At 27.3% G+C, this 137,929-nt stretch overlaps 13 protein-coding genes and 1 long non-coding RNA gene across 22 annotated transcripts in view; 6 read left to right on the forward strand and 8 right to left on the reverse strand.

Moving 5' to 3' along the window:
• The first annotated feature begins 5,809 nt into the window (after positions 1-5,809).
• LOC112687898 (ETS-related transcription factor Elf-3-like) lies at positions 5,810-17,113 on the forward strand. 2 transcript variants are annotated; one of them, XM_025560880.1, is made up of 4 exons: positions 5,810-5,882; positions 9,959-10,046; positions 11,243-11,528; positions 16,499-17,113. In XM_025560880.1, the coding sequence occupies exons 1-4, from the start codon at positions 5,854-5,856 to the stop codon at positions 16,903-16,905; spliced, it is 810 nt and encodes a 269-aa protein (XP_025416665.1). In that variant the 5' UTR covers positions 5,810-5,853; the 3' UTR covers positions 16,906-17,113. The 2 variants fall into 2 exon arrangements, with proteins under 2 accessions (XP_025416665.1, XP_025416666.1); XM_025560881.1 differs by lacking the exon at positions 5,810-5,882 and adding an exon at positions 6,179-6,220.
• Positions 17,114-20,065: 2,952 nt separating this feature from the next.
• LOC112688012 (zinc finger BED domain-containing protein 5-like) lies at positions 20,066-21,114 on the reverse strand. The gene is made up of 3 exons (XM_025561018.1): positions 20,974-21,114; positions 20,456-20,907; positions 20,066-20,390 (listed from the first exon to the last, which is right to left on the reverse strand). The coding sequence occupies exons 1-3, from the start codon at positions 21,112-21,114 to the stop codon at positions 20,066-20,068; spliced, it is 918 nt and encodes a 305-aa protein (XP_025416803.1).
• Positions 21,115-31,274: 10,160 nt separating this feature from the next.
• LOC112688013 lies at positions 31,275-32,037 on the forward strand (the record flags this gene model as incomplete). The annotated part of the gene is made up of 1 exon (XM_025561019.1): positions 31,275-32,037. A coding segment is annotated over one exon (555 nt), but the record flags the coding sequence as incomplete, so codon positions are not given.
• A 4,164-nt stretch (positions 32,038-36,201) lies between these two features.
• On the reverse strand, positions 36,202-40,261 carry LOC112688037 (charged multivesicular body protein 2a). The gene is made up of 5 exons (XM_025561052.1): positions 40,087-40,261; positions 38,040-38,215; positions 37,075-37,209; positions 36,610-36,830; positions 36,202-36,433 (listed from the first exon to the last, which is right to left on the reverse strand). Exons 1-4 carry the CDS (start codon positions 40,258-40,260, stop codon positions 36,617-36,619), a joined length of 699 nt encoding a protein of 232 aa, XP_025416837.1. The 5' UTR covers position 40,261; the 3' UTR covers positions 36,202-36,433; positions 36,610-36,616.
• Positions 38,222-39,277, reverse strand: LOC112688038 (parkin coregulated gene protein homolog). 2 transcript variants are annotated; one of them, XM_025561054.1, is made up of 2 exons: positions 38,717-39,277; positions 38,222-38,659 (listed from the first exon to the last, which is right to left on the reverse strand). In XM_025561054.1, the coding sequence occupies exons 1-2, from the start codon at positions 39,030-39,032 to the stop codon at positions 38,352-38,354; spliced, it is 624 nt and encodes a 207-aa protein (XP_025416839.1). In that variant the 5' UTR covers positions 39,033-39,277; the 3' UTR covers positions 38,222-38,351. The 2 variants fall into 2 exon arrangements, with proteins under 2 accessions (XP_025416839.1, XP_025416838.1); XM_025561053.1 differs by having other exon boundaries at positions 38,222-39,270.
• Positions 40,262-41,112: 851 nt separating the features above from the next.
• On the forward strand, positions 41,113-51,014 carry LOC112688039 (zinc finger MYM-type protein 6-like). 2 transcript variants are annotated; one of them, XM_025561056.1, is made up of 3 exons: positions 41,113-41,235; positions 49,767-50,635; positions 50,730-51,014. In XM_025561056.1, exons 1-2 carry the CDS (start codon positions 41,208-41,210, stop codon positions 50,261-50,263), a joined length of 525 nt encoding a protein of 174 aa, XP_025416841.1. In that variant the 5' UTR covers positions 41,113-41,207; the 3' UTR covers positions 50,264-50,635; positions 50,730-51,014. The 2 variants fall into 2 exon arrangements, with proteins under 2 accessions (XP_025416841.1, XP_025416840.1); XM_025561055.1 differs by lacking the exon at positions 41,113-41,235 and adding an exon at positions 45,229-49,674.
• Positions 51,015-53,595: 2,581 nt separating this feature from the next.
• LOC112688036 (anaphase-promoting complex subunit 2) lies at positions 53,596-57,957 on the reverse strand. The gene is made up of 13 exons (XM_025561051.1): positions 57,706-57,957; positions 57,107-57,560; positions 56,784-56,892; positions 56,388-56,526; positions 56,159-56,330; positions 55,844-56,069; positions 55,585-55,769; positions 55,343-55,517; positions 55,002-55,263; positions 54,755-54,884; positions 54,160-54,245; positions 53,898-54,089; positions 53,596-53,824 (listed from the first exon to the last, which is right to left on the reverse strand). Exons 1-13 carry the CDS (start codon positions 57,769-57,771, stop codon positions 53,624-53,626), a joined length of 2,397 nt encoding a protein of 798 aa, XP_025416836.1. The 5' UTR covers positions 57,772-57,957; the 3' UTR covers positions 53,596-53,623.
• A 2,539-nt stretch (positions 57,958-60,496) lies between these two features.
• On the forward strand, positions 60,497-62,091 carry LOC112687960. Its single transcript, XM_025560962.1, has 3 exons — positions 60,497-60,710; positions 60,799-61,056; positions 61,995-62,091. The coding sequence occupies exons 1-3, from the start codon at positions 60,644-60,646 to the stop codon at positions 62,048-62,050; spliced, it is 381 nt and encodes a 126-aa protein (XP_025416747.1). The 5' UTR covers positions 60,497-60,643; the 3' UTR covers positions 62,051-62,091.
• A 3,316-nt stretch (positions 62,092-65,407) lies between these two features.
• LOC112687954 (NADH dehydrogenase [ubiquinone] 1 alpha subcomplex subunit 2) lies at positions 65,408-66,232 on the reverse strand. The gene is made up of 3 exons (XM_025560954.1): positions 66,055-66,232; positions 65,884-65,990; positions 65,408-65,607 (listed from the first exon to the last, which is right to left on the reverse strand). Exons 1-3 carry the CDS (start codon positions 66,135-66,137, stop codon positions 65,519-65,521), a joined length of 279 nt encoding a protein of 92 aa, XP_025416739.1. The 5' UTR covers positions 66,138-66,232; the 3' UTR covers positions 65,408-65,518.
• Positions 66,233-74,207: 7,975 nt separating this feature from the next.
• Positions 74,208-109,374, reverse strand: LOC112688030 (rhotekin-like). Of its 3 annotated transcripts, XM_025561040.1 has the most exons (10): positions 94,470-94,619; positions 89,951-90,128; positions 76,603-76,784; positions 76,319-76,534; positions 76,066-76,245; positions 75,867-75,961; positions 75,544-75,761; positions 75,325-75,479; positions 75,151-75,263; positions 74,424-74,635 (listed from the first exon to the last, which is right to left on the reverse strand). In XM_025561040.1, the coding sequence occupies exons 2-10, from the start codon at positions 90,107-90,109 to the stop codon at positions 74,424-74,426; spliced, it is 1,530 nt and encodes a 509-aa protein (XP_025416825.1). In that variant the 5' UTR covers positions 90,110-90,128; positions 94,470-94,619. The 3 variants fall into 3 exon arrangements, with proteins under 3 accessions (XP_025416827.1, XP_025416826.1, XP_025416825.1); XM_025561042.1 differs by lacking the exons at positions 89,951-90,128; positions 94,470-94,619 and adding an exon at positions 109,071-109,374 and having other exon boundaries at positions 74,208-74,635; XM_025561041.1 differs by lacking the exon at positions 94,470-94,619 and having other exon boundaries at positions 74,208-74,635; positions 89,951-90,109.
• Positions 109,375-113,857: 4,483 nt separating this feature from the next.
• LOC112687910 (cuticle protein 76-like) lies at positions 113,858-120,392 on the forward strand. Its single transcript, XM_025560897.1, has 2 exons — positions 113,858-113,966; positions 119,649-120,392. Exons 1-2 carry the CDS (start codon positions 113,952-113,954, stop codon positions 120,291-120,293), a joined length of 660 nt encoding a protein of 219 aa, XP_025416682.1. The 5' UTR covers positions 113,858-113,951; the 3' UTR covers positions 120,294-120,392.
• A 6,065-nt stretch (positions 120,393-126,457) lies between these two features.
• On the forward strand, positions 126,458-127,905 carry LOC112687891 (galactosylceramide sulfotransferase-like). The gene is made up of 2 exons (XM_025560870.1): positions 126,458-126,620; positions 126,851-127,905. Exons 1-2 carry the CDS (start codon positions 126,517-126,519, stop codon positions 127,872-127,874), a joined length of 1,128 nt encoding a protein of 375 aa, XP_025416655.1. The 5' UTR covers positions 126,458-126,516; the 3' UTR covers positions 127,875-127,905.
• Positions 127,906-127,928: 23 nt separating this feature from the next.
• On the reverse strand, positions 127,929-133,735 carry LOC112687890 (U4/U6 small nuclear ribonucleoprotein Prp3). Of its 2 annotated transcripts, XM_025560868.1 has the most exons (12): positions 133,465-133,735; positions 132,782-133,010; positions 132,512-132,720; positions 132,281-132,439; positions 131,850-132,215; positions 131,515-131,675; positions 131,366-131,451; positions 129,242-129,384; positions 128,931-129,145; positions 128,715-128,861; positions 128,525-128,621; positions 127,999-128,136 (listed from the first exon to the last, which is right to left on the reverse strand). In XM_025560868.1, exons 2-12 carry the CDS (start codon positions 132,930-132,932, stop codon positions 127,999-128,001), a joined length of 1,872 nt encoding a protein of 623 aa, XP_025416653.1. In that variant the 5' UTR covers positions 132,933-133,010; positions 133,465-133,735. The 2 variants fall into 2 exon arrangements, with proteins under 2 accessions (XP_025416654.1, XP_025416653.1); XM_025560869.1 differs by lacking the exon at positions 133,465-133,735 and having other exon boundaries at positions 127,929-128,136; positions 132,782-132,932.
• Positions 133,736-135,892: 2,157 nt separating this feature from the next.
• LOC112687892 overlaps positions 135,893-137,929 on the reverse strand; it is a 3,171-nt gene continuing 1,134 nt past the window's right edge. The window contains exons 3-6 of one of the 3 annotated variants that reach the window (XR_003149024.1): positions 137,633-137,706; positions 137,117-137,237; positions 136,151-136,268; positions 135,893-136,057 (exon numbers count right to left, since the gene is read on the reverse strand). This is a non-coding gene — a long non-coding RNA (uncharacterized LOC112687892). Of the gene's footprint in view, positions 136,058-136,150; positions 136,269-136,863; positions 137,238-137,632; positions 137,707-137,929 lie in introns of those variants that run through there. The other 2 variants (XR_003149025.1, XR_003149023.1) reach the window with 2 other exon arrangements.

Consider the following 137,929-nt stretch of genomic DNA (forward strand, 5'->3'; position numbering starts at 1 on the left):
GAATCTGATAGGATTAACGCAACCGAAAACTAGACACATCGCACACGAGATAGATACTTCGCAAATAAAAAATTATGACATCACACGATATGCAAATTTAGATTGGAAAATACGTAAGTTAGGTTATATATACAGAATGACTCTCTTAATGTATACTATACATTTTTTATTCGATTTAGTGTTAAAGGATTTCAAACTGATTAGAATACATTAATTGTGTAAGAAAATCAAAATAGTTTTTTTATTTTATCTTTTTTTGCTATGTCTTAAATGTATGCTTCCATTTCCCATCTTAATTTTAAATCAGAAATATTATCAAAAATGCATTATTATTGCATAGGTAAAAATGTTATTATATTTAAAACAATAAAAATGGAGTAACTAGGAAAATTTCCAAATATTTTACTATATATAGCTAGACCTGCAAAATCCAACTCCGTTTTAAACTTATGCTTAAATCGTTAAAAATAATTACTAAAAAGTAAAAAGAATGATCAAATAAAACAGAACTAAATAGTAAATATTTTCACATATAATATTATATATGTATATATACATATATAATTTTATATGTCTGGGACAAAAACTAACCAATAATATTTATTACCTAATATTCATAGCTATATGTATCCGTGTGGTTTTAGTTGTATTTTATGTTATATACCTTTTATTTTTTTTGAAGAGAGTGAGTATATTATTTACTAGCTATAGTTACTGTAGTAGCTACAATTACTACGTACGTTCTCTAGGTAGTGTATTGTCTATAAGTCACTCTTTGTCTTCGTATCCTAAATAAAAATTTCAATGTTCCTAATGAAAAATGTTATTGGCCATACCTGCACGAAATTTTCAGACACGCCTATGATACATACAATATATAGTACATTTGTTCAATAAAATTGTGAATGTTTACAAATTGTTGAGTGATTATAATATATTTGAAGGTTTACATCATCTAAAAATCTTAAAGTAAGAGTTAAATTATTTAAAAAATTGAAAAACTTTAGAAAACCACAGATAAAATGGCTCCTAAATTTCTTCACATTACATGAGAAATCGAAATACTAACGTAAAAATACAATTATAAGGTTATAATTTATAGAAAAATTATTTTCGTAATTTTAAAAATTTAGTAAGATATCGGGTTTGAGTCCTTTGTAAGTAATGTTATTTGTATAATTTATATAAATTTAAAAATAATGAAAAATCATTTCTTTCAAGAAAAAATCTTTAGCTAAAGCACTCGATGTAATTAACTACCAAAAAAACTGAATTTAAAATTATTTATTTTATCAAAGTAAATATAAACCCTTGGTGTATGATATTTTAAACTATTCCAATTTATTTCTAAATAAAAATGTATTTATAAAAAAAATCATTAAATCAATAAATTCTTGATTATATTGAGAAACACGCATTCATTAATTATCACGTAGTCAATTAAAATATAAATTGTAAAATATTTAGTTTTTTGAAGTCAACAGGTTTTAAATGTTTTTTTGCAGTTTTTTCGTTAAACTTTTAAATGATTATTTTTTGTTAATTTAATTTAAAATATGGATGTATAAAATATACACAGTATTAATATATAATTGAAATCTAGAGTATTGGCTACCTGAAGAATTAAACATTTTCCACTTAGAGGTAAGATAGTTTCCACTTGTCTAAGATATTATTACAGAAATTATTACAGATATTATGGCGTTAGTATAATAATTATATAATTAATGTATGATGGAAAAGAAAATTAACAACTTATGTCATAGTATCCAATGTGGTTTCTACTGTTAATATTTCAAGTTTATTTAGACTGCATCTTAATTCTTAGTAATATGTAATTCGAAAATCCAATACACAATTAACTTCCTGAGTGAATTAAGTATCTCATTCACGATATAGCAGGTAGGTGATATAAATTATAATACATAATATTGGTTTATATTTATGGATTAAACGCTTCACCAGTAGTAATAATATAAAGTGACTCGTTATTTTTACTATCGGTGAATTGTTCATACCGGTGAAACTTAGCCGTTATCACTAAAAACAGGTGGGCGAATGGTCAAATAATTGTTTATCAATAAAATATTAACCAACATGATTATTTTAATATGTATCTATAGCTTGAGATAAAAATATAGGTATATTAAATTATATACATAATTATATAATAATATTATAATATACAAAAAAAAAATTATATTATTATTATTATTATTATTTATATTATTTTACAAAATAATTATTCTCATAGTTATATCATTGATTATAGAGCATTATCGTTTTTCCTCAATGGTAATATTGATAATATTTATTTATTGGTACAGTTCTCAAAAATTAATTTAATTTAAAAATTTATTTTGTCAACTAAGTAGGTACACAATTATCAAGCTATTTCAACATTAGTCGAGAATTCTTTGATTAACTCTGTAGGGTATATTGTATATTTAGAGCCAAATATAGGTGGTGGTAAGTGTATATAGTATTTGCTCGAAGCTCTGTTGTATAAGAGCGCTCTTAAGTTTGTGATGAATAAAAAAAAGTCACGAACATGCATGGTTACTTCCACCAACGTAAGATTGCTGCATTTTTATTAGCTTCGGTACTGTGTATAATGAATTTAGTGGACTTCAGCATATAATTACAAGTTCCAAATTATTATCAATAAAACATCTTCAAATATGCTTATAAATGATTATATATAACGTGCATATTTGTGAAAATTGAATGAATTATGTTTTTTTCTTCCTTGTAATCAACCATTGTGATTATACATTCAAAAAACTTTCATGTATATATAATGTAAATGTATGGAAATACAAGAACTTAATTAACAATTTAAAACCCATATCTCGTCTGTAAAATTGTTGAGCAAAGACTCAAGAATGGACATCTTCTCCCATCCACTTGCCCAATAATTTATAATATAATATATATGATATAATATATCAGTTACAGCAACAAATATATATTAAAAAAACCAATTAGTATATACTTTTATCAAATTTTGACTTTTGAAACATCTTTGAATTATTTGTATGTTTACATTTAAAATATAAGCTTTAATCTAATGTTATTATAGTAATATAAGTTTCGGTAAAAAAAAATCAATCATAAAATCTTATCACAATGTATTAAAAAATATAATATAACAATAAAAAAAACAGTTTATATACTGCTTATATATTCCAAAACAACCAACTATATTAGTGTTTCGTTAAAAAATAAGAAAGAAAGATATTACGTTTTTTAAAATATTGGTAGAAGTCCAGTCATTTTATAACACCACTGGTTATTCTCAATTCAATCACATACTACCAGCATGCCACTTTTGCAGGGTACTACTAATTAAACAAATTAATTTGTTCTTCTTTTTCATAATTTTACAATGAGCATATTTTATGTATAAATAAATAGTTTTTATATAGAAATAAATAAATACTTAGCCTAAAGTATTATTATATTTGTAATATACGACCTGTTTCAAATTAAAAATTCATCATTAGGTATATACTAAATTAATAAACTTTTTTCTTTCAATATTGTATGTACCTGATAATGAATTAATAATTCAAAACCGGTCGTACATTACAAGTACAAGAGTATAATACTAATACTAATAATAATACTCCAGACTCACCATTTATTTATATATTAATTTATGAGTATTAAATATTTACTTATTTTTATTTTATTTTTTATTATTTCATTTTATATTTTATGTATTGAAATTGTTTTGGAAAATATTTTGGTATTATATAATTCATATTTTATGAATAATTCAAAAGAGACAAATTGTGGAATAAATTTTACCTATTAATGGTAGGTACTCACAATCTTTATTTTTATCTTTTTACTGTTCACATAAAAAATATTTAAAACATTTTTTATAAAGAATATTTTGTCAAAGAAAAAGGTATACCTATATATAGGTATATCATAATAATATAAGATTAACATTTTGTTTATTGTTAAACTAGGTTACAATAAAAATTGTTATTTGCTACAAAATAATTGCATTCACTTTGTTTAAAACTAATCTACAATACATATTATACATCATAATTCATTGCTTCGTGCAATTAGTGCGGGATTAAATTCCTGGAGATGAAATAAGTAAATACGCAACCAAAAATTATAAATTATTTACATTTATTTAGTATAAGAATTATTACATTGGTGTAACTATAATTAATTTTAGATTTTTTCGACATTTATATTATGTTGACTTCGACGAATTAATTTTAAATTTATTGATTCCTAGATATAAGCCTAAAATTAATTTATCCAATAAATAATTAGTATAAATAATACAGTTAAGTCACGATAACTCGAATTTTTTTCCTGTTCTTAGGAAATTCCTATACACTCGATGCAATATTTGTCGCGATAGGTCAAAAGTAGAAATAGTTTAGCATAAATAAGACAAAATCAGTTATTACAAATATATCTTAAACTTTAAAATTAGAATAACCGTTTTACTAAGTTCAAATGAAACTATTACTATGTACATTTTGTAGTTATGTCTCTTAAACGTATAAATTTGTTACATTAACAATTGCTGAAAAAGTTTTAAAACATTTAGTCTAAGAAAAAATAAAACAAATATACTCTTGAAGAAGGCTATGATGGTGGCTCCGATTGGAAAATTATAGTTGATCACTATAAATTGGAATCAGAAATTACATGCCATACACTTACTAAAGTAGATACTAATGAACATACAACTGAAGTATTAAGTGATCAAGACTTTGTAGATGCAGTACAACCTATTCCTAAATTCTGACTCTGACGAAAATGAAGAAGAAGAAGATGAATGACCAGTAATTGCCTCACATATGGGAAATTGAAGACAATATTTTAAAACAACCCAAATGTTAAACTTTTAATTCAAATTATTTTTCTAAATTGTAAGCATTAAGCATTATACATATATTTTATTTTACAATGTAATCTTTTAATACGTTTGTAATTAACAAATACATAGGAAATGAGTTTTAAAACGTTATCTTCCAATTGTAATTGTAGTTAATAAATACACATATAATATCTAACTCGAATATGTTTGCATTTTTAAATAAATTCGAATCATATAACTCGCAAAAGTCGAATTAACTTTGACCTCCTTTGAAATTTAAGTTATCGAAACTCAATTGTAATTATAATTCTATTACAGTAGCATTTAATATATAAATATTTTACTTTATTTGTGTACATTTGAATCTCAGAAATTGAAAACGAAATTAACGAAATTAAAAAAAAAAATTACAGTTCATTCTAAATTTTTTTGACATACATATTATAACTATAATTTAATACATAAGTAGTACATTTAATCCTTTCATGAAATCGCGATATTATTGAATGCTTACCAAATAATTTATTATCTTTCTTTGAAATATTAAATACTGTGATTATAATAACTATATTATGTATATTATATATTAATATATATTAATATTAATTTTAATTTATTAATATTTATAAATATAATATTAATTTTCAAATTTTAATATAGTAGTATAAATATGAATATGAATCATTATTCTTCGTTAGACATAAAATGTTATTGCTATGCTTGCATTTCAATTTTAGTATACGAATAAAATTATAAATAAAGTTATTCGTTTTTTAATCTGATATTAAAACATAAACATAAATTCTGATTTAAATAATTTTAAAAAAGATGGTAAGGGTGGGGGAGTAGTTATATATTCAAAAAAATTTTATATTATTGTTGTTGTTATTGAAAATAATTTAGAATAAATTTAGCATTTGAAATTTTTCATGTTCATTAGGTCAGGTCACAAATTATATTTTTTCAAGGACGCAGAATAGTAGAGGGGCAACGCAATGGACGTCGTGATATGGACCAGGAACCGGTGAGCTTGATCAGTTAATCTTTTAGCTATAAAGTTAGCGATGATGAATAGTTACAGTGTGCTATAGCTAGGAAGAACTACATCAATTTTCTGGAATTAATACATGTGTGTTTATTTTTCTATAGGTGTTTAATTTAACAAAATACATTTTTAATTAATTTTGAATTGTTAATAATATATACAGTTTGAGTTGTAACATACATTTTCATTATTGTTTAAAAAAAAATATATTTTTAATACAACATTTTAACCAAAAACTGATTAATAACGGAATAATATTGATTTTAAATAACACTTATTTACACTACATATTTACAATATTATAAAAAATTATAAATGTAAGTACAATTTGATTTACAAATATATATAAATACGAGTATATATACGTTTTCAACATATAAGTTAAATATTACGCCAAAATAAAATTACATATTATTTATTTATGATTTATACTATAATATACACATATATCCTTGTATATAACGTGAACAAATTTCATTGACTTGCAAATTTAATTTTTCTATAATCAATTAATTTTAAAGTAAAACAAAAATTAATTATAGGTTTATATTGTATAATAGCTACTGAGTAAAAGTATCACATGTAATTATAGATATGATTACCAAATATATTATGTACTAGTATGTTATTTAAGCTTTTCTATCAGATTTTAAATATAATTAACCAATCTTTTCAGAATTTGAGTACTAATGTATTCGTACTCCAATATTTATTTTTATACTTAATAATATAAATGTTCTAAAACTATTGTTTAGGGTGTTAAATATATCCATCGAAATTACATATGTAGTCACAATTTCATAAGTCTGCTGAAAGACCCTGGATGACCCTGGTAATGAATGATCCTGGAATTTTGAAAAACTAGACTATATTAATCTGAGTCGTACAATCCTAGACTCTATAATTTTGAACCATAAATATCTGTTTTATAAGCATAGACAGACAACAAAATAAAATAAAAAAATACCAAGTTGCTTTTAACTAATCTCGCTATGTGAGGTTTCAAGTCTGTTTTTAAAGCGCTAACTTACCCTCAATAGTATCAAGCTTAGATCATCAGTTATTCAGGTATTAAGCTAATATTCTCCCCATGAAGAGTTCAAGAGTACCACACCTGAGGTGGTAAGTGAAGCGGCGGTTTTCTTCAATTTTTAAAATATTTATACAAACGTTGCAAACTATAAAAATATTAAAAATTGAAAAATAAAAAACGTTTTTAGAAAAATATATTATAAAGTTGTTTTATTGCCTACCCTTGTCACCTTAAAATGTGTCAGTACGGTTTAAATTTCTACATAGCAGGTTTAAAACGTAATTTCCGTCCAGAAATGTACCACTCAAATACGTAAATTTTAGATAATATCATGTATATATTATGTACATTTTAGGTAAATATGGTCCAGAATTATTTATTTAAGATTTATAGGAGTACGTAAGAAAAAAGCTACAACAATAATCAAACACAAGACAAATTTTAATTGATATCAAATGAAAAATGAAAAAATGAATGTATATTTCATAATTATATAAACTTTTTTTAGTTGTCTCAAGTTATAACGGTCTATTATTTATTGAGTTGTTGGCATATTATAATTTTTCACTCACATAAGAAACTAGTATTTTGTTGACAAGAATAAAAAACGATTTTAATTATGATTCCTACTTATTTAATTATATACTAAAATTACTAAGTACAAAATAAAAGATACCCGCACACGAATTGTTGTGAAACACACGAGCCGAATTGATTAATCTATGGGTTGTTGGTATTATTCAATTTGAATATTTTGACATTCATGATTATAACGGATTACCTAAAAATTGTTGAAAGTTTTCAAAATATTTTCATAAAAGGAGAATATGTGATTGATTTATATATTATAATTTTATGATGTGTAACATATTTAATGTAACATGTTGAATTTTATTTAAAATTAGGTAGTTGGTTAGAATATTATTTATAATTTTACAATCCTCATGTTTTCAAAATATTTACTCATAAACAAAGTAATACACTTTCATATACTCACATATTATATAACTATAATTAATAAATAAGTAACCTGAAAACCAGTTTATCCTTAAATTTGTACTGAACCTTAATTTAATCTTAATTTTAACTTTGATTTTTATACGCTTATCGGTAATAAGTAGCAGGACCTGATTGGCCCGGTGTGTTACCGAGTAAAGCAATTTTTGGCCGATCAAATCATGAGGGGCTGATAATCTAGCATAGGTTTAGACAACTATTTGAAAAATTTATATGTTCAATTATTTAATAACTAAATAAACTTATAACTCAAATAAAAATTAAATTTTCTATTAATTATTAACACATTCCATTCATTCCAATAGATCCAATAGATTTAATGTAGCTAAATAAATAACAAATTTATTTACGGTTTTTATACTAAAATTTATAATTCTGACACAGATTTAAATGAAAATTAACAATAGTTTAAATTATAACAACGTATAAATCTCACATTACTAAATAAGGGTAAAAATTTCAAGTCTGAATAACCCTAGAACAATCATTTTTAGAATTACAGTAAAAATACTGAAAATTCCTCACGTTTCACTATTGTTTTTTTAAAATATTGTAATTTGGTCAATTTTGGACTTAAGAAGGTGGTTAAGCTACCAAAATTCATTATAAAATTCCACGAAAAAAAAAATAAATTGTTAAAATACGTGGTTGCCTTTTAAGAAAAATAAATTTGAATGTACATGCGCCTGTCAAATTAAGTTAAACAAATTTGAAGATCATAAAAATGTGTATTTTATGTAATAAAAACCAACTAAGAAACAGAATTCAAATTGCAAGTCTCTACGCAAAGATATTAAGAGTTCTCAGTTAGCGTTTGCATACTATATATTATATAATATATTACCTATATAAGAATATGTAAATCTTTTAACATTCCAATTTAATTACTTCACTTTACAATAAACATATTATTATGAATTAATCATTGCCCATTGAATATTTATTCTGCTGTGTCGGATAATTTATGTACTTATATTTATGTATTCTATTCTGCAGGTTGATATTATAAGAATACCTTTGGTGAAATCAAACACATATGTATAGCAACATTATAAGTCTAAATTGGTTGAAATGATTACATTTTAATAACCTTTAAAAAATGAAGGGTTACTGGGAAAAACGATAAAAGTCAATATTCCTAAAATATTCAATATCGAAATTTTAAAGTTTCAGAACTCAAAAAAATCAAGAGATCAAGAACAAACTAATTTTTAAAAAATGCCATTCGCCATGATCTTTTTTCTATAACTCGATTCACATGTCGATTCGTTATGAAACTAACTAACAAGATAATATATTATCTGATTTTTTTTTTTTTACTATGATCGTTTTTTTCCGTAACCCTTAAAATGTTATTAACTTATATAATATAACATGGTGCTTTTCGAACTAAATATTAATTAGAAAATATTAATGCATCTATTGAAATATGTGATTAAAAAAAAAAAAAATTGAACCATCAATTTGTAAGTCGAAAAACTCGGTGGACTGAATTCGTTCAATCCGGCCCTGATAGATAGTATACGTAAAAATTACTTTCAAAGTATTAAAATAAAAATGTATTTTTGGAAATGTCTACAATAATTTATAAATATGTGGAAAATATAACAAGAAATCAAATTAAACTTGATGCATTATATTAGTAACGCAGATTTAATATTTAGTTTAGAAACTAATATCAGATAGTCACTTATTTCAAACAAAGAAAATAATCAAATGGAAACGTTTAAGAAGGTTAATGAGTGCCTACATGCATATATTATATTATTTTATAGTTAAATCTTATGAATTTTTTAAATTTGAATTTTAGAGAAGAAGAAGAATGTATTTATTTTTAAAAATAAATCTACAATAGACATTTTCAAATAGTGGACAATTTTTTCGTAAAAATATATAGTTGTACTAATTCAAAAACTCGTGTTTTGTATCTACCGAATCGCCTTTAATCTAATAAAAATAAATAAATATTTTCTAAAAATAATTATTTAATATGTATTTTTTTCAGGATGTGGGCGTTGAACGATGTTAATATTGTAAACTCGTACGAATCAAATGATTTTTGCGTGCCCGATGATTATACCCTATCGTCGCAGGTATAAAGTTTGAATTATTTGTAACGTTAACTCATTTTTATAATAAATAAGTTTAGATCGGGGGTCGACAACCTTTTTACTTCCGATGCTTATATTTTTTTTCCAGATTTTCATTGAGGGCCGCATTAAAAATATATGTAAACTAGATCAAAAATACAATATTGAATCTAATATTTTTATATATTTATTGGTGTAAAAAATCATATTATGAGTTCTATTGTTGGGTTTTCCTTATTAACTAATTTTGAAAAAATTTAAAAATAGTAAGTTGAGTGAGAGGGGTAAGCTTGTAGCTTATACTCATAAGAAAAAAATAACAGCTATGAATAGCAACGTTACCAAGTTTTTTTTAGGGGGGCCGATCATGTTTTAAACAGAGATAGTTGAATTAGATTCTTTTATAAGTTTTTCATACTGACACTGAGACTTTAAGTTTTGATTCCTGTACGGCTATAAAAATTTATATTTAGAAGGAACTTAATCATGCTAGTCTGTTGGTTATCTAATGACAATTCATTGCTTTAATAAGACACTTGTATACATTAAATATTTTTATACATATTATATTACAAAATATTAAAAAATCAATGTCTTTTGCTAATTTTAAAAAGTGGGTAAAAAGTAGTATTGTATTTTATGAATAATGAAATATAATACATCGACATTTTATAAAACTAAAAAAAAAAATTATTTAATAAATATAAATACATTATTAATCGAATAAAAATATTATTAATAATAATAATAGCAATACTCGTACATAATTTATATTAAATATTTAAAAAAAATTTTAAATAACTAAGAAAATTAACAACCAAAATACTAAAACATCAATTATAACCTTCGAGCCTTTCCGTTGTTAGCAAATATGTCCAATCGTCTAAAATGTCTATATCTCTATGAAAAATAATAATTAAATCTGGATCCTGATGTTCCATTCCTAGAGTAGGTTTTCGCAGCGACTTTCATAGTCCATAGAAATAATTTTTACATTACGGAGGGGGTCTGCGACACTTGATATTAATCAGGATTTGGAGTATGAAATTAGAATTTGAAATGTAATAAGAAATATTTGGATGACCGCAGGATGAAAGTAGCGAAGCCCACTGGCATCTGGTTTAGTAGATTATATGAATATGTGCATACATATTACGGGCACAGTAAAATATCGCATGGCCATCGCTATTGTTTTGCAGTGGGACTTCGATAACGGTTACACCAACTACAGCGAGAACGAAATAGACCTGGCTACCGTGTTGATGAACCTGAAAGAAGATTATCCGGCACACAGCAGCGACGAGGGGACGTATTATCCGACGACCAACGGTGGCGAGCAACAGCAGTGGCAGTTCGATCCGTCGGACCAACACCAGCACCATCACGGGCAGCAACGCGTCTTCACGATCTACGATTCACTGCAGGTCAACAGCAATCAGCACGTCCGTCCGACAGACGGAAACTATCTGCTGCCCGCCGTATTAGGTAGGTATGGTGCCGTATAGGAAATTGGTCATAGTCCAATAGGTATATTTAATACTCGTTATCGTGCTTTTAAATAATGAAAAACCTGCACGAATCACAAGTACGTAAATAAGTGATTTTTTTTATGGGGGGGAGGGTGCGACTAACCTCCTTCAAAATTATCGGAGTTTAAATAACGTGCATTAAAACGGTACATCATTGACTGAATGAGTAAATGTTAGTAAGACACTATTTCTCGGAACAAACATATCGTGACGGCCGACGAGACGTAATAGTATAGGCGTTAAGAAAAGAAAATTAAATGTTTATATCTTATATTATTTATACTTAGCTAAATTGTAATTCTAATGTGAGCGATTATTTTCACCAAATCAAGTGAGCTTTTCGGAGCTGTGTTATAGGTGACGTTTTATAAGCGCTGTGAGAGGTTAGAGAATTGATCCCCTCGCGTCCCCATCTACATCTTTAATCCCAGCAGTCGTTATTAGCTTCTACGAAAGTTAGGTCACCATAAGCGCAATTTCAGTTTTTGACTTGTAGGGGGGGGGAATTATCTATGTATAAATCAAAGTGACCTGTGGGGGGATCAATACTGTATAGGTAAATATTACCTGTATCATATATAACATAATATATTTAGAACTTTTATCTAAGCCCCTTTCTTACTTATTCATCTTTCCCACTACAATAATTTAACTGAAAAATACATATCCATAACACACATTTATAATTACTAGGTAATAAGTAAATTACAAATATTAAAAAAAAAATTATACATTATTTGATTATAGTTGTAATAATAATAATAAATTTCTAAAGAAAAAACAAATTTTGTATTTTAATCATTTAATTATTTTTTTAATAAGTTTTTTTGGAATAATTTTTTGGGAGACTAAGCCCCCCCCCTATTTAAGCATATGCGGCCCACAAAAATATTAGTAGTCATACTCCTTGCCAAAGAGATCATCCAACAAGTGTTGTCAAACATCTAGTAGAATTCCATAAGCAGATGAAACTATTTGTTTGTCAATAATAATTTACCCATTTCGCTGTACGACTGTACCAAAATATTGTCTATACTAAACGTAAGACCAGGGAAGGTGGCTCAAATCAACGATTTTATTAAAATAAATTCATACCGACCAATTTGACGACGACATCCACAACCACACACACACACACACACACACCACAAATTTTACATCCCTCTCGGACACTTTGTATTCAATACTCAGAAACAAATAGTACTATAATAACACACACCTTATGAACTGTGAAATGTCTTAAATATAATTTTGTGTTGGGTGGGTGTGGTAAAATTGTAGGTAGGTACCTATTATTGAACCACCAACTTGATAATTGTCACACGGTACAAATCATAGAATACCAGTTGTACGGACTAGTCATACGAACTTGCAATACCTGATATTCCACACACATTTATAGTATAGTGTATGGCGCGCTTAACCTTGCCTACCACTGAGAGAACTTACCTACTGTTAGTGCCAATATGGCCTTTTCAATTGTATGAGTGTGTATTTGTTTTCTTATCGATTCTTATCGCGCCTATTATCGTGCGGTCGACGATAGCAACAGCTTTCGTGGGGTGATCGCCCAGTACGCGCGTGAGATCGTTACTATCCGTGATTGTTGTAATGAATGTTACCATTTTCGCGCGATGCATAGCAGTGCGTTGTGTATCCGCAGCCATTGTCGGCGGCGGTGATAAGCCTCCATGTGCGACCGGCCGGGTACGTAATCGCATTGTTATCGTTGCGCGTAAATGTTCGTTATTCCAGGTTTTCAGAGTTTTTCAGTTATGTTTTAGTAAAGGTTAAAGTCATGTTCTCAGTGCCACAAAGTTCTCGTGTTTTTTGGTTTAGTGCGATGGCGCTAAGGCATTTTATTTTCATTGTGGTATTCGGCAGCCTTAGTCTTCGTGATGAATGTCGTCGATACCGTCTCTCTCTTTATTCATGTTCGTCGTGGTGTACACTTCAATTATATGCAAGTTTTATTTGTCTACAGCCATCTTGTGAAACCATGTTTTCTGTGTTTCTTGTTCTTTTTCGGCTGTATGGTAAGTGTCGTTCTGCGCAAATAGTATTGCCTTTCATATATAGTCACCGTGTTCCAGGGTGGTCACTTACCTACAGCCATTGTGATTAACGTGGTTTTCATTCGTATTGTCTTTGTCTGAGCTGTAGAACCTCCGTCTTCGTTGGTGACTGTGCTTGGGTGGTCGCACGTACCAAGCTCTGCGACTTATTTTCATTTATACACTGCGGGTGTGCCGTCATAGGCAATTGTCTAGTCACAGGGTTGGTGCGGTCGCGTGGATGCGATTGCATCCATGATGGATGCTGATTAGCCACTCAACATAGTCACATGTGAGTATTGGTTGACCATATTTGTTTTTCATTTCATTTGTGTAAGGGCCGACGGGCCTTGCCGTTTGTAGGCAAATTATATATATTTATTACCAGGGTTGGAATTTTATAGCACTTAAAATTGCATATATATTTGCTATAATATTATCTTAAAAATCGCTAAATAAGCTCTAAAAGTATGCATTAAAAACAATAAAAAAAAAAAGGAAATTTATAATTTAATAATTTTATACGAGCACACGAGACGAATGTGGACTGTATAAAGCGAATTTATACGCGTTCACTACTAGTACACTCGTTCGTTGATAATCAGCTATTAGTAGATTTAGTAGAAATTGACAAAAAAACCAACAAAATCAGTGTATAACAAAAATTAGAACCAAATAACTAAAACAAAATTATTGTATTATATTATATCTACCTATATATTATCGCTGTAATTGTACAGAGTTGCATCAGCGTAATCGGTCTATTTACTTAATCTATACATTTATAATTTAATTTAAAATTAAAATTAAAATTTTGAGTCTTGAAAATTCAATTAACAAAAATCAAAAAACATGTTTACCAAAATACAATTTCATAAAATATGCCCGATTTTGATTAAAACACAAGTAAAAGGCTAAAAAGTCTCAAAAATCCAAAAAAATCACTATACACTAAAAAACGCAAAATATGCAAAAAAAAAGCAAAATAAAATTTTTTTATTTGAGTTCTCTGTATCACGAAACACATTTTAGCTTACTCTACTATTTTTTAAGCATCTCATAAGAAATATGCAATAAAATCCCAACCCTGCTTTTTACTAGTTATATTATATTTTTCAATTTTTATTATTATATTCTAGTTATACCACTGTAGGGCCAAACTTATTGTTATTAAAATTATTGTATTATAGCCACCTTAAGGTACCCACACACTGCCGTGGTGGCGATATTAAAATTGCAGACCTGAACACATTGCGGAGATTTTTATCCAGTATAAACATAATATATTTATATATTACCATTGATTATAAATATTTATAATCAATGATATTACATACAATAATTGTTTAATTAATTAATTAATTCCTATGTCATTGATAAATTGACGATTTATCTATTTAATACGTTAGTAGGTACTATATTAAGTACTTATACTGTTGTACATATCATATTCATTATATATATATATATAATATTGTATTAATTATTTTTAATTAAGTTAAATAGTATATTAAACTATAACTTGAATAGTTTCAAGGAAATAATCGAAGTCTAGACTAATATACACCATATATATTAAATAGTATAGGTAATATTTAATAGTATAATAATATAGTCTAACAATTATAATAATTTATTGTCAAGACAAGAATCTAAAAATAATGCTGATAAGTATAGATTTAAAATATGTTCTATTGAATTTTGTGATACAAAAATATCGTAGAATAAAAAAAAAAATAAAAAAATTATAAATTAACAATAAAGAGAAAAACGGAATTAATACGGGACAAAATGCGTCCCGTATAACTTTTGTCGGGACAACGGGACACAAAGTGGAAAAACGGGACAATCCGTATAATACGGGACGTATGGTCACCCTATACTATTAGCAGTGGCGTAATTGTGGGGGGCAAGTGCCCCCTCTGACCATTTTTTGAGAAATAAAGGTATAATTTTGCCCCCCCCCACACCCCAGATAATCCAAGAGGATAAATAGCACCTTTTATTAATGAACTCTTATGGGTATTATTTAACAATATTGGTACCTAGTACATGCTACCTGCAATTTATGTTTATCTAATCCATAAAATGAGTTAAAAGACTTATGTAAAATCAAACAATTAGATTTAGTGGATAAAATACATACAATAAAAATATGTTTTAACTGGTGAGGGGGAAGGGTGTCAGGGTTTCTGTAATAATAAATATATTATATTGCCCCCCTAGGGTTTTTTCTCAGTTACGCCACTAACTATTAGCGTATATTTGATAAGTCAATTGAAAATGCCGCTGAGCGGCGGCGGTGAAATGGAACATGCTGTGGTTTTTATAAATATCGCAGCAGCGATATTTTACCACGGCCGAATTACCGCAGCAGTGTGCGGACTCCCATTACAATACGTGTGTACAAATTGAACGCCACCGCGGCAGTGTGTGGGGACCTTTAGACAAATTATTAAATAATAAATAAATAAAATAAAAAAAATAAATAAATTTTATCATTTACATTTAGTTACCATTTTTTATTTACACATTTTATATAGTTGTTTGCTTTGTGGCCACGTCCATATTATTTATTTTATTATTTATACATCATATTACATTGATTTATCTATCTATATTTGTTGTGCCAACCAGGCAACCTAAAACATTTTTTAATTATTATTACCTTTGTTTGTTATTATTATTATTACTAGGGACGGTAGCTTAATAATTGCCTATCCTCCCGACTGTTAAGGCTCATTAATTTATTATTTGTTAAAGCCTAACACGAGCCAAACATCTACACTAGTACAAATTATCATATTAAGTAATATTAAATATTCGATCTGTTTGGAACTACTTAAAGTAATGGAATCATTTTGGTTTACAGACGATAACGAGGAAAATTGTCATCTAAACGCATCGATCAAGAAAAAACGAGCTGGTCGACCGCGAGGAACGAAAGTCAAAAGGTCGAAAGCCGAACCCAAACTGAGTAGAATATGGGAATTCATCAGAGACTTGCTTTTAAATTCTCAATATTGCCCGACGTACATTTGCTGGGAAAACTATGAGGAAGGCCGTTTTAGATTCGTACAGAGCGACAAGGTTGCCAAATTGTGGGGTAAATTCAAACGCAACGAGAGAATGAACTACGAGAAGTTTAGTAGAGCTATGCGATACTATTACAAGACTGGTGTACTATTGCCCGTTCAGGGAAAAAGGCTTGTTTACAAATTTGGACCAAAAGCTACTGGCTGGCACACTAATAATCCAAATTTTAAATATACATTTTAAACAATGTCACATTTAATGTATATTAAACTACTAATAAGCTATATACATCTGTGTATAAGTGCATGATTATTAATTTTTCTTGGTAACACATACCTACTATGTAAGTTGTTACAGCTATTAATGAGAATTATTCTTCATAATTTGAATATTATGGAAAGAAAAAAAGTATACTTAAAATATTGAAAGTATAATTTGTAAAATGGGATTGTAGGCATTTACGAATTTAAAATATATTATACATTTTTTTTTTTATATTTCAAAACATTTAGTTATTGTTTTTATGTTATATATATATATTTTTTTATCTATAATTTACAAACCTACTTAGTATTAAATTTTTAAATATCTAATTTAAATAATTTTAAGGATAAAAAATACGAGTCATTTTTTTCAAACATTGTGTGATTATTAATTTTTTTATTGAACTCGTAGTTATAACTTTAATTATGTAAAAATGAATAAAGGCTGACAAAAATGTATTTTTAATAAATTATACATAGTCACAATTAATAAAATGTTAGTAAATTTTAGAGTGAAATATTATTTTCAATCGCTTAGTTTAAAATGCATGTAGTATTTGGATCTCATTTATATTATAGTTTAAAATAATTTAAAAATAGCAAAATATACATGTTTTATTGTTTTCTATAATATAAATGTTAAAAATATATATTATTATAATCATGCATTTAAAAAAATGTAATACTTAATAATTTATACAATAAAATAGGTTTATAAATATTTGTATTTTGTTTGGCTTACAAATTGTTCACTTGCGCATACATATTACGGTGAAAGATGAATATTGGTGAATGACGTCTTCTACCAAAATGATTCGATTATGTAGGTAAATGTAAAAAAACGGATTTTAAATTCATATTTACATATTTGATGTCATTTACCAATACTGGTGGTAAATTATGATAAATGTCAAATATTACACTGATTTTTTTAATATAGATACTACTTGTAATAATGATTTTTGTTGGTGGGTGATTAATTTTTTATTTTAGGTATTTATTTGAATTGGATAATAGGTTAATTAAAAATAATAAAATACGAGCATATTACAAATTTGATTTATTATCAGCCATCCAAGAAGGCAAAATTTTTTCAACATCCCTATTCGCGCGTTCAATTGACCCTTGGGTCTGGCTATGACGAGGCTTGCATGCACAATTTTTATGTCTCCCCTCATTTCATTTAAATTTGTTATAATATAATTTACCAACTCACGATCATTATCCAAGTGGAGTATAGCGGATGAACCAAATATTGTGTAAATATCTCATCAGATTTAAAGCAATTTCTTCGGTGCTTTTTGTCTTCAGAGATTTTATAATAATAAATTTTGTTAAATGATATTGATAATTCATTATATAGCGATAAATTTTATAATTTAGAGATTGCATGTCAATCAAATCAATTTACGTCCTTGAATTAAATGTGGAATGTAGAATTTGTTTTGTCATAAGCCCTCTTTTTGGATTTGATAGTTTTACTTGAAAATTACTGCATAAACCTAAATGTGCCATAACTTGCTCTGTTGTCACATTACAATATTTTGTTTTTAACACAGCCATCATCCAATTTCTACCACCTTGCCCTACTGCTAAATGTGCGATGTGAATTACTTCAAACAACTCGTCTACTGTGACGTAATATAAAACGTCAGATTCATTATCAACTATAGACAGGGCCAGATCTAGGGGGAGCGAACTGGGGCACTTGCCCCGGAAGTTTTGGTCGGGGGGCACCAAATTACAAAATAAGTTGTGTATATATATTAATAGTTTTTATTCATTTTATAATAAAAGTATTATATAAATTACAATTTCTATTTCCATTTGACTTTATGGTTATAACAACAATGGGAAAAACTCAAAAACCCAATGGATGTTATTTGTCTACTTAATATATTTTCTGCGACTCATTGTAGTATATTTTATTGCTAATAGGATATCTACAAACTATAAATTACGATAATCAGACAACACATGATGTTAAAACCCGTTTAACAATACTGATAAATTAATTTTTCTTCGACATGTAAAAACTATCAAATTATATTATTTTCATTTAATTTAAAATATTTTCAAATTAAATTCACACCCCAAAGAGCCTCTAAAAAAAATGTCTACAAAATTAAAATTAAATAAATTTGAATTTCTTTAAATTCATGATATCTATGAATTTTTATTACATTTTAATTAATAAATAGTACTCAGAACAAATGTAACTTAATTATTTCTATTGGTTAATCTATTTTTGATTTAGCAAAAAACAATTAGATTTTTACTTATGAAATAACGACAATGGACAAACTAAAATAAAAACTGCGTGAATAACAAGCGATTACTATATGATACGCTAAATTCAATAATCTTTCAGTACTTTACCTACTCCTATCAGTTCATTAATTAACAATTATTACATAATGTGATATATTTACCATCGTCATATCAGTGGCAACAAATATTCCTGGTTGTAATCGTTAATCACCATACCTGAATTTTCTATTTTTGGCCAGCTAGAAATGTAATTCCTCCCACTGTGTGCCGACGACATTTACCACGAAGGCTCTGGCCGCCGGACATCACAATTAAGATAAAAGACCTCAGTGCCACCACACAAAACTGAAAAAACACTCGAAATTAATGAACTTTGTGGAACTGAGAGCATGACTTTAACTTTTACTGGAGAACATAACCGACAATTTTTTCGAAAACGTGGAATAACAACCATTTTCGTGAGATGATAACAACGTGATACGTACTCGGCCAGTCACAACGGAGGCTTATCGCCGCTGACGGCAATGGCCCACAGACTTATATACTAACAGTAGTAGTATAGAACAGCGGTTCTTAAACTTTTTATTACGCGGACCCCCGATGAAGGACATTTTTAAATCTCGGACCACCTTATTAATTTTATTAGGAATTACCATTTTTTTATTAAAAAATATTTCATGTTACAATAACCAATATATTTAAAAGAAAGGTAAATAAAAATATAATATGTATAAAAATATTTTGTTTATTATTTTTGTTATATTTAATATTATTGCATTAACATTTTGTCTTACATAAAAAATTAATTATTGTTTTACTTTTATGATATTTGAAATTAATCTTATAATTTAAAATTATTATAGGTATACTTAATGTGAAGGATGATATTGCATTTCTGACATTAATTTTTCTATATTAGGCTCAATATTTGAAAGTTTTAATCGAAGTTCGGACTCTACGTTTTCCAAACGATTGCGAAACTTGTTTTTGACATATACAAGAGCGGAAAAGGCCTTTTCACATAAATAAGTTGTGGGGAACGGAATTAAAACTTTCAGAGCTTTACTTGATAATACTGGATAATCTTTTTGTACGTGCAACCAAAAATTTTCTAACGACTTTTGATTAAATTGTAATTTTAAACTACCATTTGTAGAAATTTCTATAAGATTATCTTCTTCCGGTGATGTCAGTCTATTAATTTGGGTTATATCATTTTCAAAAGGGTGTTTAATCCAGTTTCTATTTGTGTCTGAAACAGGAAATAATCGCGGAAGCTTCGTTGCAGATCTTCAATATGTTGTTTAATGTATTTGGAAACTTCTCCGGATAATTCTTCTTTGGTCAATTCAAGGAAATTATTGAAGTTTTGAAATGAATCGTAATTTTTCTTTGATAGACGAAGATTCCATAGTTCCAACTTTTTTATCATCGCTTCAATTTTATCTTCAACTTTAAAAATTGTAACATGGGACCCTTGAAGACTCAAGTTAAGTACATTTAAATGAGCAAATATATCTGAAAGGTACGCTAAACTAGCCAACCAAGAAAAATCATTTAAACGTTCACTTAACGTAATTGATGATTTATGTTCGATGAAAAATAATCTAACCTCATGTCTTAACTTAAACAAACGAGAGAGCACTTTACCCCGAGATAACCAACGAATTTCAGAATGTAATAGAAGTTGATAATGTTCACTATCCATGTCCTTTCAAAGTTGTTCAAAAAGTCTTGAATTTAATGATTTGGCTATTATAAAGTTCACAATTTTTACAGCTTCATCTAAAACTTCTTTTAATTGTGTTGGTATTTTCTTAGAGATAATAGCTTCACGATGAATACAGCAATGATGCCAAGTAACTGATGGTAAAATATTTCGAATACGTGCAATTAATCCAGAAATTTTTCCTGACATTGCTCGAGCACCATCTGTACTAACTCCTACACATTTTGTCCATTCAATTTCATTTAATATTATAAATTCATTTATTTTGGTAAATATTTCTTCTGTTGTTGTATGTATAACAGAGGTTACAAATAAAATGTCTTCGAAAAGCATGTATATTGTAATTTTATTGAATTTAGATTTTAACTTTTGATATTTGGTTAAAAATAAGACAGACAAAGATTTATTCTTCTTTTATTAAAATTAGTATCATATTTTCATGATATCATGATATAAAATTAAAAGCAGTCAGTGATTAATTGGAGCTTAAGTCATTTTTGACTGAAAATATTTATGTTGGTATTAAAAATAAATAAGTGTTTTAAACATTCGTAAAATATTGAAGAAATTTCGGGGGAGGGGGAGTCCAGACACCCTGGACCCTCCCCCAAATACGGTCTTGATTAATAGTATATTTCAATATAAAATGAATCGTTAAGTATGCTAAACCAGTTTCATACGCTCTGAACAATACATTCATTTTTAAAAAAAATTTATCTGCAATACTTAAAACATCTATTAAAATAGTTAGGTACTATAAATGATTTTTAATCATTTTATTATTAAATAATTATTTTTTTTGTTGTATTGAAAATTCCGAACAGGAATTGTACCTTTAAAATGTGTTAATTTAAAAAAAAAAAAAAAAAACAATTAACTGTCTATGCTAGTGGTTCTCGATATTTTTAGGACCATGACCCAATTTTCCTTCGAAAAATCTTTCGTGACTTGCATAGTTCCATTTTTAAAAATTAGTTAATAGTTAAGTAATTAAGTAAAATAAATATACTTAAGACTTATTACGACCTATTATGAATTATAATTTTATAACCCGTCGAAATTATTGGTACCATTATATTACTACAATAATATAATTATAATTTAACATACATTCCTTGGAATCTATATAATTCAAAAAGTTGTTCGTGACCCAACAAAAGTTGACTCATGACTTACAGTTTTAAAAATGCTGGTATAAGCTATTTATAAACCCAAAACTAACCAAAACTTATATGGATGTTAGGTAACTAATTTATAGTTTTTCAAGCTTTTATGAATAATAAAAATATAATATGTCATGTATTTATCTATAAATTTGTAATTATATTACAACATAACATCAATTGATGTAATCGTGAATCCATCATTGACAGTCGACACGTGCATCATAAATATTTTATTATAAAATAGAAATAAAAATATTTTTTTTACATCGGCAATAAGTTTTTCAATGTATAATCATTGATGACGACATGGTATAAGTATTTAAGTAGGTGTGTGTTTAAAACTATATAAATGCACTAATGGAAGTGCCTAACAATTTATTACTGAACAAAGAAAAGTTGTTGAATAGTTTTCTACAAATTTTGTAGGCACTTAAGTATTACATACGATTAATCTGTCCTATTATCGATCTCAACGTGAATTATCTCTATCTTTTCATAAGTTATTAACAAAATCTCAATTATTAAACGATTTTATGATTAGATATGTAAAATATTACAATTCAAAAAAGCTAAAAAATAATTGTCGTTTTAAAAATTAAAATATTGTAAAATAACCTAAGAGAAAACACAGATAATGTACTTTCGTACATTATCTGTATCATGTGGCGTCATTTTAATTAGAATTCATTTATCCAACTACATAATGATGAAGACATGAAATAGATACAAAATTTACTATACAGCAGAGTAAGTTCCTTGATTTTTTGAATACCTATGATTTTTAAAACTGATTTGATAATTAATTCTACCGTTCCGGTATACGATAAAAAACGTGCATGCAACGTTCTAAAAATACTGGTGCAGAAACCGTCCACCGATACATTTGAAACCGTATTATCATTATATCACAGTTGTGTGCAAGCCCCCATATAGATCTATGGACACGGCTATTAGTTGTACCGCACAAATAATAACGGAGGCGCACACTGGTCCGGTCCAGTTCGGTGTATGCAATGCCCACAAAAACCATTTGAACGATTTTACCGGCAACTTTACCGTATCGCGTACCGCAGCAGTGTGTTAGCACCTTAAGTCTATTATTCATTACCGTTTTTTTTTAGTGTTTCAATTTTTAATTATTTTTATTTTTTGAATCTTGTTGTTGTATTCTTCAAAACTAAAATATATTATCACCTCTCTTTATACTGCTGACAATTTTGTCAATTGCTGCTTTAAATTTGTTCTCAATACTTTAATATTAAAATTAAATAAAATTATAACACTATAATTTAATCTAACTTTTATTATATTTTGTTCACTGGTGACACAAATTCTTACAAATAATATAAAACACACACTCGTCGCATATACAACTCGCTATAATATGCCCGTCGATACTAACTAATAAACTAATAGATTATCTCATATTATTACTCGGGTTATCGACGTTATTGCTAGTTGGGGTTTTCGTTTATCTATCTACCGTCATGATATTTTTTACTAATGAAGCTTATTCCAGCGGTTCTTAACCATAGGGTCAAGACTCAATTTTGGGTCGCCAATAATTTTAAATGGGTCGGATAAAAATTTAAAACGTTAGTATAATATTTTTATTTATAAGTTTAATAAATAATAAATTAAACCTCGTGTACGTTGGTTATCAAGGAAAAAATTTTAACGAGATTTTGTGAATTAAGAACTGAAATAGAAGTATTTTTAAGAGAAAAAAATTCACTGTTATCCATCCATTTTCAAGATATAATTTGGTTGACAACAGTTGCGTATCTATCAGATATTTTTTCGTTATTAAATGAGTTAAATTTGAGTAGGCAAAGGCCATTAACTAATATTTTTACATGTTGTAATAAAGATATTAACTACAATCAAAACCAAATCAAGAAACAAGCTTGATGTTGAACCAATGATGCGTATTTCACTTACTAACTCCATAGAAGAACTCTAAATTGATTCATTGGTAAAGCAACATCAAGACCAAGGAAGTCATTAAATTGAAAATTATTTAAAAAACAATACAATATTATTAAAAGAAATATTTATTTTTAAATATAATGTAATTAATATTATGACTTATTATGAATACAAGTAATATGAGTAAAAAATGTTATTCGATTAAGAGTATCAAATAGTTATTTTTTATTCTGCCATTATTATTAAATATTTTTTTTTTTTTAGACACAATGGCAATAATAGACGGCCTATTTTCGTACACAATTATTATTATTATTAAATAAATTTCTTTATAAGATACAAATACATGATGTAAATATATACATTGATAAAGAATATATCTACTCCTGTAAGCCTAGGCTTGTGGTGGAGTAGAGCGTTAGCGAATAATCGTACATAAATTATAAGAAAAATAAATTTAAAATAATATTATACACAATTATAAAATAAAATAAAAATCTAAGAAAACATGATTAAGTACTTAAAAATAAAATATATTTTACATACTTAAATATAGACTAACAAACATCGTTATATGCGGATTTCTCTAAGAAATATTTAATTCTGAAAAAAGCGTATCAGTTATGATTTTTTTGTCATTTAATAAGCCATAATGAATGTTCTTTTTTGATAAAGTTGGCAACTGGTTAAAATATGTTGGACCTAAATAATTTACAAACGATTGCCCAAAGGATTTTTTTGTGTATTCCACAGGTAGGTTATATACTCTTTGTTCTCTGGACTTAAAAAAATCAAATGTATTGGTATTGTTCCTTATACATTTTTTAACCGTGAAAAGTAATGCAATTGATTTATACAATAGTTTGGCCGGAAGAATGCCTAAAATATTATAATTTAGTTTCGTTGAACCTTCTAAAGATTTTTTACCTAAAATTATTCTTACTACACTATTTTGATTTACTTGTAGTGGATTTAAATAATTATCCTTTATACCTCCCCATACTAAAAGCCCATACTGAAAAATGGATTGATAGAAGGCGAAATAAATCATACGCATCGTTTTCACCGGTAACAGATCTCTTAGTTATATGAAATGATGGATTGTGGAACGGAGCTTACCAACTAGATTGCAAATATGCAAATTCCATCTTAAATTTTCATCAAATATGATACCTAAATAACGGATCTTCGTTATTTCCTGTATTTGTTTACAGTTAATATTATTACACATTAAAAGATTATCACAGTTGTGAATAACCAAAGGAGGAACAGTATTAGTACATTTATTTATCGAGAAATTTATAAACATTAATTTCTCAAAATTCATGGATAAACCTCTATTTTTTATACATAAATAAGTTGAGTTAAGTCCTTTTGTGGCTTTATTGTGTACTCCATTACAAGATGAGTCTGCGAATAACAGACAAGTGTCATCAGCATAGGTCACTATGGTTCCATCTATCTTCAAATCACATACCTCATTTATATAGAGTATAAACAGAATAGGGCCTAGGACACTGCCCTGTGGAACACCATATTTAATAAATTTGCTATCACTTAGGACATTATTTAATTTCACATGCTGTTTTCTGTCCGAAAGGTAGCTTTGAAACCAAAGTAAAGTTCTATTATTTATACCAAAGCTGGGTAAGATCTGAAATATAATATTATGGTGTATAGTGTCAAAAGCCTTTGCAAGATCAAGGAATATAGCAATAGTTTTTAAACCACTATCCAATACGTGATATAAAAACTGTGTTACTTAATATAAAGCGTTTTCAGTGCTCAGCCCTGGTCTAAAACCATATTGATGCTTAGATAATAATTTATTTTTTTCCAAATAAGAAATTAATCTTGATTTAATAATTTTTTCGAATATTTTAGAAAAGTTCGTTAACATAGATATAGGTCTATAATGATACATAGACCTACAATCACCTCCTTTAAATAAAGGTTTAATAATTGCAGTTTTGAAGTTATCCGGGAAAAAGCTATTTTTAATACTCAGATTATAGATAAAAACCAATGGAATTATGATAAATTCAGATATATTTTTTAGTATTTTTACAGTAATCCTGTCGTATCCTGCAGCTGTATCGCCTTTAAAATTATTTATAATAAGGCGTACTTCTGGAGCATAAATTTCTTTATGAAAAATGTTATCAAATGAGTACAAACATGTTTTACGATTAGTTAAATCTAAATCTATTTTTGGAACATAATTAGAATTTTCGGCAAGTTTTTTACCAACATTTATAAAAAAATTATTAAACTGATTTGACGCCTCTTTGGTATTTTCTTCAATATTTAAAATATGGTTGTTTATATTTATAGAATCAATTGAATCTTTATTTTTAGAAGTTCTACCTGTTAAATCGTTAACCAATTTCCAAGTTAATTTTGGGTTTGAAGCTACACTACTGAATTTTTTTTCATAAAAATTTATTTTCGCAAGCTTGAATAGTTTCGTAAAATTATTTTTGTATTTTTTAAAATAGGATGCTAGTTTGACGTTATTTGGATTTTTTTTACATTTTAGTGATAGGTAGTGTTTATGACGAGCTGAACATAACAGACCTTTGGACATCCATTCTTTTAATCTTTTATTTTTAGAATTAACATATTTAGACGTCGTGGAGTTATTTATGGCATTTGTTATTGTATTTTGAAAGGCAGACAGTCTATTATTTACTGAGTTTGAGTTATATACACTTATCCATTTCTCTTTGCATAAAATATAATTAAGTTTGTCATAGTTTATAATTTTAATAGAATTTTCTACAATTTTAGTACTTACTGATACGGGTATAGAAACCATAATAGAACAGTGATCCGTGATTTCAGTTAGCAAAACACCTGCTTTTATATTTTTAATTGGAAAGTTATTGTTATGTTTAATGAATATATGGTCTAGACATGAGTGTTGTTGATGTTGCGGTAATCTAGTATATACAGTGTGTTCAACGATAAAGGTAACACGAATTATTTCGATCGCATGGCCTTGTATTCCATTCAGGTTTTTTTTTTTTTTTTTTTTTTTTTTAATGCATAAAGTACATAAATTTACATTTATTTTTAGTAATTTAAAAAATGTTCGGCGTCGGGAAAGTGGCGTCCCCATCGCCCAGTGCCCTTAATTGGGTGCTGCAATAGCCTCACTCTGGTCTTAGGTGATCGGAGTGGTCTGGCCCTCCAGGTTGGGGGTTGATCAGTAGGCCAACAACCCACTATCGTAAAAAACCTTTGTTCAGGAATCCAACTTTTTGCCTCGGGACAGAGTAACGGAATTAAGACTGGAAAACTGGAAATCGGCTCTACGTTTTGGAACATGGAATATACGGACTTTATATCAACCAGGAGCAGCCTTAACATTAGTTAAGGAATTTAATAAATATAGGTTAGAGATTTTAGCTATACAAGAAATAAGGTGGAGCGGACAAGGCTCTACAGAAATAGGGAACTCGATAATTTTCTTCGGTCAATGTGACAATCGCAGACAAGGAGGCACCGGCTTTATCGTTAAAAAGAATATAGCATCTGCAATTAAAGATTTCAAAGTAGTGAACTGCAGACTGACTATCCTCATAGTGGAGGGAAAATTCTTCAACCTTGCATTTGTCAATGTACACGCACCATCTGAAGATAAAAGCGATGAAGAAAAGGAGGAATTTTACACTTTGTTGGAATCTACTTTAGAGGGAATACCCAGAGATTGCATTATAATCTTATTAGGAGATTTTAATGCAAAGATTGGTAAAGAAGAGTGCGTTAAAACAACTACCGGGTCGAATAGTTTACATCAGCTATCAAATAACAACGGATTCAGACTAATCGAATTAGCTACAGGAAGGGGCTTAAAAATAAAAAGCACGTCATTTCCACATAAGGAAATACATAAAGGTACCTGGAGGTCCCCAGATGGCAGATACATTAACCAAATTGATCATGTATTGGTGAATGCGAGATTCAGCAATAGTGTACTAGATGTAAGGACCTTCCGCGGTGCGGAATGTGGATCTGATCACTTCCTAGTGGTAGGGAAACTTAAAGTGAAACTGAAGAAAGCAAAAAAGAGAAAAGAAGAACAAACAGAACTCTTTGATATACAAAAACTATGTGACCTTAAAATTGGTGAAGATTTCTGTAAGAATATATCAAACGAGCTTAATAATGAACATATAGATAACGGGAATGATGATATCGAAAGCTTATGGTCTGCTATAAAAAATGTGATCCGCGAAGCGAAAAAAAAAACAGTTGGGAAACGACGATTTATGAGGAATCCGTGGTTTAACCAGATATGCGAAAATGCCCTACAACGTAGGAAGCAAGCGAGGGAAGTTTGGTTAAAGGATATTAAAAATGAAGAAAAATTCTCTAGATATAAAACAAGACTAAAAGAAGCAACCAAAATTATAAGATGCGAGAAACGAAAATTTATCAACGACATAGTGAAAAGTGCGGACCAGGACTATAAAAACCATAGGACACGGGACCTATACAAAAAGATCAGCTCTGTAAGCAAGGATTTTAAACCAAAAGAAATGTTTTTAAGAAACGAAAATGATACTTTGTTAACGGATAGAGACGACATAGTTGAGGAATGGGCTCAATACTTCGACCAGCTGCTAAACTGTAGAGAACCTTCTAATCCATTCCTCTTTGAGAATAAAAAACCGAATAGGGAAGAGTATCCTGAACCTACGATAGAGGAAATTGCGAAACAAATAAAAACCCTAAAAAACCACAAGGCGCCCGGTGAAGACGGGATTACCGGAGAGCTACTTAAAAAAGGTGCGGAGAATCTTGTTAAATATATTCATCGTTTAATTAGTTTAATATGGCAAAAAGAAGAGATACCAAAGGAATGGAAAACAGCCTTAGTCTATCCCATCCATAAGAAAGGAGACAAACAAACATGCAATAATTATAGAGGGATTGCCCTGCTTAATGTAACGTATAAGATTTTATCTTACTGTATACTTGATAGAATCAAACCTTGGGCAGAAGAGATTATAGGGGACTACCAGGCCGGCTTCAGGCAAAACCGCTCCACGATAGATCAAATCTTCATTCTACGTCAGGTGTTACAAAAAACTTGGGAGTATGACAAAAGCGTACATATTGTTTTCATTGATTACAAAAAAGCATATGATTCAATACATAGAACGTCCATAATCAAGATTTTAGAAGAGTTTGGAATGCCTAGTAAGTTAATAAGCCTCGTCGAGTGCAGTATTAGTCACACTAACATAAAGGTAAAAGTAGGACAAACGTTATCGAAAACGGTTCAAGTGACAACTGGACTAAGGCAGGGTGACGCCATATCACCGGTTTTATTCAACATAGTATTAGAAAAAGTAGTTAGAGAAGCAGCCTTAGATAAGGAAGGAGTAAAACTAGGAGAAAACAACATTGGAATATTGGCATATGCAGACGATATAGTCTTGATGGCAGAAAGCAAAGATAAACTCAAAGAACAATCAAAACAACTCATAAATGCTGCTAAACGTGTAGGCCTAGAGATTAACGCAGAGAAAACTGAGTATATGGTCGTGCAAAGACATGAACAAAAAGGCTGTCGTAACGAGGTCCTGGAAGTCGAAAACTACAAATTCAAAAGAGTGCAGCAGTTCAAATACCTTGGCACACTAATTACACAGCAGAATGAAATAGGTACGGAAATAAAAGCAAGATTACAAGCTGCCAATAAATGTTATTTTGGCCTGACTAAGTTATTAAAATCTAGAGTAATCTCGAAAAATCTGAAGTCCCAAATATACCAGACACTTATCAAGCCAGTGGTGACATATGGGTCAGAAACTTGGACCATGAGGAAAAACGACGAAAATGCTCTTTTAGTGTTTGAAAGAAAGGTACTGAGAAAAATCTATGGACCATGTAAAGACGAACATACAGGTGAATGGAGAATACGTAAAAACAAGGAACTTCAGGATTTGTATCAAAGACCAAGCATTAAAGAAGATATCACCAAAAGAAGACTGAAGTGGGCAGGACATTCTTGGAGAAAAACAGGGTCATTGATAAAAATAGTACAAGAGAATGCACCAAAAGGAAAACGACCACTTGAAAGGCCGAGGTTACGCTGGGAAGATAGGATCAAAGAAGACATAGAGAAAGTGAGACCAGGATTGGATTGGAAGGAGTTAGCTTTAGATAGAGAAACTTGGAGACAAATCTGTTGGACGACATGGTCTTGAAGGCCGAAGTCATGGAAGAAGAAGAAGAATTTAAAAAATGTTTAAAAAAAAATTCTGCGCATGCGCAACAAAATAATTTTTTTTTAAATGGCACTCCCCATTTTTTAGTTCAAATTTGATTTAAGGGCATTTTTTTAAGCAACTTTGATCCCTAAAGTCTCGCTCTGTCTTCAAAAATTGACTAATTAAGAATAAGTTAAAGTTTCTATTAATAAAACTTGTATTTATCGTATTTTTCAATATTTTACTTATGGTTTTACAAATAAATTTGTGTTTTCATAAGATTTTTTTTAAATCAAGAGTACTGTTGTATCATGCATAAATGCATTATAACTATAACTATATTAACTAGGTTAAGTAAACATTAAACAATCATTTGCAATAGGTAAAATACATGTAGGTAATATGATGAAATATATGTAGTATAATACAAATTAACAATCAGTAAAATTTTAAGCATAGTCAGTAAGTATAATGTAACTAGGTTAGATTTAATATACATACTATCGTAAGTGATTTTGTAAGAAAGGATGATAAAAAGGACGGAAGGAGTCGTTCAGGGGGAGTCGCCTGAAAACGAGCGTTCTCGTCGTTCGTCCGGGCACTTTGTGTGTATGTCGATTGCTACGAGAAGTCGAAGTGGTAATAAAAGTGCTTATATTAATTAATGTTTTTGTTTTTTTGGTGTACGTCCTTAATTGTCGTATACGACAGTACTGTCATAAGTAAAAGTAATTTACATTATTTCTACCGAATTTTTAACTTAAATTTGTCATAAATAGTAGAATTTTGGTTAATTAACTAAACAAATTAACACATATTCATTCATTTTAATTCAGTTTTAAAACAAAATTATGATTTTGATAAAGAATTAAATTATCTAAGTTCAGCCTTTAAGCATCGTATTAATAACAAATTATATTGGTTTGACATTTCTACGAAAATAATCTTGTCTTTTATTGATTTTTATTGAATGCCTTAGATTAATATTAGATTAATATAGATTAATATTAATCCTCGTTCTTCCGTGTGACATTTGGCGAGTGAACTTAATGTATCCGTGGGAAAAATTCATTCAATTTTGAAAAAAAATAAGTATCATCCATATCGGCCAAACTTAGTTCAACATTTGGTACCTGGTGATTCAGAGAGAAGACTTACGTTTGTTGCATGGTTATTGGTACAAACTCAAGAGGAACAAAGATTTTTGGACTACATTTTTTGGATTGACGCATCCAAATTTACTAATAACGGTATTATTAACAAACAAAATAATCGATATTGGTCTGATAGTAATACATTTTGGACAAATGATACTCATTTTCAACACGTATGGGGAACAAATGTTTGGTGTGGACTTGTAGGTGGCAAATTACTTGGTCCTTATTTTTACGATGGTACGTTGACTGGTATTAGATACCTCGACTTCTTGTCAAACCAGTTATCCATTTTTATGGAAGATATTCCATTAAACATTCGCGCACATTTATTTTTTCAACAAGATGGAGCACCCGCGCATAACGCATTAATTGTACACAAATATTTAGAACAAGCTATCAATCATAGATGGGTACTCGTGGGCCAGTAGAATGGCCGCCAAGATCACCAAATTTAACACCTTTGGATTTTTTTTTGTGGGGACATCTGAAGATGGTTGTCTATTCTAATCCACCAAATGATCTTCAAGATTTGAAGAATAAAATAATTGTTGCAACAGAGGAAATAAATTAATTTTTAACAGAGGAACAAATACTTTCTTTTCTGCGACACACAAAGAAGTACTGCGACGGTGTGAAGTATGCGTTGCACATAATGGTAATAATTTTGAGCAATTTTTACTATAAATTTTAAAATATAATCAATACTAACGTGTACCTACATAATTTAATTTTTAAATAAAATCAAAATTTTAATTTAAAACTGAATTAAAATTATTGAATATGTGTTAATGTGTTTAATTAATTAATCAAAATTCTACTATTTACGACAAATTTAAGTTGAAAATTTGGTAGAAATAATGTAAATTACTTTTACTTATGACAGTGCACTTGATTTAAAAAAATCTTATGAAAACACAAATTTATTTGTAAAACCATAAGTAAAATATTGAAAAATACGATAAATACAAGTTTTATTAATCGAAACTTAAACTTATTCTTAGTTAGTCGATTTTGAAAATAGAGCGAGACTTTAGGGATCAAAGTTGCTTAAAAAAATGCACTTAAATCAAATATGAACTAAAAAATGGGGGTGCCATTTAAAAAAAAAATTATTTTGTTGCGCATGCGCAGAATTTTTTTTTTAAAAATTAAGATTTACTAAAAATAAATGTAAATTTATGTACTTTATGCATTAAAAAAAAACCTGAATGGAATACAAGGCCATGCGATCGAAATAATTCGTGTTACCTTTATCGTTGAACACACTGTATTTATGAGAGCAACGGGGGGGGGGGGGAGTAGGGCCCTTGCCCAGGGCCTCGCGCTTCGATTTTTAAGATATTATTTTAGGAATACCTAGACGCTATTCTTATAAAAGGGCCTCGCAAAAGCTAGCACCACCCCTTCCGGTGAATGTCTACATTTACAACATTTACCAATTTTTAGGTAAATTATGTCATTTACCGGGGAATGTCATCTTTTACCCAGTGGCGCATTTAAAGGGGGCGAAAGGGGCAAATGACGCGGGCGGCAAATTTTTAAGAGCGGCAAAATATTCTAACTTTTATTATTGATGTGTTCATGATTTTTTTAATTTTCACATCTTTTTCGGTATTGTTTAATATTTTAAAAAATATTTTGTGGAGCATCTAATAAGAAATTAAAAAAATTATACTATACCTAGTCATCTAGATAATAGTGAAATAGCAAAATAGGTATATTACATTTATTATTCGATAAGATATTATATTGTCGTTCAATATTTATAATAAAGACTCGGGTACACAGAACGCGATATTCACTTTAGGGCACATTTAAAAAGTTTACAAAAGGAGTAAAACTGTACCTAAAAGTGTTCAATGTATGTTAGCATTTATAAAAGAGAATAGTTTAGTTGAAGTATATCCTTATATTGATATTGCTCTAAGGATACTACTATGTATGTACACCTTCAAGTAATTGTTCAACGGAAAAATCATTTTCTACATTAAAAAAGGGTCAAAACTTATTTAAAAGATCAATAACGGGAAAAAATCGTCTTAATTAATTAACAAACCTCAACATTGAAGCTGATTTAACGAAAACTATTAATTTTAATGATGTTATTTAACATTTTTCTTCTCAAAAGTCAAGAAAAAAAGTATAAGCTATCAATTATTTTATTATATATAATTAATAATAAATATAATATATTTAATCTAATAAAAAAACCATGTATTGTTAATCATTGTGCATATAATAAATGTTAACTCCATTTTTTATATTTAATATATATATATATTTTAAGAAAGGAATATTCACTTTGAAAAAAAAAATTAGGTTAACGTTAGGTATTACTAAAAAATTATCTAATACAATATCGTAAAACAACTGATTTATAATTTGTTTCATAAAATTAACTTTTTTATTACTTAACTTTGAATTTATTTATATGTATTATTTTTTTTTTTTTTTTTTGATAAGGGGAAAGGGCGGAAAAATTATTTTGCCCCGGGGCGCGTATATATTAAATGTGCCACTGCTTTTACCACGTTTACATCATTCACCGTAACATATACATAAATAATACATTAATAAACTGAAATTAAAAAGAAAATGCAATTTTGTTGCATTAGACTTAATCAGCATACACATTGCAGATATTAGATAAATTAATTGATGTCAGAGTAGCGTGCGATCTACCTGTAATCTACCCATTACTATCCAGTTCTTTACCGGTAAAAAAAGAGAGGTGTATCTATTTATATGCTTCAGTCAAATTTAGATCTGTATTGTTGGAAGGTGTGGCGGAAAAGTGAACCAGATTTGTTCATTGCTTTTTTAAATAATATGCATTCATTAATAGCGACTAAAACGAAATTTATATAATGTGGATGTGATTTTGAAATACGTGTGAGCCCATCTCCTTGTGCTCTATTTTGGGTAATGCTAAGCGGCTCACAAATCGCGTTCACCAAAAACAGGCTGGTAGATCGCACTCTACGCCAGAAATGAGCTGGTAGATCGCACGCTATACTGGCATTAATTAATTTTCATATTTTAGGTAGGTAAGTATTAGGTAATAGATTTGATGTATTGTAACAGATATTGTTTTTTAGTCAATTTTTCTATAGCTTATTCCAGAAGTTGGAAAATATCATCGCCGATAGCAGCATTTCTTTCTAGTAACAGTATCAACAACAGTAACTGTTACTTTCTCTGTTAATTTTATGTGAAGCAATAACAGTTTATAACAGTTACGGAAATTGATACTAAAGTTGCCATCACTACAGCATACTGAGATTTTTTAATTTCAACTAGTCTGAAGTAAGGTTAAGAATAAAACTATTATCATTCATATTTAACTAATGGTAATAATAATGTTGTAAAATGCCACAAGTATTTAAGAACAAAATGTGTAATCATTAGTATTTATGACTCACCAGATCTTCGAAATGTATACATGCATTCCACTCCGACAAAAGGAGTTCCGCAATAAAATTATTGTTTGAGATAATAGATAAAATATGTGTAAGGAAAATATTGAGCTCACAAACAAAACACAAAAAACAAACTTATGATTCCTTTATCGGAGTTCATCACTTATCGGTAGAAAAAAAAATGTTTGCCTTGTACTCAGCAGTTTGTTATCGCTCAATGATAATAGCAGTAAGCATAATTTTTTTTTACCTAGAAATGTTGTTTGGACTTCAATAAGTACAAAAATGTACCATATTATAATAAGAAACCCATTGAAATATAAAGGAGTATATTTTTCTATATAGGTAACTTTGAATGTAAAAACACATTTCTGGTTCACTTATTAGTAAATTCTGACATCCAAATATAATAACATTGATAATCATATAATTATTATTATTATTATTATTATGAGTAAATACGTAGATACAATTAATTCGGAGCATCCAAGTTAGGTCCCAAGTGCTAGGGGCTAATCGCAGGTAGTGTACTAATTGGTTACCAGGTTTTTATAAGTACTACATTATACTAACATTCTATGATCTATTTAGACCACAAGTATGGTTAAAAATGTTTTTTATAGTTTCTTTTCCATTAAAATATAAATTATTAAAATTATGTTGGTAAAAATACTAAAAATGTTATAAATCGAGTATAAAAATACATATTATAAAATATAATTATAGCCATATAGGTAAATGAAAAATATTAAAAATGTTAAAAATCAAGTATAAAAATACATTTTAACTACTTTTTTTACTACGAATATCCCAATAGTAATATTATATAAATAGGTATTAGTACTAAAAAAGCAACAAAAGAATAGCTTCGAAATGATACCAAATTCTAACTTAAAAAAATCAGATTGCATAACTGTTTTACTGATATAGCCACATTTAATATTTGACATCTTTCTATAAATCTGCCATACCATATTTGTAATGTACCTACTATTGTTACTAAAGAAAAAGTCCTATATCATTATATTTATTATGGTAGCTGAAGATTAGGCTAAAATAATGAAAAAAATTTATATTATTTACATTATTTTTATTGAATCAATATAATTTGTATGTCTAAAATATATTATATATATAGGTTAGGTTAGGTTTATATATAATATATAATATATATATATATATATAAACAGGTGTCTTTACTATTTAATAACTAAATCAAAAATCAGAAAACTAAATTAATTACAATACTCAAAAAATATATCAATAGAAATTATATTAAATTATATAAGATCATATATTAAATTAATATAAGTATATACTTTATTACACATACAATTTCTTACTATTTTTATTTCGTAAAAATATGTATAATATACAATTGTATCAAAGTTAGCTGAACAATTTAATTTTTAGTTTATAACAAGTTTATAACACCCACCAGTAAATATTAAAAGATGTTGTTTAACTTTTTCATCAAGGAAAAGACGAAACTGTGTCAAACTGCAATCTACACCAGTTCCTTGAGTAGCAAACATCATTAACATTTGATGAATTCTATCTAATGTCAATGAATTAAGATTTGGTAACATGCCCACAATATACAACCAAAACACCTGATGAATTCATAAAAAATGCAATGTATAATATGCAAAACATACATGTTTTATTGTTTTCTATAATTTAAATGTTAAAAATATATATAATTATAATCATGCGTTTAAAAAATTTAATACTTAACAATTTATACAATAAAATAGGTTTATAAATATTTGTATTTAGTTTAGCTTACAAATTGTTCACTTGCGCCTTAAGTTATCTAATCTAGCTTGCAAGTCTGCATCGGCATCATTGGGTTGTGGTACATTAGCCCCACCTCCACCGTCTTGAGCCACAACTGGTACTTTGCCTGTGGCAGCTATACTTATTGATCCAGATGCTGAGGGTAATCCTGATAGTTGATCTGTAAGCTGAAGACCTAACTCATCTAATACTTGTGTTACAATTTGATCTCTGAAAAAAAAATTTAATTTTTTATGAGTGAATGTTTTTCCTATATAAATTATAAAATATTCTCTTATTTCTTAAAAAAGCACAATATTCTTTTTTATTAAATATAAAATTTTTATAATTGTATAAATTGTATAAATCATGCATATTAACTACAATTAGTTATTCAGTCAATAATAAATACTGCAATAACACATAAAAATACTTATGAATGCTACTATAGTTAATAAAAATTAATTAATCTTACGTTTCTTCTTCATCTCCTTCATCTTCCATTGCATCATCCATAGCATCATTCATTACTTCTTCCTTCATGTCCATCACTTCTGACTGTTTTTCAAACTCTTGCAGTATCCTTTGAATTTGTGGTAAATTCAATTGCCTAAATATGAAAATTATCTATTAGTACTAATCCATTAATCCATTACACATTGCAATATTCTACACATATATTATTATATAAGAGCAAAGTGGAAAAAGATAGTTCATGTTTTAACTTCTAATGTTAAAAAGCAATCATATGTATAAAATGGTATATCATGAACATAGACATAACTAAATGGGAAACTTTAGGGAATTAGTTCCATCAATATTTTCTGAAACACTGTTTTTATTTAAAAATTTGAAAAGTTACCCAAAAACATATTAGGCACAAAAACAATAAAAAATTATTTGTGAGTTTATAATGTATACACAGGGAAAACCACAAGAAAAAATTACAAGGGATTTTTGAAAATATGTAAAATTTAAAATGTTGATAAAAAGCATGTTTTATTACCATTAAATAATATTTATGTATATATTTATATATTTTGTTTACAAGTTTTATAAGAAACTTTGAAATAACTATTGAATTTGTAGGCCAAGTAATTTTAGTATAAAATGTTTTCTGATAGGTAGGGGGGGCTTCACTCCTATCCTCCCTACATTTACACCTGTGTGTACAATATTGTGAAATAAGATTCCTAGTATGGATAAAATACCTTTCCCTAAATATTTGTGATACTCAACCCTCTTACTTAAGTACCTGGTTACCTTTTGATCATGAATTAAGAAAATTATTGTTTGGATTATTTAATATTAAGATAAATTTAACAAATTTACTTTTATTTAAACATAAAATCAATAACAAATAATATTATCTCAAAATAACAGCTATTAATTATTACTTATTTATAAGCATCATAATTATTAAAAACATAAAACATTTACCTGTTCATATTTTGCATGGCTTTAGTTACACCTCTCATTGCTTGCCCCATAGCATTTTGTGATTTAAGTGTTTGTATTTTTAATGATACTGCTTGTATATTAGCTTTCATTACCATAAATTTTTTCTGGTAACGTCTTGTTCTCACTAAATCTCTAGCCATGATTTTCACCGATTCCTAAATCCTCAAAATATTTAACTAATTTATTTAACAAATATCTTATACTAATACTTCTAAGATATGCTTTTAAAAGAATATAAATAATTTTTTCAAAGAACATTTTTAGTAATTATAGGTACTTAAACTTAATATTTTAATTAACCATACTTGACTCATAAGTTGGAATCATGTATTTAATATTAATAAAAGCATGAGCGCCTCCATGTCTTTCAAGAATTTCTAAAGTATTATTCACTAAGTCTCCAATATCTTCTTGTTGATATTGTGCATAATCAATACCATCTCCTGTGTTTTTGTTTAGATTCTTATATACATTTAGAGGAGGCAGTATTTGTCTATAATAAGGCACTAGAGCTTCTCCAACCATGTCAGCTGATGTCACTAATGTTTGTATCATTTTTAATGTAGCTATTACTACATCTGGATGACCTGTGTTAAGTGCTAATTTTATTGGAATGATTAGTTGGGGCACAACAGGTAGTATACGATCTGGTGTACCATTTTTTAACATATCTATGGCTCCACGCTCAGCCACTGCTCGATATGGGTATGCAATTTCACGTAATCCATCAAAAAATATTGGTAAATAATGGTGATAATCTATTTTTTCAAATGGTGTTTTCCACATAACTCGTCCACTATCAACGGATAACATAAAATCACCTCTATCGTAATATCGTCGAAATGCAGTATTTCCAATTGGTGTTTGACATGAGCGTGTTCGTGGGGGGCCAGCAACAACTGTATTTGGCTGACGTGATTGAGAGCTAAATGGTGGAACTATGCGCTTGGTTCGTGATTTTAATGATTTCATAACAGAATAAGAAATATTTAAATAATTAAATAACTGATTAAAAATATTTGAATAACACACTAATTTATACTATGAACTTTGTAGTTATCAAAAAAAATATTATAAAAAACATTAAAAATATTATCAATATTTCAAATTATGTACAATAAGGTAAGTTTAGAAGTAGCACTATTCTTTTAATGAATGTTATTTGGTTACTATGATACAGTTATTGATCAAATACAAAATAAGTCCAAATTATATAATAAGTGATAGTAAAATAAAATAACAAATGAATATTATAAACGTTTTTATTAGAAAGTAAGTATGATAAAATAAATAAATTGTTAAGTTTTTAATATAAATATGTACTTCTAAAATATTGATATAAAATATTAATTATACTTATTATAAATAATTTGTAAAATGTTTTTTTTAATGAAACTATATTGCAGATAAATTAAAACAAAGTACATAATATAGTAGATGTGATCCATTCTTATTCAGTTATAAAATTATAAGTTTTTTAAAATATACCATGAATAAATGGATATAATGTATCAAAAGCTATTAATTTCATACACTTGTAAAAACTTGTAATAACTTGTAAAATGAATAATATATAATTTCTCTGATGAATATTTGTAATTTATTATAAAATATTCAAATAGAAAGTACTCTGATCAACATGTTTTGGTCTACCATACTTGTTACATATCCTGGAATATCCCAACTTAGCATAAGAATCATTAGATTTTGGGAAGCAAAACTCAATAATTTCTCGAAAGATTAACAAGAAGAGTAAAAATTTAAAGGTTCTCTAAATTAAAGAAAACTATAGTTAATCATCAATAGTATTGAAATACATGAATCAAAATATTAACAAGATTAACACTAAAAATAATATATTAAATACTTACTAAATAAAACATAATTTTATATTAAATAGTTTATTATTTAAAGTGACATGATACTGTTAACAGGTTGAATAGATTAATTACATATACTAAAAACTATAATTTTCGTAAACTTAGTTTATTTTTAAAAAATTAAAAACACTTAACAATTTATTTACCATTTGTCCATCTTTAGCCATTTTCTTGATGTCCATGATTATTTTCTTTTCTTGCTGTTCCATTCTCATATTTTCACGGTCCAAATCACGCATAGCCTTGTTGAGTGCACGTTGATTCTTTCTTAACATCTCATCAGGCGTCATACGACGCCCAAATAACCATTCCATCGGCATACTATAATAAGTGTAGTATTATAATATATAATTATATATTAAATAAATATATTAGTATATAACTTTTTTTTAAAAAATACTAGTGATGGGAGTAAATAACAATAACAGTAACATTATCTATGTTTTATGAACAGTGATTTATAACAATTACTACTAAAGCAGTGGTTCTCAACCTTCTTTTGTTCACGGCACACTAATATACATCAAAAGTTTTCGCAGCATACTCATGCACTGGACAACAACAACAACTTTAGCCACGCCAAATCTAGTAGGGTTAAAACCGTGCAATGTACACTATACATTTTACTTAAACATTTATCTGCACAATTAATTGACATTTAACTGTCACAGTTTTATCAATCGGCCATTTTTCGCGGCACAATAGTGCACCAGTTGAGAACCACTGTACTAAAGTAACAAGAAAAGCTGTTCTTTGGAAGAAAAAATAACAGTTATTGTTATTATTGTTTTGACGTTTTTTTTTTTAACCCAAGGTTTTGGGTTAAGGGGATCAGTGGTGATCACCAATTTAGATAATAATATAGATAGTATCTATATAATTGTAGCGTACCTCCACACCATAGATATTAAACATATGGATACGGCATTCCTTTATACATTCTACATACACCGTTTAGGCCAACATAACGGAAAGAGAAACGATGGTTCTTACTCGCACACATCTTCTGTGTGACAAGGAAAGTAAAACTCTTGTAAGAGAGAGAAAACATAATATGTACAGATAATTGATAAGATATTATTATCATAGATATTAAACTATGTTTTATGTAATTTAATTTTATTATGTTTAATATCTATGGTTTAATATGATTATTATAGAACATTAAATAATAAAAAAAAAAAAGAAAGGTGATATATGATAAATATATGATTGTAAAAAATGGTTAAATGTTTAATATGTAATCTAAGTGACCAAACGATTGAACATGCTCAATGTAAAATCAGCTTTCATTCGTAAGTACTTTTCTTGTTTTAATAATGAATTTTAGTTGTCATCACCATTTTAGTTTTTAAATATAATTAAAGGAAGATTTGTAATCGTGATTATGATTATTAATTTACTAAAAATTGACTTTAATTAACTTTTTTTTTTTATTTACTGAAAATTTCTAAAAAGAATTAACTGTTCAGTATGTAGTAGTTGTATACAAAATAGTGAGACAGATAATTATTTAATAAACATAAAAAACCGAGGTTCCTTAGTAAAACCATCTAAAGATGTAGAGTTACTGTGCAAAGAAACTGAAAAATGTATTAGGCAGCATCAAGAAATTGTATTCAAACAAAAAATACAGTACAATTTTTGAAAATTAAGTAAAAAGAGCATTATATGAAATTGTTTTTAAAAATGAAGAAATTTATCAACATATAATCTGTCAGCAACAATTTAATAATCACAGAGATAAAATGATAAATTTAATAATTACATTCTACCTTCATATTCAACTACACCATGAAGGTAAACAATTTGAATCATGTCTCCGGAATAAATTTACCAAACTAGTATTATTTAATAATGAATAGCAAAATTATTTTATTTATGCTAAAAAAGTATTACCATCGCTTTTAATTGTACATTTTGTTTATATAATATAATATTGTTATAAAATAAAAAATGAAAATCATAATTTCATATTATGTTATCTTAAATATTTTGTTCTCTATAATCACCATTGATATTAAACTATTTAAATTAAACATATGTTTAATATCAATGGATGATAATCACTCTTGATAATTGTTACAATTTTATCAATTATGACATCTAGCAGTTAATAATAGTATGAATTATGTTAGCTTATAGATTTTTGTGTTATGCCGCATCCATTAGTTTAATACACAGACTTCTATACTACACTAGATAAGTAACTACTATATAATTTACATGGCTATGAGTGAATCTGATAAGGTGTACAGCCGTCCATTTTGTCGGTTGGCAACAAAATCTATTATTCTATATGCATCAAATACTTATTTCCTTGATATTTCTTTATTAAATCAGATTTAAATAATGTGAAAATTTAAGGATTAAACCAAATATAATTAAGGAAAAAGAAAACAATGTTTATCACAAATATATACATATTAGTTTATTATTAAAACATACACAGTATACAATCACATATTACTAAATAATACTAATTTGGTTAATTGTCGCCGTTTACTAACAATAGAAGACGTTTTTGATTTGGCAACATGATGCAGACGTATTTTTAAATAAGTAATTTCATGTGGCTAAATTTTCTTCGTTCAATCAACCATTTTTTTGCCCACTTTCTTCTTTTCTTCCGTCAATGTCAATGATAATGCTGTAAGGCAAATTCCCAATTTCTGTTGGTTGGATAACGGAGCCATAATAGATTGATTAAATATATTTAATGCACGGGTGAACACTCGTTTAAATCGTTAAAATCGTAAAATGTAAATTGTAAATCGTAAATTGTAAAAAAAAACTCGTAAAAAACACAAATTCGACATGCGAACACTACAAGTGAACACGAACTAGACTGACTAAATCGTGTGGTGGTCGTACTGTGTGTACGCAACATCTGATTTGGTCAGGTATCCTGTCGGCCCGTCCTAATCAGGTAGTGTGTAACGCGCTTAAGATATTGAAATTATAATCATAATGTTTGGTTGAAATTATTATTTTTGCAGATAAACCAGATATATGAGAAGTAAAATTGTTAGTTAATTTGATTAAAGAATTTTCAATATATTTAATTAATTTCTTAACATTTTTTTGAACTCTTTAAAAATGCACCTCCATTTTTCACTTCAGTCAATACAGAATAGACACGTTTATGACTATAGTTATGTTCACTTGATTGTTCTATAAGATTGTCTACACATGTTGAACAATCAATTATTTTAAGTAAATTTCTAACAATAAAACCAGTAATATAATAAAGAATATTATCCTTAATAATTCTCGATTGGTCAGTCTCACCTATCAAAAAATCTGAAAGATTTGATTCTTCTTCATATTCAATGTTTAATAAATCATCAGAATTTCTTTTTGACCAGCGTATTTCAAATATACTTTCAACATTACTATTGTGCATCTCAATACAGTTAGCAGCGTAAGATGAAGAGATGGAATTTTTAAAAAACCACTGTTTCATAGATGATTTAAATTCTACTACATTAGGGTTATTATTATTACCAAAACGCTGACGAATTTTAGAGAAAAATATCTCTAAATGGTCCTGAGAAAATTTATATCTTAAAAGATATTTGTACGAGTGAAAAACAATTTTCTATTAAATAATAAATAATCAATTGTTAAAGAATATTGAAGAATATTCAATATAATGCTGCACAGGACTAAATGTAACGTTTAATGTTTTGCCAACCGATAAAATGGCGGAAACTGATAAGCCAAGCTTCAGTAAATATCGACAGTACCTTATCTAGTTAGTATAGAAGTCCGTGTCTCAGCACGACCGTCCGAGGCGACACGGCCGTTTACGCGCGCCGAGCTCGCTCTCTCGTTCGACCGTTCACCCAAACAACACGTATGTAATTCGAGACCGCCTTTACGTCTCGTCTTGCGTCACACACGTGTTTTCCTTCCAACGATTAACGACTCACGCCAGTTCTCTTACCTTTTCATTATTTACGTGTTTTGCACCTATATCTTATTAAATACATACATTGTTTGTCATACAAAACGTGGTATTTTTATTATTTCTTACATATATATATATATTATATTGACGCCTTTACATTAATTTGTGCGGTGCGCGGATTGTACTCCGACGAGTCTTATCCTCGTACATCCCCGTTCTCGCCAAATCATCATTGATAAGAGATAAAAATGAAGTTTCCAAATTCATTGGTGCTAACGTCGAAAAAAAAAAATTCTTTCCAATCCAACCTCTACAGTGTCATTAACATAATAACAAAAAAATCCCTGAATTTCAAATTTATTTATTTTCAAAATCAAATTTATTTATTTTCAAATTCAAATTTCAAAACCAATATTTTTGATCTATGCTCCACACGCACCACCACAACACTGTCGTGAAGGTGGCGACACTGCCGTTGCCCCCATGCTCCGTCACTCGAGTGACTTCCATGAGCCCCTCGACCGAATCGACAACGAACCCAAAGCTCGTCATCGCCGACACTAGAGATGGGACTTATCGTTCATTAAATTGAACTAGTTCAGTTGTTCATCGTTCACTAAATTGAACTAGTTCATCTTTCATATATTTGACGATTCGTTCGTATGAATACATACTCAGTATCAAAGAATTGTTCATAAACGAACTAGTTCAATAATTATTACTCCATATCAATGAATCGTTCATGAACGATTAAGTACGTAGCGTATAGCATAGTATAAAAAGTACAAAGTGAACGGTGAACGAGTCGTTCATCAAAAGTGAACTAGTACGAAACCGGTCACTTGGGTGAATAGTTCAATTGAACTAGTGATTGAACAATTGAACTTCATGATCGACACTCTGTCTATTGCGCTACTTTCGCAAAGTTCGTCGCAAGAACACCCTCGACCGACAACCGACCCGACTTGACATCGGTTGTCTAACTTCTCTATCGTCGAGCAACTTTTTTTTATATTCTGCGTCGCATACCTGTCCCCGTACTCGACACCGTCGTACGCAACTATTGTACCGCCTAACTCAGACACACTTCGGTTGTACATAATATATATCTTTGTAAATAAAAACGGTTTGTCATACGACAAAACCCCGTGTTCACGTTATTGAACTGGTGACCTCGCTAAATACATATTGTTGGCGGTGAGGCCGCCACATAATTATAGACATAAGCGCACATAGGGGGGGTGCTCGGGGGTACTTAGCATCCCCTCGTTTAAAATTAGCATCCCCAGTTTCCTAGAATATTTATTTCAGTATTTCATCAATAAATTGTAAATTATTGTGATTTATTGGGTTGGACATTTTTTTTTCCACTATAGACAATAATATATAATATAGTTAACGAATACACGATTAAAACAGTATAATTGTATAATTGCACGTTTTACTGTTTCAGTTTTTTGTCTAACTATTAAACTATAAACAGCAATCAAAATATTATAGATAATCATATTATTTTACTTTATATTATCTACGGTTTACGGTTGGCTACGAAGTTATGTTCCATTTATAACTTTGATTATTACTTGGTTTTTAGTAATATTTAACCAGTGGGCTACGCAGAATTGTATGCGAAATGACAAATATTATTACCAATCATACAAACTATATGATTTATTACTATTTAAATTTTATATACTAGTTCATATTTTTGATACATCAGGTTATTTTGAATATATCGACAGTTAGTTTATCTGCAAAAATGCTGGTCATAAAGAATAGTCTACTAGCTAACTTTGAATTCGAAGACTTGAAAAATCAATATAATAAAAGTTAGTTTCCAAACGCTTATAAACTTTTTCAAGTGGTAATGACAATTCCAATTTCTTCTTTAACGTGTGAACGCTCCTTTTCAGCTATGCGTAGATTTAAAAATTGGTTACGCACTAGTATAGACCAAGAAAGATTTATTAAGCTATTTACACTTAGCATTGAGAGAGATCTTACCAATAAAATAGATGGGAATATTATATTGAAAAATTTGCATTATCAAACAAGAAATTAATTCTTGTTTAATATATTATTATAACTTATAATATAATTACTTTTAAATATTCATTAATAAAAATTAAAAATTATGGCAACGCAGTTGATTATAGTATTAGGGGGTGTAGGGGGTAAAGCCCCCCCACGGACCTGTGTATTTTAAATTATTCCAGCATCCCCTGTGTGTACGCGAAACCTCAATGGTCGGACAGAGGTAATCCGACGGCTTCGCCACACTCGAAATAAACCCGACTACAACGTCAATCCGTAAAAAAGGAATGAGGGACAGAGGTAGCCTCAAATTAAGTCAAGGACATAAATTATGATACCGTTAATTTATATTAAAATAAATATCCCATAATAATAACAAAAATAATAATTACACACTTGATGGGCGCCCAAGAATTAAAATACTCAAATGAACATATAAATTATCAATTATACGAATAATAATAATAATAATTATAATAAAGATATGAATAAAAGAATTAACAATAATTATTGTGAACAATACACGAGTTAGGTCACGGTACGTGTCACCGGTTTCGATCATAAATACCTCGATCGGTCTTATGGTCTGTGTGGTTGCGCCCACGCGACCGTGCACACAGCACGTGCGACAGCCATCAAGACCGACAGATGTTGACGACTTCGGAAGCTCACTGGACGCGACCAACCTCGACGACGATGACACTGCCGATGGCTTGAATGGCGATGTGGAAAGGACAAGCCACGCACACGAAGATGACGGACCACGGCAAAAGGGATAATACGCTCGGCGGTGATACGCACGACGGTAACATGCACGACGGCAAAGGAAAAGTCACACACCCGGCGGTAACATGCACGACGGCAAAGGAAAAGTCACACACCCGGCGGTAACATGCACGACGGCAAAAGAAAAGTCACACACCCGGTGGGAATGCGCACCACCAGCTCGCTCGGTTGCAAGTGTCGCCCCGGAGCGTGATGCCAGCGCGACGAAGCGCGCCGACCGCAAGTTCGCGAACATTCCATAATTGGCACGCTATCGGGGGGAACCGGTTGTCGTGGCCAGACACAAGTACAATAGCTTATTCGAACATCCTGAATTCACACACAATGTGCGCCTATGATTATAGATTAGATAATATCTATATTATTATCTATAGCCGTGGTGGTGGTGGTATATATATGGAGTATATATGGAGTTAGGTATAGGCAATATTTAAAAAATGCGTGACTTGTGACCACGGATATTGATAATAATATAATATTAATTATTATTATATTATATTAATATTTTTAACAATTTGGATTCAGAAGGAATATGGGAACGAGGGAAGCAATATTGGCGTTAAGGATAATCATTCAAAAAATGATTAGGAAAGACAAACAAACATTTATAGCTTTCGTTGATATTGAAAGAGCATTTGATAACGTAAACTAGAAGGTCATGTTTAAAATGATGAAAATATTGGGGATAAAATACACAGATAGGAAACTTCTGTACAACCTATACAAGGATGAATTCGCAGTTATAAGGATCCAAGATGAGGAAGAAGAAGTAAAAATAAACAGAAGAGTTAGACAAGGTTGTACATTATCCTCAATTATATTCAACGCATATATTCAAGAAGCAATAGATATGATAAAGGAAAATGGCAAACTTGGGATAAAGATTAATGGACAAAAAATAAGTATGTGACGTTTTGCCGATGACATAGCTTTAATTGCTGAGAGCAAGGAAGATCTGGCTCAACTAATTAATGCTATAGATAAAACATTCGAAAAAGAGCTGGAATTGAGAATAAATATGAAGAAAACAAAAGTACTGGTATGTGAAAGGGAAAATAATACAAAAATACAGATAAAAGTACGAAATCAAACAATAGAACAAGTAGATGAATTTACATACCTGGGAAGCACAATCAGCAAGGATGGAAGAAACAGAAGTGAAATTATAAAACGTATCTGTCAAGCTAAAATAGCCTTTAACAAAAAGAAAACTATATTTACATCAAGAAGCATCAGTCTGAAAATAAGAAAGAACCTATTAAAGACGTATGTATGGAGCATTGCCCTGTACGGGTGTGAAACCTGGACAATAACAATGGAGGAAAAAAGAAGACTTGAGGCGTTTGAAATGTGGTGCTATAGAAGGATGTTAAGGATAAGCTGGATGGACAGAGTAACCCACGTAGAAGTACCGGAAAGATTATCAGATGGAAAGTTACTATGGAATAACATAGTCAGAAGGCGGAACGAATAAATAGGCTATATCATGAGACACGAAGGATTGTTGAAATTGATAATAGAAGGAATAATAGAAGGAAATAACCGTAGGGGTAGACCAAGATTGGAATTCATTCAACAGATAATAAAGGACCAAGGATGTGACTCATATGTGGAAATGAAAAGGAAGGCGGATAAGAGAGAAGACTGGAAGATGGCTGCAAACCAATCTACGGATTGAAACCATAGAGAGAGAGATATTAATATTTATATAATAAGATAATATATAATAACAATATTATCTATATACCTGTGCTTGTGACCATGTGCGCAGTGAATGGTTATTAGTATGTGTACGTGTCCCGCACTATACTACACCATGTACTTTATACCTGTTTTACTTCTTATCTGCTAATTGACAAATAACTACCAAAATGTATAGTTATACACAATAATAATCATTACGTATAAAATAACAATACGCACATAATGTTCTGCCTTCTACATTATGTCTTATGATCGTTCATCGTCTATTCTTCATTATTTCTATAACACTATTTTTACATATCTTTACTCATCAACATTTTGTTATTTTTCAATTTCACTGATTTAATCTTTAAAAATTTGAAAATTTATTTATTATAAAAATACGAGTTTTCTGTTTTAAAGTATAATGAATTAAATATTAAATAATAAACGCATTTAGCATAGCCACATTTAATGTTTGATACCCAGTGGTGCCGAAGTCCATGTTTATGTATGGCAGCTGCCATATATATAAACATTTGTGGGGGGGGGGGTGACTCCAGAGGAAAATAAAATGATGACAATTAATAGAAATAGGATCACAAATTATTAAGTAGTATTGCCCACTGCGAGTATTTGGTATTACATATACATTATTTCGTTGATCAATCAACACCAAATAGTTCATAATAATACGATCTTATTCTAAGTCTTATTCATTAAGCAGAAATAAAATATTTTGTATTCATTGTATGCTTTTTGGAACCAATTTGCATAGTAATTTAGAAAAATCTTGGACCAAAGAAGGGCTTAATAAATGGAAAAATTGTTCATTTGCTATTCAAAGACATGAATCAACTCCAGATCATGTAACATCATCTTTAAAATGTAAGTTACGTCAAAACAATGTGCCAATTTTGCCTTCAATTGAAAATAATAGAAAAACTCAGATAGCAATGAATAGACAAGTTTTATTAGAGCTTATAGACATTGTAATATACATGGAACGTCATAACCTGGCATTTCGTGGGCATTATGAGGATTGGTCTTCAAATTCTCGAGGTAATTTTAAGGACTTGGTTATGTTAATGTCTAAAAATTCCGGACCATTAGCGGAATACATTAACTGTATTCAACAAAATGGAAAACGTGAAACATCTTTTATTTCATGGCAAAGACAAAATCAGTTGATTGAAGCTATTGCCGAAGATATTTAATTTCAAATAAGATAATTTATTAAAGCTGTAAGAATGTTTAGCATATCGATTGATACTACATTTGATGCATCTCGTAATGAACAAATATCATTTATTATACGGTAAATAAATACAATTATTATATGTTTATATATGTTTATATATGTTTTGTTATGTTCTATTAATATGTTTTGTTTAATTTATGTTTTTTTAGATATGCTGTTTTTTATATTAGAAGTGACTGGTGAGGTTCATGAAAGACTATTAGCAGTAAAGGAATCACCAATTACATCTGGAAAAAAATTATATGACATTTTTGTAAATGTAATGGAAGCTGAAAATTTGAATTGGAAAGAAGAGCTGGTTGGTCAGTCATATGATGGAGCTAGTAACATGCGTGGTAACTATTATGGCCTCCAAGTTCATATTAAAGAAGAAAGCCCACAAGCATTATTTGTGTGGTGTCACTCCCATCGTTTGGCTTTGGTAGTAAAACAAGCAGTATCGTGTAACTCCAACGCAGTTGATTTATTTGGCAATTTAGAAACTCTCTATGTTTTTCTTTGGTGTTCAAAGAAAAGAGCAGCGATTTTCAGAGAAATTCAAATTGAATGTGATAATATGGAAGGTAAATATAATCCATTGCATGCTGTTAAGAGAGTAAGTACAACATGTTGGAGTTCTCATGCGGCAGCATTACATGTAGTTTAAAATTCCACAATGCAGTTTTAAAAACATTAAATAAAATTAAAGATTCTGAAAGATCTGCTGATGTAGTAGTTGGTGCGAGTTGTAGTGGTTTGATATCATACCTTACATCCCAACGTTTTCTTCTAACAGCATTATTATTCAAAACTATATTTCAAATACTTGAACCTGTCACCCACCAATTGCAGTCCCAAGATATGGATATGCTTATGGCCACAAATATTTTAAATAATGTGATTCATCAAATCAAAGAACTTAGAAATGATGATTCGTTTAAAAGATTACTAAAAAGGACTGATGAGTTTGCTGAAAATAGTATTGTTGACTTTTTACCTCTTGTATCTAGTCGACCCAAACGTGTTCCAAGAAAATCAGGTGTATATATTTTTCAAAATAAATATCAATTATTAATTTAATTTATCAAGAAAGTATGATTGTTCTAAATTTCAAAATGTAATATTAATTTCAGGTGAACACTGTCAGGATGAAATTATATCATGCCCCATGACAAAATTTAGAATTGATACATACAATGTCATAATGGATATTCTTTTAGCAGAGTTAAGTGGACGTTTTGAAAGCACCAATATAGGGCCTCTAAAAGACTTATCCCTTCTTTCATTTAGACGTATTCGAGAAGTTCAAAATAATTCACACATTGTACCTTGTGATGCCTTTGACGCTTTGTGTACCATCTACTCACAAATCGATAAAAACTCATTATTGACAGAATATATTGAATTTTGTAAAAGTTTTACTGAAATAGTAAACAGTATTTTACTTCCTAAGTATCCTAACTAAAATTTAATAGTCCAAGATTATGAAGATTCGCTAGAGTTAAACGCATATAGTTATGATAGTGCGGAAGAAGATTCTGCAAAAGTTGTTTATCATAACATAGCAAGTGCGAGGGAATTATTTAAATTATTTTGTTTGGCTAAATTAGCTAATATTTTTCCAAATTTATATTTAGTTTAAAATTATCTATCACATTACCTGTAACAAGCTGTAGCTTAGAGCGAACATTTTCTAAATTAAAACTTATAAAAACAAAGTTAAGAACAACTATGTTACAAGATCGTCTCGATAGTTTAATGAAAATATCATGTGAGCAAGATATAATTATTAATAATGAAAATGTAATTTATTTATTTGCAGCTAAAAGTAGTGTTCTAACTAAATGTTTGATTTATTAATAAATATTTAATACTTATAATAATATTGTTATGAAAGAATATAATTATTATTAATATTGTATATAATATAATATAAAAGGTTGCGTTTTGACATTTTGTTTGTATTTTTGTATTTTGTAGTAGGTATCATAGCAATTAGCAGGTAATTAAATATAATTATTATATATTATTATATTATATTATATTATATATTATTATTAATATTATTATTATATATTTTATATTTATATTAATATTTACATACGAATTAGTTGGAAAAGAAAAGAGAGTTAATCAAAAATAAAAGTGGGTGGAAAATTGTTTGACAGGTTTCAAATTTAATAAGTGGGTTATGTGATTGTGTGTGTTGTGGTGGGGGTGGGTGGGTGGTGGTCGGAGATCAATGCCATACATGTAATTTTGTACTTCGGCGCCACTGTTGATACCTATCTATAAATCTACCATACCATATTTGTAATGTACTATCCAGGGACGCAATTTTAATGAAAAATCTAGGGGTGCTGAAGCCCTTCTATCTTTTTCATGTTCCTTAATGGTTATAGTCACCCGCGACCCGTACAATTCAACAGTTAATAAAATATTTTGTAAATATTTGAATATTTCTAAATTTAAATTTTTGCTTTGATTTTATATTTTTATTGCGCATATAACGTCTGTAAACGCAAATGATTCTTTCACAAAACTTTTAGATTCTAAGTGAAGCGAAGAATATTATGGTTTTATAATGATGTTTGTATTATATTTTTTTAACACTTTCGCATAGAAATACTGGTTCATAAGTTTTTTCTATCAATTTTTTAGATTTTAAATTGACATGCGGTGGTAATTTAGATAGGTACCTAATTTTTTTTAAATCTCAATAGTTTTTCTATGCATGAGGAAAAAACTGTCCTGAAACGGTAAATAAGACTTTCATTTTTCAGATTTTAGTTATTTAATCATAATTCCAAAATTAATGTGGCTAGAAACTTGAAACTTTTACCTCGTATTAAAGATTTTTTTTTCATTATTTTAGAACATTTTCAAATAGAGATTTTGATTTAAATATAGAACTTTAAAAATACCTAATTTTTTGAAAGTCTTTATGTAATAAAATTTTTATTTTTGGATATTAAGTGAAAATTTAATATCAGCTACTAACTCATATACGAGTAGTTATTTACCAATACTAAAAATTTTTTTTAAAAATCATTGGTCTGAGTTTTATTTCATAAGCGTTTAAATAAATGTTTATACCTAAAAATGTTACGGATTTTACTGTTTTTATATACATTTTCAACATTAAATGTTTATTAAAAAAAATTTGGTTCATCCAATCATAATGAAACTTTGAATACAGATAAATATTTGGTTAGAAAAAAAAAATTAATAAGATTGTAAAAAATAAAATGTTAAACAGGTTGATAAAAAAAATAACCTACTAATATTTAAATTAAAAATTGTAAAATATACTCATAAATGGTTAGTTTTTATACTGCACCTTTACTCAGTCATTCAATATGATGGTTTAAGCATAGGGATTTCAAAATTTGGTAATCCTATTACTATTATCTAGTTCGAGGACCGAAAAAAAGAAGGACGAATTTCCATCATCATTATTTGAATAATAAATTTATATATTTATATAATAAAACTCGGTTTTTCTATACATAATGAGTAATAAGTATTTAAATGTAAATTAACATGAACACATTTGGGGGGTGCTAATTTCAAAAATGGGGGTATTAAGCACACCCAAGCCCCCCTAAATTGTGTCTATGGTACTATCGTTACAGAAAAAAAGTTCTATATTATTATATATGTTATGTATTTATTATGGTAGCTGAAGACTAGGCTTAAAAATAATGAAAACAATTTATACTATTTAAATTATTTTTATTGAATTAATATAATTTGTAGGTCTAAAATATATTATATATATATATATATATATATATATATATATAAATATTTATATGTAATATATTATTAATCAGAAAACTAAATTAATTACAACTTTCAAAAAATATATCGATAGGAATTATATTAAATTATATAAGATCATATGTAAAATTAGTGTTTAATATATGTATACATTTGATTACACATACAATTTTTTACTAACTATTTTTACTTCATAAAAAAATACATAATATACAATTGTATTCAAGTTAGTTGAACAATTTAATTATTTAGCAAGTTTATAACGACCACCAGTAAATATTAAAAGATGTTGTTTAACTTTTTCATCAAGGAAAAGACGAAGCTGTGTCAGACTGCAATCTACACCAGTTCCTTGAGTAGCAAACATCTTTAACATTTGATGAATTCTATCTAATGGCAATGAATCAAGATTCGTTAACATGCCCACAATATATGACCAAAACACCTGATGAATTTATAAAATAGATATTATAATGAAGTTTATTATACATATTGAATTTTTTGTATAATTTAATTACCTGCAATTCTTCTTCTCTTTGATCTTGAGCAGATGCCACAGCACTTTCCATTTCATCATCATCATCTCCATATACAAATTCAGAATTACGACTCACAACACTATTTCTATTACCTTTCCCTGATAAGCTTGTAGTTGGAATACCATCTTCCACAAAAATAAATTTATCAAAGGATTTCTCTCTTAACAAACCCTGAAAAAAATAATTTAAGTTAATTGTGACATAATAATAAAGTTAAAATATAATAAAGAAATTATTATACTTGATTTTGCCAAAATCCAATACGACGTCTTAATGTTGTTGCTGGTACACACATTTTTATACTTAGATCATTAATAGTCCATTCCTCTAAAAGTAAAAAAAGAATGATTTAAAAATCAACATTAGTCAAAAAGATAGTCAATATATGTAATATATCTTTTAATGTTTATTAAATTATCAATGAAATTAAATATATATCAATTTTGTTATTATCCAAGCACTCGAAAAGATTATTTTAAATTATCCAGTTAATGTAGAAAAAATCAAATCAAATTATTTTGTCATAGATATTACCAAAGTTATTTTATTAAGCTTACTGGTGCTAAGTTAACATTTTAATTACAATGTAATATGCCATATATTACTGCAACTACAGATTACTCATAATATAAATACACTGACAGATTAACAAAAATGTGCTTAATCTATGAATTTGACACAAAACACAATATTAATCAATAATCTTGGATAATATAAATACTAAATAAGCTATTATAGAAAAAGATAATGATGTGTATACATAGAAATTAAATAATAAATTATTTTAACATGAAAAAATAAAATTTTATAATTTAAATAATCAATATGTTACATACCTTGCTCTTGAAAATGCCATATAATAGTAGCATGAATTGGTGAAACAGTAAAATTTAGTATCTTATCTCTTAATTGTAAATCTATATTTATTATTCCAAGATTAGGCTTCCAATTTAAAGTTCGATTACCCTATGAATAATATTTTTAATCAAGTACAAATAAATAAGCAACACAATTATTATGATTAGTTTTAATTGTTTTATAGAATTTTTTATTTTAGATTATAATTTTATAACTTTGACTAACTTTAAATGATTCAAAAGCCTTTGTATAATTATCCAAATGCTTTTGAATAACTGGAGGTAATTCTACATTAAAATTGTCCTTGAAGTTAGGCCAGAATTGATTAGATACAATAATTGCTCTAACTGGAAATTCTAGTTCATTATTTAAATTATTTGATGATAAATTTGAAGTTGGATCAGAATATAAATGATGATTTATGCGTTTTGAGTCATAAACATCTTTTAGCATAACAGAACAGGAATGTAACAATGAATCTCCAAATCTAAAAATACATTTATTTATAATTTTTAGCAAACATTTTTCATAGGATAAATTTGATTAAAAAAAAAATTAATAACCACCTTAATTTTAATAACTCTAGATATCTGATCTCATCACCAATATTATCCATAAATTGTGTAAGAAGACGGTCTGCTAATAAAGCTCTATATTCATTAACAAACAATTCTCGGGTACCATAAATATCAACAAGCATTGATACAGTATCAGAATTACGAAAACGTTTGGATGATTTAGCTAGAAACATAAACATAAATACATTTTATGTAAACTATGAATTAGTTCTATTCGGTGATCAATTTACATGGGTTAGCATCTACTGGATCTGGCATCCATTTAGTCCAATCCGTCATATTTTCTTCTTCATAAATATCGTCTTCATCTAATACATTTTCATTTCTTACCAATTCATCAGTTAAGTAATGACCTTCTTCAGTAAGAGTGGTCATTACACAACGAACAGTATCCTTACGACTCCTCAAATATGCTCTAACAATATTAAAAAATAATGTACTTTCAGCTACTATAAGTATTTTCAAATTTCAATTAATTTTTTTTTTTACCGTATAGGTTGTGTAACTTCTTGCAATAGTGCCCCACAAGGATCAATTTTTCTTAGTACTTTAATTGCAGCAGTGTAAGCTGTTATAATGTCAATTGTATTCACAGCTGGATGCAGTAATCTACTATGTAGAGCATTTTGTAATTTTTTACAAAGTTCTGATTTCAAATTAGTCTTATGAAGAGTGAATGATAAATCAATAACAGCCGGTTCAGAATCAGGATATTCTACAAAACAAAAATATGCATAAAACTATTTAAAATAAATAAAATCATAGATTTCATAGTTAATGTTAATCTAGGACAAATTTGTTTACCAATTATAATGTTAAATAATTGATCAATTCTTGTTCTAGTATACGATTCATAAAGTAGATGTTTTAGCTTTTTCATAAATACTTCTATATTAGTATCTTCTAAATTTAAAGTTGTACTACACTTTGGTTTATATATATATTTCATCCAATCATAAACATTTGTATCAATCCACTTAAATAAATAAATTTAAATTATACTTTGAAGAATAATAAAATAATCATAACTTACTTTTTCTAAAGTTGATACTTGATGTTCTCCAAAATTTTCTTTAGTTATTTCTAGAACTTCGGTTTCAATTTTTTGATGAATTAAATCTATGATTACATCACCTGCCAATGGCTCTAAAATACCAATAGTTATCAATTGCCTGTCAACAAATAATATTGAGACAAAGTTTATATTTAAATATCAATGTTAAAACAAAATAAATTATTATAATTTAAAATAAATCAATAAATAAATGTAATATTAAGAATTTAAGCAACTAATTTTTGATTAGTTTATTTCAAGATATATTTTAGATTTATAATTTAAAAAAAATTATTTAAGTTATTAAAATAAGTAGAAAAATGATTAGAAAAATAAAATAATAAAAAAAAACCAATATCAATAAATTATTATTACCAGTTGGTTAAATGGAAAGATTCTAAAATGTAATCACATTTACAATCAACTATTTCAAAATTGCAACCATTGCAACATGAAGCTCCTTCTTTAGAAGTATTTTTTTTATCTGAAAATTAAAATTTTAAATAAATAATAATTTTGATTATATTTAAAAGTAAAATTACAATGCAGATTCATAACTTGATAAACTTACATAATTACTATAATTATTTGAATAAAAATAATAAAGAAAAGTAATTGATTAATATGATTTTACAATCAATTTAAATTTAAAATAATAATTTGTCAATTTAGGTAAAACATGAGATGATAATACATACCTCCGACAATGTCATCTTTACTAAATACTTTTAGAGCAGCTCTGTAAAATTGATAAATGATTGAATTATAATCACTAGGAAGCTGAGAATGTAATAACGCACAAATTTGGGCATTTAAATTTTTTAACAAATTTATTCTATTATTATTTTCAAATAGCATCTGAAGACGATTTATGGTATCAACATATGATTGAGCTAAATTAAATAACTCATCAATTGCAGTTTTAAATTTTTCAAAACCAATATAATCTTCAAAAATTTGTTCTTGAGTTTTAAGACCACTTAACTCAACCACATTATTAGGCATAAAATACAGCCAAAATTCATTAACCTTTGCCATTAAGTCTTGTTTGATTTTATTCATGACCATTCCATGAACAAAACTTATTAGTTTATTCTCCACAATAATATTTTTTATGACAACAAATTGTTCATCATCACATTGTTCAAAATGCTGTAGACAGAATAAACTTAATTTTAAAAATTTCAGGAATAAATTTTTGTACAAGAATAACATAAGTACCTAATGCAAAATAATTTAATTACAAATTATCATAATTTTTAAATGTCTTTCAATTCATATTTATTGCACTACTAACCTGTTCGTCTTTGGACAATATTGGAAATGCTATTATAATATCGTTCCAGTATGACTTTTTATCCATCTCTAAACAAAAAGCCTAACGTCGAAATTTAAAAAGGAACCACATACATTTAATAAAAATTTTTATTTAGTACAAGGTACCATAAAAATACTTAGAAACTATAGTATAAATTTATTTTTTAAGTTCTTCCAGATGAGTATTTCACATTGGTTTTACACTACCCATGAACTCTAATAAATAAGAAAGATAATATAGTGCTGATAAGGTTTCCAGTTTATCAATTTATACGATAACAGGAAGCCGGGAAACAAGAATGATCCCACAGAGGGTTATAATTTATTTCATATAAATAGCATTTGTTAAATACATAGTTCGTGGTGCACTCTACTTATTATGCTTATTTAGCATTTGATATGACTTAGCGACTTGCGATCTATTATAATATATAATAAATTGTCGTCTACAATATATTTTATAAACAATATAAGTATAAAATATTGTTTATAAATTAATATCATTAGTATAATTTATTTGTAATTTTTATTTTACTATTTGAGAAGTTCTGTTTACAAATATGAACTATCATGCAGCTAAATGTCTGCAAATATGTCTATATTTATTGTATTATATTAAAAAGAGTTCATCATTAAGTATGGTTAATTAAATTATAATTGTTTTCAATAAAAATTCTAATTGCAAAGATTCACAGTACCTACCTAGATATAAGTCACTATTGGTACAATACTTATGATCTAGTGCAGTAGCGTCATTTCAGTTTTTGAGAGGTGGAAACAAAAGTTTTGACCTGTCCATAATATAACAAAAAAAAAAAAAAAACTGCTCGCTAAAAAATTATATTAATAAAACACTCAGTTAACTCAGTGTTCTCAGTATTTTTTATTGGAGAGAGAGCCCAAGTAACAATCGCCAATGTATAAGGTTAATAAATATTGGTTTTTCATTAAAATTTAAATATTGAAAATTAAATATTGTATGGTTGAAAGATAATATTAAAAAAAAAAAAAAATTATTAATTAATAATTATTTTATAATTATAATATTAATTATTAATTTAAAATTATTTTAAATCAAAAATGTATAACTAATATTAGTCCATAATAGGTCCAAAAATCTTCCTTAAAATTTTGAAAAGAAAGTTTTAAGGAAGATTTTGGACCTATGATGGACAGAGAAATAAGAGAGTGGAAAATGAGAAAAAAATGAGGAACTGGAAAGGATGTTCCGGAAAGAAAATATATTAAGCGTAATCAGAAGCCGAAGACTTCAATGGGCTGGACATGCTATGCGAAGCCAGAACCATCTCATAAGGATGATCATGGACGAGAACCCAGTAAGCAGGAGACCACTGGAAAGGCCACGATTGTGGTGGGGAAGATGTGATAAGAAAATACATGAAAAGACTGAACGGAGGACGGGATTGGAAAACAAGAGCGGTGGATAGGGAAGGTTGGAGGATTGGATGTGTGATGGGATGGTCTTGATGGCCGGAAAACCCATGAAAAAGAATAATCAAAAATAATGCGTATTTATTTTGACAAGTATTGTGTCATATTATATCATGTAGCATTAAAAAAAGTACCTATTTATAAACAATATAATATGCGATAGCCATTAGCATTGTTGCTCCGCGCAATTTATGATTATCTTTACGGTTTCCAGATAAAGTTCTCTAAAAAAGTATGTACAATAATAAATATTGTACATAATCATTTTTATCGCTGATAAAAATGATTTTCTTGTAACGAGTGACGACAATACGTTGTCTATTGACTGTAGGTACATATTTTTACTGTACGTATACATTTGTACATGCAATTTAAAATATTTTCTTTTAACAATTCATCAGGGAATTGTTAAAGACAACAATCATAGGGTGCTGCGCATATTTTTTAGTATACATATATATCTATACATCATTTTCTTATTTGGTGAGTGTTTTTCTATTTTAAATAATTGTATAATTATTTTTATTATAAAGTAGATAAATTATTTCAGTACAATAGAAAATTAAAAATACTTACCAATGCCTAACCTGATTTCAACTTTTGAATGTACGTAACCTACGTGTGAATTCATTGACATATTATATAGGCTATTAACAAAGCGGATTCTTAATTTTCAATAAAGCAAACTTTAAAATTAATGATTTATTTTTAAAATTCTGTGTAATTATTGCATTAATTTGTATCAGACTCAAAGCTTTTTTGGTCTGTGCCAAAACGTTTTTTTGTTGTTTATTGCTATATATTTTTTTGGCCATTTCATCATTATTATTGTCTTGTAAAAATGTATTATTTTCATACACTGTTTGGTGGCGCAAATAGAAAAACATTTTAAGAAGAGTTCAGGCCACCAGCAGATTTTCTTTTAAAATAAATATACATAATTTTAATCAGGGTTGAAACGTTTAATACGGTATAGTATAAAACACGTATTATAAGTACGTATAAAACGTATAAAACATATAATATAGAACACAAAATTATATACGTTTTATACTGTATAAAAATTCATTTATAATATTTAAAGTTCAAATTAAACTTATTAAACTAACTATAAAATAAGGAAACATACATTATAAATAAACAATTGTGGTGCTATTATATATTAATAATTATCAGTATCTTATCGCAGACATATTTATAGTAAATCCATTGTACTTGGAACTTGTGATATTTATAACATTTTCAATATTTTTTTTTGTTGTTATTCGATTGAACACAAAAAATTAAAATAGGTTTCTGCCTTCTGGTATAGTATATTTTTTATATTTTATTATTACATTTCATTAGTCTGTGTCTTGTTATCGTCGCGTTCGCACGTTATTGTGTTATACACAAACACAATTTTGAATATAATTCAATATAATTTTATTATTTTGTAAGTAATTTAAAAATTCAAATAAACAAATATGACTGTTCGTCCAACACATAGTGGATGGGATGTTAATTATATACGGCACAAAGAAGAAGCAAAAGGTAAAAAACGTTAATTAGTGTATCTAATAATTACTTAAAAAATAAAATAATATAAAATCTAATATATATATATATTATTAATTCATAGGTAAACAATTAGCAAAATATTTACTTTGTTCAAAAATATTGTCCAATACGAGTAAATCACGTTTACTGATGCACCGTAATACTTGCAATACTTCAAAATTATTCAAAATAGTTACAACAGGAATTAAAAAATCTACTCATTCTACTGCTACTAAGATTATCCGTAATGAAGAACCGCCAGTATTAAAAATAATGGGTAGAGCATCTTCTCCTATCTTACCAGTAGCGTCAAGTTCAACATCTGAAACTCAAACTCAAGGTAAACGTAAACATATAAATATATTTGAATCGGATTCAGAACCAGATAATCCATTTAATAATGCAAATTCATCTACTACTATGCCTAATTTAAGTTTAAATACATCCAATGTATGCTTATCGATTCCATTAGAAGCTGACAATGATGTTCAACTCGCAAGTTCTTCACGTGAAAAACAATTAGAAATGTCTAATTCTAATGATACTATGATACTTACTCCTAAAAGTTTTACCTCAAAAAATTCTGATACATTCGTTACACTAAAAAATAAAAATAAACAGCAGGATACTATTCAACGTTACCATGATAAAATAACAAATGCTGAAATTGATTTAGTTAACTTTAAATTGGGAAAATTGTTTTTTGGATGCAATATTCCATTTTCTGTAGTCGAATCGGTACATTTTAAAGATTTTTGCCAATCATTAAGACTCGCATATAATTCACCATCACGAACTACCCTATCAACTCGCGTTTAAATGAAGTACACGATAGTTTTTGTGCAGCTATAAAATTCATTCAAATTCAGCTCTTCTAATAGATAGTTGGAAAAATGAGGCAGCTAATATAAAAAAATGTTGCTTGTTTACTGCATAGTTCTAATGGCGAAGCACTTTTCTTAGAGTCTTTTGATTTAACCGGTATTAAAGAAACTGCAATAGGACTTTCTAATATAGTGTACAAATGTATATCTTTAGCTTTAGAAAAACACAGCACTTATATTTACACAGTAATTAGTGATAATGCGGCAAATATGATAAAAATGAGTAAACTTTATGAGTATAAAATTTAATAGGAAAAGACTTATTTTTTATGTATACAAATAGTCCATACTATTAACTTGGCAACTGCAAATTTTACTTAAGAATATGAATATAAAAATATATTATATTGATATATTCTGTCTGTAGCAATATTTTTTATTATTTTCTTTTTAGATGGTACCGATTCAAAAGAGTGGAAAATGAAAACAGCAAACAAAAAGATATTTTAAATTTTTATAATTTATAATTTATATATTATACATAATTTTTAACTACCTAATATGTTTTTGGTTTTTAGTTTTTACTAAGTATAAAATAGTAAGTATTTTTAATTTTTTAAGAGTGAATTTTAAAATCAAAACATATTATACGTTTTAGTCATTTTATACGTTTTATACGCGTATATTATCAACCCTGATTTTAATAGTATTTGTATTTCTATAATTCGGTTTAAAATGCAGTACATAATTCATACATATCATAACATACATACAAAGTTTCCTTAATAAATAAATAAATAAATTATGTTCCTAATAATAATAATCATCATCACAGTTACGATATTGATGATCTTTAAAACAACATAAAAATACGCTAAAAAAGAGCACCTAGCATCTGCATATTTAACATTTATAAATCACACAATGAAAATCTATTAACTACCCGCAACACTGATTTTAGAAAACCCCACACGGATTGACTCCTTATACAAGATGGTTCATCTCCACAATTCAAGATTTATTTTGGAAATAATGTCTTAATAAACATAACATCGTCAACTAATTGCTTTATAAGTGGTCGTATTCATTGTAGTGATCTTTTAATTATGAAAGTATTAAACGTTTGTTAAAAATAATATTTACTTTCTGTTTGTTTTTGTTACTGAATCATTAAGAATTTACAGATGTACCAAAAGCTTCGACACCGGAAAAAAAAAGAAAAAATGGTTGATCTCCGTCATCATCCATAAAAAACGAAAGGTAATATTTATAATAATTATTAACTAAATGATTGGACTTGAACTTGAACTTAAATTTATTTTGACACTTAATGCAGTCGGACTTGTTTCATTATAGTCTAGAAAGACCTAATTTTACTTACGGTAAACAAATAGTTAATAAAACAAAACTAGTTAATAATACTCACAATGAAGTAATTGTACGATTGCGTACCTCAATGATTAGTATCTCCATCTGATTGCTATGACTATATGATCTGCTTTCGACCACCAGTTGTGGTTTAGCATATATTAAACTTCCATATTGTGAATGTGGTAATTCAATGATTAGATTCATTCCCGGCATTTTTGGCCTAACGCTGGCCTCATCACGGTGCGTTTCTTGGACACATAATATGTCGCCCCTCTGTGACTTATAAAGTGAAACAACTTTGGGGGACATAGTAAGAGCCTGCACGTGGCGTCCCCTGCATCGCGATATATGACTCCTTACCAGGATAAAATATTGCGAACTAATCTTACCAACACCAATGCTAGAATGCCTAGGCATTCAAAATCGAAAAGGCCCTTTTTAGGACCACCTCCGCCAGCAATTAATGTGATAACACAAAATATCGAAGGCTTTTCTGTGACTTAAATATTTATCACACTAAACGAATGGTGACCAGTCACCATTAAAAGTTACTGTGACAATGAAGTAGCTGTCACCATTGTCGCAGTGACCAAATTTAGTCACCGTTAACCATCACTACTACAATCAACTTTGTGATTTGTGTTACTAGTAAATTCGTTGATTTTCCGTTATCATTTGTTATTTTTAAACTAATCCCAAAATAAATATAAGCCCATGACTTGACAATATGATTTTTTTAAATTATTACACCAGCTGCATATTACATAATGCATATACATGAAATTGAAATAATAAATATACAAAAGGAAAATTGATTTTTTGATAATCGATATATAGTTCAATACATTTAGAATATAGATATCGAAATTTCCATGAAAAAGTTCGCGATAACGATATCGTTGAAGAATTCTAATAAACATATTACCTTCAAGTTGAGAATTTAAATAAATAATCATTCTTTAAAACAGATATCCATGAATTTTATTAGTATATGAAAAATTATATTGACAACCAGTGCTCGAATTGGGAAAAATTTAATAGAGGAGCTCAGTCCATCGATTCGAAAACTGCGTTCCACGTGCGCAAATATTTTCGCTTCGTCCCTCACCACTACCCTCCGCCAACCTTACATATATTTTGAATACCACATTTCAGCTAAACAAATATTTTAATTCCAAATATAATATATTTTGATAGCAATACCATGTTGGCATCCTACATGTTACAATAGAAAATATAAATAAAATAATAATTAACATAATTGTAGGCGATAAGGCAGTTTCATGAATCGAATGATATAATCATATATTTGATTTTTTTTTATCTAGTTTTACTCTTTATTGCAGGCCAAGGCCGAAGATTAGTTGTAGTGCGGTCATTTATTTTTTTCCGAAATGCAGATATCGTCGTTCGCTAATATTAATAACAAACCGTACAATGTATAAAGTATAATACACCAAATTCACTGACATTGCTATTTATATTTTTCCAGAAATGACGTCGTAGTCCCTTATCGTAATCACCATATAATCTTTAATTATGAAAATAGTTTTGATATAATAAAATCGTAAAATTCGTTTTTAAATTTACGTAAATTGAAATTCACATAAAAATTATTTTGGACATCAATTAGGATGAACGTGGCGTCCCCTCGTTCCGGTGAAAAAATATAATTGGGGTACGCAAAAAAAAAAAAAATAGTAGAGGAACTCCGTCCCCCTGCGCACCCCCCAATTCGAGCACTGTTGACAATTTGAATCTATGATTTAAGTTATCAATGATGTTTTTATCTTAAATTATATTTTGATCTAAATAACTCTGATAATTCTGAACTACCCCAGTCTTAAAACAATACTTTGTGCCTTAAATCTATAGGTTTGTTACAGAATTAATATCCATTAACATTTTTGTTAAAAATTAATAACTTCCTTAACATAATAATGTTTTTTCAACAATTAATACAAAATAAATTATTGGGTTATTGTTATCAAGGCTGGTAAAAGGATAGGGCAAGGGTGGCTAAAGCCCTAGGACCGGTTGTCTCAGCCTTTTTTAAAACATATATAATCTCATTCCCTGTAGCATAAGATGTAAATTTGAATTTATTGTTTTTTGTACTTAGTATGTACAAGTAAAATGTATATCTAGCCAAACATGTGTAATTAAAGAATGCCTGGAACTGAATAGCCCCAAGGCCCTCAAAAGTTTTTGTTGACTTTGGTTGTTATAGTTGTTCTAAAAAAATAATGACTACTATCTTTTTATTTTATCTAATATTTATAATGTATTGTTATTTTTTATATCTTTATTGTTATATTAAAAGTAAAGCTAAATATATTTAAAAACTTTAAATTTATAGATATAAAATAGCTTTTTTTGTTGATATTATCTATTTATATATTTTCTAAATGATTCTATTGATTCTTGTTTTAATTTTCTATTACAAAAAAATACTGAAGGAATAGTTTTACAAGCAAGTTATCTTACAGAAAACAATTATTGAAAATAAAGCAACATTTATCTATTCATAACTAAGACATTGTATTTTGTAATATGTACATACTTTTAAAATAACATTGTTTTTCTTTAAACTCTAATAAATATTAATTAATTTTTTTTTACTAATTCTTCAATTTTCTTGAATACATTGTCTGCAGATTGATCAGCAAGTTGTACACTTCGTTCTCGTCCAAATTCTGAAAAAATTTTAAAATACATCACTACAAATATTTTATACAATTTTATAATAATATCTCAATTAAGACTATTTAAAAATAACTAATTAGTATTTACTTTGAATAAAATATTCTTGAGTTAATTAAAATAAGTAAATTACATTTACTATTATAATTTAATATTATTTTTAGTCAGCAAGAAACAACATAATTAAGAAATAAAATTAGTTTACTACATAGTTGACCTTTAATTATCCTTCTTACAATTCACATATATTATAAATAATTAATATTTACCATAGCGAGCAAAAACTTTTGGTTCTACTCCACTGCACTCACGGACTAATATGGGAAACTGTGGATTCGATTTTTTCAGTGGAATATAGTATTTTTCAATGAATTGCCTGTAAATATGTTGGCGTTTTGATTAAAAGTACCAATATTTTGATGCATCATTAAAACACTAACCTTACTCCTTTGCTAGAGGTGGACGACTGACATAGGTGCAATCGTAGTTCTTTTAGATGACTACCGAATTTGATTGCAGACATGATTTGAAATAATTTAAATAAAATGTCAAAAATAGTTTTCTGAGAGCAAACCTCAAAATATGAGTCCAAGATAAATTGTAAAATGATAAGACTTATCAGTAATAAATACTATTGGTTATCTGTTATGTCGTTCAGATAGATAAGTACCACGGTTTAAGATAGAAAGGTTGCACATCGGGGTATACTATGCAATGTTAGACTGCGGTGTACACAGATATAGATAACAATTGCTAACTAGTATAAAGGTATAGTATAAAGTCATAGAGTAAAGAATGTATAAAGTTGACAAGCAACCCTGGAAACGCCTATTTCGCGCTATGTTACTTGTGGGCTATGGTATTTTATCAATTCTTATCGTTGTGATAAGACCACAGATAAAAACATAAAAATAAACATTATCAGAACTCTTATTTCTCAATTAGTTAAAAATAATAATTTGTTTATGTATGAAGCATAAGCGCAAATCACCCAAAAACATTAGGGGGGCTTAAGCATCTACAATTTTTGAGGAAACAGACCAAACTCGTGAGGGGCTTTGCTCCTCACACACTCCAATAGTACTATACCATATATCAGTGGTGGCCAAACTACGGCCCGCGGGCCAACTGCGGCCCGCCATCATTTAATATCTGGCCCGCGAAAGTCTTCTATATTACAGTACTTATTTGTATAACTGTAATATTTTGCATTTACGTAAAAAAAAATTTAGAATTCAATTGTTTTATGGTCCGCGATTAAAAAAAAGTTGTTTTTTATGGCCCGAGGAAAAAAAAGTTTGGCCACCACTGCCATATATTATATAAATAAAAATATAAAATACAAATCAAACAAATACAACAAAACATTTTATATAAAAGATATATATATTTTTTTTATTATTTATAGACTTAGCCTAATACTGATTGAAGGAACATACCTCAAGTTCCTTGTCTGTATTCCACGTTTTTTTGTTGAAATATAAAAATAACGTATTCATTTTTTTTTTTTTTTTTTAATGTATATATTTATGTTTATTTAATTTATACAAATATTGTGTACACTGTACAATAATAATATAATTATAATTTTTATAGCAAAAAAAAAATAAAACACTAAATGTGAACAACGAATAATTGAACAATCTCGAACTAATAGCGTAGACTCGTGGTTGGGTAATGCCCAATGATTAGAACCGTTCTAGTATTATGATTTATAATACCCAATAATAAAAACTATTTATTATTTATAATTAGGGTCCGGATTTTTATGCATTTACATATTTGTAATGAGTGTATGCAGTTCAACGGGAGTAAGAAATGTGAACGATTTGTGTAGCAGAGAATCTATAGAAAAAAGTTTATTTTGCATATAAATGCATATTTTAAGGTTGAGAGCATATTTGAAGAATTCGGCATAATAAAGCATATTTTGGTACATAATAGTTATTTTATTTATATTTCACTATAGAAACTAGATTTATGAGTTTATGAAGTATTGTGGGGAAATATTTAATTTGTATTAAAACCATATCTTGCTTATCGAAACACATCGATCGACAACAATGAAGACCAGTTATATATAAATTTCCTTCATACAATTATATTTTTAGCATGATTATTATTATCGTGATTTTAAGTCTTATATTGGATAAACACGCTGCATCGTGGCTCTTGTTTTACATTTAGTTGGTATTTAATCGTCACGCGTCGTACTGTAGTCGCCAGTCGGTAATCGCCTATAAATATAATTTCGTAATCCGCATTCCGTATATAAACAAATTTCTTTAATAATTTTTTTTACACTCGTAAATTTTAAAATGCCGAAAAGTCGTAGTAATATTTAAATTTTAATAAAACAATGGATTGCATTGTATAATAAAACAGACCACACAATTTTTACTACGGACGGTTCTGTAGTGTTTTGTCAATTGTGTGACAAAAAAATCGTTTGCACCAAAAAATTTCAAATACAACAACACGTTGATACTGCTTTGCATAAAAGTGCTTTAAATCGTAAAGCAAATGATAACAAAAAACAATTATTTGTATTGGACGCAAAACCGTCATTTTTGACGAAAAATGCAAAAAATGCAAAATAAAAATGGTTCCATTGAACTATACATAACATAAATCACATTTATGTACGACAAGCTTCATATAAACGCATTAGAAAAAAAGATGCAAATGCATCAAGTTCCGGGCCCTAGTGATAACCGATAATACAAGCAAAAAGTTCTCAAACAATATTTATATATCATTTTTATTTTCGTCTACTGAAAAGGTATTATAGTTCTATAAATGGAATTTTATATGTAACAAATTTATATGAAATTCCTTTTCTTTTTGTCTCATATTGCATACTTAAAACAGCTTATATTATAATTATAGTTTAATTTATTTATAATGTTAGTAAAGTATTTATACTTTTTACGGCTTTAGCTGGTCTGATTCGACTCGTATATTTGGCTTACTTGCCGATTATTCGATCATCGTGTATATTATTATTTATCATCGCCTTTGCTCCTACACAACTTAGCTACTCAGGCAAAAACAGGTGCGGAATGCGACATATAATAATATTAGACTTATTATTTAAACTTAAATATATATGTTATACATATTATGAGGCGACACCAGTGACAAACTAACAAGCAACAGCAATAGTGATGGATATTATTATTATTATTTATTAGAAACATTTATATGTTATATTATTATTATCCAACGTGAAGAGTATGGACTGCCGCCGATGCGGCGCCGCGGTCACGCTGTTATTTATCAATAAACCGATAGAAGGCACGATTATAAAGAAATAATCGTGATGGTAGATAATAATAATTAGAGTACGGCCGTTTGCACACAGTCCGATAAAATCGGACGATATTATCGGTGATTGTGTCGGATACATCAATAATACGTTATTTTAAATCAATCGTTTACACACTAGTTCCGATCCGATAAAATATCTATTTTTAATTAACCGATATCGTTGTGCATGTCGGACAAACGACCAAAATCGAACGATACTTTATCGGTCCGGTTTTAATGATTACTAAAAATAAATGGTTCGTTTGCACACTCGTCGATATTGTCGGAATAATGAAATAAAATGTAGTTTTAATTCCTCGCATGTATCTAATAGGAACTTTCAATATTTAAGTATTTTAAATTTTGAAAAATGAGTTACTTTCCCTACGACGTGCCAACTCTAATTGAATTAGTAGAATCAAGACCATGTCTTTGGGATAAAACAACAAATGAATATAAAGACAGAAATCTTAAAAAAAACAATGGGAAGAAGTGTACATGTTTCTTGAAAACAAATTTGAAGATAAAACGCCTAAAGAACAACTAGAAATTGGTAATATTATTTTCAGTTATTTTCTTAGCTTTAATATTATTAAAAATATGTTTATTGAATGTTAATATAAATGTTTTAAGAATGTTCCTTCTATTATATTTTGTTCATTTGTCATGGTAGTCCTCCAGCTGGACTCGTAAAATATTCGCCAATTGGTCACGTGCATGATTTGCACTTCTGCCTCCTCTATTATGAACTGGTACATGTTGCAATTCTATAAGCCCCTGATTTTCGCTGATAGTGAGCTCTTCTTCTAAATAAAATCCAACATGTTGACGAACAATGTTGTGTAAAACTACACACGCCTTAACAATATCTTTTGCAAACTTTTTAGAAACATTCATTTTTAGAAACAATCTGTGCATAATCCTCCATTTATTTGTTAATATGCCGAATGCACATTCTTCGTACCTCCTCGCTCGAGTCAAGCGATAGTTAAATACACGTTTTTCAACGCTAAGATTATTTCCTCCGTAAGGCCGAAGTAAATTTTCAGACAACGCGAATGCTTCATCACCTACTAGCGCGTATAGTAAAATATCATTAGTGATTATCGGTTCAGGATCTGGTATATTCAACTTTTTTTTGTTCTAAAAGTTTCCAAAAAATAGTTTCTTTAAATATCGAAGTGTCACAGTCTTTACCAAAAGCTCCGATATCGACGTATATAAACTTATAATTTGAATCAACAATTGAAGGCAATTTGAAGGCACAAATTAAACAAGTTATGATTTTTTATTTTATTTTGATTTTTTTTTAAATTAGAAGGACTAATTTTTTTTTTTTATTTAGTTTATAATAGATTTTAGATTTTGTAATTAAATTAATTAAGTAGTTTGAAATAATACATACATTACGAAGTTTGAATTAAAAAAATGTATAATTTGTATGGTAATTTATTTAAATTAATATTCAAATGTCTTAAGTGATATTTTATATTTACCTAAGTGTTACAGCCAACATCTCTTTTGGTGGAACGCATAATCGCATTTGGGTATCATTTCGGCGGATAACATCAGATATTTTGTCTAGTATTAAGGTAAAAGTAGAAAAGCTCATGCGGAAATAATTAAAATATTTTGTTCATCATCAATTAGTTTTTGAAATAGTGTATAAAAAGTACCTTCAACATATCTTGCTGTTAAAATAGGGTGCACCCAAAAAGTCCTCTTGCGTTTTTTTGCTAATAATTCACATTTTTGTTTAATGTGTAATACCGCTAAGAGGGCGATTTTCTTTTTAGAATTCATTTTAAATTATTAAACACTAGAAATGGTAAGAAATGTCTGACAGATACAAGCCTAATAACCGTAATAATATGATTTTTATTCTTTTATCGGACCGATAATTTTGACTAATGTGCAAAATATATCCGATATTATTATCGTTACCGATTTTATCGTCCGATATTATCGGACTGTGTGCAAACAGCCTACCGGTTGCATATTAACAAATGCGTACCGGTTTGCGCGATTTTTATTACTAGCAACGCGCTCCGACGGAATTTTCTTATAATTCACTAGGATATTCCCTCTTAAGAGTGTTGGATATAATTTATTTTTAGACACAGATATTGATAATAGCATTGATTATAAATTGTATTAGTATTAATTTATAGTTAATTTATATTAATTATTATTATTATATTATATATTATTATTATTATTATTATTTTTATATTAATTTATAATTAATAGTAATAGTATTATTTATAATCAATGATAATAGTTTTAGTTTATATCTGTGTTTTTAGATCATATTTACACCATATTTGTTTTTTTTTTTTGTACAAGTTACTTTCTAATATTGTTTATTATTAATTAATAACTATAAATAATTTTCATTTATAATTATAAAAAACCTTATTTTTTAAACAAGCATATTTAAATTTCATTTTAATTAATGATATTATATATAATTAATACTTGTTATTTAATTTATTTTGCACTATAGGTGATAGTCGTCGCCCCAGTTTAAGACTGTAATAACTCAAAAAAAACTTTTATTGAGGTATCGATGCTTTAGTTCAAGACAGCAATTACTCAAAAATATTGAGAATTGAGTTATTTACGTGATATTATTTGCAAAGTTACGACGATTTCGATTCTATAACGAATAACTTTTATTTGCATTATTCGCCTCTAGAGGTCTTTTATTTCATTCTAAAACTAGTAGTTTCATAATTTCAGTTATTGCAGTCTTGAATTGAGGTGTCGATATGTATGATTTGATTTGAAATACCCGCCAAATAATAAATATATTTGGTATCACATTAAACATGTTATGATAACACTACAGAGCCCACAAACAACATGTTCTTTTTTTATTAATTCCATTGATATAATTAATTTCTTATTAAATAGATTAAACATTGTACGCCGACAGGTTACATATGTGTATTTCATATAGTGCCTAGTGTAAAGAACATCATACGAAACCCTAAGTATTGAAAAAATGTAATTTGTTTTGTTTTGATAAAATAGTGTGATAATAATATGCACCACTAGTGTCGGGCATTACACCTGTCTATCACCTAAATTTCGAACATATCTATTTATACAGCCACTCATGATTTGTGTATTGTCTGTGTACATTGGGAAATATCTGGTCAATGAGAGCATCTTGCGAATCAATGATTGTGCAGAAATTGTTCGGTAATTGTATGCATCCCGTTTCATCTGTAGTAACTTTCCCATCACCAATATCTAATAATTATTTTGAGAACTTTCCGCACGCAGCATTTTTTGATTGAATCGCAAGTATCGTAATTGTTCGCTTTCTATTTTTACATACATGTCGACCATGAATTGTTGACCAATCTCACGAAATTTTCGAAAGAAAGTTCATGGGGAGAAGATTAAGAGGACGCCCTAGAATTTCCTACTTCCAAGATCTGATGCTGTTGATGAACATAAGCTCATACTCACAGCTAAAGAACTTAGCAACCAACAGGAAGACATAGCTATCACAACAAGGCGCTGCCTTTAGATTAAAAAAAAAAAAAAATAGCATGACAATATGGAACGTTTTATAACGTTCTATTCAACTTTATAACATCAATAATCTTGTTACTACGACTTCTCGATAGTCGATTATATAATACTTATTTTTTGTGGTATCACAATATGAAATAAAAGTTTAACAAACAGTTTAATTTGTAATTTAAATATTTTACTCATAAACCTAACTTAATCTTACTTTCTTATCTCTACCAAACACCTGCAGAAAATGCTTATTTTTTCCAAATTCACAACCCCCCCCCACCCGAAAAACCAATCCTGGTTGTGCCTCTGTGGGCAGTTATAATGATGAATGCAGTTCTAGCAGCAGCAGTTTTCAGGTCCATTTAAGTATTAATTTACTTCCTTTAACTTTAACTTGTTAACTAATAAACAACAACTTTTATTAACTCCCCAACAGATGGATGTGGACTCATAAATATTATTTCGGTTTTGATGTGCCACACTGTTGACAACATGTATCCAAGCACACGTATCTGTATCCAACAAATTTGTTGCCAACACTTGGTCTGTAAATATGGACCCTCTATTGAACATTATTCTGAAGTTAAATCAGCTATTAAATTAGTGAAATATAATTAAGTATTAGTACATAAAAATCTGCAATGTTTTTGTACTCAATTTGCAGCCATTCTGAGGTATTAACAATAATACATACTTGATAGGAACGGCGTAGAAAAATGGAACAACTATAAAATGAAAAATTTAAGTATTTCATTTTTGCCATAAATTTAGAAGCACATAATTAAAAGTTATACTTCAATTTTATCACATATTTTACATACACAAATAATAACTGGTATCATTATTTTCATTAAGTGAAAACTAGACAACTACAGAATATTAAAATTATACCCAGAAATCAGAATTACATTTTTTTTACTCTCAAAATAATTTTTAAATTTAATACTAATAGTTCCTATGACATCCAATTGAAGAATTACCTTATAGTATTTCCAAGTGGCAGATCAAACATTAATTAAAAAAAAATTACCAACAAAAAGTAAAAATTAAATATTATCTCGGATTAGGTATGTAAAATAATCATAAGCTTAATATCTTTTAGTTATTTTTCACATTAATAGAATATTTTAAAATAAAACAATGAGTTCATTTTAGTAATTAAATCTAAATATTTTTGTATCAGTCTAATATTATTTTTTTATAATTAGATTTATTTCATATTTTAAGTAAAAATACTTTGGAATTAAAGTTAATGGCAGATGTATGACAAGGCTTTGGATTAGAAATTCTTGCGGAAGTAGTATAGAATTAAATTTATTTGATTAGTATATGTTTTGATCAATCAAACTATTGAAAAATATCAAATTAAATACTTAAATGTCCTTGTATTTATATAAATTGTAAAAATATACAGGCATAAAAAATGCATAGCTTAATTATACATACTTGACACAATTTTATGATCAATACAAAAATAGTCATTAGGTATTTCTTAATTATTACATTCATATTTTCCAATTTTAATTACATTATATATTAGAACTAACTTAAATTTGACGGTAAAATATTATTATAATATTGTTATGATGACAGGACATTTAAATTTACAAAATATAACAATATTAACACAAAAATCATAATCAATAATGAAATATTAAATATAAAAAAAACCTTATTTTATAATTTTAATAAATATTTAATTTATATAATACATTTAATACTGTTTTTTTTTGAAATCTTGAAAATACATTAATTAGAAAGAGCTAAATTATCAAATTATTATATACTTTTAAGGTAGTAAATCATCTGTGAATATATAGAATCAGCCATAAAACGATAATTTAACATTTTTCAATTTTGAGCGGTAAAAAATGGTATATAGGATACAAAACTTGTCATTTAAATAAAGACAAGCCCTCTCTAGAATGCACAATATAAAGAAAAATAAAAGCTTTTGTATCAATCAAGTTTTCCTAGATAATAACCAATGTGATCTTGATCTTTGGGTTCTACTACTGCTTACAGTTGAGGATGATGATGATGATGAATTTGAACGTAGATTATGAGAAACAGAACCAGTTGATAAACATGAGCTTAAACTAGAAGTAGACACTTGGCCTCCATTTAAAAACATGTCCATTACACAAGGCCTGTGGTTGTTCTTATCAAATGGTTCTAAAGATAAAAAATTAGAATATTTTATCAAATAAGTATTTATATTAAACTACATTTATAAAATTAAGAAATAACTTAAGAATAATTTAATTTTAAAGTAATAAATCCTATTTTGAATATATTAAAACTAAAAATATTTAATATAAAACAATATATTTTGTCTATTATTCTAAATAGCTTGTCTTGGAAATAAAAACAAAAATATTAAAAATGTATGTTATTATTGAGAAAGGATTATGGTTATAGATATAATATTATATAATGATATGTTTACTATTTGCCACTATAATATTATATTATATTATAAATAATGTATACATTATAGATACACTGAATTAACTAAGCATTAATATAGAATTATGAGTAATGTTAATCAGGGTTAAATTTCAGTAGAAAAATCATACATTTTGTGAGGAGCTCTGAGCTACTACAATTTCAACCACTTAATTATAAATACAGAAAACCATAAGTTAAATATTTCTTATTTCTAATTTTTTCTCTTAGTTAATTCTTACCAAACAGTGGAGTTTCATCATAAAGAGACCCTTGCCTTTCAGGCTTAATAAACGAATGCCTGTTTGTTTCCAATAACTGCACTTCCATGACATTTTCAGCTGCTTTCTTCCACCTTAAAAATATACTAAGGTTAGAGATTACATAAGAGGTTATAATTTATAAATCTGATATACTTGTTGTGTTCTTTAGTATGTTGTACTAAATATTTCAACCAATTTCCTTTTTTTTCACCGTTATCTACTGAAAATGTAAGTGAAACAGTTCGTTTTTCCGATTCATTAGATAATTCAATTTCATTATTTTTCTTTATTGCTCGAATTACTGTGTTCTAAATAGAATATCAATTAATATTAGTTACTTTATTTTTAATCCAATTATAATTCATATTTTACCTTATCAACTTTAAATGTTTTTTTAGGTGGTTGTAAATTGGCTTCTTCTTCTGATGACCATATAGATAGTTCAAATGCTTGAAGACTTGCCCATGAGGGGGATAACTCATCTCGTAACTTAACATATCCTGAATATACTGGAGATGATATACATTGGGGTTGAGCAGCCAAACGACAGCAAAAATGTCCAAATAAAGGAAGCTGATTATTACGGTTTCCTATATTTATATATATATAAAAAATATTGATTATTATTTTTTAAAATACACACTACATTTTTATACCACAGACTGTATTAAATATATATTATGTAATATACTCACGAGTGCTTTCAATTTTCATATCATGAGTATGTACTCTATCATCCACTTCTTCTAAGGTTAATTTAGCTGATGCCATTAATTCAAAATTAGGACCACTAAAAATGTATAATACCGTTTATATTATTAAGTTTCACATAATGCAATTTTATAATCACTTTTAATCTTAATTTTTTTAATTTTACTAGACTTCATAACTTACATTTTACTACTATTTAATTCATCTCTTAATGTAGCAGCTAATTTTTTACCAACTGTACGACTAATAGAACTATGTAATGTGTTCTTAATTTTTCGTGGTGTGCTTGCTATTGAAAAATCATCACGTAGTACATGAGCGTACACTTCTAAATCAAGTTTAAAGTCTGGCCCAATATTTTCACTACAAATAAAACAAAGATTCAACATTATTATTTATTACATCACTTATAAATGTATACATTTTCATTACTTACAAAAGCAATACATCATTAAATGTAACATCAGTCATAGATCTATCCACTGGAAACATAAGACTGGTATCATACAGTTGCGTTCCAATTTTGGCCAAGCAGAATACTGCAAATCGTCGGTAGTCGCCTTTATTTTTGAAATGGTCGGTGTCCCGCCACATCAATGGAAGTCGTAAATCTGATAATGATACTCGTGCTTTACCGCCATTCCAGCCAATTCTAAAATAAATAAGACATTTGTGTTTACAATATCAAAAGAATTTATTAATTTATGAATATTAATTTACAGTGGAGGCTCTCGACTCTTTCTATGTAATTCAGCAATATATGCAGTCATCCTCTCATTGGATGTCAATAAACTTTTGGCGGCCTGTAGTGATTGCGTTTGATGTTTGCAGGCGGCAAGAAGTCGAGTTGTGCCCTCACGCATTTTCATTTCAAACTCTATTTTTTGTTCTAATTCATAATCCTATAAAAATTAACGTAACATTTTTACTGTATGCATAATAAATAAAACGTATTCTTATTTCTTATCCATATAACAAAACGCCAATGAGTAGATAATTAATCGCTTAAAAAGAGAGGGTCATAAAAAATCTCAAACATTAGTGATTAGTTTTTAAAAAAAGAGCTATTAAAGTAGTAACTCAAAAGATTTATGTCAAAATTTTATTATAGGTGGTATGGGTATGTATATTAATAGTAACTTTGTAGTATATTAGTTTTAACTTATTGAAAACAAGTATCGAGTTACAAAAAATCAATATCTCACCCTTCAGGTTAAACTATAAAAATAAAATATAAACTATACTTTAATGAATTGTACTATGATATTTGAAAGCATAAATAAGTAAATAGAAGATGAATAAAAAAAAATAGAAATATTTTAACTGTTCGTAATGAGAGGGAGAGAGGTGTATCAGGAACATTAGGAAACACACATTCACGATATATATTTAAATGTAGTCATGCAGGTATTGATGTTGAGTGGTCCAACATAGCGTTGGTAAGTGGAAAAGTCTATTGCTAAAGGTCAAAAGACAATGGACAAATGGCCGGAGTCAAATCCAATTGTATTTTTATACACATAAAATAAAAAGGTCAAAGTAGGATGTTAGCTATTAACGCTAAAGCTATTTCAATATAATTTAAATTCATATCTAATGGACATGTACTAGCCACTAAGTATATACAAAAACTAATACTGAAATACTTATGATTGCAGTTAAACATTTTCGTAAACGTTTACATTACAACTTGAAAAAATGTGTTTATTAGACAGTAAATATGTTTTTAAATGCTCTAGGTAATTATAGTATTTATTTTTTTATTTTTTTTTATTTTACTTTTAAAATAACTATTCAACTAAAGAATTACATAAATATATAGACATAAATAGGTTACATGATATAGGACATAATAATAAAAGATAATAACATCTATATAATAATAATAAGTGCATGAAGTCACATAGAACGGCTGGGGTTCTCGATTGTACGCAGTTGATTTGGTTGGCTGAGGGTAAAAGGAAAAGTGTTTTTAATTCCTTGTTTACTAAATTTAGTGGTGAGTTTTTTATTGACTTGATTAGCAGCGGTTCTAAACATTCTATGACCGTAGAATATTAAAGGAATAATTTGTGTTTCGTGAAACCCCATTGTCTCGGACTCCTTTTTAACCCCAATTTTGCAATTATTTATTGAAAAACTATACTTCAAAATTTTTTTAAAGATTATTTATGATTATTATTCTTTATTACAAGTACAACTTTTAATATTCATATAAATCTTACGTAACCCATAGGTTCCGCGAAACACACTTTGGAAATCGTTGCTTTATAGGATGCTGTATGATTCCAGCACTAAGAGCGCACTCGGCTGGTAAAGTGTGATCTTTGGAACTTAAATCTAAGGAGGGTTTTTCGTTACATTAGATATAACCATAGTTATAGTAGCAGTGTTTATATGTATATCCATACGATTGACAGTTGTAACATTACGGTGGGCTGATGTAAAGTTTTTTAATGATCACATACGTATTTAGTAATGATTATAGATATCGTTGGTGTTATTTTGAAATACAAGATCTACAAAAATAACGGAAGGGAAAAATGGTTTTTTTTTGACAATATGTACATACTTTTTTTAATGATTTTTTCCGAACAGGGCCGCAGTAATTTGAGTACTTACAGTAGAATAATGTAGATTTATGAACAAAATATTATGTGGACAAAAGCACTGAAGTAGAAAATAATAGAAATTGGTATCTTTTGCCATTTTCTTTTAAGTAAGCCAAAATTGTGTTATAATTAATAACACCGGTGGGTCGCATAATAATATATGAAGGTGAAGACTTAAAATCTCCGAAAACTCCGTTTGGAGTTGTGATCTTTGTTGGTGTGTCATTGAAGACGGAGAAATTAGAAATAAAGGTGATATAAATAACCGTTGTTTTAGACTTGACTTTGTGTTCGATACTAGTCATATTACCTAGTTCATCAGTTAAGATGATTGGTGGCGAAAAAAAAACATATTAATTAAAGTCTTTAGAAGTGAGAAGGGTAAATCAGTTTGGGGGTCATTCTTACCAGGTGAATTGACGAGTTGGAATGGATACGTTTGAATAGTATTGGCGTACGAGGGAAACCGAAACTGGTTTCCTGGCTCATAATTACAGAAATAATGACACCGAGCCCGTATTTAAAAGTATAATTGCGAAATAAAAGCGATAGCGAAGAGAAAATTCAATAAACGTGTGCATACGTAGGACGTTTGTAACGAAATGGAGTAATTAGAACCGATATTATAAACTTGCATAATCATAAATGTGTCAATTTTTCATTAGCTTATTTCAATAAAACAAGTATAAGATGTGTCTTGAATTATATTAATATAAATAGTCTGGCTCAGTTATTATATCTATTATTTATAGATTCAGCTTTGAGCATCGTCAAAACTAAAAATGAACACTCGGATAACATAAAAGACATATAACATGTACACTATTATATCGTACAATTTTACTAAGTGACAATTTATATTATAAAAATACGAGTGAGATCATTATTCTATTATATAAAGTTACTCGGATCCCGAAATACTATATTTTTAATAATTAATAATTAAGTATAATATTTATTTCTAATAGTTATAATTTGTAAATTACAATTAAATTATAACTGATATACCTATACGTATAATTTTATATACTTATATTAAATATATAAAAATTCGAGAAATTTAAATACTTAGGATCATTTGTACAAAAGGACGGGTGTTTTGGCATATATGTAAAGCATAGGATTAAAAATGGTTGGATGAAATGGTGAAAAGCGTCGGGCATTTTATGCGATAAGAGAATTCCAATGAGGCTGAAAAGTAAATTTTACAGGAGTGTAGTGAGACCAACTATGCTATATAGCTTAGAATGCTGGGCGGTTGGCAGAAAAATAGAACTGAGTATGAATGTTGCGAAAATGAGAATGCTTAGATAGATAAGTGGAGTGAAAAGAGAAGATAGAATAAGGAAAAAATATGTGAGAGGTAGTATTGGTGTAACATCTATAGTGGATAAGATGAGAGAAAATATACTGAGATGGTTTGGGCATGTGATGAGACGAGAGGAAACAAATGTAGTAAGAATTGTTATGAAAATGGACTTTGAGACGTTAAGAGGAAAACCAAAAAAGAAATGGTTAGATATAATTGAAAATTATATGAGGGCCGTTGGTGTGTGTGTAGGGGCTGTAGAAAATCGAGATGAAAGGAAGTTAAGACAAGGGTGGCTAACCCCAAAATAGATGGGAAGAAGGCGAAGGAGAAAAAGATATGTATTTATATTATTATGATTATATGTGTAATTATAATGGTACACAAATGTTCATCATAACTGTATAATTTATACTATAATATATAATATAGAAACACGGGAAAATACAATTGAAAATATTAAGGTTTAAATGTAATTATATTCTCAATTATAAGTAATACAAATTAATTTCTAAGACTAAGTTGAATCGCACGTTCATTTATTTGCAAAAAATATCAAAACTGAAAAATATAAAAAGATGTTCTTTAAATTATACCCTTCAGATCAAAAGGAACATCCTGTAAAGGTAGGGTGGTCCAAAAATAAAGAGAATATATGGGTACAGGAAATAAAAGCGCCGACGCCAATATCCTGTACTGCCGAGGCACGTGTCTATATAATAACGTCTGTGGGCTCATTGTATAATCCGTATAGTGACGATTAAAACTCAAAACACGTGTGTTACATCTCTACTTTCAAAAAAAAAAAAAAAAAAATGGTAGGGCGATATTAATAATGTGAAATATATTTCATTGTGGAACAAAAAAATAATACCCGTAAAATATTCAAAATTATTTATTTATATATATATATAGATATTCATGTTTTTCATAACAATAACTTCAGACAAAATACGCTACTAAAGCAATACATTATTAAAAATAATTGATAATATTGTTTTTTACCATCATATATAAACGACACCAAAAAAATAATTTATTCATTGCGAATTTCATCTGTTAATCAGATTCTTTTTTTTTTTTAAAAAAACCGCATGCGTTAAAGACAACATTGAAATTTTAATTTTAGGTATTCATATTTAATAAATTTTAAATTTTTTTTTTTAAAAAAAAAACAATAATAATATCATCATATATATATAATCACTTATAAATATTTTATTAAATTTCATAATAACTTTCAAATTTAATATCCACTACTTTAATAATCTACTTTTCCGTACATCACACAGTATTTTGGTATGGAGCAAGTTTTTTGTTTAAATATTGTGGTTATACTAAAGATATCAAATATTTTATACATAACATTATAAATAAAGTTATTTTATTTTACATGCGTAAATATAGATATTTTAATTGCTAATATTATTATAAATTATAATAATATTTAAAAAATTTAGGTTTTTCAAAAAAACCTTAATAACTAAAATAATTCGCATACATTTAAAATCAAGTATTTGTAATACTATATGTGTATATAAGGAAATAACAAATCATTTTCTTAAAACACAGTAGTAACGGATAATTAATTTATTAAAGATAATAAACTTATAAGAATTATAACTATTGCAATAATTTGATTTTTAGTACTTAAATTTCAATAATTGGATTTCTGAAAGATTATTAAGTTGAACTATTTTTAAAAGCGCATAAAAAATATAATACTTTTTTTCTGCAATAATAACAAATAGATGTAGAAAATATCAATTTAAGTATTAGCCTGTTAAAAAATGACATACATACGAGTTATTAGTTATAAATGGCAGTATATAATTATATAAATTATATAAAAACCGGTAAATTAAACAAATACTATCAATCATTAACTTAAATATATAGATAATAACAACAAAAATAGTACAATCTAAGTTACGTATCATGCACAACCACACGGTTGTAAGAAGTCTTTTCCTATAAGCGACACGAACTATTATCAATGGTGTATTACTTTCATATTGATATGAAATATCAATATAATATATGTATGATATATAAATATGATATATGTAATCATATTGATAACATACATATACTGCATTTTTTTTATGATGTACAGAAAATTGGAATTTATCATAAGAAACGAATATAAATAACACATATACCTTATTATACTATTTGTTTGCCTACGGAGAAGACATATCATTCCATATATGTTTTCCTATTGGGTCTATTTGATGTCTACTACTAAAGTAGTGACTGGGCAATATGCCATGATATGACTCACCGTTGTAGGTCGTCTTTAATTATTAAGTGCGTGAATGAATGTTAATAAAAATAATGAAACTGAGATAATTTGAGAAAAGTCGGCACAATTTACATTGGATACAATTTTTTTATAATAAAAACCCGCTCAATCCGGCAAATTTGATTATATCATACCAATTATGAAGATTTATAATTCAACCATGTACTTTATATACTAATTGACTAATAGTTATTTTGTAAGTAGTTAAATCGAACAAAAGAAAAAAGGGAAAAGGTATATTTTTTTTTTTAAATATTGACGGTTGGTAAAAATAAAACTAATACTTAATAATATTTCTTAAAATAATTACATTTTAGTTAAATTAAATAAATAAGTGTAATTAATACGTATCTTTATTGATTTAAAACATCAGACGAAATTTGGTATAATATGATATAAATATATTAAACGTGGGCGAATACAACCACATTGGCCCTTTGTATGATTCAAAGCGTATAAATAAATAATAATTTCTAGATGATTAATTAATTTTATATGAATACGACAATATTGTTGTAAAATTAGAGAAAGTTAAGATTAATAAAAAGAAAAAAAATCTTGTAAATATGAGTTATAAAGTTTATAGTTCAAACCTTATACATTATTCAACTATCAATTAAAATAATATAAGTAAGTATATAAGTATACAAGTATGACATTACTAGTAGTATAATGTTTAGTGTTATACCCACTGTGCAATGGAATATTTCGGCGATATTCCTACAACATTATTTTGAAATATGAAATGTTACATTTTATGTTACATTCACGTAATTGTGATATGTCCTGCTTATGTGACGACAATAAAACTTCAATAGTAATGTTGATACCATGATTTTTGTAACATCTTATGAATGTTCCAAATAATATTATATGAAAAAAAAATAATAAAAAAAATAATCTTCATATATCGAGAATCGATCTTTGTAACTATCATTTCATGTTACATAGTTAATCTAATCACCTACGCACTAACCTACCTATGTATAGCATAAGTATTTAAATATAAGTGTAGGCTAGTATGACTTTTCATTATTATGGGGACGAATTTTAAATATATTGTGTCATTAGAATATTTCTGTATAATTGAACTAACTTATTATAACATATTTTATGATTTATTTTTATTTTTATTTAATAATGATTAGTCATTTATTTGTATGCTGAATATAATACTCTTATATTATACCTTTTTTTTTTTTAAAAGTATTTACTTATTTTCTTCTTTTTTTTTATTGCCTTTAGCTTTAAGATATTATTATCTACTTATTTTCAGTTAAAAGAATACATGTAAAAATATTTTTTTCGTCAAGTTATATTCTTATAAATACAATCTACTTACAATGTACTTAGGTAATTTTAGAAGGAATCAAATTAAATTTCAATTTATATGCAAAATAAAAATTAGCTTCTTCCTATTATTGCACAGTGGGCCAGAATATGAAAATAGTTGGTCAAAACCCATAATAAAACTTATTATTAATAATTGATTTCTTTATGATATTTGATTATCTCCGAGTTTATAGATTATAAAATAAGTACCCGTTTCGCAATCAGCGCTCTGATTACATATATCCTCAACACATTTATGATTATTTTAGTCTATTCTCTTTTCATTTGATTCTACAGTTTGCCGTCTGTTATTTGTTGAGTATTTGGCTGTAAAAAGTTTAATTTAAACAATATATTTTTATTTTTTTGTTTTCATTGATTCGTCGAAGGTTAGCACGTAAGTTTTATTCATCAAAATAATTTAGTGACTTTTTATTATTAAATACATAGGCTATAAAAATCTTCATTTCTGAATTATATACTAGTGCTCTTTATTTAATAGAGTTTGAATTTTAAGTCTGAGCAGCTCTTGTCACTAAAACTTAATGAATGTATTTTAAATTTAATTATTTAAAAATCGGTAAAAATTGTTTTTGCCTTAAGTTGCCTATTTATAAGTTATACCCTTTTTAAGTCGTAGTCGATGTTTTGTAGGTATATCTGAATTATTATGGAAACTCGTAGCGATCTATTTGAATATATGCAAACAATTAAAGGTAACAGTAGCTTAAATTTTCAAAACGTGCAAAATAACTTAAATAAACTATTTGGATGTGAACATTATACTGACGATAACTTGGATTGTATTAAACAAACCATATATCGTACTAGCAGTGAAATATTTAAACGATGGAAAAAAAGTAATAGGACCAAGGAAATTTTTTATAGAAATAATGCTGAATGGTTAAATAAACCAATTTACGATGTATCCAAATACACCACTACTAACAATGATGAATTATTACCTTCTACGTCTAAAGGGGGTCGCCCAGAAATACCTTTTGAATTGTGTAGTGAAAGATCAAAGCGTAGAAAAACGGAAGTTATTCGAACACAAATTTCTAAATCCAAATTGACATATGCTACTTCTATGACTTTACGATTATCGGGAGAAGAGGACGCGGCCAAACTTTTAAAATAATCTACTACTACTACTCCTACTAGGGTATCTAAAATAAGGAAGTATTGGGAAAATAAAAATAAAAAAATAAATACCACTCGCATGAGCGAAGATAAAGCATTATCTTTATTAGTAAATGCTAAATTAACTAAACATCAGTATCAACTTATTAGGTTAAATGCCAAAGAAAACAATTCTGATATGTACCCACCTTATAATTTAATAAGGGAAGCAAAAACACGATGCTATCCCCCTAAAGAAGCGTTTAAAATTACTGAGTCTCTTGCTGAAATCGATCTTCAAGAACTCCTTGATCACACAGTTGTTCGTATAATACAATGTCAGTGGACTGTAGTTGATAGTTTTTCGGACGAAAATATAATTTCAATGATTTTGATTACAAAATGGGGTTTTGATGGCAGTACAGGACATGGAGAATATAAACAAATATGTACCGAAGATTTTAGTGATTCACAAATACTGCTAACATCATTGGTGCCTATTCAGTTATTTGTGAATAAACCTGATTTAAACAAACAAATTATATGGCAAAATCCACGGCCATCGTCTACAAGATATTGTAGACCCATTCGTATTCAGTTTAAAAAAGAAACGACAGAATCAAGTTTTAATGAAATGAAATATATCGAAAATCAAATTAAAGAATTAAAACCAACAAAACTATCAATAAATAATTATAATATAGATATTGCGCATGATATGCAACTTACAATGATCGATGGGAAAGTTTGTAATGCGGTTACATCCACTACTTCAGCACAAAGATGTTATATTTGTAAGGCTACACCAATAGAAATGAACAAAATCGAAAAAGTTATAAATAAAGAGATAGACCCAACAGCACTTCCTTTTGGCCTCTCAACTTTGCACGCTTGGATTAGATTTTTTGAATATTTTTTACATGTTTCTTATCGTCTAGATATAAAAAAGTGGCAAGTAAGAGGTGAAGACAAAGGCAAATTTTTATCTAGAAAAAAAATGATACAAGAAAAATTTAAAACCATTATGGGATTAAAAGTTGATTATGTTAGATCAGGTGGTGAAGGAACATCCAATGATGGGAACACTTCTCGACGATTTTTTGATGACCCTTCAATAGCAGCTGAAATAACTGGAATAAAGGAGAGCCTTATTATACGTTGTGCAACAATTCTCAAAGCTATGTCATCTGGTTATGAAATAAATGAAAAAATATTCAGTGAATACGCAATTGAAACTGCTAAATTGTTGGTAAAAGAATATCCTTGGTACTACATGCCAGCTTCTGTACATAAGATATTATTACATGGATCATCCGTCATTCCTGCTGCTTTACTTCCTATTGGCCAAATGTCTGAAGAAGCACAAGAAGCTCGCAATAAAGACCTTAAAAATATTCGAGAAAATTATACTAGAAAATGTTCTAGGATTAAAACAAATGTGGACCTGTTACATGGACTATTAGTGTCATCTGATCCGCTCATTTCTAGTCTCAGAAAATTACCCCCCAAAAAAATGTCATCATTTTCAACAGAAGTATTACAACTGCTGACTGCAATTGAACCAACATACGATTTGGTGGAAAATAGTTCAAGTGACGAAAATTAAAAAAAATTTAGTTACTATTGTATTTTGTATGTCTTAATATTAATGGTAGTTTATAATTTATAATGTTGTTATGTCAAAGAGTAATTTTTAATTTTAACAAATTAATGAATATTTGTCTTGTTTATTGTAAGAAATTAATCATTATTCAATAAGTTTCACTCTTCAATAAATAATAGGATTTAAAAAATATTTATTTCAAAATAATCCAATACAGGACCCAAACACTGTTAAGTTATAAATATTATTAAAATGAATAAAAATGTATATACAATGTAATAAACCACTTTAAATTTCAATTTGTGTATTTAAATAGCAAAAAAAATTAAAAATTAAATTGTTTTATTGAGTATATAGTTTTGGCCAACTATTTTCATATTCTGGCCCACTGTGTATTGGTATGATTTTTTAACGAAAAAAATGAATATTTATATTTTTTTTAAAAGAATCTTAGTATAAAATTAAACGTTAGTTTAATTTCCCCAAAAGTTACATTGAATAATGACACAAAAACCACCAATTTTATACCATAATGTAGATTTAAATTAAAATTAAACATTAAAAATAAAACTTATCATTTTGATAAATATTTATTAATTATATTTTCATCTAATTTTGAATTTATTATGTTTTGTAAATTTTAAATTAAACTAAGTTATGTGCTCCAGTTTAGAAACAAAAAAATCCGCAGTATTTTTTACTATCAAGTAATAACAAATTAAATAAATTAAAATTAAAATTGTATACATAAAAGTATATTCTATTAGACATAATTTAATTTTTCATAAAAATTATTATTATTTTTTGTGGTTTTATTATGTAATAATCATTCTTAACAAATATTTTATTGGCATAACATAATAATGAATTTTTCAGATTTAATACCAGTTATTACGATTCCAGATTTCCAGTTTTCAATATTACAGGAAAAACATAATAATTGACCACATGTTTTAAAGTTTGACATACACATAATACATATTTTAAAGAATACTTTCTGTTTAATATTTTATTATATTCTGTATTCTTTGATTGAACACAACGAAAAACATGTTTTACAAACATGGTTAACACCAGATTACAAGAAAAGAAAAACTTGTTAAACAAAAATTGTTTTGTACCCAATTTTGTGTAGAATTTTAGACTAACAATTCGATAATCAATTATATAGCGGTAAAACTTCCAAAAAATGATAAATCCGTTATAAATACATAAACGCTTCACTTGGGTTCCCCATATAAAATCAAAACGTGTCTCTAATATAAAATGTTTATATTAAATTTTTATAAAGCTACAATTAGACCCGTCTGGTTTTATGGGATTCAAATTTGGGGTCCCGCAAAACCTTCAGATATACGCCCACTCCAAGCTTTCCAATCTATTTGTCTGAAAATGCTAACAGAAGCCCCTTGGTTTTTTACCAAAGAATCTCTCCATAAAGATCTCCAAATTTCCACAGTCACAGAACTTTCCAAAATATATTATAAAAGATTCCACGTCGAACTATCGAACCATCCCAACCTCCTCATAAAAAATATGTCTTCTTTCTCCCTTCTCGGTAATGTTCAACGACGTCTAAAATGTAATTGACAAAGAGATTTACTAAATTTAATTTAAAAAAAAAATAAAATGTTATGGTAAAATTCTGAGGTGTCGTTAGTGAACGGCTCCCTCCTCAAATCATTTAAGTGTATTTATTTTTATCTTTTCTAGCTAACAAATTTACTCATTGTTTTAATTAACAGTTTGTAAACAACTTGTATTAAAAAAAAAAAAAAATACATATACAGATTGACATTGAATAACTATTGGAATGAACATATATTTAATAACAGCTTGTTCCGACTAAATAATATTGGATATGTTTTACAATAGAAAATAATTATTATTAATGCCAATTATACAGTATTAGGCCGAATAATAACTTTGAATCATAAATTTTATCATATATAACTCTTTGAAAAGTGCGTAGCAGGAACAAGCCGGCATTATACCGAAGAGGATTCCGGTCACGAGAGTTTATTGCGAGGTAGCGGGCGCGTCCGGGAAAAATCGGCGATGCATTGTCCAGCTGAAACCTTCCCATTGTGCATGCGTGGTGATGATGATACATCGTGGTGAGCAATGCGTGTGATCGTATGTTACAAATATAATGACAAAGCATAAATAATAATGATCTGTTGAATTATAACGGTTATATTTTTTTTTTATTTAGCGAACTGCCAATGTTGACACGCATATCGAATTTATTCCACTGGACGACGCATGGTGAACTCGTCGAAGAAACAAAGATCACTAAACGAAATGTGTATAGATATTAAGAAAGTTCTATAACTTGGTACATAATAAACATACACACTTATGTTATGATGTTTATAAATAAGATATTTTTATTAAGAAATAATAGTTTGACCTTTTTATAATGTATAATGATATCGATAGGTAGGATATTTTTTTAATCTATACAAAAAAACAATAGGCTATGAATAGTAAATATCCATATCTAATTAAATAAAATAACTGATTTATCATGCAAAGAAACATCATTTAGGAAATCATGAATATAATTTAGATACGCTTACAATTTAATTTATATGTACTCATTTTTTTAGTTTTAACATTTATACAAAAACAACTAATAAAGAATAATATTTATATATATATATATATATATATATATTGTCTTGATGAAAATCTGGTATTCTAACTTTTAAACTCATGAGTCATGATTAATCAAATACTGTTGCTAACACAAATTGATAAAAGTACTTGAATAGTTGAGTAAGTAAATATTAGGTAATAATGTAGTAGATCTATCATAGTTATAAAATAATTCAGTATAGTAAATTCTTAGTAATGCGACAATGTTAAATTTATAATTAGCTAAAAACGATTAAAATCAGAAAAAATCATTACGATTGATTTAATAGAATTTTTTGTAATTAATAAATCAATTATCTTATCAAATAAAAAATCATCTTAAAATATTTTGTAAACGATTTACCAGAAACGTATACTAAAAATATTTTCATGAAAAGGATTTTAAAATAGAGGTAGAAAGTAAGCTAGTTGTAAATACGATTTAGCATATCAATAAATCTATATAAATAATTTCCTAAAGAAAATGATTCTTAATCCCCGAAATCTAAATTCTTACACATAGTCGATGGACTTTTTAGTATTCTTTCGAACGTGTTAACATTATGTAATCAACAGTATCGATGATCAACAAAATTAAAATTGAGTATACTTATCAGTTGTATTTGCGATTTTGATGGATATTAGTTATCTATTATTATATAAGCTACTCGTACTTATATTTACTATAACTCGACACAAATTTACATGAAGTATAAGTATATACGACTAACATATAATTATAATATTAATTGTCATTTATTGAGTTGTGAGTAAGAAGTTGTAAAATTTAATTTCAATATAAAAATGGTATACTATTTATTCAAAGTATATGAAATACAGAAAATAATTAAAATTTAAAGGTAAATGTTAATTGTGTACTTGGTAGAACTCGTGATTGTTAACCTTTTTAATGAAAGATATTTTTAAATAAACCATTTTAGCGAAAACATCGTAAATTATAAGATACGTACTTTATATAATATTTTCATCAACTTTTTTATATATTAAAGCATTATTTTCGAACTAATATCATTAAAAAAAGTAATTTAAATAAATTTGTCAATCAAATTTTTAGTTTTTAAAATAATTTTATAGAACTTAAAAAGTTTACACAATTTTTCTCCGCGGTTCTTTTTGGATCTTACCTTAAGATTATGAGCTATTTGTTTTATATAAAACATTTCCATGTCTTGTATTACATTAGGTTTTCCAGTGTTTTGATTACTAGTAGTTTCCAAATAAGCGGAATTTCGCCGTTTATCTTTCAGTGTTAATGCAGCCAATGGAGGAAAACATGAGTTCATGGTCAATCGAATTTGAATACTGCAAAAGGGATACAATAAAAATGTTTATGGAATTTAACATTTTGGCAGAAACAAAGGTTGAAAAAAAAAATGTTAAATCCTGTGGATCCGTTCCAAATCAGCAGTGTCTCTCTATTTTGGTCGTTGTTGGGTTATTTTAATGACTAACATATTATATTATATTGGTTAAATGTGCAGTGAATAGTATAAACATAAATAAAACACTACATTGAATTATCGGAGGTAAAAATTAGATCGTGAACAACGAAAGGGTGTTATTCTTTGATCACAAAGAGTACACACCGAGTTCATTATGCATTCTACAATAAACGCTTATCGAGGATTTATAATCATTTTTCATCATTATTGTATGATTTTATAAAAATGAATCCTAAAATGTTGGATTGTACATCATCACAACATCAACATTATAATTCAAAAAGCAGTTCTGTGAGATTCGGCGAATATTTTTTAATATTTTTTATATATTTTTCTTAAGCTTTTACAGTCCATTTAGGACGCAAGCTGCGTTTTTTAACATTATTTGTTAAAATTTATAAGCGGCGACGAACCACCATTTTCGGAAAATCATTATGAATATTAACATATATTTTAAATATACAGTAAATGCCGCTTATTAGGAACAGGGATAATTGATACAATCGCGTTATCAAAACAAAAAGTCTAGGAACGAATGGGCCATATAATAAAACATGGTAAATTAATTGGATTATTCAAACAACACTTCAGTTATTTGAAACAATAAAGGCCAAGGTCATCAAAAAATTCCGGTTCTTTGGTTATAACCAATGTATTGTAATTACAATTTACTTTATCTTATGTTATTGCGATCAAAACCAGTCGAATTCTCAGAAGAAGAGTACAAAGATGGGATCGATGTGAACTCACACCTCGATGTTGCAGAGGTTCCAGTAGAAGATCAGTAATGCGATAATGAATCCTCAAACAATTTAACATGCTGGCACTGACGATGAAGAAGAAAAAAAGTGAGGCATTCCCATAAAGTAAAGAAATTATAGAAGTTCTACGATTGTCGTAAGTGTCTTCAGAAAAGCAGTCCTGCACCGAGCGGATGAAGAAGGATTTGAGCAACATTATTCTTACGAAACCATGATCATCAAATTATTCGATGCAAAACAACAGACAACGACAAAGACATAATTTTTTTTTTTCTCACAGTATTATGTATTCGATAATTTTTTTCGAATTATAAATTATTTTCGTAATAAATAAAACCAATCGCTTATTAAAAACAATTGGTTAATTGACACATTTCACCATGGTCCAAAAGTATTCCTAATAAACGGCTTCTACTGTTTATTAAATAACATTAAACTCACAAATATTCGAAAAAATTATAATTTTTAGTAAGTTTTAAATTTAAAATTTAATATTTTTTTGAAATTCATAGTTCCTAATTGTTAACAAACGTATATACCTACTATTATTTGAAAAACCGAAAAAAGGTTCTAGAATAATGAATTTATAAAACAATACAATGTTAATTTAATATTATAAAAAATGAATTAAGGTTATACAATAAAGAGTATTATATAAATAAACATATAGTCCTCATATAATCCTTATATAATTTCTCGTAATGTAATACTATGGACGTATAAAATATTGATTGTAATATAAATAATGTAATATATAACATAATGAAGTACTCGTGGACTAAATGAATACTCATAGAATGAGTATTTAAAGATATTAAATCTATCCAATTCAACAAATAACGTTTTGATTATATATATATATATATGCTATTAAACTTAGTAAACTTTAGCTAAATAAACAAAAAATGTTTTATGTTAATATTATTTACTTATTAAATAGAGGTAGGAAAGTAAAATGTCGTAATGTCAGTTATTTTTCAAACAATAATACATATTGTTGACATTTTTGAATGACCTACATCATTACTTTTTCGTTTGTTTAAATAATTTTTGATTTTCATATAACTTAATATTTTTGAACATACTCATACATAGGTTATTTCATAATTTTTCTATTTTGGAATAAATCACTTTTAGTTTGTAAAGATTTAGGTTGATAAGTTGTTACTTTTACACGTAATTAATCAAAACAGGCCTCAATATAAGGGGAATGGATCTTCCAGAAACAATACATGTATCCAATATCTTGATCCAGCGTCCTTCTTGTATAACTCATAAATTATTATTATGACTTACATGACTTTCTAATGTATTTATAAAAACTACTAACGATAATTTGAATATCATAAAAACAGTTTAAAAAGAATGGTTACTGTATTCATAAATTTGTTTAAAATATATAAATTCTAAAATGAAGTATAGTTTAACATACAATTTTCATTGTGCTTTAAATAAAAAACTTTTATTAAATCAATAAAAAATTTAATTTTATTTAGAATTTTTGAAGTTCTATTTTATAAGAGTTAAAATGAATTTTTAAATTAATATAAACACAATTATTTTAATTATAAATAATGGATTCTTCAATTTTACAAGACTATAGACGTAAATATATACCACTAAATAACATAATGATTAATAAAATATTTGAGATAAAGTTTATTTTAAATTAAATTGATAAAGTTTAAAAGTTGACTTAGTATTGATTATATTAGTAATGAAGACCCATAAGCCAATTGGCAAATCATATACTGAGAACAGGCACGTACACAAGGGGGGCTTTTGGGGAATTATACCCCTCCCGAAATTCAGGAAAATTGTTATTATGTTTATATATCGTAAAAGTATTTATAGATTATATAATTATAATAATGTACAACCTAAAACCCCACTTAAAATATTTTTTTTGTGTACGCACCTAAGAAACATCCCAATGGTAAATTGCAATAAAATTATCAACATTATATAAGACCATCATCATTTTAATAAGTAAATTTTAAATAAAATTTCAACAAGTTTAAGACACATTATAATGTATAATGTACATAAATAATATACGAAATATAAGAATCTTCTAAATGTATAAGAATTTTAACGGTTGAATTTTTTTTTTAATATTTAATTTCACATTGTCAAAAGTAGTTAATTTATGTTTTTAAATTAATAAATTAAAAATATTGTTCTAAAGCTAGAATTATGAGTATACCTAAAATATGAATGAAACAAAAGTGTTTAAAAGCCTTTGATTGATATAAATTGTTTGTTGGATTCAAATAATAACTACTAGCAATTGTAAAGAAACGATAATGAACTTCTAAATATATAAATCTAACATGATTGCTATAGCAATTTTTATGTTATTGTTAGTCTTAGCTTCACGCACCATCAAAATGTCACGCGAAAACCGGTTCCACACCTTTCACACAGAACTGAGAATTAAATATTAACGAAAAAGTTAACAACAATCAAATGGGTATTGTAAGATTACTTATAACAATTTTATCATTATTATAAAGGATACATGTTTATTTTTCGTTTATTAAGTTAAAAGTTGAACACATTTTTAATTTTTAGTTTATAATTTTAAACTGAAATAATTAATTAATCGGACTTCACAAAATGAAAGATTAATTATATTGGTAAATGGCCCAATAATTTATTATTTAAAAACAATGGTATTGAACCAAAAAAAGTGTATTAATAAATTACTAGTATCAATAAATTTATAAAATAAAAATAAAAACAATTCATTTGAAGCATATAAACTTTTACTTTCCCAGTTCCTAAATCTTATATCAACCAATAAAATGTTTATGAGTCATTATAAATGATAAGCTGATGATACTGATAAACGTGTATTATCTTAAGTTGATACTATTAAACTAATAAATCTACGTGAGTTCTAAATGTTCAAGTGCATTTATATAATATGAAGTACATAATAACTCAAGAAAGTAACAAACTAAGATTTCAAAAAAAAAATGTAAATGTAACTATAAATTTTGAAATAAAATATGATTTATTTTAATAATAACTACACCCCGAAGTGAGTAATTTTAATTCAATTTTTCCATAAATGTACGTACATTTAAGCAATTCGAAAAAATACTTGTGTACACAAGTTAATAATCTTGAATGATAGAAGAATTAATAAACTAGTAAATATAATATCAAACCCGAGAAGTTTTAATGAAAAAAATTAATATGAAAATAATAATTTTGTTTTTAATAATAAAATTAAAATTAAATAACAGTAAATCGTTTAAACTAATTCATCAGTGGGTGTGGAATATGGGGAGTAATACAAGCAATATTAGTTGGGTAGAAACACTTTATGTAGACAATTTAAACGGCAATATCGCACATGGCGAATAATAAAATAAAAGACACTGCTGAAGTTGGTATGAACGAGAACCAAATAGAAAAAATGTATAGCTTACACAATCCTCAGGACATCAAGATAATAAGTGGTCCAATTTAGAATACAGTGATGCAGACTCCAATAACGATTCACGACAATATTTACAACAACAAAACAAGACAAGTGACGCGGAACACACACGCACAACTACGCGCGAGCTACTATTGGATGGTGTGGGTTATTTTTGTTTGGTACACAGCGCGCGCAGTCTGCCGGCAACCACTAGCGACTTTTTTACGACGTGAGTTTTGTAGAATAATGAAGGGGACCCAAATAACGATGTGACCGGAATTGATAATAATCCAACGAGAAAATAACATATTTACGATATGAATGTTTTGATATATCAAATAACAAAGGCGATTCATGTACAGAGAATGTTTACTAAATGTTTATAGTCAATATATGCAATATGCAATATAGAGTATACCAATTTAAATTACATAATGATTTTAAATAGTATAATCAACGCTACTAGTAACTACAAACTCAGTCGCTAGCCGTGTACAATTTTGGTCACAGAGAACGCTAGTTAAAGTCTCTGTTGATTACGAACACATTGCATTAATGTAAAATATAGGGTGATGTACTATATGTAGCGCAAGACATTTGCCGATATAACATATTTAATATTATATCTGACTCACGTTAAAAAAATGTAATTATATCGAAATTCAAATGTAAACAAAAAAAAATATAATATGTATATATACATGCATTATATGCAATTAAATTTTCCAGATTCAAAAAAATTTGAACGTAATTTTTGTTACATATATCTTCTACGTAAACTTAAATGAAAATATCAAAACTCGTTTATAAGTGCAACGTAAATCGCTTGGCTATACTTCATTTACCAAGAGGATGCACCGCACATAATTTCCTCTGTTCCTTAAATCGATCCTGTAATCGTGACCCATAGATTGTGGTAGGAACAAACACGTTTAGATTATCAACCATGCATCCCAATTCCCTAGGAAAAAAATCCGCCAAATTATTGTTTTGCTCTTATAGCTAATACTTAATAAAGAGACTGCTGACATTTGGCAAATGTCGGTATTTGTTTTGTATTGACCTTAAATGTGTCTTACGGTCATATTTCGACTATTTCGTAGAACCCAAACACATGTGAGCATCAATAAACTATATTTCCAAAACTTAGGTTGTATAATATTACAAAATGTGTTAAGTATTATTATTAATATAAAGTAACAACATATATAAGATATTTGGACATTTTAAATTCTTTAAACGACTCATAGGTTTTACTCTTTTTTCAAATTGTATAGTATAATGTATCTTTTACAAAAATGTTTCTATTAAATTTAATAATCTGAGCTATAAAAAATCACAACAGTGTAATAATTAACTGTTTAAAATAAATTATGAAAAAAATTTTTTAGTGATAGAAAATGGATGATTTTTATTTTAATTATATTTGAACATAAACATATAATTTATTATAAAGTTTATTTTAATAAATTACAAAAAAACTTTGACACTCTTGTTTTGCCTAGAGAATTTAGAGATATAAGATGTAAGATATAAGATGTTCGTATAATTTTTTTGTTATATATAAAATTAAAATAAGTGTTTTTTTTTTAATAAATACGATTCAACACATATTGACATATTAGGCACAAATAAATTTGTTTTTATTCTTAACGATATAATAAAATGAAATTGGTAAATTTAGTATATTAAATTAGAAATAACCTCTGCCATAAGTTAATATAACTTTTTAGTTACCTATGGGTAATATACAATCCCTATTGTCCTCCCCATTTGTTTATCTTTATAAATCCAGTTTTGTTGCCAATGGCAAAATATAATATTAATGTTCATAAATGTTTAGACTATAATTATAGTATTTCATATTATTAAACTGGACGCTAAAGGTTTTTCAGCTTACATGACGAACTTGAGTAATGACAAAATGTAAAATTAAATTAGGAATAAAATGTATAAATATGTAATACGAATACTTAATAATACAACAAAATCTAGAGTAATTTATAATGATTACAACTGAAGTTTTGTGTCGTATAAGTTAAAGTTCTAGCAATTAACTGAAATAATATTAAATTTAAGCCGTAATCATTACTTAGCAAATAATTTATGTTTTCTATTAATGAAACTGTATTTAAAATAATTTTTTTTTTAGTACTTATTCAAAAAAGTAAATTTAAAATATTTTACTTAAAAAAAAAATATAATTTTTGAAAACCAATATAAGAAAAAAATAATGTTAAAATATTTGATATGGATAATATTATCAGAGTTAATATAAATTGGCTTGATTATATACAGTATTTTGACGTAATTATGAAACATTTTGATAGTCACAAAATAAAAATTAAACCTACTGCATAGTAACTACATACTAACTTGTAATATTTGTAAGCCGCAATCAGTTGTTTTATATAATATACATATAGTGGATGATTTGTATTTGTATTTTTAAAGCTTAAGAAAAATCTTATTTCAAACTTAAATATCACTGTAAATATAATAATACGTCAGAAATTTCAAACAATTAAACAACCACAACAATTATAAAAACCCGGATGCAACAAAAAAAAAATTCTTAACAAAAAACAGTGCGAGGGGAATATTAGAATAAAAAGATTTTATAAGAATATACTATTCAATATGCATAGCCTACTCAAAAATTATCACAATAGAAAGAATATAAAAATAAGAAATACATACTAATGGTATTTAAAGATATGTATATTATTCAATTAATAGAAAACAAATATTTTCTCTAAGAATTGTAATGATTAACATAATTTAAGTTCTAACTTAAAGATCAACAATAAAAATAATTTTAAACAAGTATTAATAGTAAGAACACATTATGTAATAATTTATAGCATTACATTATTATAATTTGCGTAATAGAAATTTTTTTATCAATTTAAATAACATACAAGAGAAATTTACTTAATTACGTCAAAAAGACAGAATCACATTAATAATTAATGACAATTATTGTTTTAATGAAAAAAATTCCAATAAGGTAAATTCAAAATTATTTTCTAAACTAAATTATTTTCGGTATACATATGTTTGATTTTATGAAATTACCCTACCTTATGATGCAGATATACTATATCTGAAATTTCCAAACTTAAAATAGAAAACTTAAAAAAAAATAAAAACGGCATTGTAAAATTAATATATTATTCACTTCGTATAGAATTTAAAATAATTAGCACGCATCTATTGTTTGACAAATATAAAGACAACATTTAAAAATAAAGACATCGAGGTGTGCTAATGCAGGAAAAATAATTTCAAAATTGCATTACATACTAGATTGAATATTCTAATTGGATTACAAACGTTAAAACGTTATAACAGTTGCGACATTCATCAAATTGAATAACAATAACATTTTCGATGTTGTCATACACAACAGTTGAATAATCAATAATGTATATTTTATATGTTTTATAACTAATCTTAGTGTTGAAATTTATTAACATACTAATATGGTATTAAAAATAATTATATTTAAAAAATCACATAAAACAAAATTTATTGATGCAATTAATACAATATTAATTAGTTACTTAAAAAAATAATGTACAATAATTTTAAAGTATTATTTAATTCCATTTAAATATTATTTTTATCACAATTTATCAATATTAATATAAAGTTCAGAAGAGATACCTATGTGAATTTAAACTATTATTTATATTGTATAGGATATTATGTATTTAAATTATTTACATTTTAAACACTGATTTATAGACATTTAATTCATGTAAATCAATACAAGTAATTAGTTATTAATATTTAAAAATACTTTAAATATATTTTAAATTTATAAAACTAGTATGGTAGTTCTTAAATATAGTTTTAAAATTCACACAGAAGTTTCTTTGCTAACCACAGGCGGTCAGTGGACTCTAATATAAATTGTCATAGACTATCACTCGGCTAATGCTACTATTGTCTGTATAGATCATATTATTATCTAACACATAAAAGAATTTGAAGATGAAAACTCTGTTCGGAAAAGAGAAAACGCACACGTGTCGTTCACACTAGTCAAGATTATACCCAAGGACATTTCTTAAAAATTTAATTTTCTTCACTTAATAAATTCTTATAACATTAACTGATATGGATACAATTATTTATTCCTTACATAGTTTTCATAACATTTTCGATCAATAAATTTAAAGTTTTTTTTTCACAAAATTGCATTAACAAATATAAATTAAAACAATATTAAATAACAAATAAGTTATTAAAATAAGTTTTGATTTAAGAGCAAGTTTTTTTCGCCCTTTTTTTATTAGCTTTTATTAATAAATCTAAAAAAAACAAACTTATTAATGCGGATAAATTTTTGAAAAAAAAACGTACTTAAGTAATGTACTAGTTAGTCAAAAATTATGTAATAATGTCAAACGCTGCATTCAGTTCATAATCCACTTAACACAGAAATAATTAATGGAGAAAAATATTTATTTAACGTAACAAAGTAGAAAATATAGACCATATAATAAATAAATTAAAAAATAGAGTACGGAAAATAATGTAAAATAAAATTGTAGAGTAGTAAAAATAATTGATCGTAATGTAACTGTAAGAATACCGATCAAATTGTTTACCATTTTCTAATTTTTTCTGTATATTGAATTAATTGTACATAGTTATCTATCCTAAATCAGATACATATCTCGGTAGAAAAATAAATCATTGTGCGATTTATTATATGTTATTTAGTTGAGCCATTACGATTTATCTATTTTTAATTGAAAATAAGTACGGATATAATTTTTTTAGAAAATATAATTTTCCTATTAAAAAATGTCACTATTAGTCTACAAAATAGTGTTTTTGTTAATTGATTGATGAATTGGTGTAAAAAAAAGAAATGTATAAATACAATTTAACATTGGATGTTAGTATTATTCTTTATTGGTGCGTTCGTTAACTTTTACTAGGTATATGCATACAAATAACAATTTTTTTTTTGTTATTTTATGAACTTAAAATTTAAGTTTAAATTATATTTTAATAAGATATAGTTATTAAAAAATCAGAATAAAGTTACTAATTTTCTTAATATTAATGTTTCTTAAAGTGTGGGTCATGGCCTCCTAGGGGTCCGTTTCTATAAAACGGGGTCTGTGGAATTTGACTATAAGTATATGTAATTATTTAATTTTAGTACAAAGATAAAAATCAAAATTCCATCTTTTTAATAAGTTTAATAGAATAAAAATTTCAAGACAGCAAACCTCGAAGGGCCAAAATAGTTAGCCTATTTGTGCAAAAAAAAAAAAATAAAATAAAAAGATATTCATTTTGGATACAAACCAAGTAAAGATAAAATAATTTTAATGCTCGTAATTTGTTTCAGCAACATTTTTTTTTTTTGTATTTTTTTAATATAACCTAACATTTCATCAGAATTTTTGATAAAAGACATTATTTTTTGAATTTCAGATAGGTGTTGTAAATCAGCAGTAATTGAAGGAGTCGATATTGGATATTCAGAATTTTCTTCATAATTGTCTTAAACCTCATAATACGATGAAATACGTACCTACTCTTTAAGATACTGTAGGTAATATGATAAAATAAAACAATAAAGTACGATAAATAGGATGAGTATTCATAAACATGTAAAATGTCTTTTTTTTATTTTAACACGATTAGTGCACTTTATCGTAATCTGATAAACAAAAGAACATCTTATACGATTAGATAGAGAATAACTGAGCGTCTTAACGAGTAGTTTTTACATTGACTAAATGGAAAAGTCTAGGGACCAACGGAAAACAGCGTCTTATGCGGGAAAGCGTCTTAAGCGAGTTATACTATAAATAATTATGTAGTATCACCTCATTTTATGTATCATTACTTTCGAAAAAGCAATTCTGAATGAAAAAGACTGAGTGGATCAGTTTATATTTCTAAAGATGATTAATGTAGTAGAAAAAACTAAATATCTGTAATTAAGGTTTAACTTTTAATACTCTAGCTTTCGCAAAAAAAATAGAAATCCGAAATGTTTAGTACCTATTAATAACACAAAATTTATTAAAATATTTTGAAATAAATTATTTTATTATTTTATTATATTATTGTTATTTATTTTATCTATTATTTTTTAATATATCCGTTGAAATATTTAATTTTGTCAACATTTCAATTATGTAATATCCAAGTGTTTTTTTTTTTTTTACTTAGAATTTTCTTTCAAAAATTAAGTATTATTAATTAAACTTTAGAATAAAAATTAAACACAAATGTAGCGAGACGTAGCTCATGAGGATCTCGTTTTATAAAAAGATGAATTTCCAAACGGCTACCATTGTACCAAAAGGAAAATTCCCAAATGACTCTGATTTTTTTACCACACAAATTCCTTTCCACTTCATACAGACTTAGGATTGTTTCAAATGAGGTCTAGTTAAAAATGTTTTGGTGTTTTTTTTTTTAAAGGTTATATTCTATTTAAATTATAAAAATTATAAAATAAAAGGCTCGTTTATTTGATATTGTAAATTAAATTATAATGAAATAATATACTATTTTATCATTAAAAAATAGAAAAAAATGTAAGAAAATTGTAGGTATAAATAAAATAAAATAACATCAAAATTGTTTCCGACTATAATGTAGGCCTATATGTACAAATTTAATACACTTATTACTGTCAATATTGATAAATAGCCATTAACAGAATACACATTATCGATTAGATATTAATAGACTGCGGATTATATGTAGTGAAAATACTCTATTATATGCATCATAAAATACAGAAATATGCATTGACTATGTTAAAATATGCACTATAAATTAAATTTTAAAAAATAAATACAGAAAAATGATGGAAATATATTATAATTAATAATTATTATATAAGATTTATGTGTATTTATTTAAAACTATTATAGTTCTCATAGCAGTATATTACAAAATGTTGCTCCAAGTGGTCCATTGTAAAACTATGACGCTTGTCATTCAAAATAAATTTAAATGCAGAAAATGACCGTTCAACATCACAGGACATTACAGGACAGTATTTAAACTTAGAAGCCATGTTACCCGTTATTGTGTTATGCAGTACAGTACTTGTGCCATTAATGTAAGTGTCGATCATATTTAGGGAATCATAGCCAAGATTTTCCTTCAGTAACCGAGTAATCTTTTTTCTGATTTTTTCTGAAAATACGTCAGGCAGTTCAGACATTGTTGTCAATAATTCCTCCATAACTTTTAATGAATTGTGTAGTAGCAAATTTCTTGATTCTAAACTTGTAATTAGTTCTGGTATTTTAGAAAAATGTGTATAAATCAGATTTAAATTGTGTTGTATCGACGGAGTTTCAAATGCTTTCTTGACATCATGAATTAATAAAGCGCCAGAACTTTTAAATTGGTTGATTACCCCTTTTATTTCCATGAAATAGAAGGAAGCACTTTTGATCCAAGTACCCCATCGCATAATAACTCATTTCTCCAAAAACTCATTTTTCAGCAAAGCGGTGAACAGTATGAGCAAAGCAAGTTACGTGGATCAAGTTTGGGTAGAAAGTTTTGAGGGCTACTCCAGCTTTCGTCATGTATGGAGCTGCATCAGAAATAAAAACACAGGCTATCTCATCAATAGAAGTATCGACAACAAATGCGGTGATACTATCGTTTATGAACCGAGCTATAGTTGAATGATTGACTTTTTCAAGTGCTTTAGAAACAATAAGATATACGGGAGAAGGTTCTAGGGATAATTTTTCAATAAATAAATTCACAATATAACGCTCACACGAATCTGTAGTCTCAAATACCGAAATCCAAATTATGCTTTTTTCAATATCACTTCTAATTTTTTCCAAGACATTTCTATAAACGTCTATAATGTAATTTTTTCGTAAAGTGGATTCGTCTGGTATGTTTTGATTCGTGCAATATTTTTTTAGAAAACTACGGAATTTCAGATTACTTAGTTTTTAAGAAGGAATGTTACTCGCTATTAATGCTTTGCATAAATCATTGCTGAAATTATCCTTGCATGTCATACTGTTAGTACGAGACTGTGATATAAGCACCTGGCTACCAGAAATATGGGTTGTCTTACTTTTCTTTTCGGAGGCTGCTATATGAGTTGCTGTACGTATATGCTGGACAATTTGAAACTTCTTTGAACACGGGATTTTTTTCTCACATATCTGGCAGTACACAACCTTTCCGTCAGTAGTAAACGTGTCTGGATATTCATTTATCCAAACATGAATACGTGTATTTTTAATAGGAGGCATCTTATTAAATAAATTAATATTTTAACGTGTACGTTTTGGTGTATTACGAAAATGAGACTGAAAAGCGTACGCTCTAAAAGAAATATGAATTTATTTTGTTCGAACATGGCTTGTGCAAACGATTAAATGATATCTTATAGAAAACTCGATTTAGTATTTATATTTAACGATGGCAGTAGAAACTCATCTGGTCAATTAATTCGGTTATTATGTGCTATATATCTATATAGTATTTGTTTTAAGACATTTAATCAATGTGTTTCTTATATAAAAATACGATTATATGCTATTTACATCACGAATCAATGAAATATGGGTCTTTGGTAAAAAAAAAGGCGATTATATGCAATTGCATAAGCAGATATGCAAATGCATATAATCCGCGGTCTAGATATTAATAATATACGAGACATGTAGGAACGACATCATACACGCAAGCATTGGCAATTTTGACGCTCCTGAGAAATCAACTTTAAATATAGAATGTAGATTTTTACAGTATTTAATTTTTTAAATTTTTTTGTCGACTACCTGAGCCGTTAAGAAATTTACGTATTCGTGAAACCTTTTTTATCGGGAGCTATTTAGGAATATACATGTTCATAAAACCTTTTTCAACGAGGCAGTTTGGGAATAAGCAAATAATGAATCTAGGACAAAATATCCTGTACTAAAATATCCAAGGTTAAAATATCCAAATAAAAATAAATTATAAATATCTGTATAACTGTACTTAATTTTTTCATTTATTTTTTATTTAAATACATTGTTCATTATTAAATCTCATTTAACATTAATAATACATTAATAACACAAAGAGAGTTGGGAACATTGGATCCACCACGAAAAAAAACCAAAATATGTAAAGATGCAAGAAAAACTTAAACTACTTTGTATTGAATATACAAACGGTAAAAAAGAATTAAATATTTTTTTAATTGCAATAGCAAATATAATACGATTTCTTGTTTCTACAATTTTATTTTTTGAGTTATGATGAAAACAAAAATTCCATTTCGTCGAAAACTATTAGGTATATTGTAAATGTTGCTGTATTTTATAACATATTGTCAGTTTATTACAATTATTAAAACAAACAGTTGGAAAATTAGTATAAGTATTAGTATATATATACCCACTATACAACATTTACTATCAGAAATCTCATATGATTATGATAATTGGAGCAATCCTTTTGGTTTAAATCATATACAAAAACACAGAAAAAATATTCACAGATTAATAGACGTTGAGGGTTAGAATTTCGAACTAAGTTGAAGTTTTTTGGATATTTATCTTTTTTATCTCAGTTATTCGAATTTGTTTAGAAATTAAAAAAAAGTACCAACTAGAACTTATATTCTATATTTTATTCTTTATTGGGTGATTTTTGAAGCAATCCTAATTGAAATCATGTACACAGATGAAAAAATTCGCATCATGGGAAAAAAATCCTCGTTTCATTCACATTCACGTTATAAAACACACAAATATATCTTTGATTTTATTTAACAATATTTTCTACAGTTACAATTCGCAAAAAAAAAAAAAAAAGTTATACATTGTTTCGAATTTTATGTGTTTTACTGGAAATATAATATAATACATATTATATTTATATTCATACTTCATAATTTATAGAACACCTTTATTCTATATAATATACGTAATTATAAATATACTATTGATCAAATTATAACTGATATATTTCAATAATTTTAATTTCATATTTATGTGTAATCTAAAAAGGTACATAATTTTATTGTCTGAAGTCAACCTTTTTTTTTTTTATGAATAGTATCGTTAAATCAAAGAATATCCACTTTTAAATGTTTATTAGTAGTGAAGGGTTAATTTTATACAGATTGTATTTGCAACTTGCTACCCACAAATGTTTTGAATTTATATTAACCAATATATACTTATAGAGCTACAAAGAAAACCCACGAATATGTTAGATAGTTATATGTAAATAAAAGACTATTTTTTATATCTGTTATAATTTATCAGCGTGTTTTTATTTGTTTATGGTGACCCATTATTAATTTTGCTTAAAGGCATGTACAGACTATAACTACTCGTACAGACTAAGCAACATTTTGTTAAGAACATATTGTCGAGTGTTGGCAAAAAATTTATTGGATACAGATACATGTCAAAATCGAAATAATATTTATGAATCCACATCCGTCTGTTGAGGAGTTATTAAAAGTTGTTGTTTATTAGTTAACAAGTTAAAGGAGGTAAATTAATACTTAAATGGACCAGACAACTGCTACTACTAGTGCTAGTATTGCGTTCATCATTATATCTGGGGGTTGTGAATTTGGAAAAAATAAGCATTTTCTGCAGGTGTTTGGTAAGGATAAGGAAGTAAGATTAAGTTTATGAGTAAAATATTTAAATTACAAATTAAACTGTTTAACTTATATTTCATATTTAAATACCACAAAAAAAAAGTATTATACAATAGACTATCGAGAAATCGTAGTAGCAAGGTTATTGATGTTTTAAAGTGAACGGAACGTTAAAAAAGGTTCCATATCGTCATGTTATTATTGTTATCAATTATAATACGAATAATATTCATATTTCATATCAATCAGCCGTTTCGCATGTTCAAGATAAATCATTTTTTTCCTACGTAGAATCGGTAAAAATCTCAGAAAATTTTCGGGAGTGAGGGTACAACCCCCAAACCCTACCCCTAGTTGCGTCACTGGCTGCCCATGTTAAAAAAAAGTAAAAGATGGTAGCAGAGACAATTTTTAAAATATGGGATAAGCTATGGTTTCGAAATTATGTTTAAACGATGGCTGTTCATTTTGTAATTTCGTTACCTATGCTAGCGAAATATGATTTTAAAAACTGTCTGTATAGGGCAGCTCCTAAAATCTCAAAAAATATCTATTTTCCATTTAGAATGGACAACACAGATACAAACAATAAGCCACAAATTTCTTTGATACCATGCCGCCCGATGTTGACATGTATCCATAAACTTATTACCACTTGATAGGATACATATTGCCAAAAAAATGTTGCTTGGTCTGTAGATACCTTTAGACTAATTGCCTTTTAATAACACGTAAAAATTTAATTTACAATTATTTCAATATTATTAAAAATATTTTTATATACCTCCACGTCAAAAACAATAAAAGTGTAAATGATAATATCTTGACCACCAAATAACAATTAACTAAAAATATATCAAATAAAACAATTTAAACATGCATTGACTAAATTAATTAATACGCACATACATGTAATTATTGACACGTGAATAGATACCTCCTTATTAAATTTAAGTACATGACCAAAGAACAGTTTACAATATGAAGAAAAAATAGAAATTAAATATTCAACTAAATTAAAAAAAATATCAAAATATATGGTATACTTGGAGTTTACATAAAACATAACTAATACGACAGCTACTTTACTATAATGCTGTAAGAAAAACGTAAAAAGCTTTGAACTTCAGAGTTAAAAATATACTCTATTTCATGCTATATATATCGTAATGGGATACCTAATCATAACAAAATTTAAGATACCAATTATGTCCTTATAAATTGTATCAAATTATTAATAGTATACTAAACTGTTCATTATTTTTATGAACAACACAAAATACTCATAAAATGAAATGCACATAAGTTATAAATAATTTGAGAATTATAACGTCTATACTTAATATAGTTTTTAATTTGCGAAATAACTTTTACGAACAGCAAATATTTTTGTAACTTAGAAGTACTAATTATTAAAATTTAATAATCCATTAAACGTGAATGTAAAATATATTATACAATGTACATAATATTAACATCATCGTTTTAACTAATTATAAAGTTACGATTATTAATAATATTTAATCGTTTCTTACAAATTACAACACTAAAACATACCAAAGTATGAAATGAATAATATTTATTCAACAAAAAATCTTTTTAAAATTTTGTTTAGCGAATAAAATAGTATAAAAATAAAAATCGGTTGATTTATACCAAATAACAAACCAAACCAAAATATTTTATAAATAAATAAAATTAGTTTGTAATTACAAGTTTTTTTTTCTTTTTCAATTATATTTAAAATGATACAATATATTTTAAAAATAAATAATCGGTAAATATAAATAGGTAAAAAGATAAGATAAATATTTTATTATACATCAAGGAATTTGTTTAAAATAGTTTTTTTAATTCTAATAAAACCAATGGCTTAATCGTATTTAAACAATTTTTTCTAATTAAAAATTATAATACCAAATCGTTTATTGGTACAGAAAATAATTCAGATCAATTACACATATAAATACGATATAAATACATATTATTGCTGTAGAATTATATTTAACATAATTAAACACAATTTTCACAGTTAATTTTCATTTCCTCAAATACATTAATAATAGATTCAATGTTCTTATCTTGGTAATAGCTTGCAGAATCTTCGGTTACTACTTGTACACGGTACATTCTAAATTTACATCAAAATTTTGTATCTTTTTAAATCAAGAGCCGGTTAATAAAGAAAAACTTGAAAAAAATCAAATTTTAGAATACCGAAAATAATAATCGTCAAAAAATTATTTTCGAAAACATTTAGACCAGTATAACGTAAGTTGAGTAACCTATACATGAGCTATAACTGTATCTATAATTGAATGATCAATGAAATAAACATTATCGTGCGTTGCATTTAAATTTCGACACTACGTCTGGAAGTATAGGTATTCAATCCATCTGAGTAGATAGAATATAATGTAGTCATAAAAAGAGGGAAACGTGCTTCAATGACTATAAGCGTGATTCTAACATTGAAAAATTATCACGTATTGGTACTACTATACACTAGCCTTTTTTTTACGATCGGATTGAAAATTGATTAAAAAAAAAAAAAAAAAAATATTACATTAAAAATAAATGTTGTATAATTTATTACTTAATATATTTTTAGTCTCATATCTATTATATATGATATTCTATAAGAATTTACCAAATTGGCTTAACAACTTCAGATAAAATATCAATGTTAAAATGTCGATAAAATTAATACATCAGAATTGTTTTAAATAAACATAAATAATTTTTAATACGATTAGCATTGATTATAAGCATTTACAATATGATATTATTAATCTTAAACATTTATTTTCTTTGTAAAAATAATGAAAAAAATTGTCACTTTTTTTTAAATAGGTAATATTTTAAATAAATTATTATTTATTCGACTGTTACATTATAAGTTAATATTAATTATAGCAAAAGATAAAATATATTAGTCACAGATTATGGTTTTTCATACATAGTTTTACATAAAGCATACTGTATATTATCACGCAATGATGATTTAATAACGACCAAGTACATTTCTCATTATTATAATATTCTAAATAAATATTCTACAAAACTTAGAAATTTCTTTTATTTAATTTAAATTACTTTAAATTACTTTAAAATTAAGGATAATGTCACAATATAATGTAAATCTAGCCTATAGATAAATTATATTAAAGCCATGAAAAGAGGGACATTCTTAAGAGTCATTTTAATTTTCCTACTTTTTTTTATCCATCTATAAGGTAATGTTAATTTTAAAAATCAATATTATTAAAAAAAAAAAAATAAAAAATCCAATATTTCTTACATTTACAGAGGTTATTAACAAGCTGCAATACATTAAGTAAATATAATAATTATAAAAAATAAAATTTAAATTACAAAATGCTTAAAAAAGTTACGAAAACTTTAAAGATTATCTATAGAATACAAAATGTCTATTAATTATAAATAAGATTTTTATATATTTAATTATATTAATAATGAAATAAATATGATCAATAAATATAGCTACATAAGGAAGATTAAGCTAATACACGGATTATGATATGTTTATTTCTTTATTGCTAATTGTTATTCATAGGAATGAAAACAAAGAATTATAATTGTTTATATCTATGGCAAATTGTGATAAGAATAATTAATATCCGATAACGTACATTTCGTGTTAAATAACCTAAAAAATGTATTAATTTATAATTATTATTTTTCATTGTAAATAAAAATTATAAAGATTGTAGAAATTAAAATTAAATGTATTACTTCTGAACATTAAAAAGTTATTGAATTATATATCATATTATATGAAGTATTCGTGTAATCTTCTCTATAATTGTTTTAATTTTTCTATATCCTTAATGGTAATATGCTTTATTTATTGTTATTAAGTAAATGTACTGAACTATAAGACTCATTATGTGTAAAATTTAATAATTAATAAAACTAGCAATCAATGTATAGGTGATAATTACTTACCTTATATTTCACTCGTATTGATTCCCTTCTTCTGATTCTGCTGTGAAACTCGCTAACACTGTGTAAAAAAGAATTTTCTTTATTGTTAGCGCCTGATTTTGACGACAAGGATTTTCTAGAATTATTCAAAGTGGGAGCCATAATGATTTACTAATAAATAGTTACTCCCATCAAAATACACGATTTCACAATGAAAATATAGCGTTATTGGTTAATTAAATAAATCTATGACAAGCAATACAAAATATTGAATTATCTACGTGTACACAACAAAAAAGTTGAATATTAACAACATTATACTAAATTCATTGGATAATAAAAAGATACTATTTGAATAGTAACGGATTCTTAAATGATAACATCATTGTTATGAGAGACACAGTGTCGCCACTATATTTAAAATGAATTCTTGGGGAAATAATTATTGTTTACACTTTACTTATTTTTATTTTTAAATGTATTTTATTCAAAAGATTGTATATTTAATAATTTTTAAAGAAAAAGACGAAAAGATTCACGCACAATCATTGAAGTTATAAATCGATTAAATTGTTTATGGAGGTACCATTGCAATCATAGACCTATTATTTGATGGACGGTGCTTAGAGAGAGAAACCCATTTCAACATTGAGTGAGAGAGTTAGACGAATACCCAGGAATCATTAAAAACATAACTGACATAGTTTTCACCATAGATGTATAAAACAATATATATATTGTTGTATATATCTATAGTTTACATAGACCTATTACAGATAATAGGTCTATGATTTTAACACAGATATTTATATATGCGGATTCTAATCACGGTCTTAGAAGATAAGACTACTAAGACTGTTATTCTAATGAAAAATTTCAAGTATATGGATTAATAAACATTTTTATTATTTTTTTATCCATGATATTCCTGACCATATGCTAGTCTCCATCATTCAATATCTTATTTGTTTCAATTGACAAATGATGAGAAGATTTCGAGACGAGTGGAGGTTTAAGACCCAGGTGGCCGACTCCAAATGGTTGGGAGGAAGGCGAAGGAGAAGAAGAAAAAGAATAAGAAAGAGGAGATAAGAAAAACGATTGAATCAAAAAATTCTAAAAATACGAATTTGTAAATTTTAATTTTATATTTGTCATATTTATACTATATTTATATTTATATTAAATTTAATAACACACAAATGAAAAAATAAATCTTATCAAATAATAAGGTATCAAGAACTAACCCAAAGGAAAAATTTAGAAATTTATATGTTTGATGTATTTAAATTTAGTATATTACCTACAATACCATAGAACATAATATATCTTATGACAGTTGTTTTTCTATATACTGTAGCGCAATCTTCAACATATCATAATGACTAAATTTAAGCAATTTAATTAACGCTTTAATATACTAGTAGAGCGCGCTAAATAATACAGATATATATTTTATCCGTGTATTAATATTATAGCCTCTAATTTGGAGGTAACGTCTCCATCTACCTTTATATTTTTTTTTATCACTATTTTCTACTTAAATATTAAAACTATGGATCATTGGAATAAACAGAACTTAGTCTGTCGAAATGGATATGACTTTGGTTAAGTCATATTTTTCCTGGAAAATTAAAATCTTAATAATACAATTCAAATTAATGATTAACTTATAACTTTATTATCTTATATATATATATATTTAAATCAAAAAAATACATAATGAAGCAAAAAAAAGGAGTTCTTATAACTATTTTATTCTTAATAAGACATTATTACATTATTTTAGTTTAACAAATCTTTATTCTTTACCCTCCTAATTTTTACCTCGGTCTTTCACTAAACTACCTAATTTTTCTTTAAAATTAATTTTTATCATAACCCTTTCAGTCCCACAACTTTCACTACTATTATATTCATCATATCATGCTTAAACCATTTTAAACTAAACTCTATCTCTTACTTTTCTCATATAGTGCATTTTTACACCAATAATTGGTTTAAGTTACTTTAAGTTATTATTACAATCATAAATAAAAGTATACTTCATGGTTTTATAAATAAATTATAAAATAAGTTACAATGATACTAAAGGAATTTTCGTTTTTTGAAAATAATCGAATTATTCCTATATGTTCTCAAAATATTCCTTTACCTATATTATAATAATTCTATTCGATTTTGACTAAAAGATTGTTTTATTGTTTTTGAGAGATATATTGATGCAGTATATATGAATCTAAGACGATTTATTCGATCTCATGTGATCCGTGGGAACGTAGGGCCTAGAAAAGTCATCTTAATATGTGAGTTGAAGGATATGTGTTTTCTAATACCAACATACATATAACACAAACGTCAGTCGCCGTTATTTCATAACAATACCAAGCCATATTACATATATAATGTTGATACATATCCGTAATCTATACCCGTTAATGTGTTCTATCGATGATCTGGATTATTACTTATAAAATAGCCTTCAAATAACAATGGATTTTTTTGTAAAAGAAAACATCCATATATAAACATACATATATCTACAGCTATCTCTATTATTGTAATGAAACAACAGAAACAGTTTCTCAACATGTAGACCCGTGTATACGACCTTAACATCGATTTTTTTGATAAATATGTTAATTAATAAATGGATAAATGATAATTAATAGCATAAATAGTTAATACATTGTGTGTATAATTTTACAATAAGATATAAAATCTGTAGAAAAACAGAAAATTAGGATTAGATTAAAATAATAATCGGTGTAGCAAAATTTGTCTAAATAATCTCCGAAAACCATTATTTATAACCTGGTCCAGACCTACAAGGGAAGAGGTTTTAAGCCCAAGAATAATATTATTTTAATTATTAAAAGCATATATTTTATTTGTATTTGTATTTACATGTCATACAGACGAAAAAATGATTACATCTAAATAAATTCGTATTCAATTAAATTTGTAAAAAAATGTAAACATTTTCAAACTTTTCATTATAATAAAAATTACATAACTAATTGTTATTAGTTACTAGGTAAGAATATATTTTATAAGCTATTTTAAATTATGATATCCCATGAGAAGACAATACCATGGCTCCACGAAACGTCATTATTGAATAAAGGCGACACCTAATAACATTATCGAATTTATTGTAAAATGAAATAGTCTTCTAAATTAATACCTTACTGTAGTATATTTTTTATTAAATACGAACCTAAACTGTTTTTTATTTTCCCTAAAATGATAAGAAAAAGTATATGATCTAATTTATTCATATATTTATTTATATACGTTAAGATTGAAAGGCATTGAAATAGGAAAAGTGAAATTATCATACATTTGTTAATGTTAAGAAGATTATAAAACAATTTATGGATGATAATCGTTGAAGAGGATAAAGTAAAGGAAGTTATTTTCTCTAGTTTCTGTTTTTTACAAAACAAGACGTTCTATTAAGTATACCGATGGAACTATCATATGTTTCTTTGTCAAATAAAAAAAAATCTTGCGATCCAATGTTAAACTACTATGAGTTCACTAAATATAAAATCGACTTGCATCTGGTCAATATTACTTATTTTCTGTTTTCGAATTAAAGCGTCAAGGATCATTGTACTATACAGTGCAGTGTATTGTTTCAATGGACAGAGGTTCTGTACATAGTCTATTAACTAAAACTGTAAACAGTAAAGACCTAAAGCATCAACTTTTTGAAACAGAGTTACTTTGTTATGCGGTTTCAAAATATTCTCTCTAACTATTTTGTTTCCTTCTAATGTTGTTCATACTTTTAGTTACCTAGATATCATAAATATCTAGGCTGATTATTGAATATTTATGTTGAATGTTTTTTCGTTGGCTAAAGTAAACTTTGTACACCATTATTTTGTATGATAGCCACTATTGTATATGTATTAACCATACAACTCTTTAATATTTCTTGTTTACTACTGTTTAGTCAATAAGAAATATATTATAATCTTCTAAGTTAATTTTATTTTTATATAGCAACTAGCGAAGTATGTCATATTTGTATTTATTTTTCAAGTCACGTTTTTTATATAGTACATTTATTGTTTTGTTACGTAAAACACGTGAACACGCGTTATTAAATAAATCAGTTTCAATACTATAATGAGTAGTGATTATTGTACATGTACTGCCAATAATATACTTAGTTTACAAAAAGTATAAAATATTATCTTAAACACATATTTTAGGGTAAGGTTTTATTAAGTTATGCAACTTTTTGTTGTATATTTTAAGTATTATAGATAATAATTTAATAAAAATTATATACAAAATGTTAGATTTGAATTTTAACTTTATGTCTAATAAAATATACTGGGAAGTACATTCTGTACTATAACAATATTTACGTAACAGTGCCCTGGGTAGAATTTTATTTTCCAAAGATATACCTATTAACTTATATTTTCAACAAACTAATTTCAACATTTTTCTTTTTAAATTCGAGAAATAAGTTATATAAAATGCATATTGTATTATATATTTATTCTCTCGTACACTTATATTATTAAACTTATAGTCACAAGCCCCTTAAGGTCATTTTAGGAGATAATTCACAATGTTTTTACACAATTGGTTTACGCTAATAACAACTCACAATAACATTATTTTATCACAATGAAACATATTAGCCTGAAAGCAATTTTTGTGTGGAAGGATTGGATACTAAAACAACCTCGTTTCCGGGGTAACATTCTGATCCCCGCCAATGGTTGCATATGAAACGAAAGTCGATGAATAAGTACATATATAAGGCGTAATACGCTATGCACAAATTTATTAATATTATAATTTATCAACCACCACCAACAACAGAACAACACTGAATTTTGCAGCAACGTTGAATAAGTTTCATTCACAATCGAAATGATATCTTTTAAGGTAAGTTAAATATAATAATACTACTACTGTATACTGACATATTAATATACATTTAATTATAAATAGTTTAAATTTGAAATCCTGGTGGGAGTTTAGTCATAATAATAACAATCAAATAATTTTAGTTTTTAAATCTTTATTATAATTAAGTATTGAATATATTTAACATAAAATTACACACTATTTTTTCAAACAAAACAAAATTAATTAATTTATGCTTTATTTGTAAATTCTCTATATTATGTGAACCAACAAAAAACTTAAAAATTACATTTACTATTGAATTTAAAAATAAAAAATGTGCGGTATTCAACTAACTATAAATGGACATCGGCATCCAACAATTTTGCAAAACTAAAATTTATAAAATAAAACCTACAAAAACAAAAAAAAAATAGTAATTTTTTATTTATACTAAAACTGTGATTTTAGAAAATTGAAAGTAAAATATGAAATTCTTATCCACTGGGAGTGAGGTAGAAATGTAACTGAACGGTTTGAAGTTTAACGGTACACTAATAAACAAACAATTTTAGTTTTATACAATTTAAATTTACCTAATATTTAGTAGGTACGACTATATGGTAAACTTTGTACATAGAAATTCACATATTAACTTTAGCCGTTAGTAACTCTAAATTTGAGATTTTTGATAAATAAAATAAAACTCTATCTTAATAATTGCAGATGATATAATTAAATATGAGAATTAATGTGTCCCAGTTGTGCATATTTTCAGATAGTTTCCCAAAATATCACATAAAACTAAAAAATTTTTAATTTGTAATTTTGAAATGAATTACATCAGAGATGCGAAGACAGTTGCATATTATATTATAATGACTCAAAAAGTAATTATTATTACTTCTATTACTTCAATAGTATTAAAATTTGTTTACAGAGTCGGCATTTTGGTGGGACGGAGTGCATAACCTCTCACCTATTAATGACTTATTTATATAGTTGGTAATAATCAACAAATCAAGTAATATTAGCGTTGTAGAATTTTGTTTTAAAAAGTAATCGGCAAATTTATGCATATATAATCTCCTTTCCCATTAATATTTGCTAACACTGTGTGTTTATCAATTTATAAATTTTATATTTAGGAATATTAGAATCACTTCAAATTTGGTTTTTTAAAATCGGGATTAATAAGAATCGATATAAAGATGAAAGAAATGGCAGTTAATATAATTTTCATAAATAAGACAGGTGGTTTTGAATTAAATGTTTTGTTTTTTTTTAATTTTATAATATTTATATATATATATATAATCGGTGCTCTAGGACGCAATATGAATATGGGATATTAGAAGTAGAAATATTTAGCACAATTTTCTAAATTGGCTTGATCAAGGATTGTCATCAAATTGTAGATTTTGAGTATTGTGTTTATTATATTATATAACTAATTATTAGACATAAGTAGGGAACGGATTTATATGTAATAAAAATACATAAATATGTACATATGTATGTAAGTATAATTTATAAAATATGTACTAAAACCATCCAAATATGTAGGAAAAAAATTTAAAAAAAAAAAAAAAATTATAATTATTAAATTATCAAAATAATTTGCTGCATTGAATAATTACAATATATTTTAAATTATCAAATATTAAATGTCGCCTATTAGATCTGAAAATATTTTTAAAACGGCTAAATGATCGTTCCACATCAACCTACATCGGTTGATTTAAGCATATTTGAAGGGCATAATATTAGAAGGCGATAATTCCAAATTTTTAGAAGGGTGTCTGCCACTAATTATGTCATTAATTGATTTAAAATCAATATGGGCTGAAATTTTTTCCTGTAAAAACATGAATTTTCTTTTTTACTACTTCTTCTATTGGTCCGTTTACGAGTTTTCATTTTGCAATCGTTGATTCGAAATTGCATACTTTCATTCAAGGACATATTTTTGTTTCTAATTTTTTAATTGTATGTGCAATAAAACTAAAATTCATTAAAATGAAAATTAAATTTGTTTTCAATGTTTCATTTTGCATAATATTTTGAGCTTTTCTAATAGCGATAAAAGTTCTGGATCTAAATTTGAAATAATTTTTTGTATTTTTGTACGAAGAAGACGTATGAATGATGAAATAATAAAATATGTTTAAAAATATTTACAAATTAGTGAAATATGTAAAAATATGTAATTATACCAAAATATGTAAAAATATGTAAAATAAAAGTAGCATCATATTAATAGGAATGATTTAAATCATGAACATTTCTTATCAAATTTTAAATATCTCGTTTTAATAAAAATATGTATTTACATATAAATCCGTTCCCTAGACATAAGTATTTGAGCATACCTCCGTCTTCAAGACTAGTAGTATTTTGGCTTTAACGTAGCGAGCCTAACAAGTACGTCGTCAAAGGGGAGCCTTAGGGGGCTGGCCCCCTTGATTTTGATTTTTAAATATTATGGTGTTTAGTTGTCCCAAACCGGCTAAATTCTGAATGTATATTTCATATGGGCGATTGTAAACTCCGCTAGAATATCAGTTAAGATAAAAGGATAATAAAAGGTCTAATGTAAACTCCACCAGTTTTTTTTTCTTACCTGTAATGAGTATATGTAAACTCCTCCAGTTTTTTTTTTGTTTACCTGCTCAGTGTTCACATTGCCACGTGCCTTCTCACATTAAATACGTTGACATCTATTGGGATGATGTACATCGAAATCGATAAAATTATTGTCATGGTTCGATTCATTTTAAGGTGGATTTATATCCACATTGATTCATTTATTAATAATTATATCTTCATATTATCTGAAATTAGTATTTCCAATGTTGATATCGGCAGTAGGTAAGGTATACATAAAGTATACTTTGACGAACATAATCATTCGTAGCCTGCGTGTTTCCGTGTATATTTTATATTGAACGAAATATGTCACAACAATAATAATATAAAATTAATTACTGGTCATCGAGGCAATTTATTAGTTTTATTTAACAACTACAAATATAACCAAAATATAAAATACACGTCTGATGAAATAAAATGGAGATATGATATTATATAATATTATAATAATAATATTCATTTATTATTACTTATTACGTATTACTTTTAATAATATATCATATTAATTTTATACTACTACTCGATTTTCTTCACTGGCGGAGTTTACATGAACCCAATTTTACCTGTTTTATTTTTTTGGCGGAGTTTACATTAAAAAAAGGTACTTGTGGTGGAGTTTACATGCGCCCTTTCCATATAATTAACGATCGTATAACAAAAATTAAATTCTGAGATTCTATTTTATAAATATTCGTCATTTGACAATTTGACAATAGTACGTGTATTAATAGATTGAAAACTAGAAATTCCAAATACGGATATCGAACGCACATTTAATAAACACAATTACAGAAAGAGGCCTAAAAATGTTGGCCCCCCTATAGAAATATGTCTGGTTACGTGCCTGAAGCCTAAGTTAGACGATGATCGAGTATTTCATCGTCCAAAAAACGTCGTAAAAAACCAGTATTAAGTAACATGTTTTCTGATAGTATAAGTACCTACTAGAAATGTATATGTACAAGAGAACCATACAGTAAAAGTCACTTCAATACATCCGTCTCTCTTTCCCTAAGCCTACGCCCAAGCCACATGATTACCTAACTATTGATCCAACAATACTTCACCTCCTCCTGATTCAGAGATAAAGAAAATAATGCCTAGTGTCCTTAATTCATTAAAACAGTCAATAAATCCATTTAACCATAAACTTATCAATGTAATTACAAATGTTCTAGAAAAAATATATTAAAAAACGAAACTTTTAAAAATAAATCCTTCTAAATTGTATTATTTAACGCTAATGGTCTAAAATTCATATAAACAAATTGCAAGTCCAGAGGCGTCAATTGGGGTCAAACTATGGTAAATGCCCCACTCTAAAAAATTTTAAAAAGTCGGTAATTCTGTGTCCGATGATTAAATGCTAAAATCGGTAAATAGTAAATTTTTATTTACTATTTTTTACTCAGAAATCAGATAATATTATCTTTTAAATACACGTTCATGGTTTATTAAGAGTTGGGAGCCAGTCCTCCTCGGTTTACGACAATCATTATTATGCGAACCTTATAAACTTTATTTTAGGTATATTATATATTTCTATATATGTGCCTTTATAAAAATAGTTTTCGGGATATCGATATCATAAAAATTGAGCTCATAATCTATAAAAAACCATTAAAATCGTTTCTATTTACCTCAAACTACGGTACATTGTATTTGAGTTGCAATTTTATGTTTTTATAAATAAGTTCTTTAAAGTATTAAATATACAAATAATGAAATTATAAGTATTTATTTAATTAGATTTATATTATTATTCCATTAAACCTGTTGATAGGTAACTTATAGCCTATTGAATAAATAAATAAATTAATGTTTTACTATCTTTAATGTTATTATTTAATTGGGTAAATTTAAACAACTTTATTTATCATTGTGATACATTATTCATTACTAATTCCTACTTGTTTTGTTCCGAAAAAATATTTTATTGATAGTCTATGGTCTATAAATATTAAATATTTAAATATGTATGTATATAGGTAACCATAATTTTTTAAATAATATGAAGTCGGCAAATTTAGTCAGTTGCCCCACCCTTTCAAAAGTTGAAATGACGCCCTTGTGCAAGTCACTCTAACAAACGTAATGACATTGTACTCAAAACACATTTTATAAAATACTCATAAATACATACCTAATAAACTAATTAAAACAGAAGAATTAAAATAGAAATATTGTTTTTTTTTATTAAATCCTCAATAATATTTTGTAAGTTCTTCCAAATTTCTGCCAAGATTTTCTACAATCTTGCATTTTTTTAATAAAATTAAATAATATTCTAGTTACAATTGCAACAATTAATTTTCTTCCAAGAAATAATCTTATTAACTCAAATTATCTAAATTATTTTATTACCTTTAGTAAAAATTTTATTATTGGAAGTGATTAGGTAGGTAGGTATAATATAAATCATCCGAGTTAAAATTTGCCACACAAATAATCATTGTGGCATTATTCTTTATAACACAACAAGCATAAAAATCAATATAAAGTACTTGTTCCTTCAAGTTAGTCTTACTAGCCAACTTCTCGTCGTAAGAATTCGAATATTCTTGATATTTTTGTTATAAAAATATCCTAATAATTTATATTATGTAATAACAACCTTTTAGACGTGAACTATAATCATTCATTAGTTATATATATATATATATAAGTATCCACTAACTCATGTAGGACCACCCAGAATATTTTAATGCTATTATAAATTAATGAATATTTCACGACTTAATAAATCGGGAAATCAAATTAAATATCAAACTAAAGTCCAATGACGACATTAATAGTGCTGTTTATGAATCTCAATGATATCATCCAATCAGCGTCACGGTCGACGTACGAATAAAAATGAAATGGTTTAACATTAAAATACCACCGCAAGCAGTACTGTTTTCGAGTTATAAATTGCAGAAAAAATTTGTAGTTAATGCGATAGTAATTTTATCCAAATTTGTAAACGGGGAAACACGTATCACATTATTCTAGTTCTTGTTTAATCCTTATTAAACAAACGTAACACCACGATTGTTGATGATAATTATTGATAATGTTGTCCTCAAGTTCTTGCTATGCACTGTGGTCCTGATTATGGCAGCAGTGACCGTAACCATTGGAGCCGACGACACAGCTGCCGCCGCAGACATCACAGCGGCAGAACCATCGGTGTACTCTCCGGCCTATCTACCACCGAAACACAACCCGTATGATGGCGCCGTGACCAGCACTTCGACCAATATCATTCGAACGCCGGGCAACTTCGGGCAAGTGGCCGCGTTCCACAAGACGGTCGAGACGCCGTTCTCGTTAGCACACAAGGCCGACGTGCGTTTCACCAACGACGTGGTACAACCGTATCAGCCCTCGGGCCCTTACCCGTACGCCGCGAGCCCTTATCCGTACGCCGTTGGCCCCTATCCGTACGGTGCGGGCCCTTATCCGTACGCCACTGGTCCAGCGAACGCGGCCAGTCCATACCCGTACACGACAAGTGACCCGTATAAAGCGTACGGCTACGGCCTGTCCGCCGCTCCGGTCGCAGTACCTTACGGGTACAACCCGATCGCCGTGCCGCAGGCCACAGGGCCCTACGGATACGGCTCGACTGCCGGCGCACCAGTGACTTCGCACGCAGTCGTGACGCCACACTCCGTCGCTCATACCAGTTTTTCTGGACCATACGGATCCCACTACTCGTACAAACGATAACCGTGTATAGCACCTGTACGTACATATGTAAACATTAATTTAGTTATTTGTTATTTACATTGAATTTATATATAATACAAAAATTATTGGAAAAAAGTAGTTAATTAATTTTGAATACCATACGGCCTACTTGATTAATAAAATGGCAATTAATGGTCAGCTGAATGTTAGATGGACATAATCCGAGATCAAAAACGACGTTTTTTTGATAAAATAAAAATGAAAGAAAAACTACCACTATTAGTATGTGTTTTCTCAATGCTAATTAAATAACAATTGAGTTCAATTTCATGAAAAATTAAAACCCCTATGTGCCTACATCACAGACATTATTCTCTTCGAACAGAGTAATAATTTTGATTTAAGCCCATGACAGACATGTTTGCGTTTAACAGCTTTTAATTGTACCTTAGTAAATTATAGTTTGCCCATGAAAATGAAGTGCTGTTCTCAGTGGCGACTCGTGCTATGGTGCACAGGAGCACGCGAACCACCTAAAAAAATTATATAAAAAAGTTATTAGATTCCTATACTAAATTATAATCGGTTATTATGTACGTAGTCTGTGATTAATAAAAATGTTTGTTAATAAAAAGAAAAGTTTTCCCAGCTTTTCGTGTGGGGAAGTGTGTCTCTGGCAACTAAATAATTAACACGTTCGTTGTGCTCCGGAAGGCCGTACAAAAGTTAGCTAAATACGTAGGCTAAAATACGTAAATATTGTCGTTTGATATTAAATTCTTTAAAAACTGAAACCGTTACACGACACACAAGACAAACAGCTTTCCATTAATTTCAATGAAAAAGTAATTTATAGACCATTGAAAATTCGACAATCATCAATATATTTGCGTTTTTTTTCTGTCTGACATTTTCATATGCACACTTTACAATTAAATATCGATATCATCCGTGTACTTAAAATAACGTACTAATCAAACTAATGTGTACCTTAATTCATAACTAGGGTCCGGATTTGTATGCACTTAAAAACCTTAAAATAGTATGCATTTATGCATCAAAAAACCTTTAAATATGCACTAGATATGCTCTTATTTTTTTTAAAAAATATGCAAAAATATGCTCTTACCCAAAATATATGCATTTATAATTTTTTTTTTAATTTTTTCTTTATATATTAATAAATAATAATTAATACAACATAATCAAACAAACTTATTTTTTTTATTACCGGCACTGCAACATCAACTTACAACATTAATTAAAGACAAAAAATGTTTAAAAATTACATTAAATTAATAAAGTGCACTTTAGTTAAAAATAATAATAAAAAAAATGTATTTAATTTTTTTATACCAATGAAGACAATTTATATATATAAAAAAAACAATTTAAACAAATAAAAACATTTTAATTACCTAATAGATATAAATCGATATTTACTTTTTATAAAAAGAGTTAACAATAATATACTCTTCCATATGTTCAGGTGTCATATTTATTCTTCTATCACTTAATATATGTTTATATAGACTGAAGGATCTTTCCACATCTACTGACGTCAACGATGCATATTTCATATTTGCCACAGAGCAAGGATTGAAATTTTCTGGAATCTGTATTTCATTGTTACCTGATATAACTAGTCCGATTTGTTCTAGTACTTGAAATCCTTTATTTTTTTGATATAACTGAGATATTTTATTTTTTATGATAGAACCTTTGTCACCTTGTATATTTGATAGTTCGGAAATTATAATTTTCGTAATCTCTAACGATTGTAGTAATGTCAATTTAGTATCTTCTAAATTTGTGATTGCCCGAATAAGTCCAGAAAAGTTAATTTTTATAAATGTTAAATCATTTTTCACTGTAGTCAAATTGAACATTTTTTTACAATTGCTGAAGAATCATTATCTAGTTTTTCTATTATACTTTTAATACCTTCATAGTTATTTGCATTAAATATAACTGCCTCTATCCATGTCCCCCATCTTGTAATAACTGGTTCCGGGGGCAATGGTAAACCAGGTAGCATTCTTTATATAGTTGAATACGAGAAGGTGACTTTAAAAAAAGATTTTTTTACATTGTTAATTAATTTATTTACATCGGGGAATAACTCTCTTACCTTTTCTGCTACTCTGTTTAACATATGTGCTACGCATGTTACATGGATGATATTTGAGTAAAACACTTTTAATGCATCTCCAGTTTTAACCATATATGGCGCTGCATCTGATAAAAACAATCTTAGGTTTTCGTCATTTCCCCCAGCGGGCCATAATATTTTTAAACTATCGTTAATAAAACGAGATACGGTAGAGTGATTTGTTTTTGGCAGTTCTTTACATGCTAATAGATAGGGTTGACTTGGTGTATCACATTCTAAAACGCCAACTAATAAATTTGCTATATAACGGCCGTTTGTATCAGTTGTTTCGTCAACAGCAATCCAAATATCTGAATTTCCAATAATTTCTCGGATTGCATTTATAACATTATTGTAACATGGACCAAGATAATTTTTTCTAAGTGTACTTTCATCGGGAATATGCTTACCTGTGTACTTTTCCAAAAAAATTCTTGAATTCGGGAATTTGAAGTTTATTCCATGGTATATTAGCGACTATCAAAGCTGAACAAAGATCCTCGTTAAAAATGTTACCAGATTTAGGTTTTGCGTCCAATACAAATAATTGTTTTTTGTTATCATTTGCTTTACGATTTAAAGCACTTTTATGCAAAGCAGTATCAACGTGTTGTTTTATTTGAAATTTTTTGGTGCAAACGATTTTTTTGTCACACAATTGACAAAACACTACAGAACCGTCCGTAGTAAAAATTGTGTGGTCTGTTTTATTATACAATGCAATCCATTGTTTTATTAAAATTTGAATATTACTACGACTTTTCGGCATTTTAAAATTTACGAGTGTAAAAAAAATTATTAAAGAAATTTGTTTATATACGGAATGCGGATTACGAAATTATATTTATAGGCGATTACCGACTGGCGACTACAGCACGACGCGCGACGATTAAATACCAACTAAATGTAAAACAACAAGAGCCACGATGCAGCGTGTTTATCCAATATAAGACTTAAAATCACGATAATAATAATAATAATCATGCTAAAAATATAATTGTATGAAGGAAATTTATATATAACTAGTCTTCATTGTTGTCGATCGATGTGTTTCGATAAGCAAGATATGGTTTTAATACAAATTAAATATTTCCCCACAATACTTCATAAACTCATAAATCTAGTTTCTATAGTGAAATATAAATAAAATAACTATTATGTACCAAAATATGCTTTATTATGCCGAATTCTTCAAATATGCTCTCAACCTTAAAATATGCATTTATATGCAAAATAAACTTTTTTCTATAGATTCTCTGCTACACAAATCGTTCACATTTCTTACTCCCGTTGAACTGCATACACTTATTACAAATATGTAAATGCATAAAAATCCGGACCCTATTCATAACCTTTTCTATAGACAATAAATGATAAGAAAACCAGTTCAATATATAAGATTATTTTTGTACTTTTATACTTAGTGGCCCGCTTGAAGATAATTGTTTACCAAAGTGGCCCATCAAAGGAAAAAAGTTGGACGTCACTGTATTACATCATCATAATACTGTGGAAAATCGGTTTTATAAAATTTGTAAATGTTATTAGTGATTTGAGAGAAAAGAGAAAGAACAATTATTAAACATCCCTTGGTGTTTCATAACATCAATATAATTTGTAATTTTTTTAAGTCATGAACTCAGAGCACACATACATTAAAACAAAATATTCTTAAGGTGGGTAAAAAACCGTGATGCATTCCTAAGATTCGTTAAAATATAATGTTCGGTTATATATACGTCAGAAGAGTCAGAAAACTATCATAATATTGATACTTCGTCTAGATCTTCATAATTACTTAATGTTATTATTAAAAGTGATGTAATTTGCTTAAACATAGCTGGTGATTCATTTTCTCCGACTTTCTCCCTTTGCTGGGATTTACAAAGAGTAAATTGTGATTTTTTTGAAACAGCTAAACATACTGAAAATATATTTAAAATTGTAATAAAAAACCGATAATATGCAAACGAAGAATTTTCAATTTTATTTAATAAATCTAAAAACATATTAAAATCAGTTAATTAACGATCAAGGATTCCGAAGAATATTTTCGAATTTAAATTTATACAACTCCTACGACTTTTTACAAAAAGTGAATAAATGATTATTAACAAGTCTGCAAAAAATTATTCCTAAATTGTGTCAGTAAAAAATATAAAGGTATTAAACTTTGTGTTAATTTTTATTTCCAATCTAAACTCAATAGTTTTTGAAGCAGAATTTTTACTTTGGCAAACAAAGTAGACCAAGATTTTCGAAAAAGATAAGCCATCAAATATTTTTAATGCGTTGTCTTAGTGCAATCTAAAATGTTTTCCTAATTAAATGTTAATCGAAACTATCCGTATCAACATCAATACCTAAAAGGACGTTTTCTACTTTAGAACGTCGCGAAACTTTTTAAGAAACAGAATCAGGTAAGAAAGAATAGTACGACCAGTCCTAATGAGTGTGCATAGAAGTATTGAAATTGACGCTAAAAAAGTTATTAAAAGATTTTCAAATACTTCAAGGAAAATTGAATTAGTATATTAATATTATAGTAGGTATGCTACAGTGGCGGTCAAATGATTTTGTCATGGGGGGGGGGATGTAGCTGATTTTTTAACAAACACTATATATAAAAATCTTTATTTTTAAACATGGAAATTATATTATATTAATGATATTTATATTATTAAATCTATTTTTCTGGTTTTTTTGCCAATTCGTCCAGTACTTCGTCTACAGTTATATTGACAACCACATAATGAACAACCATAGTGATTAAACCATTGAGACGACCCTAAAATAATATAATTACACATTTCATATAATAATATAATATATTATTTTAAGCATTAAGTACTAAATTTAAATTTCATACATTCTTATAATTTAACTATAAAGAAAATGAAAAAAATCTAAAAAGTTTGTTTCAATTAATATTTTAGTGTTTTATGTTTAAACTGTTAATTTTATTCGAGCCTAGAGACTGTATAATAACTAATAAGTACAGTATATTTATTTTTTTAAATAGAAAATAGATGACCTATATTATATTATGTATAATATGGATGAATAATAAATACCTATTTAAAAAAAAGTCATGGAGGGATCTATCCCCCTCATCCCCCCCCCCGTTTTACCGCCACGGGTATGCTATATATTTTTAAATATACATATATATATATTTAAATTGTGTACTAAATTATAGTCAATTATATATATTTTACGAAATCGGAGCTATATTTTATCGAGCTGATAACGGTTTATTTGTCTTTTATCTCATATAATTAACTATTATTTATTAATTATTATTACCTATATAATGTTTTAACTATCAAATTATATCATGTACAAAACGGTTTTAATGACATCGATTCTGTAATTTTTAAGCAAACCACTATAAGTATTTAAAAAGTACGGTGTGTACCATAAAATTTTTAAAAACTTATTCATTTAGGTCACAAAAACAATTGCAAACTTACATTTAAATAAATGTTTTCAAAGATATAGACTCATGTTCTTATTGCAGAGTACCTACGTCCCAGAATACAGATATTTATTTCAAATATATAAAATAGTGTGCAGTACAAACAATTTAAGAATTTAGGTCTTGATGTTATCATTTCCATTGATCTGCTAATGATTATAAAACATTTTGAAAATGAGTATGATTTTATGAACATATATCTATAATTTATGACATGATAATAATACATATCAATATTTGAAATATGTATTCGAGTAGTTAAAAAGTACATTACAAGACTGGACTGGTCATTATAAAATTAATACTATAAAGCAGATAGCATGAGCGTATTAATATTTCGAAGAGCTACATTTCTTCGAGATGGTACATGTAATAGTAGATTGTTATTAGTTAAATATTATTATTCATTATACAATCCACGTGTATAAGACATTATTTTAATTTAAGATAACCCAGTCAAGATGTATTTAACAATTATGGCGTCAAATGTGATATAATATAGTCATAAACTAAACCACTTGAGAAATGCATAGTTTACATGATAGGTATGTATATATTAAATACAAAAAACAATATGTAATTCAGTAGTTATGTTACCACTCAACACAATTTTGTTTTGTTTAATGTAAAATATGCTGTTTATTAAGATAAAATATTGTGCCATTTATATTGTAACTTTAATGTTTCTATCATTTGTAATGTATTTTATATTTATACAGAATGAACCTAATTATAGGTAAGTACATACATTTTATTTCATAACAAATATTTGGACTTATTATACTCAATGATTAATTTTATAGTATGAAAAAAACGAAAATTTTTAACTGAAATCTAAGGAATAATATTTAAATTACCTACTAGAAAGAATGAATAAAAATATATTTTGAGTAGATGTATGATAGTAACTAAAAGTAAATTAAATATCAAATTAACTTATATCAGTTATGATTATACTGTTTACAGATCCATAGAACCAAAACGACCACTAACAATAGTTGAAGAAAAACAAAGAGTATTTTTTCTAAAAACTCATAAATGTGCTGGCACTACTATACAAAATATACTGATGCGATATGGCCATAAAGAAAATTTAGATTTTTTGTTGCCAAATAAAAATAATTATGTAGGAAATCCCGAACATTTTAATATTAGCATGGTAATTAATGTCACTGCAGATAATAAGTTTGACTTATTTGTACATCATACCAGGTATTCTCAAGATGTAAAATCTGTTATGAGATCTGGTACATTTTTTGTAACTATTTTACGTGAACCAACATCGTTGTTTCAGTCAATGTACTCGTTTTATCATTTTGAAAAAAAATATAAAAACAATTTAACCAAATTTATAAGCAACCTCTCAAATAATTCATCATTCAGAAAAAATGTACAACGTTATAGTAAAAAATTAGGAATAAATCAAATGAGTTGGGACTTAGGAATGGCTCCTGAAGATTTTGAAAGTACAAAAATGATAAATAAATTTATAGATATTATCGAAAATGATTTTGATTTTATAATGATATTTGAATATTTAGATGCATCTCTTGTTTTATTTGCTAATTTAATGCAATGGCCATTAGAGCGGGTAGCCTATTTGCCACTTAACACCAGTAATGATACACATAAACCAATAATAACAAATTATGATGTTATGCAATTAGAAAAAGTCAACATGGCTGATAATATGCTATACAAATGGTTCTTAGAAAAATTTAAAGAAAAGATATATAAATATGGAATAAAAAAATTAAAAATAGGAATTGGAAAATTAATGGCTATAAATCAAGAAATCAGAGAAAAATGTGTGAAATCGATTACAAATAAAGGTTATGCCAAAACCTTTTCATATGAATTAAAGGAAAATACTAATATTTGCCAATATATTACAATGAATGAATTGAAGTACACATCATATCTGAGGAATACACAATATGAGAGACATAGAAAATATAAAGCACTTGATAAATTAATGAATAATAATTAAATATTACAAAATATATTATTATACAAATTTAAAAACATTGTCATTATATGAATATATAAAAAAGATAAATATATTTATCAAAAGCTCATTAATTCTTGACGGTGTTTATTCTTGAATTAATATTTTAATCCATAATCAAATCACTATAAGCTAAATCCCAATAATGTTCTACTCCATGTTTTTTTAACTGCTCACGAGCTAATTTTTCAGAAGCACAAACTTTAAACTTTATTTCTCCAAAATTGCGTTGTTTGGACATACCCTAAAATAAAATAATAAGAATTTTAGTATCTAAAGATTTTGGTATCCCATAATTTAACATACAAGTACATTATATAATATTACATAGTATACATGTTAACATATTAACTATTAATTTATTATTATTAATTATTTGTATATTTTCAAGAAAATATATTTTTTACTACAAGGAAAATATGTAAATTGAATTAATATTATAACAATAAACATAAGCAAATAATCATATTAATAAAACTTTACTACTAATTAACAAAAAAAAAATGAATACAAAATCAATGTTTATTTTAATATTAAGAATATAAGTTTAAAATTAAAAAAAAAAAAAACTTGCATGAGTCATGCAAAATTTTATAGTAAGATAAGAAAGTTTATTATTAAATTATTATTACCTCCCACACTAATGAACATTTGTTATTTGACTTTGGTTCAGATTCGTCTTTATTTTTAATAACATCATCTTCCCATTTCATCCTATGTAGCATCAATCTAAAAATCATTTAATAATTATTAATTTTCTGATTTACTAAAAAAATGTTGTATAATTAATTACTTAGTAAGTATTAAATATAAATAAAGTACCTTTTATACTTTTTTTGTTGTTTAGGACCACCTTCAACAATAACAACATTACAATCCTTACACATAATCACACAACCAGTCATAAACAATTGTTTGCTATTTGTTTCTATTTTGAATTTTTTTGATGGATTACTTAAGTCTTTTATTCTAAAATAGATATATACAATTTTCTTATTGAGAGTAAGTAATTATTTTAAGTTTCAATATAATTCATACCTATATATGGCTACATTAACACCTAATGAAGTATCTTCTTGTAATTTTCTTATTTTTTTATCTCGTCTTTGTTCAGGATTTAATCGACGAGATGCATTAGCTTCTTCATGAGCTTTTTGACGTTTTGCCATTTGTGCTCTTACATGAGATTCCATTTTGGTTGGATCTTGAACAGCTTCTGTGCCCAATACTCTCATCAAGTTTGAAATACGAAGCTAAAAAAATAAAATGTTAATAATTACATTTTTAAAAAAAATAAATAAATAAAATTCTAAAATTCTAATAAAATATCATATAATATGTTTAAATACCTTAGGTTCCGCTGGGGGTTCTAAACCAAGACGAATTTTTTCTTGTTCTTCTTTCCATGTTTCACGTCGATTTTGACGACGAAGCTTCTTTCTTTCTTTTTTTGTTAAAAATACAGGCATAAATAACGGTTTTAATGGATCAGCTGAAAGTCATTTAACATACAATTTACACAATACACATAAGTAAACTTCATACAGTTAATAACAAATAGTTAATATTATATTTAATATTATTTTATATTAATATCATTAACAGTTAATAACAAATTTTAAAATTAAATAAAATTATAGTCATAATAATATTTGATTTCTATAAATTATAAAACAAGCAGTTAGAAATAAACTGCAAAAATGATCATAAACATTATCATGCTCTTGTGAGATTAATTTATTCATATGGTTGAAATCAACATGGAAAACCTATACTTCTAAATCAATTGACTTGGTTAAAATAATTAAATGAACATATTTATTGAATAACCCCCGGATGGTTGGGGTTAGAATAGACCACAGGTTGTCCCTGTCTGCGTAAGAGGTGAAAAATGGGACTTGTAGGAGGGCAGCAGCTCTTACAATATTGAGTGTAGGTGCAGGTAATCTCTTATGAGTAGAAACAGATGCATATTAAATAATAAACAGCAGATATGGTGATTACATTGTGATGCGGAAGGCAAATAGGAAACCACTGCATTAACATTCCTTAGTAAAAACAATAAACATGACGTTCTCTCAAGTAGAAGATTCCGGAGGTAAAATAGTCCTTCGTTCTCATCTCTGGGTAGAGACTACTAGAGAAGAATGGTCAAGGAAAGTAGATAAAATAGAAAAATAGCAGCCCGTAAGGTGAGAATTCTACTACAATGTGGTAAACTGGATACTCTAAAAATAGAAATGGCAAGAATGAACATTGATATTCTGGGAATTTTGGAAGTAAAATGGTCTGAAGCTGGAGATATATGGAGTGGAGATTATAGATATGTATATTCAGTCACATCTGCTGAAAAGCCTAAATAAAAAGGATTCGGCATAGTGCTTAGAAAAAACATTGGAAAGAAAGTAAAAAGTTAAGTGCATTACGTGAAAAGATTATTCATGTCATAATAGAAACCAAACCAAAAGTTACAAAGTACAAATCTATATGTGAACCCCTCCAACAATAATGATAGCCAAGTAGAAGAAGTATATGAACAAATGGAGAAAGTTATTCAAACAATCAAAGGAGAAGGAAATCTGATCATCTTGGGAGACTGGTATGTAATAATAGAAGAAAGAAAAAGAGAAAGTAACATAGGAAAATATGGTCTGGGAAAAAGGAATGATCATGGAGATAGACTGGTGGCATTTGTGCAAAATATGACCTGATAAAATTCTAAGATAGTTATCCTGGAGCAGATATAGACAGTGATCACAATTTGATCATGATGAAATGTAATCTCAAATTTAAAAAAAATTAAAAGAGGAAACACCAATTGATGGCAAACTAATAAACTAAAAGAAAAAAAAAGTAAATGAAAAATTTAAAGAATACACAAATAAAAAAAAAAATATAAGAAGAACAGGATATTAATACCAGATAGACTTCCTTGAGAAAAAACAACTACAAATACAGCAAATGAAACAATGAAAGAAACAAAAAGCACATTACCAAAGAAGGAATGGATAGCGCCAGAGATTATTGGAATGATAAAAGAGAGAAGAAAATATAAAAATTCAAATACTGATGAATATCAAAGGAGATACAAGCTTTTAAGAAACTTGATCATAAGGAAATCAAAAGCAACAAAAGAAAAATACCTAGAAGGAAAATGTGAGGAAATAGACGTTTTGATGAGAATAGGCAATAAAGAAGAAGCATATAAAACAGTAAAAAAGTTCTTTGAAGTATGTACATCCAAATGTGGAGCAATATAAAACATAGAAAGAGAAATAATTTATAAGTAGGAGCAGATTGTAGATAAATGGAAAGAATACATAGAAGCACTATATAATGAAGAAAAACTGGTTATTACAGATTTAGAAATGATAAATGACAGTGAGCATTTGACACATTTTTCAATGCGAGTATAATTTATTTAATTTTAATATTAAATTAATGTTATAATTAATTAAATTGTAATTACTCACTTGGTGGTCTCATTTGTAATGGATGTTCAACTAAATGTGTTATATTGCTTCTTTTAAATTGAACTGTTCCAGTATCATTTAAGTAGCTATATTTAAAGAAATAATATGAATAACTCTTTTTACCATGGAAGAATCACAAATATACTTACGAAGCCCCATCTAAAATAACACTATCCCACCATTCAACATCAGGACAATGTTCAGTTAATTGTTCTTCTTTAGGTACCAACAAGGCCATTTTAGTCACGGATGAAATGCCAGTTTTACGAGCAATTTGCGAAATTTCATTTTGTAACTTTTCCAATTGAGCCTGAAATACAATATTAATAATGAATAAATCAAAAAGGAAATATACTTATTTAAAATAAGGAAACTATTTAATTAAATGTATTTAAATATCACACGAAAAAAATTATTTAAAATGAACTAAATTAATTAACATGAAAATATCATCAATATTAAAATCTATATTATATTTTAATACCTTCATTCGTAAACGATCAGCAATTTGTTGAAATTTACCAGGTTCATGGAATTTTAAAGTTCGTTTTGTACGAATATTTGATTTTATCGTCAATCGTGAATCAAAGAACTTTACTTCAGACGAATCATCATTAGATTTTTCACTAAATGTCTGTTTAAATTCTTCTCGCTTTTTAGCTCTAATATTAGCTTTTAATGTAGGTATAACTTGTGTAAGTTGAACTTCTTTACCAGTTATATCAATTGTACGTCCTTCACTATCAAGAATTAGAGGAGTAGGTTTTTCTGCAGATGAATTATTTAAGGTTTTAGGTACACTTGGAACTGTTTTTATAATACCAGTAGCTAGCTTTTTCTGTATTTGAGCCTATTTATAAAAATAAAAAAATGTGTATTAATAAGAATTAAAATAATGTTTATAAAATAAACTACCTGCAATTGAGCAATTTTTGCTTGTTTCTCAAAATCTGTTGTTATTTGGGGTTTTTTATCTTTGCCATTAGTATTTTTTTGAACACCAATAGATGGTATAGATAAAGCCTTTTTTCGTTCTTCTATCATTTTTTGTGCATTTAACATCATGTCTTTTATCTAATATAATAAAAATTATGTTATTATATACTATAAACTATACAATCCAACAGCTTGAAAACAAAAACATACCTGTCCCATCGAAAGAGCTTCTTCTTTAACAATAGGCAGATCTTCTTTTTTACGTTTAATGTTATTTTCATCATATTCCGTTTTAATAGGACGTTTATTAGCTATAGTCACATTATTTACTTTCATTGTCATTCCTTTAGCTAAATCAAATGCCTTATCGGTTAAAGACAGAGCTTTACCAGGATCTAATAATGACGAGCGAAGTTTATCTAGGGAACATGATAAGTTAAATAATTATTTGTGTACATTAAATATTAAAATCATATTTACCTGCAGTTTTGTACTTGTCGTAACCGGATGACAAACAATGCATAAGAGTGGTTACAAGTGATGGTTCCCTAAACCCTAAGAACTTAGAGACAGTCTTCTCCAAATACGGTTTAATATCCTCAACTTCTTTTCGACTGATTGATAACGCCATATTTAATAATTTTAATGATAATAAAAATTAAATAAATCACTGATGATTATTTTATGCTATATTGTGACCACACGAGAGCTAAAAAAAGTATTATAAATAGTAAATAAATGAATAACGTTTATTAACGTTATACAAGAACCCAGGCTATACGCACCCAGATACTCGTGATAAGTTGTCGGAAAAAATTAGTTATTAAGAACGACACCAGTAGCACTAGCAGTTATATTATAATCACGGTGGATATATATTTATCCACCTTGATTATAATATTTTATTCCATTGATAAGAAATTTTATATCCCATTATCTTTTTTACAACCAATGATAAAAACAAAAATTACAGTACACATTATTTTTTCTTGTGATTTATTTATATAATTTTAGTCTTTTCGTTTTATTTTATTGGTTTACGCTATCAGTTGGGTTGTGCTCGGGGCCGTCATTTTCAAAATAGACTTGTACATTATTTTTAGTTCTCTCGGTGTTTTATAAGAAAAATATTTAAATTAATTTATTCGTGTAAAATCACTTACCTCAGGGGCGTCATATGGGGTATTGCAGAGTATATGAGCATTATAATTATACTCATTTATTGTAAACGTGGTCCTCCTCAACGGTTTTCATCATTTATTCTAATTAGTCCAAGAAAGCCTCTGTGTGTGAGCATATTCCCTATCCATTCATTTTGCCATATATTTGTATTTTTCTATGATGATATTCTCTCCAGAATCCTTTCTGAAACTTCTTCATTAGGACAAAATAATTAAAACTAAATTTGGGCTAAAATATTATTCAACATTTAAACCAACGTGACATTTATCGTACTATATAGCCTAATTTATTACAATAGAAACAATATAGTTCAACTGTTTGATTTATTATTATTAGCCGGATATAATTTCTATATTTTGTATCCATTGATTCAATTTATTATTTACTTGGTGAAAAATTATTTGATAACGAATACGTTTGTTTTCATAGTATCAACTTTAACTAATTTGTAAACATATTTTTAGTATAAAACACCATTGTGCGTATTATTTACAATGTACACGATTACTATATACAAATACTCTTCAGTAAATTATATATATACAAATTATGGCTATAAGTATATATATTTAGTATTAACGCCAATTGCATACAAGTTGGCAAGTGATTGCAATTGAAATGGTCACCCTCAATACTAATAGAAAGGGAGTATTAAGTGTCAGTATCCCTATACATAGCAATATAGCATGTTTTAGCTAAAATGTCTATATATTGCTAAAATAAACTGCTCTGACACATTCTACCAATATATCTTGTGTATAATTATTACGTGCATCTATAGAATATCATTCAGGGGCGTCATTTGGGGTATTGCAGGGTATGCTCATGCATACCTAAAATTTATCAAAATGCAATTTGGCCTGGTTATAAATTTTCTGTGCCGGGCAAAAATTATTCTTTTTTTATTTATAATTGGTCTCAAGTATCGGCATCCATCATATTATAATGTATATTGCTATAAGGTGCCGTAGTAGGTATATTGCTTGTGTTATGTTGAATTTTTGGAACATAGTTTAGTTCAAATAACCTATATATAGGTAGCAGCGTCGGATAAATTAGTGGCTAGCATAGATAAGTATAATATGGGGGGGGGGGGGGCTAGAGACTGCGGCTAATCACTACGCTCAATAATACAACATGCTAAAATTAAACTGTTGATATTATCATTGATTATAGATACTATCTATAATCAATGATATTATTAATATTTTATATTATTACTAGCTTCTGTGTGCCTCGCTTCGGTTGAAATTCGTTTAATATTTATATATTAATCAATTTAATTAATAATATGAATTATTAATATTAATAATATTCAAAACATTATTATGTAGGTATAATGTAACATGCAATACTACCACGGTTACTACTTGTGATAATTATTAACTTTTGATAATATACGGGTGGAAAATTGATACGCCTTCGGCGTCAAAGGCGTTCGCTATCTAGGAGACCCCCACCTAATTGTTTTCTTAAAAATACTACGGCACCATACTTACGGTACTATAGTGACAATCGATGCATGGTGTCAAACGTATAAAAACCAATATAAGAAATATATAAAACATTTGTATGTACATAAAAAAATGAAATAGCAGAGGGCAAATCGCAGTGTAATTGAAAATAATCAAACATAATAATAGTACTGTTGCAAAGTTAAGTGTCTTCTCAACAATAGTTAAATATGTAAATTATCACTATATTTAATAGAATGGAATAGAATTTAAAAAGTGGTATAAATATGCATATAGATTATGATATTTCAATTACAGTGTTATATGTGTCTTCTTCCATAACTTAACTTACCAAAGGGACACTTTCATGAAAAGTATCTTAGATACAACAATTTATAAGTATCATAAACGCTAGAGAACTTGACATTTTTTTTAGATATGAAATTATCAAAGTAAAAAAACTTTCAAATACAGTACAGTCGGTTCAAAGTAAAAAGAACTAATGCATAAAAAGTATTTTTTCAATAATAAATAATGAATATATATACAAAGTGAGTCTGTAGACAAAAAACTATAAAAATGGAGTAAGACCTTCCTTGATGTTAACTGAAAAAAAAAAAATTGAGCGATAAGTGAATACTCTATAATAGGTGTGTATACATAAATGTTGGCGTTAGTTACGTTTTACACTATAATCATTCTCAGTGAAAAACGCATCCAAGAAAGACCACGTGGAGGTCGCCAACCCCTTCCTCACATTCAGAAAACATAAAAGTACTTATCGACAATATTTAAAAAAAATATACAGAATGAATATATAAAAACATAAATAATTTATGAAAGACAGAGTGTGGAAGTTTCTTGTAATCATAGCATATTTGTGCTTTTAAGCTTAAAAAATATGTGAAGATAATGTATACAAATGTGAAACATAACATAATCAAAGAAAATATTTTTATCATTATATAAAACGTTTCAGTATGATACGGTTTAAATAAATAAACTATACCAAGATTTTTCTTATAATATTAGGAGAAAAGTGTAATAATAACCAAGCTCTTGGGTACAACAGTACTACACTGGTGTTTGAGCATTCGTTAATTCATTAATCTGCAACCCACTATGAGCAAAATAAACAATATATAGTTTAAGATATTTTACAAAGACATTTATATCATAGAGGAATTTGAGCGTTAAATATTGTAATACATACCAAGTTTTCTTTATTTTATAGGTGGGTTTGATTTGAATATTATCATTAGCACCAACACGTTGAATTCTATTCCATTCCAAAGAATAAAGTGCAATGAAAACATTCAACAGCTCTCTCCCTATATTATTTGGAAAAATTAATCAAATTGAATGTATTTAACATAATTTAAAGACACAAATGAATCATAGTCGAACGAAGGGCAACAGTACTACACTCATGTTCGAGCACTTGTTAATTAATTACTCTGCGAAACACTATGAGCCAAGTAAACAATACAGTTCAAGATATTTTAAAAAAAACACTTGTATCATAATGGAATAAGAGTGTTAAAAATTGTAATCCGTACCAAGATTTCTTTATTTTATAGCTGGGTTTGATTTGAATAATATCAATAGAACCATTAACACACATCTATCACACTAACACTATCTCCCTATATTATTTTAAAAAATAAATCAAATTGAATGAATTTAACATATTTAAAAAACAAATTTATAATTATTTAACATAATTTAAAGATACAATTAAAACATAGTCAAACGATAGACTTAATTAACAAATGTGAACAAAAGAATTATAAAAAGTGTTGCATATAATTTGATTTTTAAATTTTACAACTGTTTGTGATAATAGAAATATCAGTAAAGTCAATCACATTCCTTCTCAATGAAAACATCCCATAGCTCTCCCCTAATATTTTATGGTAAATCAAAAAAAAAATGAATGTAATTAATAAGTTTTAAAAACACATTCAAAGCATATATTGTACAAAGAAAATAATTTACATTAATGCTAAAACATACTGGGTTTACTATTATCCTTATAATATCACATAAGTTTTAATTTATATTCATTTCCTTTCATCCAAGTGTAAAAACTGATACTATAAGACTTATTTATACAAACCGAAAATATAACATTCAACATATATAATTGAAAGAATGAGTTGAAAAATGCATGGCATACCATGTTTTCTTTAGTTTATAGTTGTGTTCGTTTTTATTAGTTAATCATTAGTACCGAAGTAGTAACTGCATTATTCCTTAACAAAGAAAATGTTTAATGAAAACATACAACAGACATCTCCCTATATAATGTAGAAATATAAATCAAATCGCATGTATTTAAAACAAATATATAATAATATAACATGATTTAAAGACACAATATCAATGAAAGCATCCAATAGATATCTTCTAATATTTTCAAGTAAAACATATAAAAATAAATGTGTAATTAATAAATATATTAAAAACACATTTAAAGCATATAGTATGTAGAAGGTAAAAATCACAATTGATTCACAGTCGAACGATGGACTTAATAAACATATGCGTCAACAATAGAATTATAAAAAGTATTGCATATAATTTGATTTTTAATTTTTATAACTGTTTGAAGTAATAAAAAAATGATTTACAAAAAAATACTATAAGACTCATTTACTAAAACAAATATATTATTTTAAAATATAATACATACCATGTTTTTTTTCATTATTTTATAGCTGTGTGTGCATTTTATAATATCATTACAGAATTTCACATCAAATCAATCTGGTAAACAAAATATATTTTATATATTGTATTAATATGTAATATAATATATTACATACATTGCAGGTGTATGTAATGAAAACATCCGATTACTTATATCTCCTCATATTTCTCGGTAAAACAAAAGCTCTGTTCTAATATATTTTGGAAAAACGAATAGTAATTAATGTAAAATGTAATGTAGTACGAAAAAGATAATTTACAAAAAAGGTAGAGAACCAAC

This window comes from Sipha flava, unplaced genomic scaffold (genome assembly GCF_003268045.1).
Source record: "Sipha flava isolate LNK unplaced genomic scaffold, YSA_version1 36_pilon_pilon, whole genome shotgun sequence".
Classification (NCBI taxonomy): domain Eukaryota; kingdom Metazoa; phylum Arthropoda; class Insecta; order Hemiptera; family Aphididae; genus Sipha; species Sipha flava.

What these genes read in the sequence shown, in the direction of transcription:
- LOC112687898 (XM_025560880.1), top strand. Translation starts at nt 5,854, where the DNA reads ATGGACGTCGTGATATGGACCAGGAACCG. An exon ending in GTGATATGGACCAGGAACCG is followed by an intron (nt 5,883 to 9,958) that starts GTGAGCTTGATC and finishes TATTTTTTTCAG; the next exon opens with GATGTGGGCGTTGAACGATG. An exon ending in TCTGCTGCCCGCCGTATTAG is followed by an intron (nt 11,529 to 16,498) that starts GTAGGTATGGTG and finishes TTTGGTTTACAG; the next exon opens with ACGATAACGAGGAAAATTGT.
- LOC112688012 (XM_025561018.1), bottom strand. Translation starts at nt 21,114, where the DNA reads ATGTCAGGAAAAATTTCTGGATTAATTGCACGTATTCGAAATATTTTA. An exon ending in AAGAAGTTTTAGATGAAGCT is followed by an intron (nt 20,908 to 20,973) that starts GTAAAAATTGTG and finishes CAACTTTGAAAG; the next exon opens with GACATGGATAGTGAACATTA. An exon ending in AGCTTCCGCGATTATTTCCT is followed by an intron (nt 20,391 to 20,455) that starts GTTTCAGACACA and finishes CCAAATTAATAG; the next exon opens with ACTGACATCACCGGAAGAAG.
- LOC112688038 (XM_025561053.1), bottom strand. Translation starts at nt 39,032, where the DNA reads ATGAAATCATTAAAATCACGAACCAAGCGCATAGTTCCACCATTTAGC.
- LOC112688037 (XM_025561052.1), bottom strand. Translation starts at nt 40,260, where the DNA reads ATGCCGATGGAATGGTTATTTGGGCGTCGTATGACGCCTGATGAGATG. An exon ending in GCCATGCAAAATATGAACAG is followed by an intron (nt 37,210 to 38,039) that starts GTAAATGTTTTA and finishes TTTCATATTTAG; the next exon opens with GCAATTGAATTTACCACAAA. An exon ending in GAAGGAGATGAAGAAGAAAC is followed by an intron (nt 36,831 to 37,074) that starts GTAAGATTAATT and finishes TTTTTTTTTCAG; the next exon opens with AGATCAAATTGTAACACAAG.
- LOC112688039 (XM_025561055.1), top strand. Translation starts at nt 49,638, where the DNA reads ATGCATCTCGTAATGAACAAATATCATTTATTATACG. An exon ending in CAAATATCATTTATTATACG is followed by an intron (nt 49,675 to 49,766) that starts GTAAATAAATAC and finishes ATGTTTTTTTAG; the next exon opens with ATATGCTGTTTTTTATATTA.
- LOC112688036 (XM_025561051.1), bottom strand. Translation starts at nt 57,771, where the DNA reads ATGGATAAAAAGTCATACTGGAACGATATTATAATAGCATTTCCAATA. An exon ending in TATTGTCCAAAGACGAACAG is followed by an intron (nt 57,561 to 57,705) that starts GTTAGTAGTGCA and finishes TTCTGTCTACAG; the next exon opens with CATTTTGAACAATGTGATGA. An exon ending in CTAGAGTTATTAAAATTAAG is followed by an intron (nt 55,264 to 55,342) that starts GTGGTTATTAAT and finishes ATGTATTTTTAG; the next exon opens with ATTTGGAGATTCATTGTTAC.
- LOC112687960 (XM_025560962.1), top strand. Translation starts at nt 60,644, where the DNA reads ATGACTGTTCGTCCAACACATAGTGGATGGGATGTTAATTATATACGG. An exon ending in GCACAAAGAAGAAGCAAAAG is followed by an intron (nt 60,711 to 60,798) that starts GTAAAAAACGTT and finishes ATTAATTCATAG; the next exon opens with GTAAACAATTAGCAAAATAT. An exon ending in ATCTGAAACTCAAACTCAAG is followed by an intron (nt 61,057 to 61,994) that starts GTAAACGTAAAC and finishes TTTTCTTTTTAG; the next exon opens with ATGGTACCGATTCAAAAGAG.
- LOC112687954 (XM_025560954.1), bottom strand. Translation starts at nt 66,137, where the DNA reads ATGTCTGCAATCAAATTCGGTAGTCATCTAAAAGAACTACGATTGCAC. An exon ending in ACCTCTAGCAAAGGAGTAAG is followed by an intron (nt 65,991 to 66,054) that starts GTTAGTGTTTTA and finishes ACATATTTACAG; the next exon opens with GCAATTCATTGAAAAATACT. An exon ending in AAAAGTTTTTGCTCGCTATG is followed by an intron (nt 65,608 to 65,883) that starts GTAAATATTAAT and finishes AAATTTTTTCAG; the next exon opens with AATTTGGACGAGAACGAAGT.
- LOC112688030 (XM_025561041.1), bottom strand. Translation starts at nt 90,109, where the DNA reads ATGAACTCATGTTTTCCTCCATTGGCTGCATTAACACTGAAAGATAAA. An exon ending in TTTAATGATGTATTGCTTTT is followed by an intron (nt 76,246 to 76,318) that starts GTAAGTAATGAA and finishes TTTTATTTGTAG; the next exon opens with TGAAAATATTGGGCCAGACT. An exon ending in GAATTAAATAGTAGTAAAAT is followed by an intron (nt 75,962 to 76,065) that starts GTAAGTTATGAA and finishes ATACATTTTTAG; the next exon opens with TGGTCCTAATTTTGAATTAA.
- LOC112687891 (XM_025560870.1), top strand. Translation starts at nt 126,517, where the DNA reads ATGCTGTTTATTAAGATAAAATATTGTGCCATTTATATTGTAACTTTA. An exon ending in CAGAATGAACCTAATTATAG is followed by an intron (nt 126,621 to 126,850) that starts GTAAGTACATAC and finishes TACTGTTTACAG; the next exon opens with ATCCATAGAACCAAAACGAC.
- LOC112687890 (XM_025560869.1), bottom strand. Translation starts at nt 132,932, where the DNA reads ATGGCGTTATCAATCAGTCGAAAAGAAGTTGAGGATATTAAACCGTAT. An exon ending in GTTATTTTAGATGGGGCTTC is followed by an intron (nt 131,452 to 131,514) that starts GTAAGTATATTT and finishes CTTTAAATATAG; the next exon opens with CTACTTAAATGATACTGGAA. An exon ending in CAACAAAAAAAGTATAAAAG is followed by an intron (nt 128,622 to 128,714) that starts GTACTTTATTTA and finishes AATGATTTTTAG; the next exon opens with ATTGATGCTACATAGGATGA.